Below are 144,179 nucleotides of genomic sequence, written 5' to 3'. Positions count from 1 at the left end.
GTTTTCCTGCCTGGCCCACAGTCAGGACAAATCTCTCTCACCTGCCAGTCCCACAACCACTCAAACCCAACCAAGTAAACACAGAGACTTATATTGGTTACAAACTGTATGGCCGTGGCAGGCTTCTTGTTAGCTGTTCTTACAGCTTAAATTAATCCATTTCTATTAATCTATACCTTGCCACGTGGTTTGTGGTTTACCGGTACTTTACATCTTCCTTGTCCTGATGGCGGCTGGCAGTGTCTCCCTCACCCAGCTTCCTGTTCTCTCAATTCTCCTCTCTGTTAGTCCCGCCTATACTTCCTGCCTGGCCACTGCCAATCAGTGATTTATTCATTGACCAATCAGCAACACATTTGACATACAGATCATCCCACAGCAATCCCTGGGTCTCACTGTCCAGACAGACCAGCCTAAACAAATTGGTGAGCTCCAGGTCCAGTGGGAGACCTTGTCTCAAAAGGTTAAGGTGGAGAGAGACTGATGAAGGACACTCAGTGTTGACCCCTGGCCCACAGAGCCAGTATACACATGAACCACTACTGCTACCACAACCACTACCACCACCACCAAGGGCAACATATTAAATTATAATTTATAGGATTGCTAAGAGCAAAGCTAACAATAATAATGTCTTGTATACCAACACTCTTTATCTACTTATATCCTTACTTGTAAAAGAAATATTCATAGTACATTAATATTAGTAATGGTAATGTTGATATATTAATTATTATATATTGATATGTTATAATATTTTATAATTATATTTTAATTATAATAAGTAATATAATATTACCATTACTAATGATGCTCATGAGTCATCTAATGCCTAAAAGAAACTATAAGTTGTAAACAAATGAATTTTGCTCTCAATGTTTGAAAACGAGAACTAAGTTGAAGCTGTGTTCTGTTCCTCTGCTCACTTTTTACTTGGTTTACCTTCCCATGTGTTTATTACCTCAGTGATACTTGTTGACACTGTTAGGTATACCATCAGCTGCTGTGACCAAAGCAATTGAACACAGATGAGCACATAGTCCCAAAGTAGCAGGAATCCTTCTAATGATAGAGTCCAAAGAAAGCTGGTGACAGAAAGACTATTCTGGGAGAGGAAATAACATGTGTAAAAGCCCCAGAGGAGAAGAAGCTGACAAGACATGGACCGAAGATGAACCCATGTCAGGGTATGGATAGGGAGAGAGTGGAGTACAAGACAAGGCTGGACAGGTGTGCTGGATGAGACTTGACAGAAAAAAAGTAGACACAGTCATTCAAAGTTCCCTTGGAAGTGGTGACAGGACAGCTAGGAAGTTGAGAAGGTCACTGGCCTCACAGGGAGCTGAATCATGAACAGCAAGGGCGTCTGTCAGCAGGCTCCCTATAGAGAGCCACTGCTGGAATTCTCATAGGAAATAACAGCCATCTATTCAGGTGGGTGGAGGCAAACTCAGGAGACTGTGAGATGGAAGAACACACAGGATTTGGGGATGGGTTGAACAGGAAGACTGCACTGTGAAATATCAAGAAACAGCTTATGTCGCTCACGTGTTCTGTTTGATCTACTGGGTTCGTGGCTTTATCGTTTAGTGTTCTCTGTTGTTATTTCAGGTATTTATTTTCCCTTCTTCATCTTAAGGAAAATCTTCCTATTGCTTCAAAACTGAGAATGTATAAAGCCCCTCGGTATTGTTTTCCCAATCCTTTGAAGTCCAAATCCATTTTAATGCTATAAGACTCCCAGATGATTTGTTTACAAGGTTTGGGCTGTAATTCAAGAAATTCATGGAGTCTATTTAATGAGCAAGGGAATTTATTAGGGGATAACCCACTATAACACGAGTATTTATCGTAGGGTCCAGGAAAGCCGAGCTATGTCCCATGCTGATCTTCTTCCAAGATCTGCCTGATCAGTCCCAGCATTCAGAACCATGAGGGAGCAAAGAGAGCCTGATAGGTGCATCCCAGGACTTAAGGGTCCCAAGTGGCCATGCCCCAGGGGCATGTACTTCAAGGTCAGAGGTAGATGTAACAGTTACCCGCCACCTCACTAGGGGCAGTGCTTCAAGGTCATAGCTAGAACAGCTACCCACTACAGTGCTGTGGGATGGTCTGTATGTCAAATGTGTTGCTGATTGGTCAATAAATAAATCACTGATTGGCCCGTGGCCAGGCAGGAAGTATAGGCGGGACAAGGAGGAGAATAGAGCTGGGAAGTGGAAGGCTGAGTCAGAGAGACACTGCCAGCCGCCATGATGACAAACAGCATGTGAAGATGCCGGTAAGCCACGAGCCATGTGACAAGGTATAGATTAATGGAAATGGATTAATTTAAGCTATAAGAACAGTTAGCAAGAAGCCTGCCACGACCATACAGTTTGTAACCAATATAAGTCTCTGTGTTTACTTGGTCGGGTCTGAGTGGCTGTGGGACTGGCGGGTGAGAGAGATTTGTCCTGACTGTGGGCCAGGGAGGAAAACTCAAGCAACACTACAGGGTTGTTTATTTGTTTTGTTTCAGTGCTGAGGGGCAAGCTAGGTCCTTATATATGATAGGTAAGCTCCCTATCATTGAACAATAATAATCTCCATTCATGTTCATAATTTGAAAAACATATCTGATCATTTCCCTGGTATTTACTTTTCTGCCAAATATAATTTCCTTCATTGAAATGAGAAATCCGGATGTTTGATATCATAGAGGATTTTGTTTTTCCACCACAAATAAGGAAAACTGACTTGAGTCAACTTTAATACTAAAGGGAATTTATTATAAGAATATAAAGGTATCTTGTGGACATGGCAGAAATGCAGCCAAGACAGAAATGAGCTGGAATCCCTCGGGATTCTCATCCCCTTCCTGTCCATTCCTCCCTGTGCAGTGATGTCTGCCTTTCATGTTTGGAAGCTTGCCTTCCCCTACTCTTAACTCACAAAGTGGTTAGAACAGCTCCTGTGTTTATGTGAGCTGGGCTTTGCCACAGAAACTGGCCTTCAGTCTCTCAAAACGTAAGAAGCAAAGACTGGATACAGTTGAGGTTCACCTCTAGTCAGTGAAGTGTGAGTGGGGGTGAGTGGGTACAGGAGTTCAAGGAAGGACTAGCCAATACCAATTCTGAGTTTCCAGAGAAAGGAGAATTGTTACAAACTTGGCAAACAGCCCACGTGGAGAAAGAGGGGAACAATAGCTCCTTTGCTTCGGTGAGTGTGTGTTAAGAAACAACCAAGTTCCTGGGTCAAGCCAGGCTCATAAATATGAAATGTAGGGCAAAAACTTCTACCTTCAGGGACTGGAGAGGTGCTTAGTGGTTATGACAGTTGCTACTCTTTAAGTGGACCCAGGTTTAGTTCCCAGCACCCACATCAGGTGGCTCACAACCACCTGTAACTCCAGTTTTGAGGGGATCGATCACCCTCTGACCTCAGGCATCGAGTGTGCCAGGTGCACACACACACACTCACACACATAAATACATATCTCAGTACTGACAAATTCTAGTTTCAGAAAATGTAACACTCGGTGTAACAGCTGGGCCTCTATATGTGGTCCCTTACCTTTAGTGTACACCTAAAATTCTGTAGTATACTGCAGAGAAACAAGCATCTATGATATACACACTCTGACTCTGTTGTCAACAATAACTCTTACCTTGAACAGTTAAAAAAAAGCAAAGACTTAAAAATATATCCCCAGTGGCTGTTAGATACTAACAAATAGGCAGGCCATAAAATTCAAAGTGTATACTATAGAGAACTTTAGTATTTTTATTTACTAACTGTTAGGGTCCACAAGAAGTCCCCAAGAGACCACCAGTCACGATGCAATCAACAAGAAGAGCATTGGTTATACTACATGAATGTGGGGTCGCTCATCTGTACAAAATGGCAACGACCTTGAGAGAGAGAGAGATGTAGGCTCCTTTTAAGCACAGCTAAGGGGATTTCCTAGGGCAGTTAGGTCATTTGGTCATTTTACCTACTATTGGCTTAAGCGAGTGGCAATCATGTTAGTACATTCCTAATTGGTTAGGGCTAGCAGGGGTGAGCTTAAGGCTATAGCTTTTCCATTCTAGGGCAAGTCTGGACAAGTCCCAGGCTTTGTCCTTATTTAGTTATTACCTATGTTTGGGGGAGGGATTTGGCCCAGGCCTACTTCATGCAGGAACTGAGGCCCAGTTCTTAACTGAGTTATTAGGGGCCTGTCATGATATTTGCCTGGCCCCCTCACTAACATCCACCCATCTACAAACAGAAAGGCATCTATATATGCATTTATTAGTGGGAAAAAGAAATGCACAAACTCCAGCATCATCCCAGAAAAGGGGCTAGGCTAAGTAAACCCAGCCTGCATGCAGGGTTCATATAAGGACCCAGATTCTAGTCCACAGTAGCTCTGTGACTTAGAGGGGTCAGGATGGGCACCTCTCTGATCTTCCCCTATAAAGTCCATTCAGTGTGGAGGAGTAAGAATGGAAAAGAATTCTAAGTCTACAGTTAGAAAATGAAGCCCAGAGGAGACAGTCCACATTGATGTGTGGCTTGTAAAGAGTTAAGGTAGTGGGAACCCACAAGAACCAGTGGGAAGCTGGGAAGCTGACCAGAGGAAAAGGCTTCCAGGGTGATGCTGAGGTGAGAGATAAGGGCAGACAGGAGCCTTCTACTGAGGGCTCATAAACATCATAAAACAAGTGGCAGCCGGAGGAACAAAGAGATTAGATGTAAACAGGCTGGGCCAGGGAAAGACCTGAGATTCCAGGTCTGCGGTTTGATGACCACGTGATTAGCCTACAGGCTGTCTGTTTCCAATCCACCCCAATGCGTGACTGGAGGGTTTCTCACTTTGCAGATTTCACTGTGTTTAATCTTTACTTTTCAAACAACACACATGGTGGGGGGAAATGGACGGGGTGGGGGGGGTGGGGGGGAGGACACCTAGTTATTGTAGAAACTTTGACCCACAAACAAGAAAAGTTTCTATTATTTCTTCAGCTTCCTTATCCAGTGAATTACCCTGCCATCGTATTGCCTCTCAAATTCGTTTATGCTTCCTTTTTACGATGTTACAGCCAGATCACCTGTCTCTCAGGAAAACTTTAATCTCCTTTCCAATTTATCCTGTACTCGGGCCTCAACCAAATTTGATATTTTGCATTTTCAGATTTCAGTAAAGCGCCACTCATCTGTGTGAGCATCTGAAATCAATAGTGTGAGTTTTGAAGTTCAGCTGTGGTTTCAATTTGATCTCCAATGCAGAACGGGCTTGCAATGCCACTTTTTAAAAAAGATTTAGTTATTTATGTGTATGCATGACATTGTAGATGGTTGTGAGCTGCTATGTGGTTGTTGGGGACTGAATTCCGGACCACTGGAAGAGCAGCCAGTGCTCTTAACTGCTGAGCCGTCTCTCCCATCCTTTTTTTCTGTTTTGTTTTTGTTTTTGAGACAGGGTTTCTCTGTGTAACAGTCCTGGCTGTGCTGGAACTTGCTCCATAGACCTGGTTGGCTGCAAACTCAGAGACCCACCTACCTCTGCCTCAGAGTGCTGGGATTAAAGGCATGCATTACCACCACTTAGCTGCAATGCTACTTTTAATTGAGCGGGTAATTAAAGCAACATGCAAAAGAGCACTTGACTGAGCTCATTCCTATTTTGTTTAGAAGATGGTGCCTTAGTGGTGGAAAAATCTTCCCAGGAGTGCAAAAATTGCCTCTAAGAGGTCAAGCCTACATATTGTTGTATTAACTGAGGACAGGTGTGCCTGAGTGGAAGCTTTTTATTTTAGATATAAGGAAGAGTGTAGCCTGGGGCACCTGGAAGATCCAGAGCAGAGAGTAGTAGACTAAACATGGCCAGCGGACTGGACAGGGCCATGAGAGTGAGGGAAGAGAGAGCAAGAGAGGAAGAGAAAAGAGCGCAGGCCAAGGTGGTCAAGAGAGAGGGGCAGGAGAGAGAGCCCCAGGAAGAAAAGACAAAAGAGAGCTCATTGTCGGAATAATATAGTTATAAGGGACTGAGAAGCTGGGGGAGGGAAGCCCATGAGCTGGAGAAGTTTAGGGGGCGGGGTGAGAAGAGCTGAGACGAGCCACAGGTATTTGTGATACTGAGGAAGCCTGGAAGGCAGCATGTGCTTTGGTAAGCTAATAGGCACCAAGCCATTTGTCCTGAGTTTCTTTTGGACCTGATTATCACAGTGATGTCTAGTGCCCAAACCTCAGCCATGTCCAACCACGTAAACAGATGCACAACACATCTGTGCCATTAACATGTCATAGAGGATGGAGGCAACCAGAGAGAAGAGTGTAGCTAGAGTTTTCCTGCCTGGCCCACAGTCAGAACAAATCTCTCTCACCTGCCAGTCCCACAGCCTCTCAGACCCAACCAAGTAAACAAGGAGACATATTGGTTACAAACTGTATGGCCATGGCAGGCTTCTTGCTAACTGTTCTTACAGCTTAAATTAATTCATTTCTATTAATCTATACCTTGCCACGTGGCTCATGGCTTACCGGCATCTTCACATGCTGTTTGTCATCGTGGCGGCTGGCAGTGTCTCTCTGACTCAGCCTTCCACTTCCCAGCTTTATTCTCCTCCTTGTCCCGCCTACACTTCCTGCCTGGCCACTGGCCAATCAATGATTTATTTATTGACTAATCAGCAACACATTTGCCATACAGAACATCCCACAGCACTCCCCCCCCCCCCAGCTTTTTTTTTTCCAAAAAGGAAGGTTTTAACCTTAACAAAGTAAAATTACATATAATTTGGGAATTTGGGCGTAGCTTCTCTTACTACTTCCTGCTGGAGGGGGGGTGCTGTATCTTATGAGGACACAAAGAAAATTTTATGATTATGGAATCGTCCATGAGGCTGTATTGTCTGAGCCAGTTGCCTTCAAATCATTCTGCATGTTGGATCATCTGGGCCTTGGTGTCATCGGAGACCTTTCAGGGGGTCTTGGCTGGTCAAACCTGATGTATCTTAATCTGGAACAAATCCATAGCCTTTGGCTTTCTGTGGGAACAAAAGCAGAGACTCTTTTCCAAAGCAACATATCCTTATATCCAAATTTTGAAGTCAAGGTACCTTTAAAATATACATTTTGGCATAACTCAACAGCTTTTATGATCAAATGTTTTTCTGCAGTTAAAAATCCCAAAGACAACACAATCCAGATTCTCTGTGTAATATCCATTTTTACGTGGCTTATTTTTTATACTACCTTTACTGTCTCTTTAAAGACTTTATTTTTTAAAACTATGTATTTATTTATATAACTGTATATATCACCTTTTTTGTCTCTTTCAAGCCTACGTATATTTTACACACATTGTAAACTATTACATCTGAATCTGTCTTATTGTGAATCTATTGCTTTAAACTGCAGCAGCTGTGGCTGCTGGCTCCGCCCACCTCAGCTTCCCAACATGGTGGTACGTTTACCACCAGCTCTGGGAGCTATCATGGGTCTATGCTTTTATCCAAGCAGCGTGTAGCCCAAAAACCTCTTTTTTTGTTTTATACTAGCAAAGGCTAAATCCACCATGCAGCTTAATGTGCCACTTGCAGAGGCCTCATTCCCGCCATACTGCAGGTCAAGCGCACACGCTAGGAATCAACAAGTAGCTCAAACCGGCAGCTGCTGCTCATTTGAGAGAGACAATTAGGAACTGTTTTTAGCTCCGTTTTAGAATCTTTTCTCAGGTTTTAGGTGGAAACTCTTGCCACCATGTTGGATGCCATTTGTAGCTAGAGTTTTCCTGCCTGGCCCACAGTCAGGACAAATCTCTCTCACCTGCCAGTCCCACAGCCTCTCAGACCCAACCAAGTAAACAAGGAGACTTATATTGGTTACAAACTGTATGGCCGTGGCAGGCTTCTTGCGAACTGTTCTTACAGCTTAAATTAATCCATTTCTATAAATCTGTACCTTGCCACATGGCTCGTGGCTTACCGGCATCTTCACATGCTGTTTGTCATCGTGGCGGCTGGCAGTGTCTCTCTGACTCAGCCTTCCACTTCCCAGCTCTATTCTCCTCCTTGTCCCGCCTATCCTTCCTGCCTGGCCACTGGCCAATCAGTGATTTATTTATTGACTAATCAGCAACACATTTGCCATACAGATCATCCCACAGCAGAAGAGAGTCTGAAAGATCTCATCAGTGGAGATATAAGAAGAATAAAATGGTTGAAGAAAAGTTAACGTTTTTAATTAAAATATCATTACATCTTTCCCCTCCATTCTGTTTCTTTTCTCCAACTCTCCCTCTGATCCCTCAAACATGTTTAGCACCTGTGTTTCTCTAACCTATCAGTCTACAAACAATTCAATATAGTCTTTGATACTGTATCTAAACAAAACCTAGGTGATCAATGTCAATTGTGATTAATATCACTTGTGACTACTATCAGTTCTTTCTCCAGGCTGTATAGATTGGTGATCAGGGAGGTTATGTTCTGACCCTATGAGTTTGACGGCAAACCACCTACCCAGATCTATAACATAATGGCATGTCCATACTTTTAAAGTCTTTCAAGCACTACTGACAGTATGGGGAGGATAATTCTTCGTATGACTGCCTTGTGCATTGTGGGACATTTAGCCTCCCTCGCTAGTCTAACCGTTAGACCCCGGTCGCAACTCTTACAATCACCAGGTGTTTTTAGAGACGGTCTAACAGTCCCTTTGGGGAGATAGATGCTATGACTTGAATATGAAATGTCCCCACAAGCTCATGTGTCTAATTCTTGGTCTCTAGCTGGTGGTGCTCTTTTAGATAATGGTATGATCTTTAGGAGGTGAGGCCTACCTGGAGGTAGCAGGTTACTGTAGCATGTATGTCCTAGGGGTCTCTATCTTGCCTTGCCTCTTCTGAATCCCTTTGTTCTACTTCCTGGCTGCCATGAGTTGAGCAACTCTGCTTCATTGGGCTCTCTTCTCCATGGTAGAATTCATCTTCTCAAGTAGTGAGCCCAAATAAATAATTGCTCCGTAATCATTTCTGTCCAGGAATTTGGTCAGAGCAACAACCAAACTAACCTAGTGAGATAGGGACATCACTCTTGGTTGAGAACCATTGACTCATACTCTACTGCAATGAAGGACTACTGTGTATTCTTTTCAGTTCACTCACACACCATGATAGCTAATAAGTATTGAGCCAATAGTTCACTGTGTGCTCATGTAATCCTCCCAACAGTCCTGTAAAGTAGATGAGAGTGCTTACCATTCACATTTAATGAATAAAGATCCTGGGGCCACTAGGATCACTGATAATAAAATAAAACTAGGATAAATGAATATTGATATTGTATTTATTTCACAAGTAAATATGCAACTTTTGACCCAAATGTAACTATTTTTCTCACAGAAGTTATTCTACATCATGAACTACTATTGTGAACTATTATTGTGTTCACTTTGCACGTAAACCTGAGTCTGAGCACTGAACCATTACACTACACTATCATAAAACCTAAGTGGCCCTAGCTACTCTCAAGACTACACTGTTTTCCTTTGTCACGCCATTGACATACAAGAGTCAATTTCTTGGAGGGGCTGCCTTTTAATCTCTTGGTTTGTTTACTCTAGTTATGTTCAAAATGAAATTATAGCAAATAGATGTATACATGTATATCTATTTATATAGTATACAGAACAATGTAGTATATGGAACACATTAACAGATGGACTTTTAAAACTTATATCTGTGTGTTTAATGCAATTGAGCACAAAGAGGAGACCAAGGGTACACACACCTTATCAGGATATATTTGTGGAAAGGAAGACAATGAGAATTTAAAGTTTTGTCTTTTTGTATTTCTAAAATAAGTGTATTTAAAGTTATGTAAATTATAGCTTTTATTAAAAAGATTAGTTAAACGAATAAGGGAAGTGTTTGGGGTAGAGATAACTTGTGTTAGACAAGGTCTCTGATTTTGAATTGCCTACATACTATTAAGAGTCCTACACCCACAGATAGCTGGGATAGATGAATGGTTTTCAGTTCCTTCAATCTGTCAATCAGCATGAATAATACCCTTTTCCAAATTTTCAAAGACAGTTAAAATTTAGGAGGAAATTTAAAATTTTTTTCTTTTTGTATATTGCCCTTAAAACTTACATTTACCTCTGCTTATTTCTAGAAGGTCTATGAATAGACATTATATTAATACATGAGTGAGTAGCAAATGAGTATTTGGAGCAAAACTTACAAATATGCAAGTAGCTAAAAGTACTTGTCTGGGGGTATTGATAATCATGCAGACATATTATTTTCTACTTGGTAAAAGAATTAAAAATCAGAGGGTGGGTCTTTGCAGGTAAAGGTGCTTGTTGCCAAGTCAGATGTGTTGGTTTGAATAAAAATGACCCCCATAGGCTCATAGATTTGAATGCTTGGTCACCAGGGAGTGGCACTATTTGAAAAGATTAGGAAGTGTGGCCACGTTGGAGCAAGTGTGTCACTAGGGGTGGGCTTTGAGGTTTCCAAAGACCAAGCCAAATCGAGAGTTTCTCTCTGGGCCAGCAGCTCAGGATTTAGCTCTCAGCTACTTCTCCAACACCATGTCTGCCTGTATGCCCTCACCATGATGATAATGGACTAAACCTCTGAAACTGTAAGCAAGCCCCAATTAAATGATCATGGCATCTCTTCACAGCAATAGAACACTGACTAAGATACCGGATGAATGAGTTTGATGCCAGGAACTCTTACAGTGGATGAGGAAAACCAACTCTTGCAAGTTGTTCTCTGACTTCCATCCATGAGCTGTGGTGTGTGTGTGTGTGTGTGTGTGTGTGTGTGTGTGTGTGTGTGTGTGTGTGTGTATAATACATGTAAAACAAATACAAGTAAAAAATAAATATTTTGTGACTTCCAAATACTGTAACAAAGAGACCTGGAGTGAGTTCCAAAGTAGATCTTCACTTGATTTTTCTCTATAACTCATGTGGTGGTTTGAATTAGAATGTCTCTACAGGCTCCTGTGTCTGAACACTTGGTCCCCAGGTGGTGGTGCTGTTGGGGGGGCGATGTTTAGGAGGTCCGGCCTTCTTGGAGGAAGTATGGCAATGAGGATCAGGTTTGAAAGTTCATAGCTTCTCCTAACTTCCAGTTCACTCTGTCTGCTTCATATTGAGCTTAAAGATATTATCTCTAGTTTCTTGTTCCTGCCACCCTAGCCCCCTGACCCCCTGTCCCCCTGCCCCCTGCCACCATACCACCTTACCACCCTGCCACCCTGCCACCATGCCACCCTGTCACCATGCCACCTTACCACCCTGCCACCCTGCCATTCTGCCACCATGCTACCCTGCCACCATGCCACCCTGTCACCATGCCACCTAACACAATAATGATCTCTCCATTATCTTTTGAGACAGGGTCTCTCACTGAGCCCAGAGCTGACTGATTGGATAGATTCACTACGCAGCAAGCTCCTAAGATCTGCCTGTTTCTACCCTCGACCCTCCAGCACTAGGGTAAAGGTGTGTGTCAACCCCTGGCTTTTATGGGGGTGTGATCTGAACTCAGATCTTCATGCTGTGTGACAGTCACTGACTGAGCCACCTCCTCAGCTCCACTATTGAGTCTTAATGGATGAAGACAATGGGGGAAAAGCTTTGAGCGTCTTAAGAAGAGTAAGAAAAACAAATGACATGAAGATTCAAAGGGGATGTGCAAGGCTGAGTTGGAGAGACTGACTAGCTAGTCATTCACCACAGTCTCTTTATTTCTCCTGGTACCTAATGCTAGGCACAGCATGCTTTGCATCTGGATGTGGAACTATGATTGATGTATAACAAAGAAAGGTAGGCAAAGGCAGGAAACCACTCTGGACCTCGCCCATAAAAACTGCCAGCCGCCGGGCGTTGGTGGCGCACGCCTTTAATCCCAGCACTCAGGAGGCAGAGCCAGGAGGATCTCTATGAGTTCGAGGCCAGCCTGGACTACCAAGTGAGTTCCAGGAAAGGCGCAAAGCTACACAGAGAAACCCTGTCTCGAAAAATCCAAAAAAAAAAAAACTACCAGCCAACCAAGGATATTAGTGCACACCTTTAATCTCAGTCCTCCAGAGGCAGAGGCAGGCAGATCTCCGTGAGTTTGAAGCCAGCCTGGTCTACATAGCAAGTTTCAGGTCCACCAATGCTACAGAGTGAGATAAGAGCAAAAACATAAACAACATCAAAAGAACCTACCAGATGGAGGGTAAGAACAGAAAGTTCTGTAGGAAGACAGAGTCCTAAAATGGAAGCAGTCTGCATCCTCAGAACCCTGGTCAGCTGAAAAATGCCAGACCAGAAACACCAGCCAACAGCACATGTTCATGAGGAAGGGAAAAGATATGGTTAGCCTTGTGAATGCATTTGATTCGACCTGAAGCCACAGGTGCTCAGCACCTAGCCCAGCCCTGCCAGCTTTTCCAGATAAACTGTTTCATGAAATCTCCCAACTGATGCTAGCACTAAGCTTCTGGAGACCACTCCACAGAACCACCATTTCTAGCATGAAATCGGGACTATGAAGAAACACCCTTAAGATCACATCTGAACTAGTACATATGAAATCAGTAAATTCCTTTGAGCCAAATGCACTTTAAATTTTTTAAATTGTTATTGTATGTGTATGAATGTTTAGCGTGCGTGTTTGTCTGGGTACCACATGCATGCCTGTTACCCGTAACAGAAGAGGGCATTGGATCACCTGGTGCTGGAGCTGTAGACAGTTATGAGTTGTCATATGGGTGCTAGGAATCAAGTCTAGGTCCTCTGGAAGAGTAGCCAGTGCTCTTAATGGCAGAGCCATCTCTCCTTCCCCCCAGATGTACTGGACATGGTCAGTTTTTACTTCTGTATACTTTGCCATTTAGGGATAGCAATTAGGTCAACAGCTAGTGTTAGACCTGAGAAAAGTATCATTTCCGCAACTATCTGATTAACCAAGCTTTGTGTAGACTGGCCAGCCGGCTGCCTCACCCTAAGTTGGGATTTCAAAAAGCAGCCCCTCACTGGCTTTTGAGGTCCCTTTTATGGTCCTTTTGAGGTCCCTTTTAATGATGACAGAAGCCAGCTGTTGAGATAATTAGCTGTTAGCACTTGGACAGAAGAGTGGGGGACTCAGGGCTCAAGGCTGCCTGTTGGCTAGATAAGTGCAAGAATCCATCCTGTGGAAGTGGGGGTCATCACAGCTGTTCAGGAGTTTAGCAAGGCAAAAGGGTGGGTATACATACATCATGGGGTTACAAGTTCCACATAGGTTGAAAACATGGTTTGCAGGATACATTAGGCTTAGGAAACAGAAACTTATTCTTATAAGGTATGGAGACTTAATAGCAATGTGTAACAATATGGCTCCTTAGCAACAATGTGGCTTCTGTTTTGGTTCCACACTAGCCTGTGAGAAAATATGCATATGGAGTTCCCAACACACACACAACATCACAGACAGATCTCATCCTGGCCAGTTCTGTTTCTGACTATGGTTTACTAAGCATCTGTTTTGTGAGTGAATATGCAGCCACCGGTGATTTAAACACGAACAAAGCAGTTCCTGTACTAGGTTACACCCTGGTGAGGAGACCTACACATAGTTCTATAGTGATGTCCAACAGACATACCTCAAGGAGTGTGGGTGACTCAAAGGCATCTACCTCATTAGAAAGTCATCCCCAGCATGGATAGCTAGCCAGGGATGCTGCATGGCTAATGCTCCCAGAACAATGTAGTCGGCTCCTCCTGAGCCAGCATCCTTTCTCCCACAATTGTTTGCAGTGGGAAGCTCACCTGAATGCTTTGTGAATGTCACACTGGAAAGCTTCATTAGCTTCCTGTGTAGCTTAAGTTTTCCTGCCTGGCCCACAGTCAGGACAAATCTCTATCACCTGCCAGTCCCACAGCCCCTCAGACCCAACCAAGTAAACACAGAGACTTATATTGGTTACAAACTGTATGGCCGTGGCAGGCTTCTTGCTAACTGCTCTTACAGCTTAAATTAATCCATTTCCATTAATCTATACCTTGCCACATGGCTCGTGGCTTACCGGCATCTTCACATGCTGTTTGTCATCGTGGCGGCTGGCAGTGTCTCTCTGACTCAGCCTTCCACTTCCCAGCTTTATTCTCCTCCTTGTCCCGCCTATACTTCCTGCCTGGCCACTGGCCAATCAGTGATTTATTTATTGACTAATCAGCAACACATTTGCCATACAGACCATCCCACAGCACTTCCCTTTTTTTTTTCTCAAAAGGAAGGTTTTAACCTTAACAAAGTAAAATTACATATAATTTGGGATTATGGGCGTAGCTTCTCTTACTACTTCCTGTTGGAGGGGGGCGCTATATCTTATGGGGAAACAAAGAAAATTTTAGGATTATGGAATAGTCTGTGAGGCTGTATCGTCTGAGCCAGTTGCCTTCAAACCATTCTGGATGTTGGATCATCTGGGCCATGGTGTCATCGGAGACTTTCAGGGGGTCTTGGCTGGTCAAACCTGATGTATCTTAATCTTGAACAAATCCATAGCCTCTGGCTCTCTGTGGAAACAAAAGAGACTCTTTTCCAAAGCAACATATCCTTATATCCAAATTTTGAAGTCAAGGTACCTTTAAAGTATACATTTTGACATAACTCAACAGCTTTTACAATCAAATGTTTTTCTGCAGTTAAAAGTCCCAAAGACAACACAATCCAGATTCTCTGTGTAATATCCATTTTTACATGGCTTATTTTTTATACTACCTTTACTGTCTCTTTAAAGACTTTATTTTTTATATAACTCTATATATCATCTTTTTTGTCTCTTTCAAGCATACGTATCTTTTACACACATTGTAAACTATTACATCTGACTCTGTCTTATTGTGAATATATTGCCTTAAACTGCAGCAGCTGTGGCTGCTGGCTCCGCCCACCTCACCTTCCCAGCATGGCTACATTTACCACCAGCTCTGGGAGCTATCGTGGGTCTATGCTTTTATCCAAGGAGCGTGTAGTCCAGAAACCTCTTTTTTTGTTTTGTACTAGCAAAGTCTAAATCCACCACGCAGCTTAATGTGCCACTTGCAGAGGCCCTCATTCCCGCCATACTGCAGGTCCAGCATACAAGCTAGGAACCCACCAGTAGCTCAAACCAGCAGCTGCTGCTCATTTGAGAGAGACAATTAGGAAGCTGTTTTTAGCTCTGTTTTAGAATCTTTTTTCAGGTTTTAGGTGGAAACTCTTGCCACCACGTTGGACGCCATATGTAGCTTAAGTTTTCCTGCCTGGCCCACAGTCAGGACAAATCTCTATCACCTGCCAGTCCCACAGCCCCTCAGACCCAACCAAGTAAACACAGAGACTTATATTGGTTACAAACTGTATGGCCGTGGCAGGCTTCTTGCTAACTGCTCTTACAGCTTAAATTAATCCATTTCCATTAATCTATACCTTGCCACATGGCTCGTGGCTTACCAGCATCTTCACATGCTGTTTGTCATCGTGGCGGCTGGCAGTGTCTCTCTGACTCAGCCTTCCACTTCCCAGCTTTATTCCTGAGTTTTATGAGCCTCCCTCCTCTCTCCAGGAGGCAAATGCAAGCAAGTGTGAGTAACCTCTGAGCACTGTTTTAGTGGAGGTCAGAGAAAGCATCATTCTGACTCCTTGCTTTGGCTCTCCATCTGTAAACATGTCCTATGTTGAAGCATATCTAGTGCCAGGCTTCACAGAGCAGATGCTAATCAACAGCTCTCATGGATCACCAGCTAATTACCCACTGAGAGAATGCAAAATATAGGTAAACCCCTTTCAACAATAATTTGAGCTCCATTACACATACATCTCCATGTGTTGGCCAACATCTGCTAATATTATGCAAATACTTGGGCAAATTCATTATGTAATGTTAGATTTAAAGTGAATGTCAATTTATTTTATTTCTCCCTGAAGTCAACAAAGGTCTTGTGGGCCATACGTTGAGACTACACAAATCTCTATGTTTCTCAAACTTCTGCCCACTGTACTCAGCATTGGTCAGTGGGCTCACCTACAATTATCACTGTGGACGTTGTCTGGTGGCCATTTTCTATGTCCAGCATTATCTGCACATGTACTTCTCGAGAAAGGAGCTGTTACTTTGTCATACATGGTTTTCACTATTATTATATACTTAAGGATTTACCTAAATACTAAAATGTATCCATAACTCCAAAATTGACACTCTGTTAATCATTCATAGGCATGTTCACAGTAGCAAACAAGTGTGAACATCCCCGTGCACACTCCTAGCAGAGGTTAAACAAAACATGCCTACTTTTTTATTTCATCCCTTTTTGTGTTTTATTCGATCATTTTGCTGTTCAAATTGTATTCAAACTTAACCCACAAGTGCTACCTTGTGGTACTAAGGACAAGAGTGTGACAGGAATATGTGCTTGAGACTTCATCCAGGCATGAGTTATACAGCGTTAGTGAATCAAGAGACATACAGAAAGTATAAAACAAGATACTTGACCAAAGTGCATAAGTATAAGGATCTCAGATTCACATTTGCTCCTGCAAATATTTTTAGATTGAGATGCCTCAGCATTTCTAAAGATACTCTAGTAGAACACTATTTTAAGAGACTTAAGTCACCGATGTAAGAAAATGTTCATTAGGTACTGATACACACATAACATAATTAGTGTCCAGAACCAACAATGCAATATTTTATATATTAAATTCTCCCTATATGATAAGGAAATATGGTAATTCATTGGATGTTGCTGACTCCATTAAGAACTTTGATTTCTGCCCATTTTATGAGTGATATCGCCTGAGTCACTTAGGAAGAACAGGATGAGGGGAACAAGCCATGTAGTTCAGGTGAGAACCACTGGGGGGGGGGGTCAGGGAGAGGCACTGGAGGGAGAAGGGAATGTGAATCCCTCTAGCTAATGAAATAGTTTCTCCTCCTCACGTTCTCACATGACAAACCCATTGATTATTGGGACAGAGAAAAATGATGAGAAACTAGGGTGGTGACAGGAATGCAGTGGTGTCCTGTGGTGTCTTACATGCTACTACTTCTTTGCTTTGATTTCCAGGAGGCAAGAAAAGGGTTTTTGTCAAAAACATTTGAAACTTACACATTTTGAAGCATAAATATTATATTTTTAATTGTTTGATCAAAGTCTAATAACTCTTTTGATCTTTTCCTTTTTATTAAACATAGATTCTTTTTTCATACAGTGTACCCTGATTACAGTTTCCCCTCCCTCTACTTCTCCCAGTTCCCCTCCCCTCCAGACCCACTCCCTTCCTGTCTCTCATTAGAAAAGAACAGGCTTCTAAGAGATCACAGCCAAACATGACAACATAAAATATAATAAGATAAAACGGAAACCATCATATCAAAGTTCGACAAGAAAAGTCAACAGAAGAAAGTAAGAGCCAGAAGAGAAGGCACAAGAATCAGAGACCCACTTGTTCACACATTCAGGAGTCCCTCAAAAGTACTAAACCCAAAGCTGTAGTACACATGCAGAGGACCTGGTGTAGACCGGTGCCGGCCCTGTGAGGGCTTCTTCTGTCTCTGTGAGCTCACATGAGCTTTGCTCAGTTGATGTAGAGGGCCTTGTTCTCCTGTGTCCTCCACCGGCTCTGTCTCCCCTGACTCCTTTCGGTCCCTCTTCTTCAGGGTTCCCTGAGCTCTGAGGTGGAGACACCCCACTGTGTAATGTCTGGCTGTGTGTCTCTGTCCCGCTCTGCAGGAGGAAGCTTCTCGGATGATGGCAGAATAAGGCTTCTATCTAAACTCATTTGATTTTTTCAACTAATGAGCAAATGAATGCACGAAGTTTGAATAGTAAAGTCCAGTGTTAATGAAACTCGCTTAGCACAGGGCTAGTGTGACCTCTTGTCTCCTGGGAGTTCTGGACTCACTAGTGAATAGCTTCCTTCTCTAGGCCCCATTTAATCAGTTTTAACATGAGAACACTTCAGATCGTATCACCTAGGGTTATAATGAAAATCAAATGATTTAATATACGTACAAGGCTTGGAACCAGGTCCAATAAATGCTGTACATACAAGAACTCTCACCATGATGCAACTTTTTTCCCCTCGAGACAGGATTTCTCTGTGTACCAGCCCTGGCTGTCCTGGAACTCAATCTTAAGATCAGGCTGGTCTTGATTTGGTCAAATCTCAGAGATTTGCCTGCCCCTGCCTCCTGAGTGCTGGGATTACAGGCATGGGCCACCACTGCCTGATCATGATGCAACATTTTAACCACAACAAAAAAACCCGCTGGGTGTGCTTCTACATTGAAGAAACCCTGTCAAGAAGCTAGAGAAAACCACAGCAGGATTACTGAGAGCCTTCTGCCCAGCGGCATGATAGTGATCACCATCCCCTTTATTAGGCTTCTTTCTCTTGTTAAATTTCCTACAACCGGTCTTGAAACATGGTGTTTTATAAACCAGTCGAGATAAAAGACTGCAAATCCACAAATAAGTGCTTTTATATCTTCTTTTCCTTTCAATGATACATTGTCTCATCCTTATCCTCCAGACGAGCAGCTCTGCACGTAAGAGCAGATCATTTCCACCCGGTCTTGACTGATGTTACAGCATGTTTAGAAGGTGCTTTGCGGTCAGGAATAAAAAACAATAAAACTTAATCCAGGAGGAGCAGATGAGGGAGTCCTGCCGGTAGCAGCAAAATCAGCACAAAGGAGAGGCTGGCTCTGAAGACCTGAGGGAGGAAACAGGGCCAGGATTCTCACAAACGAAGGTGAGGCACCAGTGGACGAGCTGAACGAACTGAGCAGGTTTTTGACTGTGGCAAATTTTGTGTAAGAACCGTCCATAGGAGTTTTGTTAAAACCCATCAGAGACTTTTCCATTCTGGCCGGGCATATGAAGAGCTCAGAGGTTGCCACAGCATCCTAACAGCAGGGCGGTCCAAAGCTAAACACACAACACGCAGAAAATGAAGACGTCTTCTTGAATCTGGGAGAGAGATGAGGTCTCACCTGGGGTAAACCGCTCTCCCTCAAGAAGAAACACAGTAGACACTTAGACCACAGCTTTCCTGAACAGAAACTCAAAGCCCTTGGGAAGAGCCAATGCTGAGCCAGGGATCAACTGGTCAATCACTAGAGGCTCTGTATAGACAGCCCTGCCCCCACACAGCCACCCCCATCCCAGACCCTGCCCTCAGGGGCCTCACACATTTGCAGATCCTGGGTCTCCACCAGTTTCTCACATACTGGAGAAAAATCGCCTCATGCTCCAACAGGGTGAGGAAGAACTATTTTGGAATACATCAGAGCATTTTGTGCTTGTCTTAACAAGGTCTGACACCAGGAGAAACTATTTAACCAGAATCTAATCAGCTTAGAGCCTGTCTAACCTGGGAGAGGGAAAACACTCAATTCCAGGCCCCTCCAGCCATTTTGTCTTACCTAAGAGAGGAAAACACAGAAGCCCTCTTGGAGCTTACAGTTCACAAAGCAGTGGAGGCCGACCCCAGAATGCTTCTCATTCCCACCTCACCACATTAGTCCCAGGTTTGTTTACAGGGTTAATTTTGTATACTCCCTCATGCCTGGCTACTAGGAAAACACTCCAGGCATATTATAAAACACGCATAAGGGGCAGATTCAGACTCAGCTGTGGCAGGGAAGTTGCGTCATTATAACAGAATTTAAGGCAGCTGTGATTCACCTGCTGCTGATGCTACTGGATAAAGTGGACAGCATCCTGTAACAGACCAAAGCAAGCAGAGTGAGAACGTCTAAGACAGAACCTGGAAACAAACAAACAAACAAACAAACAAAAACTGACAACACAGCAGAAGATTCTTCTGAGATTGAGATTCTCAACAGAAATCTCCAAAATTGAAGAAAACAAAAACCTGAAGGTTTAAAAAATAAAACCAGATTTAAAAAAACTGTCACGTAAACAACCATAGAAGACAGACATGTGCATAAAGAAACTCACTGAGGGAGTGAAAGCAAAGCACAAAAAATATTGTTAACCATAGTGCCTTGTCAGGCATGGTGGCACACAATCCTAGTGCTTCTATCCCAGCCCTCAGGAAGCAGAGGCAGGAAATCTCTGAGCTTGAGGCCAGCCTGGTCTACAGAGTGAATTCCAGGATGGCCAGGGCTACACAGAGAAACCCTGCCTCAAAAAATAAAAACAAAAACAAAAAAACAATAATGCCTAAGAAGTTCTTGTAAGTTAATGTCAAGCACAAAGTCACAGATTTGTGAGACTCTAAATACCAACACCAAGCAGGATTAAAACAAACAGAAACACCAACAACAATAACAAAAGACACCTCAAATAGACATATTTCTTTAAATGCAAGAAAATTATAGGTTAAAAAAACACTAAAAGAAGCTAAGGAGGAATTCTGCTTTCCATAGAGGCGAGCAAAGATAAGGACTGTATCTAATGTCTCTTTTAAAATCCACACAAACAGGAAATGTTGAGTGGATATTTCTGGTGTTGAGAGAAATGAGCAACCATGCTAAAACACAGAGCCGTTCCGATTTCAGTTCTTCAGAAATAAAGAAAATGTAAGCATTTTCTCCAAACAAAATTTGAGGGAATCTGTTATGAATGAACAAGTTTTCAAGAAGTATTCTTGGGTTGGTGAGATGGCTCAGGAGGTAAAGGTGCTTGTCACACAAACCTGGTGACCCAAGTTCTAACCTCAGGTTATACAAAGGTGGGAGGAAAGAAGTGACCCCCACAGAATTTTTCTTCGACCTCCACATAATTCCCCACACATCATGCACAACACACATCTTAATCACTATGTTCGGCTTCTGGGCTCCTTTATAGTTTCTCGGATATACCTGGCAAATATATTCTATCTACAGGCTGTCTTTTCACAGCTGAATGTTTCCTTGGCTGTGCATAAATGTTTTAACTTAAGGACACCCCCAAATCAAAATCCCAAGTATTTTGTGGATACAAACCACCTGATGCTGAAGTTTATATGAAGAGGCGAAAGATCAATGATAAACGACATGATATCAACTCAACGCAGCAGAAAAGAGTTGGAAGACAGGCCCAGAGACTTCAAGGTGTATTATAAAATTGTAACAATCAAGACAACGTGGTACTTGGTGAAAGAATAAAGAAACAGATCAATGAAACAGAATAGAAAGCCAGTAATAGACCCAAGGGCATATAGACAACCAATCTTTGAGAAAGAAGTAGATGCAGTACAATGTAGAAAAGAAAAGATTTGAGCAAATTACACTTGAATAACTGGGAATTCACATGCAAAACATTTATTTTAAAGAATCTCGGCATACATTTACTCCCTTCATAAAAGGAGGTCAGAGAGACACAGAACTATGGACACAAAACCATAAAACTCCTTGAAGCTAAGAGGAGAAAGAAAGTCTAGGTGACTCTGAATTTGAAAATTATGTTTTAGATAAAAACACAAAATATATAATTTGTGAGGGAAAATAGTTAACAAGGCAGAATTTGTTAAAACTAAATATTTCTGCTCTATAAGACATATTAAGATCAGGAAATGAAAATCCACAGAGAAAATGCTCAGGCAAGATGCATGATAAAGGACTAACATGTCATCTGAAGCACATACAGAACTCATACACCCAACAATACAAAGACAACTTGACTTAAAATGTGATCTAAATACATTAACTCTGTATTGGAGAAGATACACAAGTCACAAGCTTATGAAAAGATGGCTAGAGAAATGGAATTCAAATTCAGTACCATTACACCCTCTTAGAACAGCCCAAATCCAGAACAACACCAAAGGCTCCACCATGGGTATGGAACAGAAGACTTCTCATTCCTTGCTAGTGGGAATGTAAAATGGTACAGCTACTTTGGAAGGCAGTTGAGTAGTTTCCTACAGAAATAAGCATACTTCTACTTTTAAATTCAGCAATCATGTTTCTTCGTATTTTCCCAAAAGAATAAAAAGTGTTTATGTTCGCATATAAATATACACATGAATGCTTATAGCAGCTTTACACCAAATGAGAAAGGAACCAAGATACCTTTAGTAGAAGGATATATGAATAAGCTATCATGGGAGCTGGAGAGATGGCTTAGTAACTCAGAGTACATACTGCTCTTCCAGAATCCCAGGCTCAGTTCCCAACACCACACCAGATGGCTCACAACCACCTGTAATACCATCTCTAGGGGGATACAACACCTCTGGCTTCTTTAAGGAGCAGCACATAGCCACATACAGAGAGACACAGACACAGACAGACAGACAGACAGACACACACACACTCACACTAAAAATAATAAAATAAAACTGAAAAATAAGCTGCTATATATCTGGGCATTGGAAAGTTATTCAACACCAAGAAAGAGATGAAGCATAAAGCTATAAAATGAAAAGGAAACTTAGGTTTGCAATAGAAAGTGAAAGGGTGTTTGAACAGAGAGTACATACCACATGACTTCAGCTTTATGACCTCCTGGCAAAATGATAGAAACAATCTGTGGGAGAGTGTAGGAGTCCAGCTCCTACCTTTCCCACCTTTTGAAGGGTTCTTAGGAGGAGGAGAGAGGGATAAGAAAATATTAGGTAGAAAGAGAGACCTAGCCGACAAGAAGAAAGACAGAAACACGGATAGCTTCGGGAGGGCCTGGATCAATACTCAATAGCCTCGAAGGTTTATTGAAAAGGCTTTTTATAACATGCCAAGGAGAGAGGCAAAAAAACCTCCCCCTTGCAACAAAGCACACTGTACAGCCAAGTGTAGACCCTTCCAAACACCTGGTAAACACGCTCGTGGCCAAATCATCCCCTTACGCAGCCCTTCCAGGAAAAGCAAGCTCGGATTCTCTGGCCCTGAGTAATTTGGGTCTCCACAACAAGCAAAGATCATTGATTTCCAGGATTAGGGGGAAAGAGGCATTTCTTATTAGGTATAGTGATGCTAAATACCTATAACTGTATGTTTTTATAAACCCATGGTGCACACAACAATAATGAACCCTAGTAAACTGTAGATAATAGTCATGTGCCAGTAGAGTCTCATTAATTGCATCATGGTACCACCCCAGTGGGGAGTTAGATGAAGGAGGCTAAGAATGGGGGTATATGGGAAGTCTCTATAATCCACTCAATTTTGCTATGAATATAAAACTCCAAAAACCCAAAGTCTATTTCAACATTTTACTGGGAGCTGGAGAGAGTGACTCACACTGGTCATTCCAGCACTCGAGAGGCGGAGGGAGCAGGATTGCCACAAGTTCAAAGCCAACCTAGGTACGTAATGATTTCCACACCAGTGTGGCTACAGGGTGACACTCTGTCTCACAAACAAACAAAAATAAACCTATTACGTTTGCAAAAGAAGAGATAATGAGTCAGAGTTTACCAAGGCAAATGAGTCTTTCTATGTGGTTGAGTCTCCTCGCTTGAGGGCTCCTTTCCAGTCATGCTCATGGGTTAATGATTAATTTAGATTTATTTTGAAAAATTGTGAAGAGACTTCTGACCGTGAAAAGAAAACAAACAACCACTGGATTCTATAAGGAATTTTCTATTCACACTTCCTACTCCTCACTCAACCACAAAGTTGTCATTTAGGACTGCTATTTTCAGTGTTACCCATATAACTGTGAAGCTGACACCTACTGAAGGAACTGCCAACGACCTTGTGTAACCCCAGGTAGACTGGGAGCTGCCTCCCCTGACCTCCTCCCTTGGATCCAGAACTGCGCTTCAAACAGGATGCTTCTGAGGCTACCTAGCAGTCATCGCCCAGACAAAATTTCCAGTGGGGTGAACTCTTGACAATTACTCAACCACTTGTAGTAGTTACTACTTAATCCTCCCCAGGCCTGTTTGCCACAGCTGACCACAAAGAAAGGTTCAGCCAGTGACCACAGGAAAGAATCAAGTTCCCAGCAAAGCTAGGAATCGGATCCCTGGAACCAGTGAATCAGATGGCTGTCCCTATCGAGTTAGAAGAGTGTTAGGATTAGACCTTTGCAAACTAAGGTCTGGACAGCTATAAATACAACTAAAAACAGAGTTTAAGTTGACTGACTTCTAATTTTAGGCACAACAAAAGATGCTTGTTGATGAGGCTTAAGTGAATTACTGCTTTAATTCATTGATGTGTCTGTGTGAGTGCATACACAAGTATGTAGGTGCCTGCAGAGGCCAGAAGATGACTTTGGCTCCCCTGGAAGATTGAGTTACAGGTCATGGCATGCTACCGAATGTAGGTATTGGGAACCGAACCCTGGCCCTCTGGAAGAGCAGCAGGCACTCTTACCCATTGGGCCATCTCTCTGGCCCCCCAAATGAATTATTAAGAGCTACTAAATGTGTTGTTAATAAACTAAACTTAGTGTATTGCCAGAGCTTACAGGGAATTTATTCCTTTTCCTGAAAAGACTCAGTGCCAAGCAGTTCTTGCCAGTGTTTGCTCACTCCCATTGGGCACACCCCATATGCAAATCAAATCCTTGAAAGCCTTTGGTAAGGTGTTGAGAAAGGACCCTCATCACTGTCCATTTGAGTCAGCCAGGCCTGCAATTACCATTATTTTTTTTCTTAACTGTAAGTTTTTCTTACTTTAACATCTTCAGTGTGGAGGTAGTTAGCCACAGGTTGTTAATAGCAACCAATTCTGAGTTTTAGTCCACTTTAGGTTATCCTTATCATTTGTTATCCTTAGGATCTTTTAGAAACAGATATTACATCATTATCCTTAGGATCCTTTAGAGACAGATACGACTATGTGTATCTATAGTTGAGAAACTAAGGAACAGAGAACTAGATAACTTATCTAAAATGACACAGTAGGGTACTGCAGAGCTAGTGTTGAGCTCCCAGTCTTTACTATAGTTTAGGGGTCAGCAAGTGTTTTCTGTAAAAGATCGAATAGTAAAATTGGGACTGTGTTGGTTGGTCATATGGGCTCTACTAAACTCTCCTGTCAGGAACCAACCCCCCCCCCCGCCCCCCCCCCCCCCCCGCCACCGCCCCCCGCCATTATATAAACAAATGAACACAGCTGTGTTACAATAAAACTTTATTTATAAATACAGGAAGCCAGGAGGACTTAGAACTCTTGAGAGCTTGTTTGAAGGTTCTAGCAGGAGAGCACAGCTACTAATGTACACTTGACCGAAGAACTGTCCTCCTCTATTCAGGAAAGATTGTCCTCTTCGATCAAGTGCACAGCTTCAGGAGGGACACCTACATGGAGCGGTGAGGGAATGAGGGGACAAACACCCAGCCAACCAGATCAGCTGAATCAACCCTGGCCATCAATGGGGTGACAGATGTCACAGCCAGATTGCCCTTACATTCAGGACTTAGAACTCTTTCTCTTTCCCACCACATCATTAACTGTTTCCTTATTAGCTTCACTGGAACACATATAATCAAGAGAATAAAATGCTTTAACAGTCAAAGTAAGACACAAAAAGATACTGCAATTCAAATATTATTTACCTATACCTTTATTGGTTATATATATATATATATGTATGTATATGTATATGTATATGTATATGTATATGTATATATATATCCTGCACAGCAACACTTTCATTGGGGATGTGAGGAAGATTTGCTTGCTTTTTTCCCCCCCTTAGAGTTGTAATCAAAGTGAGCACGATAGGTTTATTGGACTGTATAAACTTATTTGCAGTGTTCCAGGATATAACATCATTAATCATTAAGCTCATTTTTTTTTCTTCTTTCGTGACAGGATTTCTCTGTGTAGCCCTGGCTGTCCTGAAACTCACTCTGTAGACCAGGCTGAACTCAAACTCAGAGATCTGCCTCTGCCCCTGCCTCTGAGTGCTGGGATTATGTTCCACCTTACCCAGCTTAAGCTCATTATGTTAAAGGAAGTACAGAATCCACATGTTGGATGGTGCTGATGCTTTATCTAACCAAGTAGGAACATGTGAGGTACAGAAGCCAAGGGATGCTTTGAGCTACTTTGGATGGCTGTAGTTGGAAACTGGTTGAGAGCCTCTGTGCTGAAGGAAGGAGACTACTAAGCCTGCAGAGCCCAACCATGCCTGGGAGATTTTAGGTGGCGGCAGCAGGGAGTGTAGCATTTTGTTTTGGTTGGCATTGGTCTAAGGCAATGGTTCCTGCTGAGGGCTGAATTGGGTTTTCCCCAATTTCATAAAGTGAAGGCTGAATCCCCTTCAGAATGGATTCAGACAGGCCTTTGAAGGAGAAGGCTAAGGTTAAATGAAGCCATTAGGGTAGGACCTAAATTCAGTGGAAGTCCTGTCCTTATAAAAGGGCAAGATACCCTCTGTAACATGAATCTTAAAAGGTATTAATAGAAAAAACCCAGAGCCAGACATTGGGGTGAAAGCTGAAAGATCAAGAAAGAGAACAAGACAGTCACGTTCTTACCCCTTCCAAATCCTCAGCCTCCAGAGAGAGAGTTCCTGTTTCCTCATGCCTTCTATACCTTTCCCTGCCCAGACATCACTTCCTGGGATTAAAGGTGTGTTTGCTTCCCAAGCAAAGGCATGAGATCTCAAGTGCTGGGATTAAAGGTGTGTGCCACCACTGCCTGGCTCTGTTTCTCTAATATAGCCCAGTGTGGCCTTGAACTCACAAAGATCCAGATGGATCTCTGTCTACCGAGTGATAGGATTAAGGGTGTGTGCCACCACTGTCTGACCTCTATGTCTAATCTAGTGGCTGGCTCTGTCCTCTGATCCCCAAGCAAGTTTATTAGGGTACACATTCTCCCTCCCTCCTTCCCTGCTTGCCTACACCCCTGTCCTCACACACAGACAGTGCCGTGTACAGACGTGGAGTTAAGACAGACATCTGTAAACTAGGAAGATGGACCCCACCAGAAACTGCTGTGGATCTGGGGTTGTGCAGAGATTCACCAGTCTGACTCAAGTTTTGAGTTTTAGTATTAATTAGATTATTACATTAGATGTTTTAGTATTACTAATTAGTAGTAATTTAGTTTCAGTATTTAATTAGAGACTTTATTAAATACTGGTGCTGGTTAGCCGAGGCACCAGGACTGCAACCCAGAGTGCTCCCCATAGATGCAGGATCTAGTCATATCCTAGGGCTTCTAAAGGCAAAAACTGCAAGATTACATGTATTTTGTCTAATTTTAACATGTATGTCTTGCAGTTGTCCCAGTCATTGAGCAGAGTAAGCAAGTTTGATTACAAAAGCAGAAACAGCAGTTAGTCTTATGACCATTAGAAAAGCAAATTTTACAAGATCAGCCAATTTTAAGAATAGTCTTTAACATCAGAGGAAAAAAGGAAGTGAGTTGCTAGAATACAGCCTGTATACATCAGGGGCTTAGATGTTAGAGGCATTTTTTTTGCTTTGTGGTCTCTCGAGCATAGTGTGTCTGAATGTAATGTTAACCATCACATTACCAACTCTCTTTCTCCCTTAATTTTGGCTTTCTAGATTCCAGAAGTGCTAGAAAGGCTATCTGTCATTAAAGCCAACCAACCTACAGTCTTTTTTTATGGCAGCTCCAGCTGACTAATAGAAGTTCCCAACATTTGAATGTAAAAAATTATATGAATGTCTTCAAAGTATTTATTGTATATTCACTACAGTTGACTATAGTTATATATGAATACATACATATTCATATATAACATATAATATACACACACATAGAAATTCAGTAATTCTTTAGGATATTACCAATAGTAATAATATGTGACTATTTGATATTTGAGAGAGGGAAGTAATTTCTTATTTAGCCTGCAGATAATGCTAATCTGTTCTCACAGTCAATTCCCTTACAATTATATCTCCATAGAACTCCTGGCATGCTCAGTCTTTGAGATAAGAATCCTCTACTCCCAGCCTCTTCTGAGTCCAATTATATTAGCATTGCCTGCCTAAGCCCCGCTTTCATAGCTCTCTCCTTGACCGAGGACATGACACTCATAGAATAACTTGTGTCAGTCACTGTTAGAAGAAACCTTCTAGTTATAGGCGTAGGCAGGAAAGAGTTTGAGCCAGGAAAGAGTCATAGTATTAAAAGCAGACTGACCTGCCACTATCTACCTTATCACATATAGGTCTTATTTGCTACAGACTGGAAGATCACAGGACGGAGGGACAATTTCTTCATTTTAGATCAGTGGTTCTCAGCCTTCCTAATGCTTCCTCATGTTGTGGTGACCCCCAAGCATAGAATTATTCCATTGCTACTTCATATGGGTTGTAATGGTGCAGCTCTACCCAATGTGCCTCTCACATTCTTCTATCAGGCTAGACTATCATGTGGTTTCAATAGCAGACCTCCTACTGTGGTTGACATATTGTGCACCCCAACAAACTTATCTGGGGTTCATAGAACGAACAGCTAGTATATTAAACATAGAGGTTAGGCAGTGGTAGCACATGCCTTGAATCCTACCATTCCAGAGGCAGAGATCCATCTGGATCTCTGAGTTCAAGGCCACACTGGAAACAGCGAGGCATGGTGACACACACTTTTAATCCCAGCACTTGAGATCTCATGTCTTGCTTGGGAAAGACACACACCTTTAATTCCAGGAAGTGATGCCAGGAAGCAGAAAGGTATATAAGGCTTGAGGATCAGGAACTAGAGGCTTTTAAACTTTTAGGCTTTTTAGAAGCAGTTCAGCTGAGATCCATTCGAATAAGGACTCAGAGGCTTCCAGTTTGAGGAAACAGGATTGGCTGAGAAGTTGGAAAGGTGAGGTTAGCTGTGGCTTGTTCTGCTTCTCTGATCTTTCAGAATTTACCCCAATAGCTGGCTACCAGATTTTTTATTTAATAAGACCGTTTAGCAATCTGTGTTACATCCTACCTTCATCAGTTACTTTGCCATAGCAATGAGAATATTTTAACAATAATAAAAATTCTAAAACCAGAGCTTTTAGTCTGGGTCATCATCAGTAACTCCGAGTGAGTTTTTCAGATTATGGATATGGTGGTTTGAATGAAAAATGTGCCCCACAAGCTCATGTATTTGAATACTTGGTCCCGAACTGGAGGTGCTGTTTAGGGACTGTGGTTGTCTGAATGTAATTGATGTCCGTAAACTCATGGGGAGTGGCACTATTAGGAGGTATGGCTTTGTTGGAGTAGGTATGTCCTTGTTGGAGGAAGTGTGTCACTATGGGGGTGGGTTTTGAGGTCTCATATATGCTCAAGCCACATCCAGTGTCTCAAACCACTTCCTGCTGCCTGCAAGTCAAGATATAGAACTCTCAGCTCTTTCTCCAGCACCATGTCTGCCTGCAAGCTACCCTGTCGCACCATGATGATAATGGACTAAACCACTGACCTGTAGGCCACCCCAATTAAATGTTTTCTTTATAAGACTTGCCCTGATCATGTCGTCTCTTCACAGCAATAGAAATCCTAATTAAGACAGGGGTGTTAGGTAGTGTGGCCTTGCTGGAGAAATGATGACACTGGAGAAGAGCTTTGAGAGTACATGCTTCACTCTACTTCCAGTTCTGTCTCTGCCTCATGTGTTTGGTTGAAGATATGATCGTGCTCAGCTTCTTGCTCTGGCCGCCGTGATGGATACCTATCTCTTTGGAACTGAAGTCTAAATGAACTCTTCATTCTGTACGTTGCCGTGGTCATGACATTTTATCAAAGCAACAGAAATTGATACTGAGGGTGGGCTGTTGTGAAGAACATGACCACGTTGTTTGGAGGAATGTGGAAGACTTTGGTACTTAGAACTAGAAAAGCAGTTGAGTGCCATGAAGGACTGGTCTAACAGGAGTCTGGATGACAGTAGTCTAGAGCAATGCAATGGGGAAAGATCCAGATTTCATAGGTAGCAAGGAATTCAACAGCAACTGGGCTAGAGGTCATTCTTGTGATATTTTTATAAAGAATCTGGCCACTGCCCTTGTCCCAAGAGCTTACCCAAGGCTAACTTTAAAAGTAATAGAGTAATTTCTTTGGTGGAGAAATTGTAAGACAATGTAATGTTTTGAACATTTAAACAGTGTTAGGACTGTGAAACACTATAGGGTCATTTGGAGTTAGACTAAATGCTTTTTGTTTTTTTATTATTATTATGACATGGTCTTGAGCCTATGGAGACCTGGTAGTGACATGTGGTGATCTCGTGAGCGCTCTCAGCCCCGGGCTTTGGGTCACATCACAAAGCTGCCACATCTGTTTTGGGATTGTCTCTTTGCTGACAGAATCTTCCTTGGCCCTTTGTTAAATTCTAATCTCTTGGCCTGTTTTGTTCAAGAGTGTGCATACTTCAACCCTCTGAGACGCCTGAAGCAGGATGAAAAACAATTCATCTTCAGTTATTCCAAAAGTATATTCTATGACATATTACGTGATTCTCAACACAGGGTGGGAGACAGAGAAGGTTCTGTGGCCACACAAGATTGGGAAACATTGCTTATCAGCCCTTCCTTTGGAAGATTTACCATCGATCATTTTAAAGGCTTTGACATCCTGTAACAAAAAGGCTAGCTAAACTGAGTTTTGACTTCACATTTCCCAGACCCCTAACTGTGGAAACACTCCCTTTATTTTTCTTTTCCAAATTCCACAAATTTGCATTTTAGAGTTTCTACAAAACTCACTGACATCCATCAATCACAGACATCAATCTCAGCTGTCTGTTCTTCTGGTCATTGTTTGTCACGATGGTTGCAACTGTTAGCTGTGTTGTAGAGCAACTTACCTGTCCTTAGTGGCTTACATGATAGTCATTTATTATAGTTTTTCCAAAGTCTGTAGTCCCCTGAGTGATTCTGCAGATGCTTCTTTGTCCTGATTAATCGGAGCTTTGCTTATTCATGTATCTGTAATCAGCTGGTAAGTAGGCTGAAGGCAACTAGTCTAGCCTTCCTACAGTTGAGATGATTCTGCTGTAACCCATACGCCACTCATAGTCTTCTAGAAGGCCACCTGAACAGAATCATGAAGCTGATCTAAGTTTCTGTCATGTTTGTTACAACCAAGTGGCCAGAATAGGTGACTTTGGGGAGCTGAGAATAAGAGTGGGAGGCATGTCATGTCAGGGGGCCAAGTGAGAGGTTATGAGGGACATTAATGGAGGTCATTAGTGATTGGCATCTAGCACGGCTATTAACTGTTAATCTGGGAAGCTGTACCCCAATAGCTTCATCAAAATTAAAGCAGGAGTAGTAACAATGTAACCCCGAGATCCCCATTCCCAACAGGGGACCACAGAAGAGTTGTTACCTATTCTATATGCTGTTTCTGTTGCTGTGCTAAAAAATACCATAATCAAAGAAAATTATAGAAGGAAGAGTTTATTTGGGTTTACAGTTCCAGAGGGCTGAGTCCATCGTGGAGGGTGGCGTGGCAGCAGGTGGTAGGTGGTCAGCGGGAGCAGAAAGCTGAAAGGTTTCATCTTCTACGGCAAGCATGAAGTAGAGTCAATTGGAAATAAGATCAGGCTATGTATTCTCAACTCCTATTTCTCCTCATCCCTAGTGATATATTTCCACCAGCAAGGCCTTACATTCTAAACAGTATACTAATTTGGGACCAAGTGTTCAAACCCCTGAGACTGTGAAGGATATTTCATCATCTCGGTTCATCACAAGATGAACCAAGAACCTGGAGGGCTTTGGTGGTGACTAGTTACCTTCACTGGAATTGTTCTCCTCTGACATGACAAAGGATTCAGATTGCTTCTTTCAGATACATTAGTGAGACAGTTCTCTGTGTCAGCTTTGCCTAACCTACAGTGGCCAGTGGTTTATTTAGACTAGCCTAAATAAAGGGGTCACGGTATTTTGTAGATATATTTAACGCTCATAGCTGGTATATTTTATAACCAGGAAAACAGATTATTCTCCATAATATGAGTGGGTCTGTGGGCTGGGAGGGTCCTTGGGTGGGTCTGTGGGTAGATAGGTCCATGGGTGAGTCTTTCAGAATCCATGAAAGGTGTTAAGATCAGAGGCTGAGATCTCTCACAAAGGAATTCTGCTTCCACACTGCACTTGAAATGATTGCCTGAGCTAATTCTCAGTCTGCCCTGCAGAAATTTGGCTTTGCAAGGCTCCATAATGATGTGAGCAATTCATTAAAATAACTTGCCCCTCTCTGTGTCTGTCTCTGTCTCTGTCTCGCCCCCACTCCCGTGTGTGTGTGTGTGTGTGTGTGTGTGTGTGTGTGTGTGTGTGTGTGTATAAAATTAAGTAACTGAGCATGATGGCATATGCCTTTAATCCTAGCATCTGAGAGGAAGATCTCTGAGTTCCAAGGTAGCCAGAATCACATTGTAAGACCCTATTTCTCTTCCCCTATAAATAAGTAAATAAATGAAATCAAATATAATAAAACTATTCAGAAATTCCACTCTAACTGCCTCTTGTCTTGGTTAGGTAAGCTAGCATTAGGTTCTCCAGATGTCCTGTTTGGTTACCGAGGACTTCTCTGAGCAGCCAGCAAAGAGAAAGCTCATAATTGCATTATCATGATAGACAGCCAAGAGGTGACACTGCTCGTATTCCCCTTTTAAGAGAAGCAGATGTGATGAGTCACCTTGGGTGGCATAGGAACCTTGCAGCTGTGCAGTATTTGTAAGGAACTGACAGTCCCTTACGAGCCACAGCAACCCAACTTGGCAGGGCCCTAGCACCTATTTATGGCCTGAAATACAGGGGAAGAGGTCACAGGAGGTGGTTCTCTCTTCTGGAAGTGAGTCAGACATGATAACACTGCAGGTCAGGGGTGACTCCATGTTGGGTTTACTGCAGCATGTTCTCTGAACAACTTCCTGGGACTGAGCTGAACTACGAGAAACTCTGTGTTAATAATCCAACATCCAGTAAGCTGGAAGAAAAAAATGAAAAATGGGATTGAAAATGGGAGGAAAAGAACAGGAAATGGAGTCCAGCGACTGGAATACAGAACTGGAACAGCACCCAGCAGGCTAGGCGCTCTGTTCAGATGTCCACCTCACAGTGTTGCAATAGCCACCAGAACTAGTTTTTTTTAAAGAAACAAATTATGTGCCAACTGAGCATGGACTTTCTATATTTTATTCAATATCTAGGTCCCAGCATGAGCTTTAAAATATCCACCTAGGGCTGGGCATGGTAGCATAGGCCTTTAATCTCACCATTCACTGGGGAGGCAGAGATAGGTGGATCTCTATGAGTTGGAGGTCAGCCTGGTCTACATAGATAGTTCTCTCTAGGCCAGCCAGAGCTACCTAGAGAGGAATATCTACTTTGGATATAAAGTACTTCACATTTACTTTCCTCTTCCTCTTCCTCTTCTTCTTCTTCTTTTGTTTTTGGAGACAGGGTTTCTCTGCATAACAGCCCTGGCTGTCCTGGAACCTACTCTGCAGACCAGGCTGGCTTCGAACTCATAGAGTTTAAGTTGCCTCTGCCTCCTGGGGTTAAAGGCTTGTGCTACCACTACCTGGCCAGGACATTCTTTTTTTTTTTTTTTTTTTTTTTTGGTTTTGTTTTTTTTTTTCGAGATAGTGTTTCTCTGTGCAGTTTTGGTGCCTGTCCTGGATCTCGCTCTGTAGACCAGGCTGGCCTTGAACTCACAGCAATCCGCCTACCTCTGCCTCCCAAGTGCTGGGATTAAAGACATGTGCCACCTCTGCCTGGCTTAGTCAGGACATTTTTATGAGCAGCAGCTATCTAGGTTAAAACAGGAGAATCATTTACATATAAACAATAGCCCAACAGCAGCAATACAAATTGATATTGCCCATTCGGAGATGAAGTCCACTGGGGTTATCTACTTCCGGACAACACAGAAAGACCTGGTAACTATGGCGTCAACCGGAAGTATATTCAAGGGTTGAGCAGCTGTCCCAGTCAGCCTGGCCGTGGTTCCACTTCTGCCAAAGCCAATAAGACAGCAACAAAAAGCAATGTGTGAGCATTTGAATGTTCTCCAGTGCCTTTCTTGCTTAACAAGAGCCAAACCAGTGGTTTCCTGGTGCAGGCCAGCAAACCACTGATAAGCATGTTGATGAAATTATTAAACATTTAATGTCTAACATCCTGTATCTCCCCTGTGGTTCATTATTTGACTCTCATCCTTAACCATTACAGCTATGGACCTGAACTACATACACTGTTGGCCTTAAATAGGTCCCAAGTCTACTATCTCAACCAACCACACATCAAAAGTATTTGGAAAAAATGCATTATATTAAAGACCAACAGCCTTTCCTTGGCATTATTTCCTAAACAATGCATTATTTCAAGTAGTTATAGAGAACTAATATCCTATTAGGCATTATAAAAGAGGCTATTTAAAATATAAGGGAGAATACACTTAGGTTATATGAAAATACAACACCTATGAGGAATTGAGTATCCTCTGATTTTGTTACCTCTGAAAACTGTCTCTAAAAAAAAAAGACTATTCTCTATTAATGGCTTTGTTTTTATATCTAGGGGCGGGTGGGAAATACTAATTACTACTATAGTGCTGGAGTGGATAAAACTGGGGTTTTGTGATAGAGTGACAGGCTAGAGAAGTCGGTGAAATTGAGACCTGTATTTTAGACGTAGTACTAGGATTCCCCAACAGAATTGATGTATGAAGTATAACCCCATGTACATGAAGTTACCAGCACGTGGTGACTTGGGATTCCTGGATAGAAGCAGACCCTTCAAGAACACAGACATAAAGGACTAGGACTGTACCAAGGCATCACCTAAAAACAGGATACAATGGCTCATAACCACAGTCTGCACTGTTACTTTAACATAACTAGGCACTACTGCCAGCCAGTGGAGACAAGACCTCAAAGATCTTAACATACCTAAAGAAGGCCCATATCAGCCAAGTCAGGGTTTCTCAGACATGGAGGCATATACAAAAAGAGAATCAGAAAGATATAAGCTCACTGTTCTGAGGTATACTGCATGACTTAATCTCAAATTGCATGGCTTGGTTGCATACTGCATGGCTTGGTCTCACACTGCATGGCTTGGTCTCACACTGCATGGCTTGGTCTCACACTGCATGGCTTGGTCTCACACTGCATGGCTTGGTCTCACAAGGCATGGCTTGGTCTCACACTGCATGGCTTGGTCTCACAATGCATGGCTTGGTCTCACACTGCATGGCTTGGTCTCATACTGCATGGCTTGGTCTCATACTGCATGGCTTGGTCTCACACTGCATGGCTTGGTCTCACACTGCATGGCTTGGTCTCATACTGCATGGCTTGGCTGCATCTTGTATGGATTGGTCCTGGAAACCTAACGAGGCAATGAAGGAATAAAGACAGGGTCTATATACAGTAAAGCTGGGATCTGGTGGGCCATGTGTTCTAATGGAAATGCACCAACTACAGCAGCAACAAGGAACCTCAATTTATTTTAAATGTCTAAATCAAGGAGTGAGTTTATTATATACAGCTGAATAAGGAGTAGGTTTACTGGGGTCAGCTGAACAAGGAGGCAGGCTTAGCCAACCTTGGTAGGAGGTCTCTGTAGAGAAACAGTCCCAGAGTATAATCAGCATAGAAGAGGAAGCTGTGGTTGATAGTTTCTGTACACACCATCAACACTGGAACTTAGATTACAGGAAGGCTTTGTCAATTCCCCAAGCCTAACCAGGGGAAGGCCTTGCCATTCACATGGGTCTTAGGCATTGGAGTCCTTGATATGGCCGTGTCCATGTCAACAATACACATTCAATCAGGACTTCATCAGCTCCCACATTGTTCCTTTCTAAATACCACCCAGAGGAAGCAGGCTTTGCCAAATAATTTTAATTATTATGGTCCCATTGGCAGGGCTATGACTACTGTAGGGATTGATAAAGGGAATTGGAGCCAACTGATTTCAAGCAGCCTAGACCTTTTGCAATGCAGGCCTTATTGCAGAGATGGATGCTGATTGCTTGGCAAGTACACAGGCACAAGGAAAACCTGGCTACTGCAATCACAAGCAAATGGCTATTAATAGGAAGAGTAGGAGCTGAGAATAAAAGGGCACACATTGGGAAATCACTGGTCCCTGCCAAGGTGCAAGAATTGTGGTCAAACTGAAGTCCTTCCTTCTTTGGAAATGTAAACCCTTTTAGTATTTTTTTAATTAAAGGGCAATAAACCTTGTCACACACCAAATTTTGGATAACAAAGGACTGTAATGAATTTTCTTCAACCTTGGCTCTGGGTAGCAAAGAGCCTAGTAGATTGTTCTCCATGGCTAAAATATCAACATTAAATTTTGTTAGTTCTTGCATAATTCAATTAAAGAAAAATATTCTTTGAAAATGGTATCCCATTGACTGACCCTAGAAAATATTTATTAAATGTCTGCTAATGCATGAGATTTATCAAGGTTCTGAAAACAAACCATTCCACCTAAGTAGATATTTCAAATGATTGACTGAAACCAGCAGGCATGCTAATACTTCAAGAATACTGACAAAAGCAATCTAAAAACTGATTTTAATTTTTCCTGCACTCTTAGGCAATTGGCATGGAAGATTTAGATGTATAACTGAATATGAGTAGCCATAATGTTCTCAAAAACTACTGACTTCATAGAGGAACAGACCTTAGCACTAAATGGCTGGTATTAAAAATAAAATTAGGACTTTTCCCCCCTCAGGTCTCTCTCTTTGGAGTAACCACTTTCTCTTTTGACTGAGGCTGGTGTGTAGCTGGAGTTTTCTCCAGTCCCACCCAGGCCCACAGCTGCTCAGACCCAAATAAACACACAGAGGCTTATATTAATTAAAACTGTATGGCCTAATGGCTCAGGCTTCTTGCCAGCTAGATCTTACATCTTAAATTAACCCATTTCTATAAATCTGTACCTTGCCACATGGCTCGTGGCTTACCAGTATCTTTACATCTTGCTTCTCATGGTGGTAACTGGCAGTGTCTCCTCACTCAGCCTTCCTGTTCCCAGAATTCTCCTCTCTCTTTGGCCCGCCTATACTTCCTCCCTGGCTACTGGCCAATTAGCACTTCATTTATTAACCAGTCAGAGCAACACATTCATAGCATACAGAGTGATATCTACAGCACTGGTGTCTTCTGTTTTATTAAGGTGCTATGGGCTGAACTGTGTTACCCCACGTCCATGGAGTAGGGTTGGAAAGCAAAGTGATGGCATTTGCACATGGGACCTTTGGAAGGTAATTAGGACTGGGTGAAGTCACAAAGTCAGTCCCATGCTCAGTTAGGACTCTCACAAGGTCAGACTCAGAAGAGCTTGCTCTCTGTCCATGTTCTTCCATAAATGAAAGCCCATGCAAGAAGGCTGTGAGTTGGCAGTCAAGAACTGATTCCTTGCAATAATTAAATCAGCTAGCATCTTGACCTTGGCCTCCAGGCTCTGGAACTGTGAAGAGTGAATGTCTGTGGCTAAAACTACTTGTCCCATGGTATTAGTTATGCCAGTCTGAGCTGACTTGTCATGGGGCAAGCATGGTTCCACTTGTGGAATTCACTGCTTCCACTCAGCTATGACCTGCTTGACAAAACTCTGCTTAAATTAAATAGTTCATTGTGATCTCCAGTGCTATTTCTTTTGCTTTGACTGCTGAGAGAGTCTTCATTACCTACATTCAAACTCCAAAATAAACTTTGATATTTGGAGTTTCATTATTCATATTTGTTTTGGGCAGTTATAGTTGAAAGTGCTTAATAAAATGAACAGTGTAGGTTATAACTGTTGTAGTATTTTGCCTGAATTTAGTAAAAGGAGATCAGACTTCAATATCCCTCACATCTGAATTAAAATAAAGATCTTAAAGTACTCTTCAACTCAAGGAAGTAAGAGTTCCCTTTGAGAAAATAGGGTGGCAAGGTCTAGATGGATGAAAGACTCACAGGAAACAAAAACAAACAAACAGAACAAAACACAGAAAGTGATATATAGCATTTTATTCAGGGATAGGTAAAAAGATAGTTTTAGTTGTTAGTCCTTCCTGAGAATGTGTGTGTATTTGGGAGCACAGGACTCCTGTGGCTAATGCAACTTTAAAGTAACAAAGTAATTAGCATGCAGGGCATCAAGCCTACTATTACTGGGGCTGGGTGTCACAAGAAGGGTAAATTGCAAACGACTATTATTCCCAGAGTAAATAATGTGACTTCTGGTCAGTTTTTGGCATTTGTTGGCACTGGCTGTAGGAAAGGGCAGCTAGAAGGGTGCAGGGGACTTCCTCCCTTTAAGCAGGTTTTCTATGAATTTTAGCAAAGTGTTCAATACCAGGTCCCATAAAAGAATGGGGTCAAGGAATACCTGATGAGTCCTGCTTAGGAGAGGCAATTTTAAGATTACCGATGGCTAATAAGGCCCCAAGGAGGGGGAAATGCATTTTGCAAGTAATGACTCGTTATTTCATGTACACTTAATGCAATGTATACATTATGAGGGTTCCCGGATGTAAGGGAAGGAAGGAAATAAAACTTAGTTATAACGCAAATAAAGGAAGCATTTACTGATTTCAACTTCCACCTTTGGCACAGAGCCGAAGGCGTCATGTGGGGAATGTGTGTCAGGAATACAAATACTCTCGGGGCCAGGTGCCAGAACTTTAGGAGTGGCAATCAGAAAGTGAAAAGTAAAATGTAAACAAGGAAGGAAATGGCATGACTCTCTCTTGTCACAGCGTTCCCATCAAGAAGCATAGTTACATGTCCACGATCTCTCTCCCAGGAATATTTTATAACCTGCCCAAGCACAGTGGCTCACATACATTAGGGCAGCTAGTAGATGTTTGTGCAAGACACAAGCTTCAATTGTCATGCAGTTCTGAGTACTCATACCTAAATCTTCCTCGTAATCTAGTAATAGAGAGTGCATTATTCTTCCTAACATATGGTTGAGAAAGTAAAACACACGAGGTCTTGTTCTTTGTTCTCTAGTGAACGGCTACCAGAGGACTAACTCAGATCCGTGAGCAAACTTAATGCTTTCTCCATCTACCAGGTCAAGAGAGCAAATACAGAACAGAAAATCATGCTGATCCTATAGCATTTGACTTGAGCACAACCTCCCAACCCCATATAATTAGCCACAAATAATCCATTCCGGAGTAACCAGTGTCATACTCTACCTTCCATCTCCTAACTTGTTTCAAGCCCACCCTGCCCCAAAGGACAAGTGACACCCTGGCTCAGAAAGAGCTATTTATTATACTGGCCATCTTGTGTCCTTATTCACCGAAAAATTATGGAATAGCTCACTAGCTTTTTGACTAATATTCTTTGCACAGCTTTCAATCAGCCGTCGGTGAGTAACACTGGAAAAGACAAGGCTTGTTTACAATGAATGACAGGGTAATTTCCCATGAGGTTCCAGCTTATGGACCAGCAAGCTTAAACATGTTAAGTGAATTTGAAAATGCCACCACATCAAATCGTCTGAAAGTGTTTTCAAGCTTTGAAGATTTTCCAAGATACGCACAAGAATGGCAAAGCTATGCATATGTATTGTTAGTTGGACTGAAAATAATTTAAAGGGTAACTTTACATGGAGATCCTGGACAAAGATTTTACCCCCTAAAATTTCCTAGTCCAAGTCTCTGATCCTCCATGATCTGGATCCCATGTGGACTGTTTTCTGAGCTACTCTTCCACACTTTCCCCATAGCCTGACTTGCCCCAGCTCTACTCTAAGAGACAGAGATTCAGGGATCCTTTCTTTATTCAGTTTCTTTGACATTCTCCTTTAAATCATTTAGTTTGACAAATAGCATGTGTCTTTGTGATTTCTCATAGGAAGCAGCCTTTATCCCGTGTCAAGACAATCTTCTCCCTGAGGATAATAAGGAATCTCCCATGCAAAAGTACTCTCATACTACAGCAAAATCTAAGCAGTGGGTGAGTAACCACCCTAGATCTTTAAGGTAGGGTCAAATTAGGAAAAACTGGTCAACAGTGACTGAAGAATTAAAAAGACAAAAGGAATATGTCATTACCAGGGCATCCTCCCTTCCTAAGACTGAAATGCCTGTGGGTCAGTAAAGGGTGCAGAGAGGAACCACTGGAGACAGTTTCAGGGAACAGTGTCTGCTTTATCATATGTGAACACTACTTATAGAGTGGAAGCCTGTGGACTGTGATTGGTTAGCACGTTACCTCAGACTGGACAGTGAGCATTCATACCACCAGGGTCTCTTAGCACATAAAAGGAGACGTGAAGAGTGCACACTCATCAGCAGGCCAGCTACTGGCTACTACTCACACTACTTCAGAATTCAGTGTTCTGACTACTGGGAGTACTCACAGCATGGTGTGCCACACTGCTTATTTAGAAGCGTGGTGTGCCAGGTAGGCTGGCCACCAGGTCATGACTGCATTTTCTCCTACAGGAATAAGACACCCCCCAAGTTAGCAGTAGTAGGAAGCCTCTCCTACTCTGGGGGTGAAGGAAGTGAGGCAATGGTGTTATTATATTCTGGATGGCAGGTGCTCAGGTAAGAGCTGGACCCATAATGGGGATATAATTACTAGTCGACTTGGTGGCAGGCAAAACAGTGATGAGGGTGCCTTGACTTCTCTCTGGGACTCTCACCCTCCAATCTCTCACCAGTGTCTTCTTTGAGTCACATCTCCTTGAAGATCAGAGCCTGGGGTGGTGGGGGCTGGGGCAGAGGGAAGAGAAAAAGAGAAAAGAAAAAAGAGAAGAAGGGAAGGGGAGGGGAGGGGAAGGAAGGGAGAGGAGGGGAGGGAAGGGAAGGGGAGGGGAGGGGAGAGGAGGGAGGAGAGGGAATTGAGAGCATGGGAGAGGGAACACTTCTAGAGGAGTCAAGGAAATAATTTCTGGTATTGAAGTGCTCTACTTAAAAAAAAAAGTTCTCCATAACTGTTCTTAAAAGTAGTCATGGAAGGATTAAGAAAGTGATGTCAGCAAGATGGCTAATGAGAGAGCCTGGTACACTTTCCTCCACAATAGCACCAAAACAAGACAACAACAAACAGAGAGCAGAGCATGTCATTCCTGTCCGATGCCAAGCACTGCAGTCCAGTGGGGGATGTGGCAGCTAGTTCACAGAGCACAGAGATGCACAGTGGCCTTGTCGTGACGGGGAGATAAGTGTAGCCCTGAAATCAATCTTGAACCTGGATAGACAGCACTGAGCCAGGGGATGTGAGCTCCAAAGGGCAGAGTGGAGAGTTGCTCCTAACTCCAGAGAAACCTACAGTATTTGCTATAGAGACTGGAGGCAGCTTGAGGAGCTGTTTGGGTACGACACCACTGTATTGCTCTGAAGATGGAGTCCAGCCACACTGTACCTTGCCCATGATAGTACCAAATGCTGGATTATCCTTTGGGGATATTTGCCAATTTAGGAGGAAGCACCAAAGAGGGTAAGTAGCACCCTTGCTAGCAATAATACAAATGCTGTACTATTGAGCCTGGTAAGAGAGCCTGGGTCATCTCGGCAGGTTGAACCAGAAACAGATGGGCTCCTGCAGGAATTTCAGCTTGGAATCATCTTCATGCCTGAAAATTGGATTATGGTGATTGCTGATACACAAGCTGCCATGTAATTGGAAGAAAATGTAAATCCTCCTGCAGGAAGAAAGTCTCTTAAGTATCAAGTTATTCCTACAAGTAATTATTCAATATAAATTCTAAAATACAATAAATAATATCAAGAAGATAAGAGCAAGAGACTACAGTAAGATCCAACAGAGGAGCAAGATCAGTAATGGATGGAGTCAGACACCAGACTCGCCAGCAACAATCTTCAAAGTAACTAAATGTTAAGCTGTTCAAACCAAATGAGAGAGTCAGACATATTCATATACTTTCCATTTCAGTATATGCTATACTTTTTTCACAAGGCAAAAAACAGAATTGCAAGATGACTGACTCAGTTGGTAAAGAGCTGCAAACCTGAGGACCTGTGTTTGGTTCCCAGACCCTACATAAAAAAACAAGACATAGTGGGGCACACTTGTACTCCCAGCCCTGGGGAGGCAGAGACAGGAGGATGCCTGGGGCATACTGGCCAGGCAGCCTCGCTGAAATGGTAAGCTCCAAGTCCATGGAGAGAACTTGTCTCAAAACATAGAGTAAAAAGTAATTGAAAGAAACATTCAGGGTTGATCTCTAATATTCACATGAATGCACGTACAGACAAATTCACATATACATATACAACACACACAACATACACACACACACACACACACACACACACACAGGGTTGAGAGGACAGGCAGATGTCAGGGAGGGAAGGTGAGAGAGAAGGAGGTGTCTTTGAGCCAGTTCAAAGCAGATTATATTTGACTCTTTGGTATGTCTGACATTCTTTGGTGTAACATGCATAACAAGGAAACATAGCCTAGTAACAAAACTTTGCTTGTTTTTACAACAGAATAAAAAACTAGATTGTGAATTGGGCTCAAAATAGAAATTATTTTAAGGACATATCAAATTTAAAAACATCTGAGTAAAAATTCTATGACTGAAAAACATAATAACGAAAGTGAATGTGGCATCCTTTAAGAGCAGTGGTTTTCAACCTGTGGTCATGACCTCTCTGGGGGTGTTGAATGACCCTTTCACAAGGTCACATACAAATATCCTGCATATTAAATATTTACATTCTGATTCATAGCAGTAGTAAAATTACAGCTATGAAGTAGCATGAAAATAATTTTACAGTTGGGAGTCACAACTGATGTGGGATAATCCTTTTGTACATTGTGAAGGTGTTGTGCTCATTGTTAATAAAAAGTTGATTGGCTGATGGCTAGGCAGAATTTTCAGGGCAGAGAGAATGCTAGGGGGAAGAAGGGCAGAGTTGGAAGAGATGCCATGAGACACAGCGTGAGAAGGATGGGAAGTATGTACATGAGGTAAACAAGCCTCAGGGCAGCACATAGATTAATAGAAATGGGTTAATTTAAGTTATAAGAGCTGGCTAAAAATGAGCCTAAGCTATCAGCCAAGCATTTATAATTAATCTTAAGTCTCTGTGTGATTATTTGGGAATTGGTTGGTGGAACAGAAAAGTCTACCTACGCACTACAATATGAGGAACTGTATTAAAGGGTCGCAGCATTAGGAAGATTGAGAACCACTGACTTAGAGTAATCTGTACACAGATGAAGAGAGACTTAGGGAGGAAAAAAACCTAGGGAACAGGGAAACAAATACAACTCATATGGAAACATAGGGACACAAAAGGTTGGGAAATATATTTTTAAAGAAAGTAGGAAGGTAGAAGAAGCAGAGAGAGGTCTTAAGATACTTTTGAGATCCAGGAAGGAAAGGCAGGAAGAATGAAGCCAACACATTCAGGCAAGATGGCTAAGAACACTCTAAAATAATGAAAAACTACAACCCTCAGATTCAAGACATTCTGTGAACTCTTGGTAAAATGAAGACATTCTTACCTGGGCCTGTCATAATAAAATTACTGAGATACAGGGAGAAAAAAATTTAAAGAGTGCCACAGTAAAAATAAAATTGCTTTCAAGAAACATTGAGGGCCAGTACCCATCTCTCAAGAGACATCAATGAAAGATGGATGTCAATAGGTGATTTCACCAAAATGGCTGCCTTAATAGGAAAGGGAAGGATGCAGATGATTTAGGGAGACTTCAGGACCACTGGCGATGTTTTACTCCTTGACCTGTCATTGATTCTGTGAACATGCTTGAATTCGATACTTACGTTTTCTGCATGCTGGTAATGCACTCAGATAAATTTAAAGACTGTGTCATAGTAGAAATGATTCTAATTATTCAATAACCATACTGTCTTGGCTTTATCTGAAAGCAAACTTGATTGTATTGAAAAGTCTTGGGCTATCTAAGGAAGAGGCTATGTGTTTGAGAAAAAGAAGTTTCATGAGTCCCAACTTAGTCCTAAAGCTAGCTAACCTCATCTTCATTTTTTGTGATCCTAGGAAATCCTAGATGTAATAAATGAATAAATATGCTAATCACAAGTGTACATAGCATGTTAAAGATGCTTAGTTGAGATGCTTGAAAGCTAGCTTTCCTTAACTGTCTACTGTCTATTGATATTTGTGTTCTTTGTTTGGTAAAATGTAATGAAGAAAAAAATGTAATAAAGAATCTATTAAGGTTACTCATATGCAGAGTAAAGCATTGCTTATTGTACTATTCCAGATAATTTACTTTAGAATAAAACTTCTGTGCTTCCAAAATGATAGGAACGAAAACAAAATGCTACTCTTCCCCGTTACAGTGCCAGGCCTTATCTATGCTACTTGTCACACTCTCCGGGGCAGCCATAAAACCCAGAGGAGAGGCTAATTGCACATAGTAAGAGTTTTAATTGACAAGTACCTGACCATCGCTGTCATTTGCACTTCTAGAAGCATCCCAGATGGCACTGTTGGAGAGTAACATAGCTGAGGAGAGCGGGACTAATTGGAGCAATTAATTAAAAGAGCACAATTAGCTTCCATGGCAGAGAATTTTTGAAGCTTTTTTTTCATTGCTTGAGGCCTGTGAGGGTTTTATTGAGTCTTACTGCACTCAGGTTGGCTGCACTGAAAATTAACAAGGAGAGACTAGGAAAGGAGGGACTGAGCTGGCTGCCAACCAGGTAATGGGGCTCGACCACTTCCCTTCCTGGTAAACCGAGAACAGAACGAAGACTCAGGGCCTAAATGGGAATGCTAGATGAGGGTCTACATACAGCTGGTAAAACCGAGAACTTGGGCTCACCTGCCTGTTCTTCCATCTATACAGAAGATAAGTACTCTTCGCCACAATTATGAAAAGGATACATCAGTCACTAGCATGTCTGCATGAAAGAATGCTGCCCTTTTGCCATCGAGTCTCACTGCTGCCCCGCCAACATTTGGGGAGTTACAGATTTCAAAGACGAGTTTCAGGATTAAGCCTGATTTTGTTCTCTTTTGTGGACCCACCTTTGAATAACACTAAGGAATCAAGAACCTTTAGAAAGAGTCAAGAAAGGGACATTTTCTCCACGCTTCCTGATTCAGCAACCTCAGTCACCCAAGAAGCCTATGGTGCAGGAGGGACCACACAGATCCCTTCTACAGGAGAAGTCCAAGTGTCAGGCTAAAGCTTGCTCTGAGTCCCCTACCATAAAGGAATCCAACAGAAAACCAGCAGGCTGGACATGCTGATCTCCTCAGATGGCTTTCTCAGGAAAAGATCACTGGTTAAGCTCCCGTGTTTATTGTAAAGGATCCACTATTTTGTAACCGTGTCCTGTGCTCTCTTCTAAGAAACATTCTACAAGTTTTCTTTTTTTTCCCCTTCCATGATCAATCTTTGTCCCAGTCAGATTGTGCTACAATCATTGTCACAGGCCTTTGGAAAGAAGATGCCAATGAACCCATAATGTGAGTTAGCTTCAAAGAAAGTTCCTTTTCATGAGTGCTTTCAAGGCCCAGAACTTGTGGCAGCTGAAGAAGATGAACTTGTGGATTCTTGGGTGCAACTATATTTGCTTTGGCATTTAAGTGCAAGGTCAAAATTATAGTTTCACATTATTTTCATTATAATTCCATAGCCTTAACATCCTTTGAAGTAGCCAGAAGGTGTTGGTACACGCCTTTAATCCCAGCTCTCAGGAGCCTGAGGCAGGTGGATCTCTGAGCCTGAACTACAGAGTGAGTTCCAGAATAGCCAGGGACACACAGAGAAACTTTGTCTCTGGAAAAAACAAACAACAACAACAACAAAAAACAAACAACAACAACAAAAAAAAACCAGAATAGAACAAAACAAAAAGATGCTTTGAAGTTATGTGTAGCCGCAACATACTAACCAGTTCTGTCAAAAGGATTTGGTGAATGCTCAGAAAATAATACAAAACTCATTTTAAGATCTCTTAGCTAAAAATGTGAACTAGACAAATTTGTGGTTATTACAGAGGGAGGAAGATAAACTCACCTTCCTTTTCCAGCTTGATTCAACACTTAGCTGTCATAGCAATGACTGAATGTATGATGTGTTCCTCCTTAACCTCAAGGGATTTGCATTTTCTTGGCTATCTCCCAGCTGCACGCACATAAATCATAACCGCTTGTGTTCAGTAAATATGTACATCACATAGCCAATCAAAAATTTATGATGCTTCAGTGATTGCTGCAAAATGCCAGGTTTTAATTGCTTTGTATACCCAAGGCTTCAAGCTCACTCCATCAAAACCAATTAAAGCACTGGCCAAAACATTTGTAAGCACAGAATAAATATATGTAAGTTCAAATTACGCCCATTACCGCAGCCATATCAATGATTAAAGGTGAGAGAAGTTGTGTCAAACTTGGGATAATATAGTGTGCTTAGATGGCAAGAAGTACTGAGAGCCCATCTTAGATGTCATATGCACACCTTACCAGGCTTGTAAAGGACAGCAGTCTACAAGAAACTGTAATATTTGCAAATTATTTTTATTATGTGTGTTTGAGAATTCCCCAATTCAAATCTGAACGCTTGTAGAAGTTGCTACAGAAAGCCATCTCCATTTGTTCCCATTAAATTAACAAGGTAAATAGCTTTAGTCCGAAGCATGCTCATATTCCAGCATAAGTCAGAAGTGTAACCAAAGACAGATAGCAAGAAGCGATGGCTTTCCCCAGTTCTTAGTCCAGTCCTGCCCTAGTCTGACTGCTGCCACAAGGAGAAGATGGAGGGAGGAGATGGGTCTTCATAAGTCAGGCCTTCCCACAACAGCAATAGGAACAGCAAACATAATCAATGGCTGACTCCAATACTGACCAATATTTAGATAAGCCGGGAATACTTTTAGTCATAACTAAGACCAATGGTATCTAACAATGACTAAGGATGAGTTTTCCTTGTGAAAGAATGTAGGCAATCGTTAGTGGACGCTCTAGTCTCCACAATTCTGCTCATCTTTTTCTCTGGTCTGTTAGCTTGCGCTTACAAGATGAAAACTGAAGAGCAAGCATCCCTCTTGAACCCAAGGCTGGAAGGAAAGAGGATCCACTGTGACACAAAAGAATCCTTCCCTCCAAGCCCTCTGCGGGATTTGGTTTATGTGTAGGTTAGAAGAATTGGATTGTGTGGCCATTGTTGGCTGTGAGAGAATCTGGGGAAGTGAATTTTAGAAAAGTCGCACAGTTCTTGGGAAAGGCCAGCCCAGAATGAACATGAGAAAATGACAGTCCATGAGACCACATGGATAAACATCTGACCTGAGACGTGGAGGCAGAATTATCTAAAAAGGAAATATTTCCTTCTCTTATTTCATAAATACCTGGGAGTATTTGAAGAAAGAGCTGAGCACTAAGCAGGAGCGAAGGTATACCTGTAATCCAGCTCTGGGAACAGAGACAAAACAGTTAGAGCAAAGGGCTATCCTAGGCTGCATATCAGACCTTATCTTACAAATTCAAAGGCCAGACTTTGGAGAGAAAGACAGTTTGGGGCTGGAAAGATGGCTCAGGGTTAAGAATACTTGCTGCTCTTGCAGAGGACCCACATACAGTTCACAGCACCCATATTGGGCATCTACTACTGCCTATAACTCCAACTCTTCTGGCTCAGAAGGAACTTGTATGCACATGCACATACCCATACATAAATACACACAACACATACACATAAAAGAAAAGAAGTTTAATCTTTTTTGTAAAGTTTGTCATATTTAATTTAATTGAATATATAATATTTTCTTCACTTTACTGTCTTAAATGAAACACTGATTAGTCCTATGAATGTACTTATCTTCATTAAATAAGTGCTATGTATCTATAAAGGCCTAGTATTGTTTCGCATGCTTTAAATTTCACATCAGTGACATCAATTCCTTTGCAGTTTACTTGTTTTGCCTTGAGCTCACATTGCTTACAATGTTCTCCTCCTTTCCAAGCCTTCTAAAGGCTGAGGATCAAATCCCAGTTGTGTATGGACTTGTAAATTCACACCATTGTGCTACACCCCCAGCTGTGAGCTTATGTTTTTTAAATACATTTTTTTAATTTGGGAATAACTTTATTTATTTGTTTGTTTATTTATTTTCTAAATCTAAAGATATAACCTTTCTAGCCCACATCTGCCCCTCCAACTGGGGATATTTTTAGATTCACAGAAAAGCTGCAAAGGTGTTATTAAAGTATGTATGTTGCTACATACCTACACTCACCTCTTTCTGCTAATGAAGCTCAGTGATAGAATTCTTGCCTACCATGCCCAAGGCTTAGGGTTCAATCCCCAGTGCTTCAGAACAAACAAGCAAACACATGAAACCTCAAAAAAATAAACACATAACCTAGGATACCATGTTACATTTGCTTGGTTGTGTTTCTAAGATTTGTGATACAGGGCACTCCAATTCACTCATTCTTTAACTAGACAACAATGAATTTATTATCTTATTGGCAGTTGTTCAGGTTGTTCCTTTGTTTTGTGTTCTAATACTGTCAGGAAACAGAGAGTGTCTATTTGTATTTCATGGTAAAGTTAAGCTTGAATCTTCTAAGTTGGGTTGTGTCTTTCTTTCCTAGTCCCTATCACTCTAGCTTAGCCCCCAGATTTGTGATTAACTTTTCCACCTTCCTCCAGCATTTCATGTTTCCAAGCCTTGCCTGTTCTTGTCATCCTTCTCTGTGGGAGTCCACAGAGGATATCTAGTAAGACCATACTCAGGGTCAGAGAATCTGGGCTTGCTTTAGTCAGCAAGGGCTGCGTATATGATGATTTGGTCAGGGGCATGTTTACCAGGTGTTTGGAAGGGTCTACACTTGACGTCCGCATGTTGTGCTTTGATCTTGCAAGGGGGAGGTCTTTTGCCTCTCTTCTTGGCGTATTATAAAAAGTTCTTTTGAATAAACCTCAGGGTGACTGGGTATTGACCCAGGGCCCTCCCAAAGCTATCCTATATCTCTGTCTTTCTTATTGTTTCTTTCTATCTTTCTATCTATCATTTCCTCATTCCTCCCTCCTCCACCCAAGAACCCTTTGACAGGTTGGAGCCAGACTCAGGCAGATTCCCACATTTCTCAACCCATCCCCAGCCCTAACTATGATGTGGAAAGTTGTGTGATTTAAGAATGAGGTTAGTACAGAAAGCATGGGCTTGCAGTGCAATGGACCTAGGATCGTATCTATCTTCTTGTTCATATAGTAAGCATTACTAATCATCTTTCCTATGCCAACACTGGGTAGGTACCCAAAAGGTTTGTGTTTACCTTCTTTTCCTAGTCCCTGGTGATCTCATTCATTCCAATGTCTTATAAACTAAAAGCTACAAGTGCAGCTTTCTAAACTTTGACCCATCTACATGCTTCTTAGAATCCTCACTTGGATGCCCTGTAGATTGCCTTAAAAATGAGTTCATCATCTGTCCACAGTGCCTTTCTTCTGGTTTTCCTTTCTTAGGGAAAGGTATCAGTCACTTCCCAGGGATGCAGGGAGATGCTTCTTTTTCCCCAGTGACAACCAGAAGAAGCACTGACTTCTGTGTGCTGCTGCCTTAGAGTTTTCACACTGGCCAAAGGCATTCATTCATTCAGCTTAACATTTATTCAGTACTTTTTTGTATTCTAACCTGTCCTGGCTTAACAGTTGTTTTGTTGTAGCTGGAGTTTTCCTGCCTGGCCCACAGTCAGGACAAATCTCTATCACCTGCCAGTCCCACAGCAGCTCAGACCCGACCAAGTAAACACAGAGACTTATATTGCTTACAAACTGTATGGCCGTGGCAGGCTTCTTGCTAACTGTTCTTACAGCTTAAATTAATCCATTTCCATTAATCTATACCTTGCCATATGGCTCGTGGCTTACCGGCATCTTCACATGCTGTTTGTCATCGTGGCGGCTGGCAGTGTCTCTCTGACTCAGCCTTCCACTTCCCAGCTTTATTCTCCTCCTTGTCCCGCCTACACTTCCTGCCTAGCCAATGGCCAATCAGTGTTTTATTTATTGACTAATTAGCAACACATTTGCCATACAGAACATCCCACAGCACTTCCCCCTTTTTTTTTCAAAAAGGAAGGTTTTAACCTTAACAAAGTAAAATTACATATAATTTGGGAATTTGGGCGTAGCTTCTCTTACTACTTCCTGCTGGAGGGGGGCGCTGTATCTTATGGGGAAACAAAGAAAATTTTAGGATTATGGAATAGTCCATGAGGCTGTATCGTCTGAGCCAGATGCCTTCAAACCATTCTGGATGTTGGGTCATCTGGGCCATGGTGTCATCGGAGACTTTCAGGGGGTCTTGGCTGGTCAAACCTGATGTATCTTAATCTGTAACAAATCCATAGCCTCTGGTTTTCTGTGGGAACAAAAGCAGAGTCTCCTTTCCAAAGCAACATATCCTTATATCCAAATTTTGAAGTCATGGTATCTTTAAAATATACATATTGGTTTAACTCAACATCTTTTATGATCAAATGTTTTTCTGCAGTTAAAAATTCCAAAGACAACACAATCCAGATTCTCTGTGTAATATTCATCTTTACATGGCTTATTTTTTATATTAGTTTTACTGTCTCTTTAAAGACTTTATTTTTTAAAACTATGTATTTGTTTCTATAACTCTATATATCACCTTTTTTGTCTCTTTCAAGCCTACGTAACCTTTACACACATTGTAAACTATTACATCTGAATCTGTCTTATTGTGAATCTATTGCCTTAAACTGCAGCAGCTGTGGCTGCTGGCTCCACCCACCTTACTTCCCAACATGGCAGTGTTACCTTTTCCACCAGCTCTGGGAGCTATCGTGGGTCTATGCTTTTATCCAAGCAGTGTGTAGTCCAGAAACCTCTTTTTTTGTTTTGTACCAGCAAAGGCTAAATCCACCAAGCAGCTTAATGTGCCACTTGCAGAGGCCTCATTCCCGCCAAACTGCAGGTCGAGCGCGCACACTAGGAACCCACAAGTAGCTCAAACCGGCAGCTGCCGCCCATTTGAGAGAGACAATTAGGAACTGTTTTTAGCTCGGTTTTAGAATCTTAGGTTTTAGGTGGTAACTCCTGCCACCACGTTGGACGCCATTTGTAGCTGGAGTTTTCCTGCCTGGCCCACAGTCAGGACAAATCTCTATCACCTGCCAGTCCCACAGCAGCTCAGACCCGACCAAGTAAACACAGAGACTTATATTGCTTACAAACTGTATGGGCGTGGCAGGCTTCTTGCTAACGGTTCTTACAGCTTAAATTAATCCATTTCCATTAATCTATACCTTGCCACATGGCTCGTGGCTTACCGGCATCTTCACATGCTGTTTGTCATCGTGGCGGCTGGCAGTGTCTCTCTGACTCAGCCTTCCACTTCCCAGCTTTATTCTCCTCCTTGTCCCGCCTACACTTCCTGCCTAGCCAATGGCCAATTAGTGTTTTATTTATTGACTAATTAGCAACACATTTGCCATACAGAACATCCCACAGCATTTTGTTGTTTGTTGGGTGGGGTGAGGTGTCCAGTCTTTCATTGTAGCTTAGTGTGGGCCCCACACTCAGCATCTTCTTGCCTCTGCCTCCCAAGCACTCTAATTACAGGTGTGCACTACCATGCCCAACTCCAGAAGTGTAGCTAACTTCATTATTCATTCCTTGCCTCCCCATTTATGATGGAAATCCCTTGAGAGCAAGGACTTTGTCCTGGTTCATTCACCTTTGCATTTACCTCTAGCACCAAAACAAAACCCAACCAAAACCCAAGGGCTGGTGATGAGCTCAGTGGTAAAGTGCTTACACCACGGTAGGTTTCTTAAAGGAGCAAAGGAGAATAGTGTATTAAACATCAGCTTTCACTGACAGGGTGAGTGAGCAGGCTTCCCTAGACTGACTCCATCAGAAGCATGACCCGGAAACATTAGGTGCCTCACTGAATCTAATCAGAACTGGCAGGTTCAATTTGTATGCTATTTTTAGCTCTCTTTGCTATTATCTATTAAACAATATCTAAGATATGGGGGAAATGATGCCATACAATGATATAGAAGAGACCTTTGCATTTGACAATGCATGCCCCAGTGTTAAAAATGAAATGTTTGACAGTCGGTCAAATTGAACAGTGATGAAAAAAGACAAGATGACAGCCGGGCGGTGGTGGCGCACGCCTTTAATCCCAGCACTTGGGAGGCAGAGCCAGGCGGATCTCTGTGAGTTCGAGGCCAGCCTGGGCTACCGAGTGAGTTCCAGGAAAGGCGCAAAGCTACACAGAGAAACCCTGTCTCGAAAAACGAAAAAAAAAAAAAAAAGACAAGATGACATGAAATTCACCATTTCTGAAGAGCTTCAAGCAGAAAGCTTAGAGGTGATGGAAGGAAAGTTCCTTTGACCCTCCTCTAGGTAGCAATTAGTGAGATGGAAGGGATGCTGTTCAGATGCAGGATGCCCCAATTTTCTCCATATCTGAGGGTTCCAGATGCAAGAGAGGGATTCAATTAACTTTAGATTGGACTATTTGAGGAAAATTCCTTACAAGTATATACAGACTTGAGGAGTCATTATTCCCTAAGTGACAAAGTTTAACAAGTCTTTACACAGAATTTGAATGGTATTAGGTATTATACATAATACAGAGATGATGTGTGTTATATGCCAACACTATACTTAATGGGCTTGAGCCAAAGACTCTAGTTTCCAAAATGTGTCCCAGAACCAATCCTTCATAACAGCCAAGGCACAACTGTATGTGAAAGTAGACCGCCAAAATGTTTTGGCTAGAATTCTAACTTCATAGTATGCTTTTCCAGCTAATCAAATAACCAACATACAATGCTTAAATTCTAATTCGCCCTGCGACCATAAGGGCTTTAGAAGAGAGCATTTTTATTTATTCAATTAACATAGTGGTTCTACTTAGCCACCAGGGATGCAAATTAAAATCTCATTGAGATTCCTTCTCACCCTCCTCAGAATGGCAGTCATTGAGAAAACAAACATCCACAAATGGAGGCCAGGATGAGGCGAACAGCCACCACAGAAATAAGTATGCAGAGTCCTCATACACACACACACACACACACACACACACACACACACACACACACACACACACACAAAAGAGGGCTACTGATTTTTTTGAGTTGATCTTGTATCCTGCTATGTTGCTGAAGGTGTTTATAAGCTGTATCAGTTCCTTGGTGGAATCTTTGGGGTCGCTCAAGTATGCTATCATATCATCTGCAAATAGGGAAAGCTTGACTTCTTCCTTTCCAATTTGTATCCCCTTAATCTTCTTATGTTGTCTTATTGCTCTGGCTAGAACTTCAAGTACTATATTGAATAAGTATGGGGAGAGCGGACAGCCTTGCCTCGTTCCTGATTTTAGTGGAATTGCTTTGAGTTTCTCTCCATTTAATTTGATGTTGGCTGTTGGCTTGCTGTAAATTGCCTTTATTATGTTTAGGTATGTTCCCTGTATTCCTGATCGCTCCAAGACCTTTATCATGAAGGGGTGTTGGATTTTGTCAAAGGCCTTTTCAGCGTCTAGTGAGATGATCATGTGGTTTTTTTCTTTGAGTTTGTTTATATGGTGTATTACATTGACGGACTTTCGTATGTTGAACCACCCTTGCATCCCTGGAATGAAGCCTACTTGATCATGGTGGATAATTGTTTTGATGGGTTCTTGGAGTCTGTTTGCCAGTATTTTATTGAGTATTTTTGCATCAATGTTTATGAGGGAGATCGGTCTGTAGTTCTCTTTCTTTGTTGTATCCTTGTTTGGTTTAGGAATCAGGGTAATTGTAGCCTCATAGAAGGAGTTTGGTAATGTTCCTTCTGTTTCTATTGTGTGGAACAATTTAGAGAGTATTGGTATTAACTCTTCTTTGAAGATCTAGTAGAATTCTGCACTGAAACCATCTGGTCCTGGGCTTTTTTTGGTTGGGAGACTTTTAATGACTGTTTCTATTTTGTTAGGGGTTATTGGACTATTTAAATAGTTTATCTGGTCTTGACTTAACTTAGGTATGTGGTACCTATCCAGAAAGTTATCCATTTCTTTTAGGTTTTCCAGTTTTGTGGAATAGAGGTTTTTGAAGTATGACCTGATGATTCTCTGGATTTCCTCAATGTCTATTATGTCCCCCTTTTCATTTCTGATTTTGTTGATTTGGATGCTCTCTCTCTGTCTTTTGGTTAGTTTGGATAAGAGCTTGTTTATCTTGCTGATTTTCTCAAAGAACCAACTCTTTGTTTCATTAATTTTTTGTATTGTTCTCTTTGTTTCTATTTTATTGATTTCAGCTCAAACCTGGGGCCTATGCAGGATCGCTTGGCTCGGCCTGGGAGGAGGGGACTGGACCTACCTGGACTGAGTCTACCAGGTTGATATCAGTCCACGGGGAAGGCTTTGCCCTGGAGGAGGTGGGAATGGGGGGTGGGCTGGCGGGAGGGGGGAGAACAAGGGAATCCATGGCTGATATGTAGAACTGAATTTTATTGCAAAATAAAAAAAAAAAGAAAGAAAGAAAAGAAAAAAGACAACAACAACTAAAAATAGAACTAATTTTAAATTTATTATTTATTTATTCATTTACTTATTTATTTACTTATTTTGAGATAGAGTCTCACTATGTAGCTCTGGCTGGTCTGGAACTTTCACCACAGCCTAGGCTGGCCTCTGACTGACTCTGGCTTCATGTCTCTGCCTCCAGAGTGTTGGGATTTAAGGCATGTGCCACCAGGCCTGGCTAACAGGGCCATTTTAACTAATCCCATTTGAGTGCTTTCAAAGTCACTAATACCTTGTCTCCCCTACTTTTCTCAGAAACTCCAACTTAATTGGTTTAGGACAAAGGTCAGTCATAGGCACATTTGGTGCTCTATGTTGATTCTAATAGGAAGCCAAAGCTGAGAAACACCCCAGGAAGGAAGCAACCCACGGTGTTAACTGAAAATGTACTGGGGTACCCGGAAATACCAGTACATGAAGTTTAGGAGCATCTGTTTAAACACATTTGGCAATATATCAGATGTCTAAGCAAATTGACACCCTTTCTAAGAATCTCTTAAAGAAATAGACCAAAAATCACAGATTAATATACTGAAATATTGGCTGTAACATCATTAGTTGTTTTTTTTTTTAATCCAAGAATGTTATTAAATAGTCTGACACACTTGCATTGAGGAATGTTCAATGAAAAGTTCAAAACTGAGCTGGCACTAATGACATTTCAATCATAGTAGACTACAAGAGTATCTATTACAGTTGCAGTCAAATGATGTACGAAATGCATGCACACAAGAAAAGCACGGTGTCTATGAATGAGGGGCAGTAACAGATTCAGAGTAGATTATACTGTGATTTACCGTTATACCTTCCTGTATTTTTACAAATATTCTATGTGCTCACTAATTTTATGATCAGATAAGCAAACATTTCTTTCCAACGCTCTGAGTGGTAGCAGCCTTTGAGGTCCCCATTTGGCTCAAAAATCCTTGTCTTATTCCTGCGTATGGATTGAGTAGAGGCATTTCTAGTCTGAAGGAAGAAAACGTAAGTTCTAATCATTAAATGAATGGCTCAAAAACCTGGAAGGACTGAAAACTTTTTTAAAGTTTTTATAGTTCTTCGATAAATTAGCTTCTTTTGTGTTTATGTAAAATATAATTTAATTCCATTTAAAGGAAAACAACTGGTGTGGACAATTTTGTGGAACTTTATAGAACATGATTAACACCATTTTCTCTACTATGGTTTTCAAATGGCTTGGCCTCTACTTAACCAGAAATGTTTCTTCATCTTTTTTTTTAAAATTATTTGTTTATTTCTATTTTATGTGCATTGGTGTTTTGTCTGCATTCATGCCCCTGTGAGGGTGGTCAGATCCCCTAGAACTGGAGTTACAGACAGTTGTGAGCTGCCATTTGGGTCCTGGGAATTGAACCCAGGTCCTTTGGATGAGCATCTGGTGTTCTTAACCACTGAGCCATCTCTCCAGCCCCAAGAAATGTTTCTTAATATGTTAAATATATCAAGTAATCCATGGTATAACAACAATATAGGGAGTCACTCACAGACATTTATTTGTAGAGATATTGTCCCATCCTGGGTACTCTCTTTCTCTCTTATTTCTTTTTATCCTCAGGATAGTCCCTTCTGAAAGAGGGCTACTCTGATGTCTCACTGTTCTATAATATTTTCATATTTATATTTACAGGCACAATCTTGGCTTTTACTTCATGGCAGTCCATGGCTCACCCAAGCATATTGCAACATTGGTTTCCAATTTTACATTCCCCAGGGAAACAGCTGGCTTAATGTCATGATTATTGTGTTAATTGCTGTTTTGACGATTAGGAGCAATGGCTTGTATAACCCCCTAATTTAATGTTTTTTCAGAAAATGTGCAGTGGTTCTGGTGGGTATGGACATGAGTACAAGCTGAGTCACCACACTAAAGACAGAAGAGAGAGCTCTGTTGTGACATTTGCTGGAAGTTAGGGAGCGACTGACTGGGCTGCTGGCACTGTGGGGTGACTCCCACTGTGGTCACTTATGAGCTCTGGGTAAGGAACAGCGCTCTTGCTCAATAGCTTGGGAGAGGCAGCCTTGAGCGTTAACTGTTCAAGTCACGTGGCTTTTACCCACCAGAGAGAAAGGTAGAGTAGTTATCATGGACCACTCAGAGGAATACTGCAGCTTATGTGGATTAGGTTCAGCCCAATTAGTGAGAAAAGCCAAACCAAGAGCCAGTGTGATTAGACAGTCCACATTCGTTAAGGACAAAGGCGATACGCTATATATAGATTGTATATCAAGCAGGTCTAGCGGAGGGGCTGCATGGAAATTAGCTCAGGAAAACCTATAAAACAGGCAGTTGGTCTCTGACACTTCTCCCCTGCTCGACACACTGGCTTTTCCTCAGCACCACCGAACCCAGATCAGACTTGCTTTCAAGCTAATCTCACTAACTCCAATACCATCAAAGGGTTGGTTTGTGGTAAAACTCCACATGGTGATGCTTCCTGGGTGTGTTTACATTTTGGAGGGAGAAGAGGGGCAGATACAAGGACTCCATAACAAAGAACCTTCTTGTGTCTGGTAGAATCAACAGCATCCCTCCTCTCCACCAGCATCCCTCCTTACAGGATGCCAACAACCCCCCCTAAACCCATGTAACAATGCTTCTGAGAGAAGCCTGAGGTAGTTTCATCTCTCTGTTATCATCCTAGGAGATTTTACCCCCTTATCATATTCTGAAGAAGACAACGATCAGAGGAGGGACCCTAGTATATAAACCTTCATTTACATGAAAATAAACAATAACCACATGCATCTTCCGTGAAAAGATACTGAATAAATTGCTAACATTTATAAACACTTCAGACTGACCTCATCACAACTCTGCCAGCAACCCAGAACCTCAGCAATGTTTAAATATGATTCTTTTTGTTCTTGTTTTATTTATTGGAAAGGTCTCTCTATGTGGCCCTAGCTATCCTGGAACTCTCGATGTAGACCAGGCTGGCCTGCCTTGAATTGACAGAGATCTGCCTGTCTCTGCCTCCCAAGTGCTAGGATTAAAGGAACATCCTATTATTTTGATTGTGGAAACATTGTTAGCAATCATTTTACAATAACTAATAACCATTAGACACTCTTTTTGTGTGTTTGTTTTTATATTTAGCTAAAAACTTTCAATGAACTTGGATTTATCATCACTACCACAGCACCATCATGAAGTCTGAGATATAGAAACCTCAGGATGGGAAAAGGTTTTGCCCCAGGTGACATACAAGAATGGGTGGAGCCAAGACCAGCCCCGTGGAGCCCCATGACAGGGCTAAGTTGTGAATCACTGTAGAAGGAAGAGGCAGGCAGAAGAACAGCAACTGTATTGGTTAGACCTGAGCACTAATTCTGCACTACCTTCGATGCTAAGCACTCGGCACACTTGTCCTCTGCATCTCAAAAACCTCAATAGGTTTGTTTCATTACCCCATATTTCACATGACAATACTGATACTCAAAGGGGTTCAATGAGTGACCAAAGGTCCCCAAACTGGTAAATTCTGGAGCCAACAAAGAACCCACATAGCCAGATGCCCCAGTGACATTTGATCTGCTATTTCTGCCAATAAGAGGCACTTACTGAGAAGTCTGGCTGGAAGTATACTCTTTGAGTGTCTTGTTTTGGAGAGTGGGAAGTAATTTCACTTGGTTTTTCTCTATCTGATATTTGATGTCAGTTGGTTTGTTTTCCTTCAAAAGTCTGGAAAGGGAACAGGTGAGAGGGTCTTCTAATGTTGGAACTTGACCTTGAGAAAAGAAGGCTCCACAGCACAGAGAGAAAATGGATCAATTACTCTTTCTCACAGACCACAAGTTAATCACTGGGGGACATAAGACCAAGAAAGCTAAAAATGGAATATGCAAAAATAGAATCATTTTTTGGGAACATTACCTTTTTATAGAAGCTAAGACCCTCCCCACTGACAGCAGACACTAAGTGGAGCAAGAGTCCTGAATTTCAGGTGCCTATTGGAGCCCATGAGTCACCAGCTTATATCTGTGCGTATTTGATGAAAGTGAGAAGGGCTGAAGACAATTTTGGCAGGCTTTATACAAGGCAGATCGATATTTTCCATTTCTCCATTTATGTAGCCCTACAATTCACTAGCTGTAAGAACAAGTTGACCAGGTGCTGAGAAAGGCCAGCAGACCCATAAGTCAAGGCGAAGAGAAGGCAAGGAGTGATGGGAGGAAACTGAAGAGCTGGAGGGAGCAAAGCAAGAAGATGCTCATATAGGAGTCTGCAGACTAACTCCTGGGCATGTGTTCCGGTGCAGATGATGGGCCTGTGAGAAGGTCCCCTCACATACTCAGTGCTAGCCCAGCAGTGCTCATCTTGCACTCTGTGTCACAGTCAAGAACACCTGAGGCCATAGAAAGCAGGAGCTTCAAGCAATCCCAGGAGAGAACCTAGAACCCAGGAGCTGCGGCCACTGGCATCATTCCTTCTAAGACCTGCCTTGGGAGGCAACCAGTCAGCCGTTAGAGTTGAGGTTGACATCTCAGGCTTCAGGCTCCCTGTCATGTTTTTAGTGTCTTGCCTCTAGGGTTGGCATTTATTCCCATAGAGGTGAAAGATGGCAATAAAGAAACAGGGATTTGCAAAGTTGGCCAAATATTAGCCAGGTGAATTGCAGCCTCTACCTAGGTCCAAGCTTGCCCTGGTGGATTAGGATGAGGAATCTGTATCAGAAGTCACTACTTAGGTTCTTCAATTAGGCAAAAAAGAAATAGGAGGTGGTACAAACTTAAGAACATGAGAACCAAACCACAACACGGTCAGGGAATTAGGAAATACCCAGGAGACTAATGACCCTGCTGTAGATACTAAAATCTGTGGAACGCAGAGCCAGTAAAGAGGGCAAAACAAACAAACAACCAGCAAACAAACCCATAATATCTGGACCACAGCAGATTCAAATCAGCTTGTCTGGGAAACAAGGGGGAATTAGGAGCAGTCCCTAGAAATCTAACTGCTCATTCTGAGGATTTCTCAGAGACAACCCCAGCAGGAAACATAGATTCGGGCTTGGAAGGCCCTGCCTGAATCGCTTAAATCTCCTAAATTTGAATCTTCTCCACTAGTTTACCCAATAGGCAGCCAATCTACTTATTTTCTATACTGTGTGTACAAGAGGCATTTATTACATGTATTTCTGGACCACCTAGCTCACGGGTTGAATATCCCTTACCTAAAATGCTCAGGACAAAAGCTGTTGCAGGTTGCAGAGCATCATAGGTTAGGGGTGCTCAAACTATCTCTTGGTTTAATGATACAGAACAAGAAAATATCCTTTTGTGAAGCAGATGCTTGCGTGTCTGTGCGGACAAATAAGAGACAGGAGGGAATAGTGTACCTTTGTGAGATCCTTGAGAGGAGGTCACCCCCAGGAAGACGAAGAAAAGGAAGAGAGTGGAATCCACGGGTCCAAACAGTTTCAGGCATGGAAAGATGGAGCTGAAGGGAAAAACACCTTTCCTCCAAGCCTGACAACTTGAATTTAATTCCAACTTTCCGAGAGTTGTCCTCTAAACACATTGTGTGGGACTTAAACACTACGTGGGTGATCATGTGTGGGTACGCATGCCTCTGTGTGTATGTACAGCAACACACAGCAAATAATAGCAAAATTAATTTTTTAAAGTTTTAAGTTTTATTTATAGCATTTTATTATTGCAAAATAAAATGAATTTGAAATGTTAATTATAAGTGTTGTTTGCATTTGCTCTAATTTTTTAATGTATGAAAATGAAAGGAAGACGAGACCCTCCAGGGTAAAGAATAGTGGAAAAGATAGAATAGGGCCAGAGAAGGGCATTGAGTGTCCTTCTCTATCGCTCTCTGCCATTCCCTGAAGGTAGGGTCTCTCTTGGAACACATGCTCTCTCAGCTGAGGCGGAAGCCAGCAAGCCCCGGCAACCCTCCCATTTCCACCCATTGTGGATCTGGGTCCCCAGATTATTGATTTTGTAGCAAGTACTCCTACCTGTACAAACAGCTCTTCAGACCCCAAGATAAAGGTTCTAAAAACTACAAATAGAGGAAGAGGAATTCTTTTAATCTAGGAAAAGACCCAGAGACACTCCCAGGAATGGTACCATTGGAACTCCAAAGGATCAAGTCAGCAGATAAATCCCAGGCCTTTCATCATCACCTGAACTGCCCATCGGATACTTTAAACGTATTCACATCACCCAGCACACAAGTGTTTCTCTGAATTTGAAATTAAAGCTTTTATGCACAGAGAATTCATTTCACAATCAAATTCTGAATTGGTTTGCCAGGAAATGGACAGTCTGGTCTGTATGGTAGGGTTCATTTACATTTCTGAAACCCCAGCGAGGGCTCTGAAGAAGCAGACCACCTGGTGCTCACACACCTGCTATGTTTGACACGCAAAATCCCCTCCCATTTTGATAGAAAAGAGGGCTTTGTTTTATACTTCCGTTGAACAGTTACCATTAAATATTTCAGTATTTAGTGGTGAAGCTGACAACTTCTGAGGTTTGCAGTGTTGGCTAGAGGAAGAAAAACATTCCAAACGTGTATTGATTGCTTCCTTTCAGTAACTGAATGCTAGATAATGGAGGAGGCTCCATCACTGCAGGCAGAAGCCACCCTCTCATTAATCCCAGCTGCTTAATTAAATCATCCAAAGCTCCTAATTTCATTGTGTCCTTTCAGATACCTACATCCATTCATTGGGAAAGGAAGACTTTCAGATGCCTCAATGACACGTTGGTGGAGTTACTTCTTAAGAAACAGTCTCCATAGCAAAGTGATTATTGGAGGCGAGTTAGTGACAGGTTCCCTCCCCCTAATTTTTAAGGTTATCATGTATTAAGATCTGGATTTCTGCAAGCCTCATCATCCAGCCAGTGAAAAACTACCAGAATTTAAGAAAATACAATTCCCACCCCTTCCTGGAACAGAATAACACAGAGAAGCAAGGGAAGGTGGGACATGACCTATTTCAAAGCAATACAATGAAGCCATCTGTGAGCGACCATAGCAGAGGTATCAGAGCCTAGAGGTCATTCAAGACGTGCTTTCATGGCTAAGGATGTAGCTCAGTAGAGCGCTTGCTTGCTTTGTATGCAGAAGATTCTGGGTTCGATGCCAGCACCACATACATACACACACACACACACACACACACACACACACACACACACACACACACACACAATTAATTAATAATTCTGATATCTGGGGCTGAAGAGATGGCCCAGCACCCATGTCAGGTGGGTGACAGTGGTCTGTAACTTCAGTTCCAGGGGATCCAATGTCCTCTTCTAGATTCCACAAGCATATGCATTGTATAGATACATACACGCAGGCACAATACTCAAACATACAAAAAATAAAGTGAACTTCTTTTTAAGACATGCTTTCAGTGAATTTGTTGTTATATTAAGGAATCAGAAATTCTTGATTTCGGGGAAGGCCAGATAGAAAATGGAATAAAGCAAGGGGAGATATTTGGGCGTTTACATGGGAGAACTAGTTCAAAAGCAAGCGCCGTATCTCTTTCTGTAATTAAGATTCTTTTTTGCGCACCCCCCCGCCCCGCTTCCAAAAGAGATAAGAGAAGTTCTTGACCATGGCCAAAGTGGCTTCTAAAAAACTGCTTTGAAAAGGGGAGAAATCTTAGAAAGTCACATCACCTATTATCACTACCAGTGGCTGCTCTAATTTTACCTTGGATGAAAGGGCAGATCTTGCACACACTTAGTCTTTTCAAAATTGTCTCAGGAGGCCCACTTGTTCTGTCTCGAGACACACATAATTGAGTCCTCATACCCCTAGGCTTCTCAGCTTTCCGTTGGTGTAAATTCCTGCAGACGCTTTCCCTTCTGATTCGGTTTGGCCTGAATCTCCCCCATACCCAGGTCTCACCTCCTACCATCCTGCCCATCCCTGTACTGATTCTAATCTCGCCAAGCAGCCTCTTTGCCTAATTTCCTAAGGCATCCCTTACTTGTGGCATGTGGCATATGACATACTTTATGGAAGGTCTGAAGCACAGTGAAGATTATATCATAGCACCCTGCACGCTCCGGTAATATAAAATGTAATAACCTATTTTATGCTGCTTAGTTAAGTGAAAAATGGAATGAATTTGTATGCACACCCTGATGGTGTTAACATTACCCATGAGAAGTTTTTTTTTTAAGATAGAAATATGCAAAAGTGTGACAAGCAGTTAAGGTATTAAAATCACTATTAATTTTTTCCCCTCCTTAAAATGTTCTGCCTCTTCTTTGAGGTGCTTGCTCCAGAGGCTTCATGGCCTTTCTTCTGCTTCATTCTTTGAGCTCCCTTTTTCTATGGATATGGGAATGTTGTCTTTGCCTAGCTAGGGGAGTAGTCTGGAGTCTATGGCTTTGTACTTAGGCACCTGCTAAGCAGAGCTGTGCCCTGTGGCTCATCAGAGGTGACCTCCAGCTCTGCGGAGCTCCATGCTTCATATGCATTCAGTGACAATAAACGTTGAGAATGGATGACTACCTGGAACTTACTTCTTTTCCTTTATAGAAATGGACTTTGGCATGATACCAATGAAGGCCATTATACAAAGCAGGCCTATCCAACTCGATGGCAGCCTGTATGGAGAAACTGAATCATCAGAGTTCCAAACACCCTTTTTATGAGTAGCTAAGAAAACTCAATTCCGTTCTGTGTATGAAGGAGAATGGAGGTGTTTCTGAGAACCTTCATTTTTCTTTCAAACAGGTAGCCAGACAAATGAGATTCTTCTCCTTTTAGTTCTGGTCACTAGGACACTCAGAATTGTTACAGCACAGGAATGGATTTTCTATAGCTAACTTGGCCTTATTGCTTTCACTTTTTCTCTTTAGTCCACATTTATGCTGCTTTGAGAGAGAGAGAGAGAGAGAGAGAGAGAGAGAGAGTCTTATACAATCTAAGCTAGCCTTGAACCCATTATTTTAGCCCAGGCTGGCATTGAACTCTTGATCTTCCTGCTTCAGTCTCCCAAGTCCTGGGACTATAGATGTCTACCAACACACCCAGCTATATTGTATTCTTCAAAAAAAAAATAAGAAAACACCTTAAAGTCTTTAGGAAATAAGCTGAGTGTCCATGCTGGGTTTTATTATTGACTTTATACAACCTAGAGTCACTGAGGAAGAGAGGACCTCAACTGCAGAACTTTCTCAATCAGATTGGCCTGCGGCCATGTTGGTGAGGAATTGTCTAGATTGATGATTCACGTGGCAGGCCCCAGGCCACTGTGGGCAGCACCATTCCTAGGACGGTGAACTTAGCCTATGTAAGAATGCCAGGAGAACAATCCAGAAAGCACCATTCTTTCACGGTTCTCATCTCCAGGTTCCTGTCTTGAGCTCCTGGCCTGCTTTCTTCCCTCAGGGATGGATTACGACCTGAAGTGTAAGCCAAGTCAACCCTTTCCTTTCTGAGCTGCTTTTGGTCAGTGGTTTATCAGAGCGACAGAATGAAACCAGGGCAGTTGTCCTAAGAGAAGTGGTTGCAATTACGAAGAGAAAGAAAAATGGAAAAGTACCTGTGGAATGATGGCCTCCTGTGACCAGAACTTCCCCTCATTCCTCAGAAAGGGCACAGCCTGCATCTTCTTTAGCAGGGAACACTGATAAAAGAAAAGAATGCTTGTCATACCCGCAGAGTTTTCTCCAAGAGTCCTGGGCCACTTTCCATGGTAAGCCCGATCTCTTTTCTAAGTTCTGAGCTGGCAAAATGCTTTCACCGAGCATACTCAAAGAGTTTTCCTCTATGCTTTGTCCAGGAGAATGGATGTGTAGAAGACTGTCTGGTCACTCATTTTGTATCAGCACAAGCACACATTTTTATTCATTCATTTTTTTTTTCCGGAAAAGAATACCTTAGGTGAGTCATAAGAATTCCTCTTCTAAGTGCCTTCCTCAGCACAGTGATAGATTCCAGGTCTGCTGAGCTGGAGGGAACCAAGCATTAAATAGCAACCCAGAGCTCCATGAAGGCTTTGTGGACAGCTTCCATCCCGTAAAGCATTGGTTCTCAACCTGTATGTCATGACCCCTTTGGGGAGGACTGAAGGACCCTTTCACAGGGGTTGCCCTAAGACCTTCAGAAAACACAGAATTTACATTACAGTTCATAACATTAGCAAAATTACAGTTATGAAGTAGCAAAGAAAATAATTTTATGGTTGGGGGGGTCACCACAACATGAAGAACTGCATTAAAGGGTCACAGTGTTAGGAAGGCCAAGAACCACTGCCGTAAAGGTTACTGCATGGTGCAGTGACTCAGAGGTTCTGTTGGAACTCAGGATGAAGTATTAAGAGCGAACCCTATTAAAGTCAGGAGTGGCGGCACGTCTGTGACCCTGGCTCTCAGGAGACTGAGGTTGGGGGCGCTGGACTGAGGCCTGTCTCAGATGTGCAGGGAGAGGCCACCCCCAAACAAGAGCAATTGCTGCAACAGTGGACATGACTAAGCATGATGAATAAGACGTATGTTTATTTTCAGGCTCCAAACATTCCGTACAATATGATCTGGAGTTACCTTGTTTTTTCTTCGCTAAAGTACTGTTTTTCAGTACTTTATATATATTCCACCCCTTTGTGCTGGAAGGGAGCCACAACTTGTGACAGAGTTAGTCTGTGTAGCCTCTGTTTTGATTGACTTCCCTCAGAAGAACAGGCTTCCTGAGCGAAGGTGTAGTGCATGTTGCCATCCCAGTACTTGGGAGGTAGAAACAGGAGGGTCAGGAGTTCAAGGCTAGCCTTGGCTATCTTAGTCTCTGTTCAAACAAACAGTAAAATACATCAGCAAGCTTCCAAAGATGACTACATTAACATAAGTAATAGCAATTAAATGGAGCAGGTTCTTAGCATGTGTCTGAGACTATAAAAAGTTCTTTATTAAATGACTTGGGCCATGAAGCTGCAGTGATCTGCATGTTTGTATCCCTCCAAAGCCTCAAGGGCAAGCTCTGAGCTCCGGGCAGATTCTTCTGTTGTTTTGTAACAAGACAAGCCCTAGCATTGCTCACCGGAAGCACAGACGACTCTGGTTCTGGGACAGACACCTTCAGGTAGACTTATGGTCCACATCACGATTCCACCATGAAGATTGCTGCGACCTGCCTTTGCAAATGGGGATTGAGATCTTGGTCCCTTTCTCCCAAGGAGAACTGCTAGATTCCTTGTGCAAATTTACTTACTTTTTATTTTACAACCTTTTCTAGGATTCAGAAATCAGAATATCAACACATAGTCACAGCAAAAAACCTCACCAGATGTAGAGACAGGAATCATCGCTCCCGGTTAAACTAAAGTGAGGCCCAGAAGGAGTTAAGGACCTTTTGAAAGGGTGTGGAGCTCATAAATGACAAAGCGTGGATTAAAAACCCCAGCTTTAGAGTCCAGATGGCAGCTCAGGTCATACCACACCAAGGTGCTGAAAACAAGCCCCTTCTACAACAAACAACACTTTGGCAATTTATTCTTTCCCTCCAAATAACTAGACTCACCCTCTGGACAAACAGATACTAATACTTAGAATGCAGAAAACATATTGTAATCAATATGGGCTCCAAATTTTTATAATACACACTCACAAACTCACAAAGACACACAAGCTCTTGTTTCTAGCTCAATTATTAATGGTCCTTGTCCAAGTGATGTGAATTTGTATGTAGATGATACAAACTTCAATAATGAATCATTAAACACCATGGACTTATTATGTCCTTAATTCCAGAACTTCAAGGTCTTGCAAAGCTGGGAAGGGCTTCTTTTCTCCAAGAGCGCAATTACCAGGATTTTTCTCACTGTGGTAGGAGAGCAAAGGTCCCATTAGCGCTAGAAATTCACATTACAGGGCAGGGGGGATGGCTCGATGGGTAATGTGCCTGTTCTGTAAGCATGAGCACCAGAGTTTGGACACCAGCACTCTCATAAAAAACTGTTCATGGTCATGTGCCTCTGTATTAGTGGGGCCGAGGAGACAGAGGCAGACCCCTGTTACTCCCTGACCAGCTGGTCTAACCAGTGAATGTCAAGTTCCATGAGAGACTTAGTCTCAAATACAAGCATGTAGGTGTATATAGATATAGATACATAGATAGAGAACAATAATAATTACAAAAGAGACCATAAACTTGAGAGAATTGGGGGAGACATGGAAGGAACTGGAGGGATGAGAGGGAAGGGTAGAAGTGATGTAAATACAGGTCTTATATACAAAATTCTCAAAGCAATTAAAAATGTAAATTAAAAGCATGGAGAACAATCTAGAACTTAAATCAATAAACAAACAACTAAACAACACGGAGGTTTCTGCTTCCTGACAGTCAGATTGGCTTCCTGCCCCTGCCGCTGTGTCTTCCTCAACAGGATAGACTGTGTCCCCTCTGGAACTATAAGGCCAAGTAAACGCTTTCTCCCCTAAAAGAATATTAAGATGGGGAGTTACAGAGGCGGTCATCTGGTGTCAACTTCTGGCCTGCACATACATGTACACACATGGGCATCTGCATATAAACGTGCACATACATACACACAAAAGAAATTCCTATTGCTCTGACAAGGCCATGCTTCCTTCTCCTTCGGATGACACTGGACACCGAAGCACTCTGCTCAAGGACCATCTCAGAATCTTTGGAGAACATTCCACATTCAGGCAGGATGGCTCTCTCGAGCATTTCTCAGGCTTAGTTCAGATACAACTGCTCTGAGGGCAAATGCAGATCTCAAAAAGAATGGCAGTGGCTTCTGGAACAGAGAAAATCAGTGCTTGCCACCTCTACTGGGGTGTCTCCAGGAAGAAAGCATAGGACAGAAACGGAACCTCCAATCTCACCCATCAGAGTATAAACATAAGATTGGTGCCTGATCCACATGGTCTCCAGCAATGAACACACACAGGATCCCTTTCAGTAATTATAGCATACAATGAAATGTTAGCGTTAATTTCTTTCCAGGAAACAACATTTGTTAAAGATAGACGTGGCTGTACAGAGTCCAAGACTGTGCTGCTGTTGTGCCGGGAAACTGGAACCACACATGCTTTCAACATGCTGGGTATGAGTCTAGGTCCTTGGAGGGATTAGGCGGCTAAAGAAAGCACAGTAAGTACCCTCATTTGTCATTAAAGGACCTTTAAAGTACATGTTGGGAACCTCCTAGGGAGGGCCCTGAATATTAGGGGAATATCAACACAGTCAGAGAAAAGATTAAAAATAGAGTGCTGCTTTGTGATCCCAACTTTACCAAATACGAGGACATGTCTGCAATGGCAACAATGTCACAAACCCTTCCCACATGATACTAGGCATCAAGAGCAAAGGTAAGTATGAGAAGATATGCGATTGTATCATGAGATTCTGTGTGGGAAGAGGGCACAGGAACTCATCGTGATGGGTGGGAGGAGGCTCCAGGGGCCAATACAAAAGTATTTACTAAGCCTTTGGAAGGAGAGGCATCACCATTTCTCAGCAAGAATAATTAATGTGTACAGCAACAACAGGTGAGAAGATAAACTTGACAGTGCAATTCTAAATACACGGCCGGTAACACCACTTTCTTATCCAGTCCAAATAAATACAGTACCCCCACAGTAGCCTCACAGAGGTTTTCTTTTCTTTTAATTGTTAGTATTTGGGGAGAAAAACAGAGTCTTCCCCAAATCCAGATAACAACAAGAAAACCATTGCCAACCAGCTGCTCAGTATACACAGGGTCAAGTCTAAATACAGGACAAGTATTTATAGCTGAGGGAGATTTACCTGAGTGGTACTGTTTCCTACCCAAGACACCTTGGTAATTAAGAAACAAAGAATCTGGTGGTTATCCAGAGCCTTGGGGAGTTAGGGGCCAATGGAAGATGTTGGTCAAAGGGTACGGATGGAAGGAAAACATTCTACCATCCATTGCACAGCCAATTGGGCAGAAACCAAAATAATATATTTTATATTTCGCAACTGGAATCAGACATTTCAAATGTCCTACCATAAAAAGTGATAGGCAAATGAAGTGAGAGGTCAATTACCTTGATTTGACCATGCAACATTTATATTAAAAGATCATGTTATAGCCCATAAAGGTGGGCTATCACGATTTGTTCATTAAATACAATATTAATGTAATTTAAGATTGAATTTTATTTAAAAAATAACAAAAGAAAAAAGTGAAAGAAAAGTAAGACACTAATGGAATAATAACTCTGTCTGACAGACAGACTATCAGACTCATTTGTAAAAACTAAACGCCAGGCAGCTCAGGTCAGAGGCAAAGGAAACTGGAATAGAATTTGACCTGATAAATAGTTCCTGTTTTCACTGTCAATTTCCAAATAACCCTTGCTGCAACAGTTCCGATAATTTTTCCAATGAATGTCTCCTGAAATCAACTAGACTTGAGGAAATGTTATTAGATCCATAAGGAACAGCTCCATTTTTCTTCATATCCTAGGAACTTCCTTCCGTGGCCAGAACTCCTAAGGTATTTTCAGACAGGCAGGCAGAAGAGAAAAAAAGGGTTTGGAGGTGGATGGGAATCAAGAGAGGAAAAACATAGGCAACTTGACTAAGATGTGACTGACATTTTCTTGCAACACAAGGGAAAAAAAGAAGTTATAGTGACTGAAAACTAGAACTCTCACTTACACTGTCCACTTCAAGTTGTTAACAGGGTTTTAGCAACTGTGCTTTACTGAGAGATGGCAAGAGGACACCAGATAGTATCTTTTCTCTCCTCCTTGGGTTGTGCTCTGAAACTCCAGACTTGATCCCAGGGGATCCTGCTGGGTGCTATGCTACTTGCTATCTCATTTTGTTCTCACTTTATTTTTGCCTTGTTCAAAACAAAGATGTCTGATAAATAACTCGAAGTACTAAGACTGATCATTGGGGAGAAATAAGCAAAAAGTGATAAAACATCACAGTTTGCCTTTTTAAAGTATGAGTTTACCAAGAAACCTCACTTAGACTTCTTCCAGTCACCCATGAGTAATAATGAGTGCTCGCCTATAAGAAGGGCTAAGATTGAATCCTTGGAAGACATTTTGCATAAACTCAAAATGGGCACTAATCTGTGTTTGAGCTCCCCAAGCTCCTGAATGAAAGGGGATTCTTTTCCTGAGAGTTGGTCCACAGGTCCTTCCAGGGAGTAATGATGTCATGTTTGTGGAGTACTTTGAACCCACACAGAAGAAAGACAACACACAAGTTGAAGGCATTCTTCTCCCGCTATGTAAGACATAGCTATCATATTTCTGTTCTGCATGTAGAAAAAATTTGTCCCTCTTTCGAAGCCAGCTCTATAGAGTCAGTACACAAAGAGAGAGAGAGAGAGATCCTCTATGACCTCCTAGATTATTGAGTGCTTCAAATAGTCTCTCCTCCTTTTCCTCTTCCTCCCTTCTCTCTACTCCCATCTCTCTGCTCTGTCCTTCCCTCCATCTCCTTATTTATGCTTTTTGTTTGTTTGTTTGCAGGTCTTGGCAGGGGGGGGGGGGGGGCGGGGGGGGGGCGGGGAGAAAAACAAAAAAAACCAAGCAATAGTCTACCCCCCCTCATAGCCACTCTTTGAAAGGGGCTGTTCTGGAATTCACCAAAAGAACCTGATTGAAGTGATATCTCCCAATACTTTCATTCGATATTTCACAAAAATGTATTTTAACCCTAAGTTCTGCCCTCAGGGTACATATTTCTTAAAGAGATAGCAAAGGAGCATGTTTTGATTGCAAGGGAATATTCTGATGATGTTAGGACAATATGGTTGAAAGTATGAAAAGTAAGTGTAAGAAGCAAGAGACTAAACCTGAAATTGCTATGTAGCCCAGGCTTGCCTAGAACTCATGAACCTGCTTCTGCCTCCCAAGGGCTGGCATTATAAGGGTGAGCCACCACACCTAGGTTCTCTATATGATTTAGTAAAATAACCACATTGTTATGATGTCTGCTGAATTCATTATTCCTTTATGCTCTGAATCATAATTTATTTTCTATAGAAACTCATTTAAAAGATCTTATAAACCTCCAATGGAAGATCCAGCTCTTGCTAAAAGAGCTTCCCTAGTTGTAATGAAATCCACCCCCAGCTCTTTGATCCATCTGTCTATTTGTTCCAGACTTCTGACTCTAAGAATCCTTAAGTGGTCTTTCCTTTCTCAGATGGCAAACTCTGTCATGCCTCATAATTGAGTGGGCACTCGATAAATGAATGCTATAGTGCTCTGCAAAATAATACACTTCCTATTGGCAGCAAATCCAAGAGAAACTTCCTTAGAAGAAAGGACTGTCAGTTACCACTTAACAAGCCTGAGTTGGCTCCCATAGAAAGAGCAAACAGAACAATAGCAACTTTGCTCCCCTACAGCAGCCACATGGCTATCTGGTTGCTGCCTCCAGTCACCTGGCACGCTGCTGGTCCCACAGAAGGAGCTCAACAAGTCCTTGTTGTTAGATTGATTCAGAAAGGCATGCGGCTGGTGATATGTAATCCATCACCTGATAGGTGGACGCCAGCTGGGTTTCTCACAGCCTGGCTGTGCCCAGCTTTTGACCTCCTGTGGTCTTTGGCTCCTTTACAGCTGACAAATTTAGCTGAGTGTGAGATGCCAGGCCAAGAGCAGGATGCCCAGAGCAAGGACTGGAGGGCTGTTCGGCAACACTGGTGGAAGATTTGCTTTTGAAAGACCCTCATCCTCTCTCTGGATGGTGTCACCTTCAAACTTTATCCCAAGATGTCCTCTACAACACTCCAGGCCAGAGCTTTGGACTAGACAGGAGTGATTCAGAATTAGAACACACAGCAGACTTAGCAGGGAAGCCTGAAGCTGTCAATGGGCAAATCCCACTTACAGTTACTGCTATTCTTAAGAAGAGCACCAGTGCCGACATTCTCATAAACCAACCCAAAGGGCTAATGTGCAGTGTAGACAAAACCCACTGCCTTACCTTTTTGCAAGGTCTGACTTCCCTTTGCCGCCCTTTTCACACCATCACAGCAACAAACATCACTATTATTGCCCACTGGAACTTCTTATTGATAATGTTGTTTGCTGGTCACTGTTAAGAGTACTTGTTTGAATGCAATTGATCATTGTAAGAAGTGGGTATACTTCCTAACCCACTTCCCAGTTGGGGAAAAAAACTGATACAAAAAGAGAGTTTAAATAATTGGGCTAAGTTCTTACAACTAGTAAGCATCAGAGTCAGGCTTTGAACCCCCAAAAGCCTGCCTCTATCCTCCACTCTCATAACCACTGACTTACACTGCCTCTCCCTATTCATTCAGTGGCAAAGACTTTCAGGTACCTAGTAGGTGCTGATCACACTTTTAAATATGCATATTAGCTCTCATCAACTCTTGATCATAAATCTTTAATGGTGTACTAGAAGCTTTGAATAAACACTCAGAGAAGACAACAATATCTTCCCCAATCCATCTAATTTCTCTGATATCTCCTTTTGCCTTAAGTTAACCTATTTTCCAATAATTCCAAACTACCTGCTGTTTGTAAATTGAAGCAGTTTCAAAATCTGAACCTCTCCTTTCATCCCTTTCAAGATAAGCTGCTTGTGTTCAGTATTTGTACTCCAGTAAATACACTTCTAAAACAATAAAGATATTTGGACAGCACCATCCCAAAGTTCCAGCTTGGGAGGAAGCACATTTGTTCTTCAAAGAGTACCAGCTGTGATATCACATAAACTACACACATAACCAACTAAGAAAACATTAGATATATCATTTCTGCCCACATACAAATCTCATAAAAGTTCAAAAATGGAACTATCACGATGAGACTGTAGACATTTCAGTTCATCTCCAAATCTCTTCCTTCATATTGTCACAACGGCAAGAGTAGTTCTGACCTGAGCCCATCTAGCCCATTAGTTAGAAGTAAACATCTTTCTAACTAAGAGAAAGCCTGGAGCTAAGTTCTTGAGCCTCTCCACAACTCAAGCAGCTTGGGGAATGTAGTTAAGGTTTCAGCCTTAAATGATGCACCTGGGGAATGCCACAGGCTAACTGGTTGAGGCCCTGAACCAATTGTGTACTTGGAGGAGGAAGTTCCACAGGTGGGTTCAGAAGTGATTCTCAAATCACATTCCTTGACTAACAGCATCAGTATTCCTGGGAAACACGTTCAAAACTCCAAATCTTCAATCTCCAAACCCGTTCAATCACGAACTCTGAGGGTGGAGCCAGGCACCCTATTGAGACTGGCCTTTCAAGTGACTCTGATAGAAGTCACATAAAAATATGAAACACATTAGTTTAAACCATCAGGCCCTGCCCATGCAGCCTACAGAGAAGGGGAATCCTGTGGGTTTCACTAGCCTCTCACACAATTAAAAGGGGACAGAAGGGAGGCCTGGATGTAAGCATCTCAATACATCAGAGAGGGTCAGCTCTTTTCTGACTTGCTGAGACCTCAGCAATCAGCAGTACAAATTAGCCAACTGTTTGGAAGATGATTTCTGAGACCTGTATGTGTTCATCTAAGGGCTTTGAAGAGAGGAAGATGCCAGAAGAGCATGGACTTTGGTGTTTTCTGTGGGCCCTGCCCTGATGGAAGCCTCAGAGAAACTGGACGAATAAATTTACATAATTTTCACAGAAAAAAAACTGCTTCTCAAATAAAACCACATTGGAGTCATTCTCTAAAAACAGCTTCTTTCATACATTTTTATATTTTAAAGAATTGATTTTGGGAGAATTTTATAGATGTATACATTGAAATATGATCATCTCTGCCTCCCAAATCACAGGAATAGGATTACGCATACAGATTTTTGAGGTGCGATTAAAGCAGGATGTCTGAGGAAGAGGCCTGGGAGTCTGCCTGAGAATAACCGTTCTTCCTCCTGTTCTTTAGTACACTCCATCACCCAGCATCTCGAGGTTTCCCTCCGCTGATGTTATTCTGCCCCATCTCACACCACTGTAGAATCATCTTTCGAAAAGAAACTGGATGCCAAGCCCCTGATCACATCTACCTCAAGGCCTCCTTGGGCTTCATAGTAAACTCCAAAGCCTGAGGTGACTCACCACGCCCTGCTAAACCAGCCCCTGCCTCTTTCTTCAGCCCTGCTTCCCACTACTAGGCCCTGGGGCCCCAACCTTAAGCCATTCTGAATTCTGTCCGCTACCTTTTACTGCTCTTGTGCCTTGGTTTCCTCGGCTCTCTAAGCCCTTCCTTACCTCTCCAGTGTGGCTGTCAAGTTAATTCCAGGTTACATTGTGTACAAACTCTCCATAAGTTAAGTCAACATAGATTGTTTCCTCACTCAATGCCAGTGGTTAGCAAGCCTTTTCTCTAACAGGACAAATGAGAAATAGTTTAAGCTTTGTGAGTAACATGGCCTATGATATGTGAGTCTATATCTCCAAGGCTTTAAAATGTATTGAAAATCCTTCTCATTCATAGACGTCGTCAAAGATGTGATACTCATGCAGTTGATCAGAAACCTGGGCAAATGGCACAGCCACCTCTGGAATGCCTCCTGTTGCCAGGAAGACAGAAAGAAAGAACCTCACACAGGCAACTAAATGGGCCAGTCTGGAAGTGATGCCCCGTAACTTCTGTCCATTAATTTAGTCAAAGTTAGTCTCTTAACCCAACCAACAATAAAAAGGTGGAGGCAGGATGTGACTTACTGGGTGAAAATGCTGAATATGTCACCTCAAGGGCAAGCACCTGAGGAAGCCTTTTCTTATAGCCTCATCCTGCAACCAACTCAGCTAGTTTTTTCCTATAATCCCATTCATACATTCACTCACTCATTCATTCATTCTTGCGATGCTTCAGATGGAATGTACAACTTTGTGCGTGCTAGGCAGGCAATCCACCACTGAGCAATAGCTGCCTCATCTCTGTATTTTACAGCATCCCAAACTCTAGATTACGATGCTGTATGTAACATGCTGGGATTTTCAACATGTCTGTCTTACCTGATTAGCTCCCATGGCCTCTTCAGATAAGCATGCATCTATGGCGGTTGCCTTGTCTGTCATCACCCTCCCAGCACTGCTCAATGTGTGTTATTTGGACAACTAACGCATGTGGTGGACACTGGGAGTAAATATGACTACTGACACAGTTACCCAAAGGCTCCTGAATCTCTGTTAATTTGCCCACACTGTCTACTCATGATCAATTTATTCTTTTAGTTATTGGTTACTGTCTCTCTGAATCACATGCATGCCTCCTTGTAACTTCTGTCTGATAATAATGGATGCCACAGAGAGCTGGTTCCTGAGGTCACAGAAAATGTTGATTATCATGCGGGTTGTTGTTGTTTTCAGAACAGGTCAGAAGGCAGGCAGAGAAAAAGGAGTGAGTGGTTGGGGTTCTGTTGTTTGAAGTTGCACAGCCAATCGGAGGCAGAGTAAAAATGACCGAACAAAAAGCTACGGGATTGAGTACTGAGCCATAACTAAACTTACCAACAGTTTATTTATGCTAGAAAGCTTAATACATGTTAGTTGAAGATAAGTCTTACTGTACCATATCAGTGTTTCCCTTGTAGTGTACATTTCTCTCTCAAGGAAAACATTAAAAACAAGCATGTGACACGACTCATTAATATTGAGCTTTTTAATGTCGACTTCACCTGTGTTCCCACCCATTTCACCGGCTGTAAAGTGACCATGAGCTTTTCAAGTCCTAGGGATGCTGAAGATTCTGAGGGCCTTTAGTGAGGCCATCCCTCTCCACTTGGTCTGTGAGGTAAATAGTAGCTGTGAGCACCTGCACTGTGAACGGCATGAATTCTGTTTCCCATGCAACATGTGTGTGGCTGGTGCACTTTTTACCTATCTCCTACCCACCAATTACACAAAACAGCATTCACATTGAGCTGCTTAGAACGACCCCATCTGTATGTGGCCTTATCAGTCACAGTGAGGATAAATTATAGGGACCAAAATGTCTCCTGGGCCCAGGAAATTCTCAAACATGCATCCCTCCTAGAAGGAAGACTGCCACTGACAATTGCTTGGGAGAACGAAGGCGAGGAGATTATAAATCCGGAAGAGAGCTAGCTAGGAGGTGTAATCTGAAATCTGTCAACTTTGCTTCACTCAAGTTCCAGCAACTTACAAAAAGAAGAGCCCGCACACTATATTAACAGGTGAGATAGCTCAGTGTACCCCTGTGCGCTGCTTAGGCCAGAGCAGAGAAGGCATCTCAGCCAGGGGGATGTGTTCAAGAAAACTGAAGGGCGGGAAGAGCAAGTCTTAGACTCAGGTCCTGTCTGGCAAAAACCCCATCCTTTCTAGGGCGGGTTGACTTTGCTTCCTTCTTTCCCTCCACGAGGCTTATAATTAAATGTTACAAAGTGTACCAAGAATAAATCTACCCGGGTCCCCTTCCCCCAACCAAAAAAGGTTAAGCTTTTAATTACAGGCCCTCAAACTATCATTTTGTGCAATTAGCAATTAACTATAATCGTTGATGAGAGAATGCAGAGCTGGGCTGGCAATTTCCCTCCTCCCCATCTCAGACTCGGTTATTTTAGTCTTGTTCTATTACAGAGGAAAAGCCACAACCACGGAGCTCTCTTGTTCTCTCTCTCTCTCTCTCTCTCTCTCTCTCTCTCTCTCTCTCTCTCTCTCTCTCTCTCTCTCACACACACACACACACACACACACACACACACACACACACACACACTCACACACACACTCATACTTAAAGAGACACTTAATTTTTAACAAAATGGCATCTCAGTTTGCCATTGAGACGGGACCCCGAACCCCACAGCAGAGCAGCGGAGCATTCGCACCCCTCTTCATCACTTTCAGGTTGGAAAGAAGAGTCCCCAGGAAGATGCTACCGACCTACCGACCTCACAATTCCAGCCCTTCCTAGGGGCTCAGGAGAGGAAGGTAGAGAGTTCCTTGCCGCCCCCAGACCCCTCAACTGTCAGCCCCATCGTCCCGGAGGTGGTGGCAACAGCAGCAATAGTTGCATCAGCGCCCTCGGCCCCGGCGCCAGGAGGGTACAGTAGCGACTGTAGGGAGCTAGGGAGCGCACAGCTGCTGCGGCCGCAGGTTCCCTGGATCAGGAAATTAGGACAGGCACCCGGGATTGGAGGTGAGGACGGTGCGCGAGCCAACCAGCGGCCGCCCCGGGTCCCCCGTGAGCCCCGGGCCGACGCGCGAAGCAGCCGGGCCCCTGGAGCCGTCCGGATGGCGGCTGCAACAGCCTCAACCACTGCCACTCACGCACGCACGCTGCCACTTGCCCCCGCACCCTCCGCACCGCACGCGGGAGAGCGGCGCGTGCAGGAGCTGCTGGGCTGAGCTCCCCCGCTGGGGTCCCCGCGCGGCTCGACCGCGCTCTTGCCGCCACCCGAGTGGGTGCCCCCGACCGTTCGCCTCGGCTGTCCCTGGCGAACCGGCTCCCCGCCCCCTCCTCCCGCGCCGTCCCCTCCCCTCTCCCTCCCCTCCCTCTGCAACGCCTGCATTATTTTCCGCCCGCAGGGTCCGCGCGCACACCGCGGCCTCGGCGGGGGAGGTGACCGGGTGGGTGGCTGGGTGGGTGGCTGGCTGGCGGGGAGTAGAGCGTGCAAGTTGCAGGGAAGGGGTGCCCGCTCCTTCCGCGCTCTCCGTGCTCCCGGCTCCTCACTCCTTCCCCCCTCCTCCTCGCCTCCTCCCTCCCCGCCCCCACCTCCTTCCTCCTCTCCGAAGGGCTGGTAACTTGTTGTGCGGAGCGAACGGCGACAACGACGGCGGCGGCGGCGGCACCATCCGGGCGGGCAGCATGGGCACGTCCGCGCGCTGGGCGCTGTGGCTGCTGCTCGCGTTGTGCTGGGCGCCCCGGGACAGCGGCGCCAATGCAAGCGGTGAGTGGGGACGCGCCCCTCCGCACTCGGCCCGTAACAAGCCGGGGCGCCCGCGATCGCTGCGTTTTGGGGGGCCTTGGGGCTCCTCTTGCCCACCCCCTCCTAGGAGGCGCCTCTCCGCGCTCCTCTCCTGCCTCCCCTCCCCGCCCGGGTGGCGCCTCTGAGCTGTCAGAGCCGAGGCTACTGGGAGCTGGGCCCGGGGGACGGTGGGGTTTAGGGTGTCCTAAAGCGTTCCTTGAACTTGTTGTCATTCCCCTGTGTCCCCTTTCTTCCCAGAACCTCTGTTTTATATGGTTTTCATCCCTCTTGACAAGGGCTTGGGGATGTGGGCTTTGGAGCTGAACTGAACAATGGTTCTGCCTCCTCTGCCAGGCGGGCTGTTAGGACCGTGGCAGAGCACCGGGCCTGGAAGCCCGGGTGCACCCCTCAGACTTGAGCAGGCTTGAGAGCGCACCCTGGGTGAAGGTGGGCGTCTCCGAGGACACCGGGCGCCAGGTGCCGGTCGGACAGGGAGTCCTCGCGCAGCCGTGAGCAGGCGCACGTTCGGTGGGCGGCAGCCTGGAGGCCGAGCCATGACAAGTGCGCAGCCTGCGCACCGGGACTGCGACTCCCCAGGCGCCCGGCCGTCTCTCCGGCCCCAAGTGTGGCTTTCAACCGGACTGTCCTCCGAGTGCTTGTCTCCCTCCCCCCGGGATTCCGCCGCTACTGCAGCGTTCGTACACCTCCACGTCTCTGAGATAACTGAACGGGGGAGGGGAGTGGGACCCAGACTTATCAGGTTACTTTGCTGAGCCTCGTTCTGGGTGACACTTCCCCCCAAAGAAACTGAGTCCCAATGTAGTGACTGCAACTAGCCCTTTATTTCACACAATAGATCGAAGGTGTAGTGCTAGAACTGGGGTGTGACTGTAGCTTGGGGAGGGCGGGGGTTACTGTCGTGAGCCCCCTAGGGTCAGCGCACTGGCTTGGGATCCCTGTGTGTTTTCAGTCCCCCATCTTGGGTCACACAACTTTCCAGAGCAGGCGATAAGACGCCTCCCTAACAAGGTCCGGTTTGATCCTTGGCAGGCCACTGAAGAGGTCTTAGAGGTCTTAAGAGGTGACACCAAAGAGCTTGCTTGCCAACCAGCCCTCGGTAATTAGGGCAGAATGCTGTCCCAGCTCTTAAGAGTCCACAATGCCCATCTCCTGTCGCCGGGTAGCTTAGAAGGCCCGCCTGCGTGCGATCACGTGTGTCCTGGAGTGAGAGCGAACTTTCAAGTGTGTGGTCAAGCAGTCTGTCGACCTATGCTGGGGCGTTGAAGTCTCCCAGCGCCCCTGAGCCTTTGGTTCCGCTGTCCCGAGCGTGAGAAGCTGGGCAGGGCTTTTCTGCCCCATGCGATTGGCTGGTAACTGGATTGCGTTTAGGTTGGTCACGTGTTTTCGCGGACTTAATTGAGCTGCCCCAGCTGGGTTACCTTTAAGATCAGCCAGGCTCAGAGGGACTGTGCCTTCTGGTGCTTTCTCCTGCTGCACTCTGAAAAGTCCATGTGTAGTGACGCTAGAATACTGTGTGTGGCAAGCCTACGAGCCCAGAGAAGCCCTGCTTCACAGAAATTCTCAGACGCTGACATTAATCATTAATGGATGAGTAATGCTAACTTATTAAACCATCCCTCAGAGTGACTTGACTTGCGTTATATATTTTGTAATAGTTCAAAACACGAATGTGTATGAAATCCATTATTGACTGTGATCCAGGGAGGTGGGAGAAAAGAGTCCTAGCTGCAGGTCCTTTTGTATTCTGGGAATTTTTTAACGTGCTAACTTTCCATTAGGTGCTGTTTTTTAATGGGGTGCTAAGAAAGCACCCAGGCTGCTGCACTGAGCTAGTCCAAAGTCAGAAGCTGTTCAGTTGGGATCCATAAAGTGAGGATATCCTTTGCCCCTCTTTTACTGCAAGTGGAATATGATGGTGCTGGAAAAAGTGGAAGAGAGAACCTGGCATAAACCTAAATCATCAGAGTGGGGGAAGCCATTCTTTCTGAACTGCCCAAACCTGGAATTGGTTGAAGCAGGTATTGACCCTAAGCCAACCCATTCCGTCCGTGTCTTAAGTTCAAAGTACCAAGACATGTGGACTGATTTTCTGGCCCTGGTCTTCTATGCTCAATCTTTCTGTCTAGCCCTTCCCCTTGTCCCCCAGTACACATGCACACTCAGAGGCTGCTCCAAACTACCCGATACAGAGCAGGCAGGTGTGCACCAATTTCCTGTAAGGAATTTAAGTGAGGCTAACAAGAGGTGTTACAAGGGCTGATGGCAAAATACGTGGGGTCTCTGGGACTCTTTCCTCCAGCCTAGGTATAGATTAAGATGTGAGATGCTGTGTAGTCTTCAAAGCCAGAGTTCTGCGAGAGATCTTCCACTATGACCAAAGACTCTTACTTCTCCTGCTCGGGGAGTGAATGATGTGTACCTGCAGGCAGGAATCTGGAAAACCAGGAGAAATGATATCTGGCTTACCGAAGCACCAAGAGAAGGGAGAGACCAGAGCAATCTCATCTACATCCAAGAAAGGCCCCGTAGACTAGACGAGGGCTTTCTTTTTTAAAGAGGGTCACAGTCCAAGCTTGATGGGCAGTGCACTTCCTGAAGTCTGGAACAGGTTTTTTTTTTTTAATTTTATTTATTTATTTTTATTTTATTTTATTTTCCTAGAATCATCATCTTACCAGCAAACTCTAGTGCTGGTCCTGTATCATTTCATCACTTTATGCTTGAGTCTCCAGAGACCTACAGATTGCATATAAAGGCCAACTTCAGTAGAACTGGCACATGTTAAGACTTCAGGCGGACAAACTGATTAGCAAACCCTATACGATACTTGTAAAGGTGGCCATCTCTACCTTCCAAACAATTGCCAGCTGATCATTGTGTTTCTGCTTTCTTAAAAAATGAATAGCCATAGACAGGATTTCACTGCAGAACTTCTGTGATGCTTCTGGAGGAGCTAAAGCACTATTAGGACCCCCCTTCTGTTCCCTGAACAATGTCAAACCCATAAAACAAAAGGCTCTAGAGCACAGCCTCAAGGTCAAGAGTGCAGAGAGGACCCCAGGCACATGGCTTCAGGCTTAGATTTCCAAACCCTTCCACTTACCAAATAGCATAGAAAGAGAAAATGTATAGGAAATATTTCCTAGGCCCTCACAGAATATAAAGTTGTTCTCAGTAGAGGAAACAGGATGGAGATGGAGTAGTTCCCTTTTCAGCCTCTGGTCTTGGCCCTGATTGGCTTCACTTGACCTTGCTTTGGAAAGTCACTGGTATGTGCTAGCCTGTGAGACATTATGCACATTACAGAGCTGAAATGGGCCTGAAATGGTGTTTGTCACATATACCTGGTGAGTCTTATGGCAGACTAAGGCAGCTGCCTTTCACATGTGAGGAGATAGATTCTTCTAACTTGAAGTAATCTCAAGAGATCACCGGACCACAGGCCAGTAGACGGCTTTCGGGGAAAATAAAAGCCCTTCTTTGGAGGTTATGAGTAAAATGTACTTTTTGAACAGGAGTAATCTAAGGCCATCTTCCTCCTCGATGAGGAGGGGACAATCTGAGGACTGGTAGCTTGTTCTGAGGTCCCCAAGGCATACTATAACCCAGTTCTTGGAGAACCTGATTTTGTAAGTGAAAACTTGATCAATTTTACTTTCTGTATTTGTTTTCGATATAAATCTGTATCTCCCTGCTAAGCTCCAGTGTTGGTTTACAATCAAGGCCCTGAAAATGGTAAATTTCAACACATTAGACATGCTAACTGCAGTATAGCTAAGTGAGAAAGCAGGTGGCACCTTCAACCGGGCCCACTTGGCCTTCTTGTGGAGAACCCTGGATGATTTGGGCCTGCTAGTCATTTTTAGGTTCTAAATTAAGAGAGAATCTGCTATGTATAGTGAGAGTAAGCATAGAGATCTCCCAGAAGCGTTTCATCGTTTGTGCAGAGGGCCTTTCGCCAGCTTTGTGAGGTAGAAATGCTAAGTTTCATATGGTAGAGATGCCCTGTGGGGAGGGGAGAGAGTATGCCAGAGCTAGCATTTAAAAAGTACATTTAGGGCAAGAAACTATACCTTGGAAAGGTCAGGCACTCACTAGAGTGGCCAATCTTGCCACTAACTTTGGGCGTCTGGGTTGGCAAGGTGGCCAGTAGTCTTTGTGCGTCCAGAAATAGTATTGGCAATGGAGGTGAGGGGGGTAGGGGAATGTGCAGTTTGCCAGGGTTGATGATTGACATTTGAGAGTTCACACGTTCCTAACTTCGTACTTCCTGCACAGACTGTTATACTATACTATACTATACTATACTATACTATACTATACTAAACTATACTATAGTATACTGTGTATACTCTCGTCTATTCTCTAGACCTGCCTCTGATCTTTACTTTTCCTAGCATGCTTTCCTAAGATCTAAATTATTCATTGGCAGGGAGATTTACCAGGCAGGGTATAAATTGAAGCCAGTCCCCCTTGTACGTCTGCTCAAGACCGCTTGATGGACAATACAGAAGCCAGAGAAATGGCCTCTTTGTGCCTTTTTTTTTTTTTTTTTTTTTTTTTTTTGGTAGTAAGTCAAACCAGGAAACTCAAGATTCAAAAAGAGCTGAGTATAGAAGCTGTGAATGGAGTGAGCAGAGCTGGTGTTTCTTAATCACGAAAGCCACAGACATCAGCTGAAGATGTCTTGAGAGTTCCCACATGCTGCTTTGATTATAGCTCATAATGCTTCCCTAAAATCACCAGCAACTTAGACTTTAATATGCCAATACCAGAAGGGATCTTATCTCTGCCAATGGTCCTGTGAAGGTGATGATTCAAACCCCAGTGGGCTAGTGCCAGCCTTCCCAAGGAGCAATAGAATGTCAAAAGTGAAACTTGGGTCTGACATACCAACCTCCTCTCCTTATCAGATCTTCCATGTGTGTTAGAAACTCTCCCATGTGGAAATGTGGCTGATACACTAATTATGGCAGATAGATGTGCAAGGTATGTTGTCTTTTTTTTTAGTGATAACTTGCCACACAGATGAGATGAAAGTACTCTCATAGGCATAGGAAGCAGGTACCTCTTTAACTTTATCTCTCAAAAGATTCCACTGGGCAAAACTTCATTTAGCAGGCCACGCTTCCTTTCAAGTTCAGAAAAGCTGGGGAAATATTTTGACAAAAGTCTATAATGCAGAACAGATTTATAGGTTAATTCATTAACCAACGAATACATTCATGACTCGTAGGACTTAGCAAATCTTTGGATGCTAGGTAACAAGCCCTCAGTGCCCTGGAGCACGGGGGCAGGTTAGAAAAAGTTTTGGGAAAGAAGCCAGATCATACCTGGCTCTGGGGACATATTTAAGGGTCCAGTAGGCCGCAGCGAGGAGATGCTATCTGAACCTGCTCCTGTGGGGAAGACACAGGAAGACAACAGGAACCATATGGGCAAACAGAAACTACGCATTCGTGAGGATGGTCAAAGGCAGGGGAAGTCAGGGAAGCCCCTTAGAGCTGTTAGCTCAGCTGTGGCAGCCCGAGCAGATGGTGGGTGGTGGCTGAAAGGAAGAAGTCAGGGGAAGCTGGTAGGGAACGGCGACTCAATCCTGGAATCAGTGGGAAGCCAGGAAATGATCCTATCGTTGGCCCTTCTGGATATTCTAAGGGGCTTAAATCACTGTCTTAATTTGGATGGAGACCGAGACACCCTGGAGGCAAAGGGAAAGTTGACTTAAATTTAGATCAAGTGAGAGATGAGGGGTTAGACATGGGCATCAGGCCCAGTGTCAGGGGAGAAGAAGCTGGGCTCCCTCCCGGGCTACTGATTTAGGGAAGTGGCAAGTCAACTGAGGCTTATAAGACACAAGAGAGGAGGGCAGGTGTGGGGACCAACTGCTTTACTCTGCATGTCTGCTGAGGCATCCCGATGAATGTTACTTATACAATGCGCCCAAAAGCTGTGCTCAGGTTGTCACCAACATGTCTGTCATAAAACACTTCCACTTCTCTCCTGTCTCCCTGCAGTGACAGTTCTGAGGTCTTAGGGGGATTACCAGTATATTCAGTATTACAACCTTGTAAACAAAGCCTCTCCCATGTTTTGCTGCCTCTGTAACTTCTTGGTCTTCATGCTGGTGCCCCTTGGGCTGTTCTCCATCCCCAGGCAGATAAGGTAGAGATATGACTTGGTTAATGTACCCTAGTCAAGAAAATCAGAAAAATTAGAAAAAGCCACTATGATGGGAATTCTAGCAGCATATTTAAAAGGCTACGATGAGAACAGGAAATAGGGCCCTATCTCAACTACAAAGCTATACTGTAGAGTGTCCTCTTGAGACAGGAAACTTCTTTATTCTTGATTGATTTAAGCAGAGTGCACTAGCTAAATTCCAAGCAAGTGGAATATTCTAGAATTATGTAGTCCTGAGTTGGCTATTGTAGTTTGTGTGTTTGGTAGCATAGGATTTAGAGCCAGCACACCTGGGTTCAAATCTTAGGTCAGCCCAGGGCAATCTTGGGCAAGTCACTGTATTTTTGTTCTTTTCCTAATCTGTAAAGAGGGAAAGGGGAAAGGTCACGTAGAACTAATGAGTTAAGACATGAGAAGTCTTAGAAGTCTTAGAGCAGCAAAAGAGGCCAACAATACAAAGCGTTTGGTTGTACCCATGAATGGAAGATGCTCTCGGTCAGGTGTAAACGGAACAGCTTGTGACAACAGTTCCTTACTCGGCATCTCAGGGCCTCCCCCCCCCCCCTACCACCACCACCCTGCTGCACTATTTGCCACTGACAGCCTCTCCCTTCCTTCCTGTAGGAAAACTTTTTTTGCTGACTCAGAAGTCTGCCTGGCCTAAAAGGAGTTTTAGCCTATGAATAGAAGGATTGGCATTAAATTAGCAAGCAGTGGAGATGAGGTAGACTAAAAATAAATGCCCTTGGTGGCCCTAGAAGTGCCAAAAGCAATGGACTGAAGATATTCCAGCAGATGATAATACCCTTCCATGTAGGCAATCAAAGTGAAGGCTGGGCCTGGCAGAGTGTGGCAGCCTGAGACCCTCTATAGAATCAAGTTCCCCATGAACCTGATACTCTGAGCATCTCCTCACTATTCCAGGTTCCAACCAGAGGAATCCTGCCAAAAAGTTACTCAAAGCCTATGGGGAAATCCGTGGCCCATCCTTAAAGCCAGCTAGGCTACTCACTATAGGGCCAACACAGGGCTTTATGGAAGCTCACATGCTGATTTTCCATGTTAACCCTTACAGAACCAATTAGGTAATGGCAAACTGACATCCCTGTGCATTCAAACTGCCGTGTCTCCTGAAGCCAGTGAACTGCTGATTGTGGGTAGCAATCAGTGTTAACTATTTAGGTGAGCAAAGCTCCTGGGACATGGACACCTTCCAGTAAGCTTCAAGTCTGATGCCATACATACAAAGGACAATAAAAGGAGAAAGGACATTCTTTGACATTTTGGGACATCTATCACTAACTTTAATAGCCACATAAGTGGGTAGATACAAGTGACCTCAAATCTCCTGACCCAAAAGATGAAAAGTATTCTTGCTTAATATTAGAGCTGGAAGGAAACTTAGTTTAATCTCTTCATGGAAGAGGACCCTTTGCATATTCCTAAGCTAACAGCAAGAGTCTTTATGGTTTGGGATGGAGGTAGAGCTCCAGGCTCCATGCTGCGCTACTCTATCCCCCTCCCCCATCCCTTTAGTCCCAAGCTATTTTCTGTGAGCACTGCAGTTTTAAGGAGCCCACTGAAAACTGTGTTTTACTCCATCTCCCGCCTTTTCAGAGCAGACAGCTGCAGGGGTATAGAGTCCCTAGCCTTTCCACTCCCAAGGTTATTTATGCCTTACCGTGATTTTAGCTCGGCTTAACAATGAAAAGAAACTGGGTTGTGGATGATTTCATACCTGTTCTGTTCCCTCGATGAACTGTAATAGTGAATTTGAGATTTAACATTCATGGATGAAAATAGACTACAGGTCTACAATCCTATAATCCCCAAAGCTTTGAGACCCAAAAGCTTCTTAATTCATGTGGTGCTTTCAGTTCTGGACCTCTGAGCTGCAGTGGTCTCAGTGGAACACCCAGACAGAAAGGTGGAGTCTCTTTGGAACCTGCAGGGAAAACCCACAGTGTTCCAGGAGGGTGCCTGAGGTCTCTGCGCTCAACTTAGTGGCTGAGCTCTTCTGACTGTACATGAGACAGAGAACTGGACAGAACCAGGAAGCACTCTGCCTAGTCGAAGCCTCTCAAAGTGCTTAGGAAGCTAAGAGTCTGAGACGCATGGCTGGAAAGCTTACTTTGCTTCTCTTTAGAGGAGCCTTTATCAGTCTGGCTGGCTTCTCACCCATCCTTTTCTCCAGCATCTTTCAGACAAGCAGGGACATTTTGGTACCCACTGTCTTCCTTGTGTAAATTCTTCCTCTTTGTTAGTGGAAGGTCACGTCTGTCATGATGACATAGAACTTTCTGATAAGCAGGCAGAAGCCTGGGTGACATGGACACATGTAAGATATGAAAAGGTAGAAGCTAGACTCCTTTCTGCTTTAGGATATTGAAATGAGCAGATGAAAATGCTTATGTCTGTTATAACCCGTGTCCTGAGCCACACCTCCAGGATTTTAACATAACTTATTACTGTTGATAGCTTGTGTATTACAACTAAATCCAGAGTCCAGAACGACCATGAACTGTATATTAGTCTTAGCATGTTATATGCCAGGCTTTAGTCCCAAGACAGCTTGAGTGTCTACAAAATCCATCACATTGGCCTCATTTTTGAGGAAGTTCTCTCCCACAGGCCTAATCCTGGAGTTTGTTTTTTATTTTGTTTGTTTGGGTTTTTTTAATCTTCTTAATCTTTCTCCAAGTCTGATGGCATGCTCATCATCCTCACTATATAGAGTTCAAATGTAATGTTTTTGGCTCATTTTGACTTACCCTTTAGAACAAAAGCCCTAAAAATGTCAGTCTTTTAGGCTTTACTCTATTGTAACTGCAATGGACTATCCTTTCTAAGTGTGTTTCATTCTGTATTCTCTGATTGTGAACTCCTTTTTCTAATAAAGTCCTCAAAGTGGATTCCTGCCATTCCCATAGTCCTCAAAGCTGCAAGGGTATAGAGCAGAAGCTAATGGCCCCTGGAACTCTGATTGGAGAATATGGAGAATATTCTGTGAACACAGTGGCAATGGGAGGGAGAGAGGGGGCAGCCAGGTACATCACTCTTGGCCTATTGGTATTAAAAACAAACAACTGATTCTCACCTCTTATTCTCTTTGTAACTCCCTAGTATTTTTTTACTCAATAAAATATTTGTAGAATGTGAAATATTGGTAGGAAATATCAAGTTATATTGCTCTGTAGCTAAGTTCTAGCTTGCTAAGCGTTTAAGAGCTGAAAGGTTCATAGAGTTTTAAAAGCAATATACATAGTCCCTGAAGGAAACCACAGCTGTGTAGTAATCTTGACTTGAGCTAATTTTTCATCTCTTTGGGAATTAGCCACCAAGTGCAGAATTCTCCCCGACAGCAGGGCGCAGTTGACACTAGGGACCAACTAGAGCATTGTGTGGTTCACACAAGAGTTCCAGTCTGTGCTTGCCTCTGCCAGCATGCCCCAGCTGCAAATGCTGAGAGGCTGAGAGGTAGCAGGAAATCTGAAGGCTTTCTGCTTGCAACTGCCCTCCCCCAGCAAATCTGCATGCACCCCAGGCCTCATACTGGGTTTTGTAAGTCTATACAGTGTATTTGAGGGAGGCCTTTAAGGGACAAGAGCTGCACCTTTTATCACAAAGCAATCTGGTCCTGCAGAAGGATAGAAGTACTCATGACGGAAGCACCCGAACTGTCCTGGCCCTGGAGTGCCTCCGTGAAGTCTTAGTTCACACCTCTGTAAATGGTATGCCCATAATGAGCCACAGCAACTGAGTTCCGGAAAGCAGAATCAGGTCTGTGACTCTAGCTTGCTCTCCTTTGTCTCATCACTGAGTTATGATTGGCACCCTGTTGCCACCCAACTATGCTTTCATGGTGCTTTTGACTTGTCTTTGGAGCTGGTTTGTAATCACGTGTTTTCCGAAGGAAACCTCAGTTTTAAGATGCAGAACCATTATCAACCCATCCTTTCTGCCCTCTCCTTGCGGCCCTCACAAGTACTTTGCTCTTTCTTGTTTGTGATAGCAGTGTCACTCCTGAATAAAGCTGTGGATGTGGCCAGGAAATGCTATTAACGGATTAGGGTTGTCTGCATGTTGTTGGCAACACACACAGTTTATGCAAAGAAGAGTCCAGAGGTCTTGCGATGGCCCCTTGTGTCTCTGACCTAGCTAGGTTCATTAATCTTGGACTGATTCCATTGGCCCAAGATCGCAATTGCAGCCACCATGTCCAATTTTTTAGAGGTATGTAGTTATGTGTGTCTATGTATGCACACATGTGCCATAGCGTGCATAGGAAGTCAGAGGACAAACTTACAGGAATTAGTTCTTTCCTACCCTATAGGTTCTAGGAACAAAACTTATGTCTCAAGGTTGGTAGCAAGTGCCATTTCCTGCTGAGCCATCTCACCTCTGGGTCCTGGAAGTAAAAAGGATGAAAGGGAAGGAGAATGAGTTCCATATTCTTTTAGAGATATCGCCGTGTATCACATGATGAGCAGGAGAAGTCCTAAGGACTTATTCATTGCTCCTTTACTTAAACACACAGCGATGTTGTCTTAGTTACTGTCCTGTCGCTGTGATGAGATACCATGACCAAACCAACTTATAAAAGACAGTACTTTACTGGGGGGCTTGCTTAAGTTTCAGGGGGGCTAGTCTATGACCATCATGGTAGCATGGCATCTGGCAGACAGGCGTGTGCTGTGGAATAATGCTTTTGTACACTAGTTTAATAAAACGCTGATTGGCCAGTAGCCAGTCAGGAAGTATAGGTGGGATAAGCAGACAAGGAGAATTCTGGGAAGAGAAAGGCTGAGTCAGGAAAAGCCAGCCTGCCGTCCAGGGAGCAGCATGTAATGACACACAGGTAAAGCCACGGAATATGTAGCAACATATAGATTAACAGAAATGGGCTGAGTTTAAGTGTAAGAGCTAGTCAGTGGTAGGCCTGAGCTAATGGCCGAGCAGTTTTAATTAATATAAGCCTCTGTGTGTTTACCTGGGTCTGAGTGGCTGTGGACCAAGTGGGACACAGGAAAACTTTCAGCTATAGGCATGACACTGAGCCAGTAGTTGAGAGCTTCCATCCTGACCCATCTGCAGACATCAGGTAGAGAAAGGGTGGAGGAGACTGACACTGGGCTTGTTGTGGGCTTTTGAAGCTTCCTAATCCGTCCCACACAGTTCCACTAACTGGGGACCAAACATGAAAATTTATGAGCCTATGGAGTTCATTCTCATTCAAACTACCACAGTGGTTTAGGGGACTTCATACCTAGACTCTGTGGGCTAGCCTGCTGATTCTAGGCTACCTGTACATAGCATGGTACTTGCACTAAGTACTGTAGGCAGCTGTAACACAGTGGCAAGTATGTGTGTGTCCAAATACATCTAAACGTGGAAAGGTACAGAAAATATATCTGTAAAAGATTAAAATGGTGCCTCTGCTGTGGATATCGTTCTGTATAAATAAAACACTGATTGGCCAGTGGCCAGGCAGGAAGTATAGGCGGGACGAGGAGAGAGGAGAATTCTGGGAAGTGGAAGGCTGAGTGGGAGAGACACTGCCAGCCGCCACCATGACAAACAGCATGTGAAGATGCCGGTAAGCCACGAGCCACGTGGCAAGGTATAGATTAATAGAAATGGATTAATTTAAGCTATAAGAACAGTTAGCAAGAAGCCTGCCACGGCCATACAGCTTGTAAGCAATATAAGTCTTTGTGTTTACTTGGTTGGGTCTGAGTGGCTGTGGGACTGGTGGTAGACAGATTTGTCCTGACTGTGGACAAGGAGAAAAACTAGCTACATGCCTCCATATAGGATGATTATCACAGATGGACTTGCAGGGTTGGAAGTTGCTCTGAGTGAGCCTGTGAGTGAATGGTAAGTGAAAGTCAAGGCCTAGGACATTGCCATTACTTTAGAAACACTGTATGCTTAGTGGGCCTTCAATTTAGAAAAAGTTTATAAAAATATTTCTGTCTCCAATGATGAATTATCCTTATTTTTCTTTTTAAACACTAAAAGTTTCTGTGTTTGTTTCCTTCCACCATGGGTTCTAGGGCTTGAACCCAGGTGGTCAGGCTTGGCAGCAAGCACCTTTAACCACCTAGTCACCTCACTGACCCACTTTTTAAAAATTCAAACTCTGATAACAACTTAAAACACATGCTGTACAGCTACACAAAAATATTTTCTTTACATGCTTACTCTGTAAGCTTTTCTCTATCTTTTGTGCGTGTGTGTGTGTGTTAAAACTTTTCCTAAGAACTAACATATAAACACACACCTTCTCCTAGGCCTAGAGAGGGTCGGGCCTGCATCTTACCCTATGGGCACTAATGTGCATGTAGCTCTTCCCTACAACAGAAAGGCCTTTTGGACTCTCTCCTGAAGGAGGACACTAGAGCTCTCTCTGGGGCAGGTTCTTCCTTCCTTCACACTTTACAGAAGTGCTTCCATGGTGGCTTGGTTGCTCTGTATCTTCTTGTCAATCAGACAGTTCTCTATGAGCATCCCTCTCTGTCAGTGAGGACATCTTGGTATTGGGTGTCGATGTTTTCCAATGCATTCCTGAGCTACTTGAAGTCTGAAGTCTTCTCCTAACCCTTCTGCTGTCACTTGTATCGGAGGTGGTTCTTTGTCTTCTTTAGTTTTCTCTTGCTGGTTCTTCAGCTGTATGTTCTCTAGATGCTGGGAATTATTTTGCTCCATTACAATTTTATGGCCACCGTTGGAGATGAGATACATGTTGACATGCTGACTAAAACATCACTGGCCACTATGTGCTTGGATTTCTTAGAAGCTGTATAATCCTTTTCTGTTTGCATTCTAGTAGTGGGAGCCTGGTATCTCAGCTGTGCCTCTCTGGGAGAAAGGCTGGAAATCTAGTGTTCAGTTTTAGTTTGTTGACCAGTGAAGGACTCTGCTATTGTTGTTCACGGCCCCCAAACCCATCCAAGGCTGGCCCCTACATTGTTACAGCTTGCTGAGTCTGTAGCTGTCCCTATCCATGGGCTTTGGGGAACTTGTATCTCTAACTTACCTTCTATGCATGCATTGCTCAGTGTTCCTTCCTCATCCTAGGGAAAAAGGCCAAATGTGATACTTCCCAATTCCAGTGCACCAATGGCCGCTGCATTACTCTGCTGTGGAAATGCGATGGAGATGAAGACTGTGTTGATGGCAGCGACGAGAAGAACTGTGGTAAGTAAAGACTTTGGCGGGCTCACTTGTTACCAAGCTTCAGTTCTTGAGTGGACTTATGCATTCTATTGAAATGTGCAGATGTTCTTTTAGTTTCTACACATGTATTGAGATTCTGTAAATAAAATCCACTTTAAAGTATTGCTGTCAATCAGAGTCCAGTGAATCTATACTGGTCGGGAGGCATATAATTGAATATTTGACATGAGATAATCAACTTGAATATGGAATGTTGACCACCAAGTGGAATTTCTTTCACATGACAAGACCTGATTTATCTTACCTCAGACAAATATGTGCTATAGAAAGCTGAGAAAGAAAAGAAAAGAACAGATGTAGAAGAAGACAGAAGATTGCTTAAAAGTAACTTTATACATTTACAAATGGGGGGATATGTGGAGTGATGTCTTAGTGGTTAAGATTGTATACAGCTTTTCCAGAGGGCCTGAGTTCAATTCCTACCACCCATACTGGGTAGCTCACAGCTGCCTGTAATTCCAGCTCTAAGGGATCTGACACCCTTACCTGACATCCATGGGTATCCCCTGCACACACACACACACACACACACACACACACACACACACACACACACGACATACAATTATACAGACACACACATATACACATAAACGAAATAAATAAATCTTTAAACTCACAAATGGCTCTGATCCAAGAAGATAGCAAGCTATGGACACTACAAAATCCCCTAAAGTTTCAGAAGTTAACTAACTCTGGCATAGAAATAACAAGCCAGCACAGTCCAAGATCAGATAAGGATTCTTCTAATTCTCTGCTCACAATACTTGCTTATTCGAAAGCATTGGGCAGGGTAGAAGACATTCTCTTTCCAAACAAATGTGACTGCAACAGCATACCATTGATCAGAAACTATCAAAGGTCATTGTGAGAAATGCTTGTGCGTATAGACCCCATAACGTCACGTCACAGAGAACAGCTGAGAACTGCATGTCAAAATCACAAAGACCTGGAATTCTTGCTGACGTTTACTCTTTCATCCCTCTGTTCTGTGTTAGAAAAACCCTAAAGCAGTGGTGAGTGGGGAGATTAGTGTGGCCACTGTCATTTGCCTTTTGAAAGATGGTACATGCAATGCGGAGTGTGGAGACATAAGCATATCCCAGCACATGGTACAGAAGAGAAGAAAAGGCCGTGCGGAGTTTTATAGACTGCCATGTTCATTATGTCATTACCTGCGTCTTTGTTTATCATCATTAAAATGCTGCAGACATCATCCTAGGGAGCAATACCCAAGGGACTATGATAGCTCTGAAAGTCCATTCTGAAAAAGCTTACCCCCAGTCTCAAGACGAAGAATAGTCCTCCTGTGCTATCCTTTTCCATCGTGTGTTTTCAGTGGAAAGATTTCAGTCTGCTCCACAAAACACTGAGTTCCCTGCTATTTCTAGGTGGCCCAGAGAATATAGTTCTCGCAATACATATCTCACTAGGAGGACCTCTTTTCAACTGTTCTCTGGTAGGAAGGGGCAAGGCTACTGAGAAATCATGCATTGGGCAAAAGCCATCCCCTACCAATTTTTATACTTCCTATTATAGACAGTTTTATCGTCTAACTCAGCAGAGACACCTGGGTCATTGTGGGAGCAGTGACTGGATTTTCTTTAAGTCCCTTCTGTATAAATACTGTTTACCAGCCCCATGGTAGAAAAATTTGGGCGAGGGAAAGAGGTAGGTGAACAGCATAGTAAATCAAGATCACTTGAGGTGGGATAGATTAAACACATCGATGGGCAGATTTGTTGCTGGATCCCAGGTATGGTGGTAAGCAGAGAAAGTGCGAGCATGCCCAAAGCAGCCTTAAATGTGTGTTTAAAATGGAAAAATTTACAAAGCCTACTTCCAACTTCCCTATCTAACCTTTGACCCGTACTTGGTTGTAATTTTTGGGAGGGCTCACTTTCAAGCTTTACAGCTATTATAATCAGTTTGAGTGTCGATTCCACATCACTTGCTTCTGTTGGTTCCCGAAGTAAGTATCTTATGGCTTTCTTCCCCTGTGGAACACTTTCTATCTTGCTGTCAGTGGGTGTTTCGAACATCTTTTCTTTGGCCTTATAGTGTATGCTCAGAACTGAGAAAGATAAACTCTATGAAGATATGTCCTTATTTATCTTTGCTCAGACTCTCTGTTGCATAGCTGATCTTTCATATCATCATGACATTTTTCACTTTGCAAAACCATCTGCTCTCTTTATGGCCATTTCCCTGTTCTCACTTTTGCAAGTTATAGAGGTGATCATGGGTTGAATTCCAGCAACAGGCCCAATAGCCTGGCCTCTGTTTCCATATGGGCCCAGGGGAACACCAACCTTGGATAGCATTTGCTGTGTTAACACTGTATAATGGTTATTTAGAAACAGGGGTGAATTATGAGCTGGCATGGCTTTCCTTGGTTCCTTAGCTATGTAGTTCAAGGATATGAATAATCCCTTAGGACAATAATTCATCAGCCCATGTTGAATGTTACAAACTGACTATTTCCCAAGTTTAAAGGCTGGATAAGAGTAGCCAAAGAGTAAGCCCTAGCCTCCAAGACCTCCACCTAGCTTAAACCCCGATGCCAAGGGATCTCTTTTAAATTTGCAACATACTTCAGGCTTTGGCTGATTTACAAACACAGAATATTGATTAGAGTGATGCTTTAAAATGGAAGTCTAAGCAGAAAGTACAGACATATAGGTATGGAAGAATCCAATCTAAAAAGACTATCACAGGGTGTGGGTGTCTTATCTGGCTGCTTTGGCAAGACTTCCAGATTCTGGGACTCTTTCATGGGTACAGTGACCAAGCTGCTTGATTTGTTTGTCTTTACTTTCCTGGTCTAATTAGTGGATGGCATGTTGTATTGTAACTCTAAGTCCTGCCCTAGGAAGAATTAGTAGTAGAATTGATATTTTGCCTTAGGCTATTTGTATGGGAGCTGTGAATTATGGGACTAGGTGCTGGCAGCTTCAGTAACTTTCAGTTAGTTGATGTTAAACCAAACTTTGGCTGGAGGCCTGAAATCTCTTTGAATTCCAAGTTCTACCACTTGTTGTTGTTGTCAGTGTTCTAATTGGCGTTAGGTTTGTCTAGTGGATGAGTTCCTCTGCCCTGGCATTGGAGTGGCAGTATTCAGTTCAGGAGCATCAGCATACCTCTACACTAAGTGCATGTTTTGTGAAGAATGTCCCTGAAATAGTCTTGGTTTACACTGCTGTGACAAAAATACCATAGGGATGGCAGCTTAAATGATGGAAATCTGATGTTAGGGTTCTGGGTGTTAGGATGTCCCCAAATTAAGAGGTGGCAGATCCAGTGTCTGATAAAAGCCCTCTTTCTAAATTGCAGATGGCTGTTTTCTTTTCTTTTCTTTTTTTCTTTCTTTTTGGTTGTTTTGTTCTGTTTTGGGGTTTTTTTTGGGGGGGGTGTTGAGACAGGGTTTCTCTGTGTAACAGTCCTGGCTGTCCTGGAGCTAGCTCTGTAGATCAGGCTGACCTCAAACTCACTGAGATTTAAAGGTGTGTGCCACCACCTCCTGGCAATGGCTATTTTCTTACTGTGTCCTCCCATGGTAGAGGAGAAAGAAGAAAGAGGGAGGGAGGGAGGGAGGGAGGGAGAGAGAGAGAGAGAGAGAGAGAGAGAGAGAGAGAGAGAGAGAGAGAGAAGAGAGAGAGGAGAGAGAGAGAGAGAGAGAGAGAGAGAGAGAGAGAGAGAGAGAACAAACAAGCACTAATGTTTCTAACAAGGGCATCAATCCCACTTGTGAAGTCTCCATCCTCCTGACCTAATCACCTCCCTCAAGTCCTCCCTCCTAGAACAGTGCTGTAGAGATTTCAGGATATGAAGTTTATGAAGGCACACATATTCACTCCACAGTGAACAGTTACCCTAAAGGCTAGTCAGAGGATGGAGAGTTTGGTTGTTAAAACCTTTTCTATGGTTTGTCTCCTCTGGAGCTCATGCTGAAGTTTGATTTTTAATAGTATGGTGTTGAGAGGTGGCAGGGCATTTAAGAAGTGATTAGATCAATGAGAGGGAATAAATCCTTTCTCCCTGGACCAGATTAATTACTAAGAGAGTGGGCTGAGAAGCAAGGCACGAGGTCCTCACCCAAAGCTAAGCAGGTGTTAGTGGTATGCTCTTAGGATTCCCATTTCAGAAGCTTGAGTTGAAATAAGTTTCTTTCCTTTATAAATTGCCTACTCTCAAGTGTTCCATTTTAGGGACAGAAAATGGACTTGGAGAAAAACACCTCCGAGTTTGTGAATGAGTTGGAAGAAATCCATAGTGTTAACATTGTAAACAGACCAGTTCATTTGAAACGTCCCTGGGTCATAAGACAATGGACAGCCTTTGTCTTTCTTTCAGTTTATTGTCCTCCAAATCTCTCCAATGAATAACTCCCTCCTCTGAAACCTATGAGGAAAAAGATGAGCTTTCTAAAGATGCCAACAGTTGAATATCAGTCAACAGATTCAGCATTACTTTTAAAGGAAAACATACCGAAGTATAGTTTTTAACCTTAATATGAAAATTGGGGTCTGGGATCATTGACTTCAATTCTAACTCCAAGAATAAACTCTTGTAGTAAAGAAGACATGTGCTGAGTCTGACTTCGTGTGCAAAAACGGCCAGTGTGTTCCTAACAGATGGCAGTGTGATGGGGACCCTGATTGTGAAGATGGTTCTGATGAAAGCCCGGAACAGTGCCGTGAGTGTGCCTTGACTTGCTTTGGACTTGACTTCTTTTGTGCTGTTCTGTCTCCGTTCTAAGTGATGCTTTATCGATTGCTTGACATTCATTTTTCTTTGCCTGCCTTGAACTTGAGGCCAACTGACTTGAAGGTCATTCAAGCTATTAACAGTTATTCCATCTCCTCTAAAGACTGCTCTCCCTAGTCTAACAAGACTGACATTCTCTTGGGTAGCTTCACCTTTGAATACTTAAGACTGAAGCCAGCAGATTCAATTAAGAACTCCTTGACTAGGTGCATAGATTTCAACTGTTTGACAATAACTGAGTAGATGGTCCCCTGAACCTAGAATGTAAGTCAAGAGCTAGTTTCCTAAGGGTGACACATAAGCTTTGAAATGCACAGATTTTCGTACTATGAGAACATGCTATTATTAAAACAGCAAGGTGGTTAGTAATAGGGTAGTTTGAGGATTTTAACAAATGTATAACCTAATGCAGGGGCTATAGAGTTTGTTATTGAATAAGAAAAACTTCATAAAGTTACAAATATATCTCTCTGCCCATAGGCTGATGTACAGGGAGAAGTCCACAAACCACAGAGAAAGGTGTGTTGAGATCAAATAAACTGGGATCATTTGGATGCTAGGATGCAGGAAAGTCTGAAGATTCATCACAGCAGAGGCCTGTTGACACAGAAGAAATAGGATTGGCATGAACCGAGTTTAGGTTAAGGATATGATTATGAAATAACCGAGGTGGTTATTTTCTACCAAGAAGTGGACAATTTTGTCAGTGAGTTAGAAACCTGAGGGTCCTAGACAGGATCTACACAGAGTCAGCCCCATGTTTTAGGGGTTAATGACATGGTAAAATCAAGAATCAGGGTATATTCCTGCTTTGCATATATAAAGAAAGATGTGAATGGAGGCCTAGGAAGGCTACTATTCCATGGAAGGTCTCATAGGTATTAGCCCATCTGACCTTTAATAGAGTCAGGATTAGGTGACAATATCTGGTGTGCCCACTGATATCCAAACATAAGTAATGGACTAGGAACAGGCCAACAAATCAACTTAATTGTGCCAAGTAAAACAAAAGCCAGAACTGAGCATGCCGCAGAACCTTGAAGGAGTGACCTGGTCAAGGTTCTCGGGTACGCTGCCAGGTGGCCTTGCTTGGCATAGCTTCTAAGGACGGAGCTGGCGAAGGAGCTGCCTGGCTTCCACTAGTCAGTGTGCCCCGAGTGCCTGACCACTGAGTCCCAGGTGTTGCACTTCCAGGCAGCACAGGAGCAGCGGCTTTGCAATGACCAGTTTGGAGGCTCTTTTGAGACTGTATGTCATCAACAGATATGAGAACATGCCGCATAAATGAAATCAGCTGTGGCGCCCGTTCTACTCAGTGTATCCCAGTGTCCTGGAGATGCGATGGGGAGAGTGATTGTGACAATGGAGAAGATGAAGAAAACTGTGGTAAGAAGACCAGTGTGAAGTGGCATACCCCAAAGACCCTTTTCCTAAAGAAAGGTGGGCAAGGGATGCTAACGTCAGCCCGAAGACACAGTGCCACTGAGTCACTTTTCAGTGGCTTTGCTGTCTGCTCAATATTGGTCCTTCCTGGCCACCATAAAACTGTGAAAGGCCTATTCCTGGTAATTGGCCACTGCCTGGTGCATCTTCCAGGCAGATAGAAGCAAGCAAAGAAGTCATCTTGATGCTTACATTCAGCATAGTACATTTAGCGTAGCTTAGTAAGGCCGCAGCTATGTGGACTTTTTCCTTTTATGACAGTAATTCAAGGGTTTTCCTTACATTTGGCTCAATAAAACTAGAAGGTGATGGGGCCAGCAGACACATTCAAAGATTTAGTTAGATCAGCTTCTTGGAACAAGTTACTTGAGTGTGATACAAGCATTTCTGCCAACTAGACTCTATTGGTACATTAGCATAGAAGCATGGCCTAACATGTTGCCAGCAGATAGCTAAAGTCTACCCAACCTTTGTGTCCTATGATGATTCCTGTCTCTGAATGCTAGCACTATTTTCTATTCTTTCACACTTATATTCTTGGGGTGTCTATAATGAAGTGTTCCATGTTAAAGGTGAGGCCCTGGAGAAAAATCTGTAGGTTGAAAAACATTGCTTTGAGTGTTGTTGCAACCTACTACTCCTTCATAGTCCTTCTAAACCTGAGTCTCTTGAGCCTAATTTCAGGCTGCTGTAATATCTAAGGGAGTTTAGGGTCCTTGCAAATGAAAAAAAACTAGTCTGGAGCTCAGGGTCCTTGCAGATTAAACACTAGTCTGGAGCTCAGGGTCCTTGCAGGTGAAACACTAGTCTGGAGCTCAGGGTCCTTGCAGATTAAACACTAGTCGGGAGCTCAGGGTCCTTGCAGGTGAAACACTAGTCTGGAGCTCAGGGTCTTGCACATGAAACCCTAGTCTGGAGCTCAGGGTCCTTGCAGATGAAACACTAGTCTGGAGCTCAGGGTCCTTGCAGATGAAACACTAGTCTGGAGCTCAGAGTCCTTGCAGGTGAGACACTAGTCTGGCATGTACAAGTCACTCTGTGGGGGCAATCCCACTGCACCTAGTCCAATGAGTTTCATGTTCAGTCATAGAATCGAGCTTTATCCATTGCCATGGCAAGCCCTGGAGCTGCCAAACATTTCCCTCGCAAATCTACACTTTGCTTCCCAAGAGAGTCGTGGTCTCCTTTCACCAATTACCACCAAATTGTGACCTTGGTATGTTTGGCAGGAATTTAAATCAAAACCTAAACTGGCTACTGTGACTACTTTGTCATGACTAGCATGCAGAGTTGCTAGGCTATGATTCTGGTCCTAGCAGTGGAAAAAATAATCTGAAAATTATTAAGATGGTATTCCTAATGTTTATTTAAAGAACCCAAAAGAAAGGAACCATGTAGAATGTTCTTTGGTTTGTTTCTTTTTGGATAGTGCCTTAATATCCATTTTACATTGCCCATATATAGCTGATACATATTCTCAGCTAGTGATGTGGTTTGGGCTGACATACAATAGGTTGGTCTAGGTATAACTCTGCCTTCCAAAATGAAGTCCCTGATACCAGATTAAGGTATTGATCACTGTCCCTTTAAGTGTCAGTTGTGGGTCTCATCTCAAATTAGTTTCTAGCCTTCTACTGTCTTCTTGGTCCTTTATTTCTGCTCTTATATATAGTATGGCTGCATCTTATTTTATACTGTGAAACTGTTTTGTCATATTTCAGAAACTTGTTCTCAATATAACAGCACTATAGCTTTTAAGTTCAAAAGCTAAAGTTACTCATCAAAGATCAATATATTTGATTTGGTGATGAGAGTCTTGTATTAAAAACAAATGCTGATGCACTTTCAATGGGACATCTTCCCTCCGACAGGCAACATAACATGCAGTGCTGATGAGTTTACTTGCTCCAGTGGCCGCTGTGTCTCCAGGAACTTTGTGTGTAATGGCCAGGACGACTGTGATGATGGCAGTGATGAGCTGGATTGTGCCCCACCGACCTGCGGGGCTCATGAGTTCCAGTGCAGCACCTCTTCCTGCATCCCCCTCAGCTGGGTGTGTGATGATGATGCAGATTGTTCTGACCAGTCAGACGAGTCTCTTGAACAGTGTGGTCGTCAGCCAGTGATACATACCAAATGTCCCGCCAGCGAGATCCAGTGTGGCTCTGGCGAGTGCATTCACAAAAAGTGGCGGTGTGATGGAGACCCTGACTGCAAGGATGGCAGTGATGAGGTCAACTGCCGTAAGTAACTTTCCAATTCTCCTCCATGCATCGACTGGGGACCCTATGGCTGGCTGCATTCCATTGTGTTACCTCCTTTCACAGCTTCTCGAACCTGCCGACCTGACCAGTTTGAGTGTGAAGACGGTAGCTGCATCCATGGCAGCAGGCAGTGCAATGGCATCCGAGACTGTGTTGATGGCTCTGATGAAGTCAACTGCAAAAACGGTGAGGTTCTCTCCATCGTGTTCTGGTAGACCGTTGGTTGCACTGGTCGGACCAACAATGGGACTTCTCTCCTGTGTTTGGTGTTATAGTCAATCAGTGCTTGGGCCCTGGAAAGTTCAAGTGCAGAAGTGGGGAATGTATAGACATCAGCAAAGTGTGTGACCAGGAGCAGGACTGCAGAGACTGGAGTGATGAGCCCCTGAAGGAATGCAGTAAGTGAGGGGCTTGCTTGAGGCCAGAGCTGGGGGGTTCCCTTCAGTCCATCAGAGCCAATGCTGTTTGGACCCTGCTTGAAGCCCTGTTGAACTCAAAATGAGCTAAAATTTAATATAAGCTTGATAATAAAGTCTTATGACATGGGGTTCCACCCAGTGGCAAACTAACCCTGAGTTTAGAAACTCCTTAAAATAACTAAAATTGATAGCAACATGAGTAAATCCTGTATAACTAACTGGTTGCCTACCATCCAGCCTGAAATTTTTATCTACAGAACAAATAATCAGATCTTAGAAAGGCCAGCAGCAGCAGCCTGAGTTTGAATGTGAATAAGACAACTATCAATTAAGAATAAGATGTTGTACTAATTTGGACTCTGGGTTGTGAAACAGAAAAGAAAATGAGCAGTTGAAGTTGGGAGGGAGATGTTTGTGCATCTTCAGAGAGCTGGATGGGGTATGGAGCAGTAGATAAGATCAGAATCCATTGTATCTGTATATGGAAGTCTCAAAGAACAAATCTAAAATATTATATTAAAAATCAAGACGAAGCTGCCAGGTGACTTTTGCTATCCTTTTATTCCAGATATCAATGAATGCTTGATCAATAACGGTGGCTGTTCCCATATCTGCAAAGACCTAGTTATAGGCTATGAATGTGACTGCGCAGCTGGGTTTGAACTGATAGATAGGAAAACCTGTGGAGGTGAGTGGAAGCAAAGAGCCTGGCCCCTGGAGGACATGGGAAAGGGCGACATGCATCTAGTAAGGCAGAGGAACAGCAAGACTAATTCTAATTTCCCTCCTAGATATTGATGAATGCCAAAATCCGGGGATCTGCAGTCAAATTTGTATCAACTTAAAAGGCGGTTACAAGTGTGAATGTAGTCGTGGCTATCAAATGGATCTTGCCACTGGCGTGTGCAAGGCAGTAGGTAAATGGACTTGGGCTGGTGCTGCTCTGGTACCTTTATGAGTTAGTGATTCTAAAAGGTACAGCTGGTGACTGCAGCAGTCAACCTACACATAAAGTCGTACCCCAGAGCAATGCTGCTAAACTAAGGCAGATCACCTTCCCATGCATCTGCCTTGGTCTTTCCTTTTGCATAGGATACTACAAAGAGTCTCCATATTTGCTTCCTTTTTGCTTCTGGAACTGAGCACAATGCAAACAAATATCTTGTTTATCAGCCACCCTACTGTTGAATGCTGTAACCCCAGGACTGCCTTCCTAAATAGGGTAGAAGTACTTACAGGCCCAGGGGGCTTGAACTCCAGGCTGGGTACTACTGAGATGTTCAGCAGTATCTTTAGAAGTGGTCCTCTGTGGAGAGGCAGTGACTTAGAAGATCTTGCTTTATAGCAAACCTAAATCAACCTGGCTTATGTCTTATAGGCAGAGAGCCAAGTCTGATCTTCACTAATCGAAGAGACATCAGGAAGATTGGCCTAGAGAGGAAGGAATACATCCAACTTGTAGAACAACTAAGAAACACGGTGGCTCTCGATGCTGACATTGCAGCTCAGAAGCTATTTTGGGCTGATCTAAGCCAAAAGGCCATCTTCAGGTAACTTTCACTTGCATTTCTAACATCTGGACATATAAGTCACTGTCAGTGGGCCTGTGGAAAGGATTGGGGTAGAGGATGAGGCTTCTATTGTCTCTGGCTCCAGTCTACTATCTAGTCAGTTGGGAGTATTAAACCCAACACTGGTTTTCCAGCTAATAAGTTACTGTCAGCTGTTATTTAGGAATGAATCATTGTTCATGAAGGAAAAGGCGACAATGCCTACAGATGACATCTGAATTCCTCATATTTTCTCCTTCTATAATTGTGAACTGTCTTCTCTTGCTACAAACAGAAATGATGGTAGCAGCTTTTCCTCAGTGGAAACTGTTGACCTGATGATGGCAGCTGAGCCAAATGCTTTCTTTGCATCTAGAATACATAACCACAACTAGACAAGCTACAATATTGCTAATTTTCCATCCCTAAGCAACATGGCTGAATAATTTTAGTGGAGAGCTGTGGGGTTCCTAGGGTCCTTTCTGAATAAAGTCCTTGACCATTTTATAAACAGAAAGTCCATTCTCCAGGGTCCAATGGTGACAACTTTTAAATTTCTTGTGACCTATTCTGTTTCAGTGCCTCAATTGATGACAAAGTTGGTAGACATTTTAAAATGATCGACAATGTCTATAATCCTGCAGCCATTGCTGTTGATTGGGTGTACAAGACCATCTACTGGACTGATGCGGCTTCTAAGACTATTTCAGTAGCTACCCTAGACGGAGCCAAGAGGAAGTTCCTGTTTAATTCTGACTTGCGAGAGCCTGCCTCCATAGCCGTGGACCCGTTGTCTGGGTTCGTATTCTATGTTTTCCTTCACTTAGCCTTTTGAGTGCTAGCCACATAGGTTGGGAGCTTCTCTCATGCATCCTAAGAGTGCCCAGGAACAGAATTATCTGGTTCAAGACATCAATGACACTGTTCATTGTCTAGCCCATTTCACTTTTCCCTATACATCTCCAGCTAAGTCCCTTTCTTTATCTCCTCTCTCTCTCTCTCTTCTCTCTCTCTCTCTCTCTCTCTCTCTCTCTCTCTCTCTCTCTCTCACACACACACACACACACACACACACACACACACACATTTATGTATCTTTATGAAATCTAGACTCTACAAGTAGGAAAAAAAGATGTGTGTGATATTCGTGGTTGGAGTCTTACTATACCTAATATGATCACCGCCAGTTGCCTCCATTTTCCTCAAAATGACATAATTTCCTTCCTCTTTATGGGTAAATAAAACTCCATTGTGTACATGATCAACTTGAATGAAAATATCTTCTTGAGACCAATCATGATGCATAATGAAGGTACATTAGTAAAAAGAAAAATGTTGTAACAAAATACAGAGCAGTCCTGGGGCAGCCCTTATGTATGATGTGCCTCCCAATCTCACTCCTGACTGTCCAGGTGCATGACGGCATTAGTGAGGCTTTAAATTTCATGTATGACATACACCAAAAGTGATGTCTGAATCCTTTGTCCACCCAGATTCTGAACAAATAGTGTGTGTGTGTATGTGTGTGTGTGTGTGTGTGTGAGAGAGAGAGAGAGAGAGAGAGAGAGAGAGAGAGAGAACACTTAGCTGGGTTGGTTAGCTCTGGGTAGTCAAATCTAGGACTCAAAGAAAACACTGGTATTTGTATAACCCTGTCCCCTCAAGGCTTCCATCTAAAAATGCAAATTGTGTGAAAGTTCAATTGAAAGGAACAGACTATTGTCAAAATATTTCACTAAGGCAGGCAGCTTGGAAAAAGGTAACTGTAGTCTCACAGTTGGTCCCTGTGAAAGATTATTAGAACATAATCCCCAAGCTCCTTCTATAGAGCTTACAGAAAAGGGATCCTTCGTGGATCTGAAAGAATATGCCTTTAGAAAGGAAATGTACAGCCTTGGGACTTTGGGCTGGTACTTACACATCAGACCAACACAGACTAACATAGCTATAACTTGGACATTATATTATTGTCTCCTATAGTCCTGAGGAGTAGATCCAGAGCCTCATGCATGGCAAGCCAGGTGCTCTACCACCAAGCTGTGCCTCCAACCCTTGTCCATTCTCGCTGTTCAATTTCATGTACACAAAACATAGTTAGAGCCTTAAGCATCAGCCTTTATCTTGAGAGCCTCAAGCACAAGAGTTTTCTGTGCCCCCTTTAAGCTTTGGATTTAAGTCACAGCTTTCTTTCTTCTTAGCCACTAAGGCACGTTTCTGGTTTGACTCTTCCCAGCTTTGTTTACTGGTCAGACTGGGGCGAGCCAGCTAAAATAGAAAAAGCAGGGATGAATGGATTTGATAGGCGTCCACTGGTGACCGAGGACATCCAATGGCCTAATGGAATTACACTTGGTATGTATGTCCTTCTCACTCCTTCACTGGTAACTCCCTTCATCGTGTTTAAACGTATGCCCATTGTAAATTTGAGATGAGGCTCCTAGTTCCGTCTGTAGCTGGAGAGAGGGGCTGAACAAACATGGTGGACTTAACAAATTACAGGTACCAGGATGGCTGGCTTGTCAGCTAGTTGGTCTAATATACAGTGGAAACTCAGTGACTCTTGGATCTCGGGGGGGGGGGGGGGGTTTCATATGGAACACCACAGGCATGGGTGCCTTAGCTTTTCCTGGGTGGTAACTTGCAACTGTTTCCTTCTGAATTATCTGGGAAGAAGTGAAAAATACAAGCCTTTTTAAAAACACTTTCTATAAAGTAACATATCCCCAGTCAGTGACTTTGAGAGTCTTAGAAATCCCATTCCACCACCCCCCCCCCCGCCCCCACAGACAGAATGCAGATACAGGTTCTATCACTGGCTTCACGAGTATTATGGTGTCCCCACTAAGAACTCCGGATAGAAAAGAAACCAGAAACCGGAATAGATTCTTTGGATATTTTTAAATAGAAGCCAGAGCATCAACAGCTCCTATTGTGTCAATTATCTTCTTGCCTAGACCTCGTCAAAAGCCGTCTCTACTGGCTTGATTCCAAGCTGCACATGCTGTCTAGTGTGGACTTGGATGGCCAAGATCGCAGGATAGTGCTCAAGTCTCTGGAGTTCCTAGCTCATCCACTTGCACTCACAATATTTGAGGTAAGACATGCACCTCACGTATAAGAGGACACTCTTAGAACAGGTACATGGGAAGAGGAGGGAACAATAGGCAACTGAAAAACTTTCACCTAAAGACTGGTACACATTGGTCACTAAGTCCTCATAGAACTTCAAGAAACATGAACTTGCTTCTCTTACCCGTCATACTCAATGTCCCAGAAAACTATTCAATAACCTTACCCCATTACATGATGAATAAATCATGATATTAGATCTTGATTTGTGCTAATCTTGGATGCACATGCTAATTGTCAGGGTTCTGTTTTAGGATCGTGTCTACTGGATAGATGGAGAAAATGAAGCAGTGTATGGTGCCAATAAGTTCACTGGGTCAGAGCTGGCTACTCTAGTCAATAACCTCAATGATGCCCAAGACATCATTGTCTACCATGAACTCGTTCAGCCACCAGGTAACATGAGAAACCCACTCCTTAATGACCATGCTAAAGGAGTAGTGTGATCTAGCACCTACTACCTACTGGCTCCTTAGCTACTCAACCTCCTTTAAAATGTCCTCTTGTCCTCTTGAACTCTAGGCTAAACTCCACACTTGATGTCCGGTATCTTATTCCAGCCATCTTGGAAAAATGACTTCCGAGTCAGCTCTTAGCTCTTTTCAACCCTTAGTGGCATAGTTTTCATCTCGATTTCTTCTAGAGTCCCATCGCTAAGCCTACTGGACGAGCTTGCGCAGTAGCCTTCAGGCCACAGATTCTCCTTATGATTTGTTTTCTAGGTTTGTTGTAACAAAGTACCACAAATCAGGTGCCTTAAACAACAGAAATTTACTGTCTCACAATTCTGGAAACTGAAAGTCCTAAGTCAAGGTGTTAGTAAATTGGTTCCTTTCAGGGACTTGAGGGAAGGCTCTTCTGTCTCAGACCTCTCTTCTTGGCTTGAAGATGGCCATTTCTCCCAGTGTCTAGTTACACTTTTTTTTTAAATATATGCTGTTGCCCATATTTCATCTTCTGAGAACACTGGACACTTGAGGTTAAGACCTACCCCAAAGACCTCATCTTAAGTTGATTACCTCTGTCAATACCATATCTGCATATAAGGTTACATTCTAAGACACTGGCAGTTAGGACTTCAATGTGCGAATTTTATAGAGACACACAACTTAACCCGTAACACCTATTCTTCTCCATGGCACATCTTAAACAGGATTTGACAAATCATCAAACGTATCTAGTCATGTTTTCTCCTGCCCAGAATACCGGTTTGCCTATCAAATGAGACCCTCACATCTCCCTGTGGCTGAGCTCCCTTTCACTTTGTCAATATAATGCCAGGAAAATATGACTTGTCTCCTTCTTCTGACCCTTCACTCTAAGCTTTGAACAAACAGTATGAGCCAGGCCTGGTCCCTCACCTCCCTCCACACTAACCCGTGGAAGACAAAATTCTTACTCTACTTCCAAGAAACCTCTGACTCTGGTATCTTTAGAGCGTGTTTCCAGTACATTGATTGATACCCATTCAACATCAGTGATAGTCTTCAGGGATGTTAGTCTCACCTGAAAGATTGACAGAGTACACAAAGTTAAGCTCCATCGAGACCATAGTTAGTTAACATTGCAATGCCTATTTTAAAGGACCTTTTTCTCCTGACTAGGTAAAAATTGGTGTGAAGAAGATATGGAGAATGGAGGATGTGAATACCTCTGCCTGCCAGCACCACAGATTAGTGACCACTCTCCAAAATATACCTGTTCCTGTCCCAATGGGTTCAGTCTCGAGGAGAATGGACGAGCGTGTCAAAGTAAGGCTTTCTGCATCTCCGCCACAGGCAAGACACATAACAAGCACTGAAAGACACTGCCTACGACAACTTGCCTGGAGTCTAGAAATACTGCTGTTGTTCACTTTTGAAATCGACTATAGAGTATTAGGTGGTGGTGTTGCACAACAGGCATTTGTATCAGTATGTTGGAGCTGACATGTGTCCCATTTCAACATCAGATGAGTTTATCAATGACCAAAGTGTCAATGTACCACACACTGATTTGTACCCATCACTCTGTAACACCCCTGAGCTAGCCAATGTTCAGGTACTTCAAGTCCTCCACAAAAGGCAGAATAAAAACACTGAAGACATTTGAGGAAGGAGGCCATGGTTGTAGGATACTTACAGACCTCAGTAGATGACATAAATTTAAGCTCTCGGGTAGTCAGAACTTGAATTTTAATATTTTGTTCTCAGCTTTCGATTAAGCAGTGGGCTGAACTTGCTTATTATAAGCAAGGTGCTCACACAATGATGTCTTAATTAACATCATTCTGCATCTTGATTTCCTGAGAAAATAGGTGCAGGACCACTTGATGTGCATAGCACACCAGACCTTTTTTAGAACATTTGTGGTCATTCAGGAGCCTGGGGTTTTGTTGAGAGGGTCTCTGTGTGGCTGTGAATCTTTCTGCGTTGTCAAATTCCACATGCTGACTGCCCTGCCCAAAGTTTTGTGTTTCTGGTTTTTGCTTGAAGCTGGCTAGTTCTCTCATACATCCACTTTACAATTTAGTTCTACAGTGGGTTGTCCCTTTTCATGGAGTTAAAATAACCCTCCAACATGATTTCTCTGGACTATGCAGCCAGCCACACAGGAACCTTAGCTATAACCAGGTTCTTGGTTTTTATAATCCAGGTACTTCAACTCCTGTGACTTACAGTGAGACAAAAGATATCAACACAACAGACATTCTACGTACTAGTGGACTGGTTCCTGGAGGTATTGGGTCCAGTACTGCAAACCGTTAATCGCAACTAACTGCCGCTTAAATAATTAATGCAGCCTTTAACTATTGGTTCTGCCCCAACTGGCTACTTGTGCCTGAAAGATTTCAGAACCTGTGTATCCTGGATTTCTCTGACTTATTTAAACCTGTTGGTAAAATGGCCATGTAACTCAAATAATTCTAATCCCAAGTTTTTCTGGTATGGAATTATAGCGGATACTAGAGATTAATATTAGGTACAAAAGGTTTGAGGACATCTACCTGATGGGTAGGTTTCTAAGTCTTAATTCAAATCGTGATAGACTGATTCCTTGTATGTCCTTGTAGGGATCAACGTGACTACAGCAGTATCAGAGGTCAGTGTTCCCCCAAAAGGAACTTCAGCTGCTTGGGCCATCCTTCCTCTCTGTAAGTACATTCGCTTCTCATATAGACAGTTCTAGTTTATCAACAGCCTTTCTGTGGTTTCTTATGCTATCATAACACATGAGACACTGAACTGCATTCACTCCCTCAACTGTCTGGTACCTACTCTTCAGTAGTATCTTTCACGTGACAGTGGACACCAGTGAACATTCACCAATTGCCTAAAAGGTCTTACTGCTTTCTGGGTTGAGCTTGTTAGCCTTGTTTATCCCTGCATAGAGGAAGCTTGTTTAGCAAGAATTTTGTTCTAGTCCCATTTGTTGTATATAATAATCACAAAGAGGTCAACAAAGGTTCAAATGCTTTTTTGACAGAGTTGTAAAATTCATAAAGGGTAAATTTTTGTCGGGGAGGGTTTTTTGTTTTTGTTTTTGTTTTTGTTTTTGTTTTCTTTTTCAGCAAGAGGTTTCTTTGTATAGCCCTGGAACTAGCTCTATAGACCAGGCCTTGAACTCATAGAGACCCACCTGCCTCTGCCTCTGAATGCTGGGATTAAAGGTGTGCACCACCACTGTCTGGCCATAAAGGATAAATTTAAAGTAATTAAAGTTTTTAAACTCAGGGGAAAGGGTCCTCTAAAGCTGCTATCAGGCATGTGAAGTCTAAGGCACTTTGATTTATTGGCTCCGTTGACCTAGCTTACTCGTTTCCCTAATACACCAGGACCACTTGACTGGCACTCCAAAGGCTTCTGTGATTTTCATGAAGCTGGCCAGGGTTGTGACTCAGGACTCTGTACTTCACCCAGTGTGGAAAGCCCCAGTATAAATATTCACACAACCACTGGGCTGAACTTACTTCGAAATTTTGTCTCATCTATATTCCACCTTCCCTAAAACATGGAACTTTCACTAACATCGATTACCATAGATCCATGCCTATAAAACTTCACTTCTGATGTTTTTCAGTGCTCTTGGTAATGGCAGCAGTAGGTGGCTACTTGATGTGGCGGAATTGGCAACATAAAAACATGAAAAGCATGAACTTCGATAATCCTGTGTACTTAAAGACCACTGAAGAGGACCTCTCAATAGACATTGGTAGACACAGTGCTTCTGTGGGACACACGTACCCAGCAGTAAGTCTGCTTTGTCTGTATTTACTGTGGCTTGACATGAGTCTCTTCAAAGGAGGCCAGAACCTCTAGCTATGGGTACCTGGGCTGGGAAGGATCATGGAGTCCCTGGACACTTTATCCACTGGCTGCATGTTAGATGCTAAATGTCTGGCCCGATAAAACAGTCAGTTGATCAGCATCTCACCCACAGAGGAAGGCAGGTAAGTCCTATTCCTCATTATTTTAGATTATAAAAATGACATGTAAATAGCAGTATGAACCAACTGGCTTGTTTTTAAACTTCAATTCCTGCATCCTGGATAGCTAAAGGTAAATCAGGATGGCCCTATGAGGATTGTGTATAGGGGAGTTGGCTGAAAGTCAATAGCTTGAGTAAGATTCAATTAGCCTAAAGTGCTAAATGCTTTCTTTCAAGAGGTGCTCCATCCCACCCAGGAGAGCCAGCTTTCCGCAGGAGCAGCAACCGCAATCATTTGTTCCTCCCCTCAAGACCCAAGTACACATTCGGCCTCCACTTCAGCACCATGCTGAGTGAAACATGCTGAACAGGGGCACTGCCCTTGCCCGTTCTCCAGGGGAACATGGAATAGTGTTCAGTCCACGTTAGGTGTCTTTCCACATTTGTTTCCAAGATTTACACTCCTTAGAATCAGGCATACTGTTTTTGTTTCTTTTTTTTCTTCTAGCAAGCAGGTGTAGGCTAACTGTCCCTTATTTGAAATACTTTGGTGGTAGAAGTGTTCAGGGTTGGGTGTTTTGTTTTTGTTTGTTTGTTTGTTTGTTTGTTTGTTTGTTTTTAGGGAGCATGGATTTTGGAGTTTTTGCATACACAAAATGTCTGAACAAAAAAAATCCATTTGGTTCATGTATTCTTATACACATAGTCTAAGATATTTTACACAACATTTTAATGTGTGTTCATTTTGATCACAACCAATAACATAAGGTGAGGTGTGGAATTTTCTACTTATAGTATCATAGTGGCACTCAGAAAATTTCAGATTTTGGAGCCCTTTTGGGTTTCAGTTTTTCAGGTTGGGAACAAATACAATTCATGTATCTGGCCTGCAATTCTTTGCGTCTGTGAATGGCCAACCCAAGTCCACTTCATAGAGCTGCAAACAGGGAGTAACCACCAAGCTCACCTGAACCTTTTTCTTCTCTGCAGATATCAGTTGTAAGCACAGATGATGATCTGGCTTGACCTCTGAATAAGTCTTGACCTCTGAGGTCTAAGCCAACAACACTCCACTCCAGAATGGTAACCGAGTCAGCGCTGAAGTCTCCTTTCTTCCTCCCATCTGGAAGAACATCAAGATATCTTTCCACGGATCAAGTTTGTGTACTTGACCATTTTTATATTACTTTTGTAAATATTCTTGGTCACATTCTACTTCAGCTTTGGATGTGGTTACCAAGAATCTGTAACCCTTGGATCTCTAGACAGTATTGCCATCTCTGGCCAAATATGCACTTTCCCTAGAAAGCCATAGTCCAGCAATGAACCTTGTGCTATAGTGACTCCCACCTGTACATACATTGTATAGGCCACCTGTACATATCCCAGAGAACAATCACTATTCTTAAGCACTTTGAAGATATTTCTATGTAAATTATTGTAAACTTTTTCAATGGTTGGGACAATGGCAATAGGATAAAACGGGTTACTAAGATGAAATTGCCAAAAAAAAAATTTGTAAACTAATTTTGTACGTATGAATGAAATCTTTGACCTCTGTGGAGGTTTGCAAAGACTGACTTCAAACTACTGTACATTTTTTTTCAAGTGCTAAAAAAATTAAACCACACAGCTTAACCATGGTTTTGATTATTCCTCTAAAATGAACTGGGAACAGCCTGTGTATCACCAAATGTTCTAGACATTTGAGCTATAGCTCTTGGTGTTGTATACCTAGCCCATAATTGGACTAGCATCTTTTACAACCAAGTGCTAACTAAAGAAATAGCTACCATTTAGTATTTGTTCCCCCAAATTTATCAATCTTCCTTCCTCCCTTCTTTCCTTCCTTCCTTCCTTCCTTCCTTCCTTCCTTCCTTCCTTCCTTCCTTCCTTGCTCGCCTCAAGCTTGCAGTGTTCCTGCCTCAGCTTCCTGACTTCAAGGATTACATGTCTCATGTCTGTACCACTACACCCAGCTCACGTATTTCTTATTTTATAAAAGGCACTGTCTTCCCAGAATTCCTTTTGCTTGCAGAAGATTACCTTTCTTTCTCTCTTTTTTTTTTCACAATGATCTAGAAATCCATGCTAAGATTCCCACAAGTTCTCATGCTTTGTTGTCCATGTTCTGTCATGAATTGTAGGTCAAAGATAAGTGCCTTCCATGGCATGGGGAAGGGTTTACTCTTACAAGAGCCTGACTTGTCTTACCGTGAAGATGGGTAGGAAGGATACTAGGCAGCATTGTTGTTAAACAATCTAAATTGTGGTTCTCAACATGCCCCAGGAACAGCAATATCACTGCTAGGAACTTAACAGAAATAAAAATTCTTGGTCCTCACCCCAAACCTGCTTAATCAGAAACCCCAGTAATGGGGACCAGGAAACTCTTCATATAGTTCTGATATAACCTAAAGTTTGATAAAAACTATTCTTATGTGGCTTCATGGAGATTATAATTGTAATGTGTTCAACACATTGCTGGTCTATAGCATTAGACATGTAGACATGTTCTTCCTATGGAGAATTCGTGGACCTTTGTGTGGCGAACAGCTAGGGAGTTGGAGGTGGAAAAGGGGTACTGTGTCAAGGGGAGAGTTTTCTGAGTTTTCTATCACATTGGCCATCACGTCCCTACTCTGACGTCTCAAGACATCTAGAAGTGAAGAAAGATGCAAGGCTTAAAGCACAGACGAGATGCTCCAGTAACTCCACTGTGAGGTGGGCACAGCAGAAAGGGCACTGGTTCCTTGGGGATGAAATGGCTGAGCTAGCATCTAAAACAGACAAGGTCATCTCATCTTTAAAAACCTTGTCTCCTCTGCAGAAACCTAGCATTAGATAGAACTTGTTGTATTTTAAAAGGCACAAAGCCATTTTTTAAAAAAAAATGAAGTGCTTAAATATTGATAAAGCATTGATGAGTATTGCTAGAGAGGTTAGTTATCTGGTGAGACTACTAAGTGATTCAGTGGACAACAGTTCACGAGGGATGAGAACCCTGACCTTTATAACCCGTACAAGAGCTTGAGAACTGTATATGAGATGGCTTGACATAAGTTGGCTGTATCTCTAGAGTTTAATGTAGTGGATAATTCATTAAGAGGTAAAACATGAAGCATCAAATTCTTAGAAAGGATATTTATAATTAAACCAGCCTGTCACATGAGGCCACAGTGAGTGGAACCTCAAGGCACTTGAGGAATACCTGCAAAGGACAGACAAATCAACAGATTTGTGGACCCTGGTAAAGAAATTCAGCCAAGTCTAGGAGTCCAAAATTTTAAGAGTTTGTTGCAAGCTAAATGCTCCTTGGCAAGAAGCAGGCCCAGTAGATCACTGGTTCCCTTAGAATATTCTAACAGCTACTTTGAAGATTTGGCATCATTTCTGAGCCTTTGGATCTGGATAAATAGAGGGCAAAATAATTATTTGAGGCTTCAACTTGGGCACTTGCCTTGACTCGTTTTATGTCTAGAAGGCAGACATCCCCTCTTAAAAATGAGCAGGCAGGTTTTAAATGGCACAGTTGATGACCAGTTAAAGGAGTCCCTTTTCAGGTGGAAACATTGCAGAAATCTGAGACCCACCTAATGTCTAGCTTTTAACTTCACCCCCATCCAAAGATGCTGGTGGACTTCCCATGTATCGTGTAGTTAAACAGAATTTATTTCCTAGCATTCTTACCTAGTAAAATCTTGCCTACTGGAACAGTATGTTCCCTTAAACCCAAATAAATGTCACACTACTTTCTTTCACTTCTGGCAAAATAGATAAATAAATAAAGCAACCACAGACCCTTTTGCTTACTTAAGTTCAAGAACAAAACAAAATGCTACTCCTGATCCAGAACTTTGAGCCCTTCATTTCTGAAGCCAATGTTTTGCCCTCTTTGGAAAGACTGAGAACTTCATCCCTATTGTAGCCATAGTCTAGACCCTTACACTGGGCTAATTCTAGAAACGGAAACAAGTCTGCGAAGGTGTCTCGTTTTCAAGGAGAAAGGAGATGACCTGGAAGATGAGACAGTCATGGTTCAGGTTTTGTTGCTGTTTGTTTGCTTGTTTTTCTCACATCCAGCACAGAGGTTTCCAGCTCACAAGAACTTCATGGAAAGGACAATAACCACCATTTTTGTATGAATCTCATTCCTACCTACCTTCACCAATGAAAAGCTGAATGTTAGTTAGTAGAGAGTCTAAAATTGAGGTTTGCGATCATGTGTTCCATCTCTTTACAGAGTCACTTCAATCTGTTTAGTATTTCTGAACCTGGTTCTTCCAAGAAACAGGAATGAAGTGGGACCACAGACCCAGAGCCCATTTAAGTCCTCCTGTGTGTGTCTGTGTGGACCCTGAGACAAGTGTGAGACAGGGAGAGCGTGGGGAGGGTGGGCTCGGCAGGGACTCTAGGCTAGCTCAAGAATGGCTGCTCCTTGGCTGTGCTTGGTGGCAAAGTTAGATGGGCAGCTTGGTGGGTGTCTTTAGAGTTCTACCTATTATGTCAATAGCACATATTTCTCTGTCCTGGGTGTGCTAGCTCGGTCAAGTCACCAAGCATCTCTGTGGTATGGAGATGATAGGGATGCACTGGGACAATGGGATGGAGGAGTCCAAGAGCTCAGCACAGTGCCTGGCATTTGGTGTGTATGGGCAAACGTACTGACTATTGCTGTCAGTATGTGTTCTTACACAGCCTGAGAACTGATAAGTGACTACCAGTGAGCATTGCAGGCAGATTCACTCATTGAGTAACAAGAGCCTTTCCTCACCCTGAATGGTTGTTCCCCATCACACCGAAGTCTGAAGTTCAGGAAAGATTTTTACCTCATACAGGTGAAAGGCCTTAAAGGATGATACGGTTTAAACCTTAGAATCATAGCTGGTATGTGTCTACTTCCGTCTTTGACTGCTTCTCCTAGGATGTAGAAACACATATTGGCACCTGCAGAGTCTTTAAATGGCTAAATGTTTGTAATGACCCTTCAGTTCTTACCATATGCTTAATGTCGTGTTAAATAAAGGGTTCTCCCGTCTTATCAGATCCTCCCAGTAACCCTAATAGGAAAGCATCTTCATTCTGCAGATGTGAAAGCTAAGGACATGAACCATGTAAGATCCCAAACTAAGTAGGCTGCCATGGTCTCGGGAGAGGGTGCTGTCCTGTGCAAATGTTAAGGTGGATATCACGTTGTATGTTTGCTGAGTCTCCTTTCCTACAGATTGTAGAGCACGTCTGCAGTTTCTCAATTGTTTTAGATTCCCCATCCAGCAAGATGGTGCCCAGAACTATAAAGCTGGCATGGCACCATGAACATGGTACCAGAACAGCATGGTAGAGCTCGTTTAAGTCTAGTATCTTGGTAGCCATCCAGGGATAGCTTTAAAGCAAAAGATACAAATTCCCTGCAGGAACTTGGAGACATCACGTCCGTTTCTAGCAGAGCATGTTAGGAGAAAGCATGCTACCGCACAGTAATTCTCAGTTTCCAAGGTAGCCAAGGGACAACGCACCAGAGAAGACAGGAGGGAATGTGGCTTGTTCACAGAGTAATGGTGCTGTGTCTTCAACTGATCTCAACTGTTCTAGAATCTGCCCTAACACCTGGCTGTTCCTCAGTTGACATGTACACTTGGGGAGAAAGGAATGTTTTGAACAAAATTACTTTCACGAAACTGTCTTGCCTCTTTTCAACATCACACTTGATACTAAGAATATGATTCAAGAGCATGGGATGCCTCAGAAGGCCCATGAACACACCCTGACCATTGCCTTAGGATCGTCACTGTTGTAAGGGCACATGTTGGAACACATTCAGTCCTTCTGACCTGTAGATAACTATTTTTCTCTAAATGAACTGTACATTTATCTTAAATAAAAATTTATTTTTGAGATAACTGTTGCAAGCCTATTTTCTTCTAGAGACCTTTTGGGAAAACATTTGCTCAAATCTTCCTTCTTTGCTCAGCTGAATAACTAAGGGTGGCTCAGTGGCCCTTTAAAGAAAACACTAAGAATCATCCAGACCTGAACTGGTCAGGCCAAGATGACCCCTCTCTTGCCACACTGAGAAGGCCTCCCTACAAGAGACAGTGTGTTAGTTACCTCCTCACATCCCCCAATCCCTGTCCCTCCTGTGAAAGAAACAAAGTCAAAGCCATTTTCCAGGAGACTGTTGGACCAGTTCTTCCTCCCCAGGATGGCTAGATCAGGCTGCACTTGGCTTCTGAAGGGATGATGCTCCAGGATGGCAGCTCAAACAGGCACAGACCAACAGGGAAAGCCATTCCTCCATTTTCTGCCTCATCGGCTCTTCCAAGGTCCATTGAAATAGATTCGTGATCAGGATAAATTGTCATGAACCTTAGAATTATTTCACTTGAACCTTTTCTACGAAATAGGTCTCCAGAGTTTGAATTATATTGGCTGCAAAATCTTGAAATTGACTCCGGAAGGAGATAAGTAAGTTGGAAGATAGAAAAACTCAAAAAAGGAAGACAGGAAGAAGGGAAGAAAGGGATTGAGAGAGAGCAGCAGGAAGGGGAGGGGAAGGAAAAGAGGGGAGCGAAGGAATCTTGGAAAAGTTGAAGGTCACTCACTCTAGTGAGTACTTAATGAATGGAAAGAGGCACAACAGGTGGGACTGGCCACCCAGCACTTGACTCTCTGTGGTCACAGACCTGCCTGCCATCTAAACTCTCCTGACAACTGCCACACCCACCTTCATAGGTGTCTCAGAAAGGAAGAGGCAGCATGTACCAAGTAGATCATTCAGACGACAACTACTGCCACACCCACCTTAATAGGTGTCTCAGAAAGAAAGAGGTAGCATGTACCAAGTAGATCATTCAGACGACAACTACTGCCACACCCACCTTCATAGGTGTCTCAGAAAGGAAGAGGCAGCATGTACCAAGTGATCATTCAGACGACAACTACTGCCCTTCTTTCACCATCCCTTCATCATCCCTATGATTCTTTTTCCACGTAGATTTTTTTTAAATTTTATTTTATGTGCATTGGTGTAAGGGTATCAGATCTCCTGGGACTGGAGTTACAGGCAGTTGTGAGCTGCCATGTGGGTGCTGAGAATTGAACTTGGATCCTTTGGAAGAGCAGCCAGTGCTCTTAATTGCTGAGTAAGCTCTTCAGCCTGTCACTATTTTTTTTTTTTTTAGTAAAGTTCAAATCTTTTACTCGTGTTCACTTAGGAATCTGGTTTCTCATCTACCCTTTTTGTATCACTCTCCCATGTACAAGTGTTCCTTCTCAATTCTCTCCTTGAAACACTACCATTGGTGACCTTTTCTGCATTCCTAAAACACAAGAAGATTAATTTTCCTGTACTTATTGGCTTTGCAGAAAGCCTCACATGTGACTTTCTGATGATTAAAGAATGCACGTGGTTGTCTAGGGTTCGCCAGTTACACAGTGAGGTCTTTTTCATCAGAGGTAGGGAGAAGGCAGCTTCCACCTCCCACCACTCAGGAAGGCGAGGTCAACACACCCTCTAGATTGATTGTGCTCAGTAGACAGGGCTGGCCTAGAATCTAAGAAATAGAGAGTTCAGGTCTGAATAAGTAGCTAAGGGTGGAATGTTTAATTCTGGGGCAGAATGTATGTTTCAAGCCTTTAGTCATTATATGTGTTTTCTTTCATTAAAAAGATGATGATTTTTAATTATATGTAGGGGTGTGTGTGTGTGTGTGTGTATGTGTGTGTGTGTGAGTGTGTGTGTGTGTGTGTGTGTGTGTGTGTGTGTGTGTGTGTGTGTCTTGTGCGGGTACATCCATGTGAGTGCAGGTGCCCATCAAAGCCAGTGATGTTGGAGTCCACTGGAGCTAGAGTTACAGGCAGTTGGAAGCCATCCAACATGGGTCATGGGAACCAAACTCAGGTCCTCTACAATAGCAGTTTAATTGCTATTAAATAATTGAAAAGCTATTAAATAAAAAAAGTATTGTTTTCATCCATTCATATGTGACATTTTCTGAGGATTAGTTCCTTAATATTGAAAGGAAATCCACCTCTCAACCTGATCCCAAATGAATAGGCCTATGGTTTTTTGAGAGAAATTTTCTCAGTGGAGGACAGTGTAAGGTAGATAGCATAGTGTTCTTCCCTTGGGCCTTGGAGAAACAGTGAGAACAGTCTCCTAGAAGTTCTAGAACAGTTTCAAGATGAGCAGATTCTAGATGGAACATCAATTAGGGCAAAATGCAAAGCTCTTTTAATGAAATTAAGCTGGAATGTATGGACCTACTCTTTATAAGTTACTCCTCCTCATGTACACACACACACACACACACACACACACACACATCATATCACATCACATCACATCACATCACCTGTGTTATCCTTATTTCATTTCTTTAGTGTGCCCTGTGGGCCAGGCACTGTTCTTGATGCTGGAGAGCCAGTAAGACCTTGACAGAGAAAGCCACACCCTTCATGATGCTCATTCTAGCTGGGAGCCAGGAACTGAACAGACATTAAGCCAGGTGGAGACAAGAGCTATGAGGGAAAAGAAAACAGACCATGGAATACAAAATGAAAGTTATAGTTTAGATAACATGTCAAGGACACCCTCCGGGAAGGTGACTGGAGCAGAAAGCCCAAATGAAGTAAGGGGCAAGCCCATCAGGGGAGGAGCAAGGTTCTGAATGAAAAGCAAGCATGACTCATCATAGACAAAGCAAGGTGGCTTTGTCACTACAGGTGGCAAAGCAGAGTGGGATGAAGAAAGGCAGCAAGGACCAAATGTGGTCAACTTCAAGAATCATGGTTAGAACTCAGGAATGTCTAAGTGATAAAATAGCATTAGAGGAGGGTGAGATAAAGGTTTGCACCGGATGCTTTGCTTGGAGTAGATTGCATTGACACAAGCACAAAACCAGGGTGTAAGTTAGAGGATTATGACAGTAGTTTTGGAAGATGTCCATGGCTTGGGTGGGGCTGGCAGAAAGCTACACTTCACATTCATTACCTGAGGAAGGCATGCATACAGGATGCCTCCCTGAATGGATAACAGGGTGTGACACATCCAGGCTCCTGTCTCAGCTGTGTTCTCTGCCTGAAGATACCGACGAGACGGCCCCTGACTGACAAAGGATGATAGGCACAAGCCCCATAGATGGAAAAACCTAACAGTGCTGCGTGCAGTCTGGAAAGAAAGTTAATGGTGCTGATCCCAAGCCAAAGAAAGTTAGAATCTAGAAGACTCTAGTAGCACCTGGAGCAGAACTTTTCACCCGCAGCACTGGAGCTTCAACATGTCAGTCCTTTTCTATTTTGCAGGTGAAGTCCTTCTAGGGACACATTTGGATGGGGTCTCGAACACCCACCTCTGGAGGCATGCTTTCTATGGGCGATATTTTCTCTTTTATAACACAGTGGCTTTAGACAGTGTTTTCTGCCCACCCAGCTGCTTCTTGTATCTCTGCTAGCCGTTGGGCTCTTACGAACTTCAGAGAGCCATCCAAACTGCTTTCTCAGAGAGCATCCAAAATACCGGGATCCTGGCATTTCTGAGTTAAGGGAGATCCTAAGGCATACCCTGAGCCTGACACCCGATGGAGGAAGACATGACAGCCCTGGTGGAGCAAAGAACCCATTCGTAAGACTGGCTTCTAGTCGCCCACAGTATAACAACAGTTCTTATCATGAGCCACAAATTCCCTGACAGCTCATGCCCTTCTGATAAAACAAAAAAAAAGGAAAGAAAATAAAGGCATAATTGGGATAATTGTCTAGGAAAATAAGGTCTCCCTAGGATCTAAAATTTGAAGGATTTTATTTAAATATGCCAAGACATGAACTGAGTTTCCAAATTGCCACCCGCCTGCCACAGAGTAGGATCCAAATGTTACCAAATAGCATATGAAAACAGAAAGCCACTTCCCACACATCAGGCCCAGTACCCGTTTCTGCTCAGAGAAGCAAGCCTGCCTCGTGATATCTCCGGATCTGGTGACCTCCAGGAAGGACAGTGCTGAGAAGAGAGACTACGTGCCGTTCTCCTCGCAGCCCTTCCCAGCCGCAGACACAACGTTCCCAACACTCTACGAACTGTCTCTATTAGGAAACAGATAAAGGTTTCAATGGACCTAATTAATAGCATCAATTCACCAGAAGTGGCAAACTAGTTTGCCTGCAATCTCAGGCTCTCAGAAACCCAGTGAAATTGAGGTGGAACGGGATCTGCTTTTGCCTTGGCAGAAGGCCTGGGAACATAATGTCCCTGGAAAAGGCAATTTCTATATTGCTGTAAGAATGGGAAATCTTTATATTTACTGGAGAAGGGCTCTGAGCTGAGACTGGGGAGTGGGCTTATCCACAGATCTAAATTCTATAAAGAATCAAATAAGGCAGGAAAGAGGGTGGAGCCAAAGTTTAGGGAGTGGAAGTTTGCACCCTAAGTAAACAGACAATGGCAATGTGAAATACACAATTTTGGATTACTTCATGTGTGTGTGTGTGTGTGTGTGTGTGTGTGTGTGTGTGTGTGTGTGTGTGTGTTGTGTGTGTGTTAAATGAATCCTTCCACCTCCATGGTCCTACAGTGAAATTAATTTACTTGAATGGCTTTTGATGAAAATCATAAGAAGGCAGTAATCCTAGACCTGGGTGAACATGTCAACAGAACAGTAAGGGGACTTACCAGGCAACCCATTAACTGAATAAATTCAGTCACTAGAGAAGCATAGAGCCCAAGAGACTGAGCACTCCAGGGAGTTTTGTTCATTTATGGTTGAAGTGCCCTTATACACATGGCTTGAAGGTGATCTTGAATATAAAGAGTTTGATCATTTTGCACATGAAACAAGGTTCATGGTGTGAACTTTTCTTCTTCTGGTATCATGTTAGAGGTCAGAAAGTTTCTCTTTGGTGTCTAGGGGTCATGGATGCATAACCTGTAATCTTGACCTGATTTAAAGGACATGGGAGGACGAGTATAGGTTGTATGCAAGTACTCCCATTGAAGGAAACATATGAGAAACTCTTCCATCCATTGAAATTTGGTATTGACAGGGGTCCTGGGACATATCCCTGGTAGATACTGAAGGATAACTGAAACACAAATGTAGCTAGAGTTTTCCTGCCTGGCCCACAGTCAGGACAAATCTCTCTCACCCGCCAGTCCCACAGCCGCTCAAACCCAACCAAGTAAACACAGAGATTTATATTGCTTACAAACTGTATGGCCATGGCAGGCTTCTTGCTAACTGTTCTTATATCTTAAATTAATCCATTTCTATAAATCTATACCTTGCCACGTAGCTCGTGGCTTATCGGCATCTTCACATGCTGTTTGTCATCGTGGCGGCTGGCAGTGTCTCTGACTCAGCCTTCTACTTCCCAGCTTTATTCTCCTCCTTGTCCCGCCTACACTTCCTCCTGCCTGCTACTGGCCAATCAGTGTTTTATTTACTAACCAATGAAAGCAACACATTTGCCATACAGAACATCCCACAGCACACAAATTCTCACCTTTAATGTCAGTGGCCCAGGATCTCCTGCTGCCTACCTATGAAGTTTAAAGATGTGTACAACTCAGGCTAGAATTCTCCAATTCATAGACGTCAATAACTCCAAGTTTTCTCTTACTGTTTTCTTATTCTTAAGACCCAATATTTAAGTCCTGAGATGCCACCAAAATGAACAGAGCCACCCACAGAATTAGTATCTTATGTGAAAGCCAAATATAGGCATCCTTTATACAATTGTGACAACTCAAAATTTCACAAAACACCCAGTTCTATACGGAAGACAACATGCTTTAGTTAGAGGACACAGAGAAATCAAGTTGGAGCTGAGCTGTAGGCATCCTCCCTGATGGTCATTGTACATAGAAGGTGCTATGCAGGGCTGCTGGGGAAGAATTGTCACCAAAGGTCTTACCCAGCTTTGAACCACGTGTGCTATAACATCAACCTACCAGGCAAGATATGCCTCCTTGTGCAATGGTACTATAACTGTTCTGTGGGTGGGGGTTGGGAGAGAGGTAACCAACTGCTTTCTGGTTGGATTTAAAGCCCACTCCACAGGAGGGAATTAATTCCAGCTATAGTAAACCCAACCAAATCCTATGGCTGGTGAAAGAAATTTATTAACCCAACTCCAGGAGTGTAATGTTGACTTTAGCTGTGGCTTGGGGATGGGGGTGTGTTTTAATCTTTCAAACTGAACACTTAACTATAATATCTGTGTTTTCACTCTGGAGAAAGTCCCACAATGGTAAAACCATGAGAGCCCAGGTTGGAAGATGTGGGTTCTAATCTTAGTTGTTTCCTTCTAATCCTGGCAAATTCCCTTCTGTCACCAAGTCTCCGTTTCTCCACCTTACAACAAGCCAATGATAAACTCTGACTTAGTCACTTCACACAGTTGTTACGAGGACCAGATGGGAAAACAGATGCGCACCACTCAGATGAGAGCTCTCTGCCCCCAGAGCTGTTTGAATAAAAGACATTTACCGTGTGCACATTTGGCAGGCTCACATTCCAGATAGAGACTGTACTGGAATTTGACACCACAGACTTGGGGTTTACAGTAAGAATCACTGAGCAATGTGTTCTCTGGTTAAAATAATGACAAAGCCAAGTCATTCACACTGAAGCCAGTGAGCCCTCCTCCCTAATCCATTAAATCTTCAGAGACATTGACTGTGACTTCCCCCTGATAACAGTGACATTAGCAAGGTATGTATACTTTACTAACACTCCAGCTTTGTTGGACTTAAAGAGCAGAAGGAAATCCCAAAAGATACTCTTAGAAAACTTGTGTCTTAGGAAATATTTTCATGAGCAGCAACTGATTTACAAGATCCAGTGGTTTTGACCTTCAAATAAGCTTATGTCACTATTCTTACAGTTGAACTTATTAAACTTTATTTGGCCCTGTCCTATCCTGGGAGATGATGCAATGCAGGGCAGCTCAGTGCAAGCGGCCGCGGCACTCCCATCACATTGCAATGTTGTTCTCTTAAACACAATGAACAGTATAGAAGGAAATAGCCTGGACACTATGTCCAGAATAGAAGATCAAGTCCAGATTGTACTTGTTCATCTGACAAATCCTCAGAGTTGTGGGCAGCCAACAACTTTACAGAGTGCTGTTATGAATAGTTCTTTTGGGTTTCTGTTTCTTTTATGACTGTTTAAACATACAAAGAAAAGGAAATCCAAAATAGTCTTTGAAAACCTCAGTCACTTAAAACATTCTGGTCTAATTTCATTCCTGGTGCTTCATAAAGTATGTGTGAAGCCAGGCTGGATTTGTTTAGCTAAATGAGAAGCTCCAGGCAGGAGGTATCACTCTTCAGTGACCGTGGTTACAGCTTTCTTCTAGCCTTTCCATGAAGAAAACCTTTCTTGCAGTTCTCATCAGAAATACCCTAATTGTTGTCATAGAACCTTCATCCAGTAACTGATAGGAGCAGATGCAGAGATCTACAGCCAAGCACTGGGCCAATGTGGTGATGTATTGTATTCCCCACATATTGTACACCCTAATAAAGCTTATCTGGAGATCAGAGGGAAAAGCCCGCCATTATATTAAACATAGAAGTCAGGCAGTGGTAGCACACACCTTTAATCCTAGCGTTCAGAAGGCAGAGATCCATCCAGATCTCTGTGAGTTCAAGGCCACATTGAGAACAGAGCCAGGCATGGTGGCACATGCCTTTAATCCCAGCACTAACCATAGAGGTCTGGAAGTCTGTACAGACAGACAGGAAGTGATGTAGCTGGGTAGAGAGAGGAAGTGAGATGGCAGAACAGAAAGGCATATAGGTGTGGATATACAGGAAGTGGGTCTCTCTGGAGGCTGAGGATTGGTAAAGTGGGGTTGGCTGTGGCTTGTCCTATTCCTTTGATCTCTCAGTTTTAACCCTAATATCTGGCTCCATTTTTTTTTATTAATAAGACCATTTAGTAATTCGTCTTACAGGCCAAGATCCTGGAGTTTAGTTGAAGAGAGGGAGGAGGGATTATATATGAGCAAGGGAGATCTAAGCCTTCTCCCTACCTACAACTGCCAGATTCAGTTTCTCAAGCAAACTGTGTAGACGTCATCTTTTTATACCATGGGTATGCTCATGAGTCTGGTGTTCAAAGCCCTCCCCATCAAGTATTAAAGAAAAACCATAGCACTGTCTTTATCTAATATCTCCTGGAAACTGATAGCCATAAGAATATTTCTCAAATTATTTCAAGATACAAATGTTATTTTGATACAAAACCAGATGAGCGCCGGGCGGTGGTGGTGCACGCCTTTAATCCCAGCACTCGGGAGGCAGAGCCAGGCGGATCGCTGTGAGTTCGAGGCCAGCCTGGGCTACCAAGTGAGTTCCAGGAAAGGCACAAAGCTACACAGAGAAACCCTGTTTAGAAAAAAAAAACAAAAAAAACCAGATGAGCTATTACAAAAAAAAAAAATAGGTCAATGTACCCCATTATCAAAGACACAAAAATTCTTCAGGTATACATGTCTACTGATCTCATACGTTATTGAGAAACAAACATTGAAATCTCTTATTATAAACATAGATTATCTACTGCACTTTACTTATAGTGAAAATAATCCTGCCCTGTCCCTTACACTGATAGATTGAAAGCATGTATATACAGCCACATTCACATGAATCTATACATGCCTACTAACCTACAGATCGTTATCACTTATGAAGTCAAATGAAGAAAAAATCCCGAAGAAAATGCTAGCAAATCAAATTTGAAGGTATTATAAAGTGTAAAATCTGCCACAATCAAATCATAATTCTCAAGCTAAACTAGAAGTATTAAATATTAAGCAACCTAATGACATATCAATAAATCAAGTAGGAAAAAGCTTATAGAAGGCATTTTGTAAAATTCAACTGACAAGTTAAATAAAGGCCCTTTGAAATCCAAGATTGTAAGGAAACTTCATTAAGATGGTAAAGAGGGAGGGAAGGAGAGAGAACATACCATTTTAAGAGTCAACAGGCCATTTTCAAACTTATTGGACTGTAATGAACATTTTTTCTAAGATTCTCAATAACATAAAAATACAGTGTTTACCAAGGATGCTTGAAGCTTTCTACTCTCTCTCCTCATGCTATCTGCATCCTGGTCCCAGGGCCCTTGAGCTTCTCTAGTTTTGCCACAGGTAGTAGCTGTGGGCTGTTGGGTCACTGGGTGCCACAGAGCTTATATTGTATTTCACCTCCTATCTTGGCCAAAGAGTCAAGTCAAAAATATCTGTGAGTCACACAGATGACAAGAGGTAGGAAAAAAGCCAGAGCACATAATCTTCTTATACATCGTCAATGGAAAAAGCTTTTTGAAAAGACAACTCTTTAGTTTTATATTTAAAGATCCATATTACCTCATTGATCTTGTTCATACAGCTTTTGCCTTATTACTCAAAATATTTAATCATGACAACAATTTCACAGTGGCATATGCTTTTAATCCCATCACTCAGGAGACAGAGACAGGTGGATTTTTGTGAATTCAAGGCCAGTCTGGTCTACAGAGCGAGTTCCAGAGTGGTTACACAGGGTCAATATACATATTTTATCACACGGACTTTTGGTTACGAACATTTTCCTGTGTATCAGGTTTGTCTAATAATTATTTTATCATCCAAATATCAGGGCAAGGTTGCATTATAATCTACTTGATTTTGTCCCTATTGTTGGCACTGCATTTTGTTTCCAATTTTCCTAAATATTGCATTTTAAATTTTAATACATCAACCTTCTCTCATCCACACAGCAAACTGAAAACTCCTTAGATGTCTTTCATAACACAGATCACCCCTAATCTCAAGAGGAATATTTAGCTCTACATTCTTAAAGAGACAAAACAGAGACTTCCCATAGAAAGTAGGATGGTCAAACTGAGAATCAAATGTGTGCATCAATCTTGTTTTTAAAGATTTATTTGTATGTGTTTGGTATGTGTGCACATGAATTGTGTGTGTGTGTGTGTGTGTGTGTGTGTGTGTGTGTGTGCGCGTACACGCACACCAGGAGCTTGTAAGTCCCTGTGGAGGCAAGAAGAAGGTGTCACAGCTCCTGGAACTAGATTTCCAGACAATTGTGCATCCCCCACGTGGGTGCTGGGGATTCAGCCCAGGTCCTCTGTAAGAGCAGCGAGTACTCACAACTGTTGAGTCTCCTCTCCAGCTCCCAGAAAGTCAGTCTTAACCAGAATGTTTCAGCCTAAAGTTGTATTCCTAATCACTCCCCAGTACAAATGTACATTATAGAGGACCAGAAATTTTGATACACCAAGAAAATGAACCTACAGTCACGAGTTCATGAAAGTTTCTCTAAAATGACCAGGCCCTGAACTAACCCTAGATAAGGAACACTTCCAGTCCACAGCTCGGCTCATACAAAGTTCTAACCATTATTTTAGTTCCTCACTCCTAAATATGAACAGCAGAAGACCAAACATTTCAAATATTCTGAAATGAATATTAGAGTGAGTCGAATAAAGAGAACTTCAGAAGAAATTGTGTAAGTGGAAGGAAGAGAGAAAAACAAAAACAGAACAAAGCACTGTATGTAATTCTTTCCTTTAAGATATAAGATATTGCCTATGTTTAAAAAATAACAGGAGACTATGAAAAAGAAACTTTCAAAGAGCAAGAAAACTCTTGAAAGTTAAAAATACTAAATCAAGTATAAATATAAAAAAATACTAAACTAAAATAAACAGGTCAGAAAAAAATCAAGGACACTTTTTAATTCTAAAAATACACATAGAAGAAATGGGAAGGAAGGGAAAAAAGGAAAGAAAATACATATCAACCAGAAGGCTGGTCTTCTCCAGAAAGAGTTAAAGAGCATCATCAAAGGGATGATGTGAGTTTACTAGAGTAAGAGCCACAAGTTCCAGATGGCCAGGGACTACTGACTACCCAGCACAGTGACAAGACTGGTCATCTCAACATTCAGAAAACCAAACCGAGTCAGAACAAATAATAAACAAAGCAAGAGGACACCATTAGACTTCTCAAACATACCACCAGAAATTGAATAACACAATAATGGCCCTAAGATTTAGTACTCGTAAATCCTTAAGAATTCTATGCCCCATCAAAGTATCAGTCAAATGGAACACATTTTCAGATATAATATCTTAGAAAAGATTTATAAAAAAATTTCTAAGTTAGAAGATTATAAAGGACATTAAAAGTGATTATGCAAAAGTTAAAGCATGCATGATTCAGTTGAGAACAAGACTTAACAATGTTATAAAAATGTAAATATCAGCTATTAATATAATCCAATGTTGCTTAATAAAAGGATGTAAAGAGGAACAATGTGGGCTAGAGAGCTGGGAGAAATTTTAAGTGAGAAAATTCTCATATTTAATTGTAACAAGTCAATTGATAATATCTAACTCAATAAAAATAAGGCAGAACAGTAAAATTATATAATTTGCAAAATGGAGTATGATAAATATTAACAGTAAAAGCAAAAAGAATTGATAATACTTGTCTTTGCATAGCTTGATTCAGGAGGAGGGATGAATAAGAAAGAAAATGCTGCGTTTATAATTGCTATAGAACCTTTTGACTTTTAAAACTGCCTGCTTTAAAAATAATAACTTTAAAAAAGAAAGCCATGAACACACAGGAGAGAAGTTCCTTTGTGCTTTACTATAAGGAAGGTAAAACTGATACTCTAAGAAACTGACTGGATCTCACTCTCCAGTGATGGAGGAATGTGTGGACTGCACCAGCAATACCAGAGACACAAAGAAAGGACTCTGAGCTCCAGTTTAAACATCTGCACAGTTTTCCAAACACACACCTGATTCACGGACTGTTAGCTCCACAGTAGCTGCTTCCTGAGCCAGACAGCACACACTTCTATCAGTGAAGTCTTGGATCAGGGTACCAAATGTTTGCAAAGCAGAAACATCAGGTTTTGAAATCATGCCTTACCTTTTTTTAAAACTATGGCAGGACACACATCACAGAAATTTTAACCATTTCAAAGAAGGCAATTCAGAGGGACTGTTTTAGTTAGGTTTCTATTGCTATGATAAAACACCATGACTAAAAGCAACTTGGGGAGAAAAGGGTTTATTTTGCAGCTTATAGTCCATCATGAAAGGAAGTCAGGGCAGGAATTTAAGCAGGGCAGAAACCTATAGAGGCAGGCACTCAAGACAGGAACTTGGAGTCAGCAACTGAAGCAGAGACTATGGAGGAGTGCTGCTTACTGGCTTGCTCCCCATAGCTCACTCAGTGTTCTTTCTTATATAACCCAGGACCACCTGCTCAGGAGTAGCCCCACCACAGTGGACTGGTCCCTCTCACATGAATCATTAATCAAGAAAAGGCCCTACAGACTTGCCTGTAGGCCAGTCTGACAGAAGTAATTCCTCAATTGATGTTCTCTTTTCTTAGATTACTCAGGTTTGTGCCAAGTTGACAGGAAAAAAAATTACCAACACAGGAGCCAAGTGCATTCACAGTGCTGTAACTGTCACCACTATCCATTTCCAGAACTTTGTCAACATCTCACATAGAATCCCATACCTGTTAAACAGTAACTTCCCAGCTCCTGAAAACTCTTATGCTTTCTGCCTCGATGAATTTATCTGTTATATTTTCCTCATATAACTAGAACCATGGAGTATTTGTCTACTTGGGTCTGACTTACTAAGCATTATGTATTCAAGGTTCAACCACATCATAGCACACACCCAAACTTTAATTCCTTTGAGAGACTGACTAGTGTCTCATAGGAGCTCATAACACATTCATTTTACCCATTAACCTGTTAGACATTTGAGGTTGCTTCCATAATTTGGCTGCTATCAATTACAAAGTGATGTGAACTTTAGTGTACATGTATATGGCCAATGTTTGCTTTTAATTCTTTAGACTATTTTTATATACATTTAAGCGTCTCCTTGAATGTAATACTTTAAAAATCACAAAGTTTCTCCAACTCCCTCCCTAACTCATTACTCTATCAACACTCCATAATTCAAACATCTTTGAGTTGTTATTGTTGTTTCATTTGTTTGTTTTGTGATAGGATATAGTCTACATAGCTCAGTCTAGCCTTGAACTCTGGCTCTTCTTGCCTCGGTCAAACAAATGCTACCATTATAGAGGTTCACCATGCACTGGGCTCATACTTCCCACCTCTTCAATCCATCAGAGAAGAATAGAAAGAAGAACTATTGTTTCCAGATAGCTCCTTACATGCTATGGAACTTTTTAATGAATGACAAACACATTTGGATCTTTATTCATTCATTATTTTACTCAAATATTTTGAGGACATGTTTAATGTCTGATAGTAAGTGTTTGGGATATATAAATTAACAAAATAAATGTATTTGTATGCAAAAGAAATTTGTGTATACAAGAGAAATTTATTATATCCTACTTCATTATTCTGACCCAACTTTATCAGAACCTTCTCAAGGTCCAGAAAGATTTTCTGTAGAACATGACAAGCTAAATAATATTAGTCATTCCAGAATGCAGCTTGTATGTTTGAAGAAATGGGCAGAGATATGGCCCTTCTGGGATGATTTAGAACCTTCAGAAGGATGTGTATGATAATTTGATCCTTTCTTCCCCAGTTAGGAAAAAATAAACAAGGTGAGCAGCAGATGGGGGAAGAGACAAGAGGAAGAAGCAAGGCAGTGTTCACTTTGGGTAGTCCCATTTCCAGAGCAAGCTCTGAGGGGGTCCGTAACCTCTCATCACGACCTTGGGAAGGCAGAGTCCGTCCCCTGTGTTTCACCCAACAGGGCAGTAGGTGACAAGACCACTGAGGATTCCCAACTGAAGCTGGAAAGGATGACTGCTTCATATAAAGGTATAGCCTGCTACATTTTTAAATTTAAAAAGAATGCCAAACTTTCTTGCCATTCTCTAAGGTATACTGCTGCATCTGCAAACGTTTCAGAAACAACTCTGACTTTCTCGGCTCTGAAGCCACTTTAGAAACATCAACACCCTTGAAAACTGGAGCAGCAGGCTTTTCTAACAGATGTAGATTTGGGTTCTATAACTTGGTCCACTAAAAGTCTTAGCTGGGTTCAGCTGCAGCTGGCCCGTGAAGAGCACAGCACTGGTTTGCTTGATCTTTTCAAAGCACCAGCTAGAACTGAGTGAGAAGCAAACAGGTGTGCTTTTGTTGTAGTCAAAAGATTTCAAGATTATCAAGATTACACATTGGCATTGCCAATCAATCTTAAAAAGTGTGTTTCTCTAGTTTGGGCAAGAGGGGCCAGAAGAGCAAAGAGCTGGTTATATTTTGTGACACATACCAGCATTAATCCCTCTACCAAAACCAGCTAGGCTGCCAGAGTGAGCGCTAGCACTGTACTCTAACATCCCACCAACTTGAGCAGAAAGCAAATGCAGCAGAGCAAACAGAAACAGACTTGTCAACACGACACTGCCCACAATGAAACCCAGGAACAGCTAGGATGAGACTTTCATGGTTCCTATTTCTCGTGTGTGTGTGTGTGTGTGTGTGTGTGTGTGTGTGTGTGTGTGTGTGTGTGTGTTCCCTTCATCTATCTAACTCACCTACATACAAATTCTATCTAGCCTGATTTTTTTTTTCTAGGACAGTAATGCTCTTTAGGATGGTTAAGTGAGATGTCCTCAGGCAGGTGAGTTTCCATAAATGGACTACTCAAATTAATTTTAAACCCTGGACTACCCTCAAGAGAATGCTTTTATTGTAAATGTTCAAATGGCACTTTCCACTGGGAGGGATCAAAGAAGGGACGATGATCCCTAAGATCTGCAAGGAAGACAATAGCAAGACCACTCAACTGGCATGAAGGCATCCTGCAGAAGAGGTGATTTCAGTTGCACAGAACGGCCCAATGACAGCTTGCTCCCTGTGTCAGCTTTGTGCTTTTAACAAAGGTAGGCTGTGGCGGTGTGAATAAGAATGCCCCCCTAGGCTCAGACATTTGACTGCTTGGTCCCAGTAGGTAGCTGCATGGGAAGGATTAGTGGGTGCAGGCCCTGTCGGAGGAGGTGAGCCACTGGGTAGGTAGGCTCGGGGTTTCACAAGCCTCTTGCCATCCCCGGTGGATGCTCTTCCTCCTGCTTGCAGTTTGAGTTGTGTGCTCTCTGCTTTTCCTGCCACCATGCCTTGGTTCCACTATCCACACAGACTCTAATACCCCCGAACTGGAAGCACAGTGAAATATTTTCATTTATCAGTTGCCTTGGTCATGATGTTTTATCACAGCCACGGAGCAGTAAGACTGTCACCGGTGCATGCATACCTCCTTAGCCAGCACTAAGTAACAACCAGTAACAGAACTTGCAGGCACTAGTGAGGAAGAGGGTACTGTGGCCCCCCGTCTCTCTCTGCAATCTTTATTCCTAGATTCCTATGTTGCCCCTGTGTTGATCTGTTGCCTGACTCTCTGGTACCTTTCTGCTTTCCTGTCTTCACTTACTTTTGGATGGTTCATACTGTCCCTTGTTTGTTTGTTTGGGGGAGGGGAACCTAATTTTGGGCTCTTTGCTTTTGAACTCAAAGACTAGCTATAGGTTAAGCATCCCTAACCTGAAAATATGTGATCTGAAATACTCTCAAATTGAAAACTTTTGGAATACTGGCTGTAGATGTAATACTGGTCTTGTTAAGTAAGAAACACAGAGCCAATGAAAAGATGAAAGCCCAAGAGGTCAGAGCTAAAAACTTTACCCTTCACTGCTGCTATTGTCCTCTTCAGAGAGCTACTTCCTGTCTGTTTGTCTTTTTTATAGACTTTCTATTCTGCCTTCTCATTGGTTATAAACCCAACCACATGACCTCCTCGTCACTGCCTGTCTGTACAGACCTCCAGGTCTTCTATGGTTGGTATTGAGATTAAAGGCGTGTGTCTCCATGCTGGCTGTATCCTTGAACACACAGAGATCTGCCTAGCTCTGCCTCCCAAGAGCTGGGATTAAAGGCGTGCACCACCACCACCCAGCGTCTGCTATGGCTTGCTATTAGCTCTGACCCCCAGGCAACTTTATTTATTAATATACGAATAAAATCACATTTCAGTACACATAAAATATCACCACAACTGGCATGCCACATAAGTGAAAAATTCCATACAATGGGCTACAGTAAGAATGCAGATGGACTAAAAATATTAGATAAAATTACTTCCAGACTACTTGTATGTACATATAAAACACAAATGAATTTAGAGTCAAGTCCCAATTTCATTATATATAAGCATATAAATGTATATTTATGTGTATAGATATATATATGCAAAGATCCCCCGAATCTGAAAATAAGAAATCAGAAAAAAATGCAGTCTCAAGCATATTGGAAAAGGGATATGCAATCTGCATTGCCCAAGTAAGCCATTGATTCCTCCAGTCAGCAGCCTCAGTGTGTCTGCCTCTAACTCTCCATCTTAATAGGAGACATAGATTTACTTTCCACATTCTTTTTTTAAAATTGATTCTTTGGGACTTTCTCATCATGCACCCCAATCCCACTCATTTCCAGTCCTTCCATATCTGCCCTCCACCCTTGTAGACTCCCCTAACCCTAAAAGAAAAGGGGAAAAAAGGAAAAACATTTTGCTCCTCCATCTTTCCCAGCTCTCTATCATATATTCTTATGTTGAGCAGCCTTGGGAGCTATGGTGTGTCATGCAGTACACCCTTTTGCTCAAACTGCTTTACTTACAAATGTTCATTGCAATGACTTGCTGGTCTAGTTTAAGGCTTCTGGCCTCTAGTGCATCATCAATACTGGATCTTCACTGAAACTTCTCCTGGACACCCTACTGTTGCCCGTAGTCATGGAGATCCTGCTCTATGGTTCTTCAGGCTGGGCTTCCACTGGGACCTCCCCACTTAGGCAAGGATCAGGACCAACTTTCCTGAGCACATGGTGGGGGAGGAGACCAGCTCTCCTTATATGGGGCCAGTCTGCGAGGGGGAGGCAGTTCTCCTAGGGCAATCGAAGGTTGTGGCCAGCTCTCCTGTGCCCACGCCACTCAGGCCAGTTGAGGGGAAGAGGGGAGCAGTTCTCTTGCCGAGGTGGATGACAAGGGGCGGTGCCCAGGCCACTGAGGTCAGCTCTCCCATGGCTCTCAGTGGTGACACAGGCCACGGGTATCAACACAGACCCCAGCTGAAGTGGGAGCATGGCTGGATGTGACCATGGCCCTGGGTGACTGCACAGGCCACTCAGATTGGTATGGCCCCAGTGACAGTGTGGCCCTCAGATACCAACATGTCTTCAGGTGATGACCCAGACCCCAGGCATCTACATGGCTTTTGATGGTAGCATGGGCCATGGACATCATCACAGACTCTGGCTGTGGTAGTGCCATGGACCCAGACATGGCCCTTGACCGCAGCTTTCACATTCTATAATCCAAACTACACCACTGAGAGTAACCCCAGCAGCACTGAAGTTGAGGGTCACTGTTATATCCACTGTTACATAGAATGAGATAATGACAATGTAGTGTATCCTGGACTTGGTCTTAATTAAATAACTTGTGTTTCACCATAGATCTGTCTATCACTTATAGCCTGTGTGACCAAGTGACTTATATACATTCAAACTACATTTGATACACAGGGTTCTTAATTATGAAATTCCTGAAAAATTCTGTTTCCATCTCCATCACTTCTACCATTCAGCTCAGCAACAGGGCCTCTGAGGTCACCACCCATACCATGGTAAAACTCAGTGACATTTGTGTGTATCTTTCTTCAGTATGAACTGAGATTGTCCTACGTTCCCTTTGCTCTCATTTTTCAAACACATCAACGGGAACATCACTATTAAGAAAGCTACTCTGGCCGGGCGGTGGTGGCGCACGCCTTTAATCCCAGCACTTGGGAGGCAGAGCCAGGCGGATCTCTGTGAGTTCGAGGCCAGCCTGGGCTACCAAGTGAGTCCCAGGAAAGGCGCAAAGCTGCACAGAGAAACCCTGTCTCGAAAAACCAAAAAAAAAAAAAAAAAAAAAAAAAAGAAAGCTACTCTGTCCTCTGACACTAGGCCACCATTATCTCCAGCTCCCATTGTGCTTCTCATCCAGGGTCATTAATTACTCCCACAAATGCCTTCCTTAGGGTAAGCTCCTCAGGACCAGGTATTGTGTCATAGTTGACTTTTAATTGTCTGTCCTACCATCTCCCTAGAACAGAGAAATACTCAATAGATGTTTGTAGAATGAACGAATGTCACCCCACTTCCTATGTCTTCTCTCAATTCTCACAAGGTCTTACTCCCCTTAAGTACATAAAGAAATTAAGGCTTATTTGTAGCTGGAGATTTCTCCAGTCCTGCCTGGCCCACAGTCAGGACAAATCTCTCTCACCCGCCAGTCCCACAGCTACTTAGACCCAACTGAGTAAACACACAGACACTTATGTTGCTTGCAAACTGTATGGCCACAGCAGGCTTCTTGTTATCTAGTTCTTATATCTTAAATTAACCCATTTCTATAAATCTATAAGTTGCCATGTGGCTCATGGCTTACATCTTCTCATGGCGGCAGCTGGCAGCGTCTCCTCTCCCCAGCCTTCCTGTTCCCAGACTTCTCCTCTCTGTTAGTCCCGCCTATACTTCCTGCCTGGCTACTGGCCAATCAGTGTTTTATTTATCAATCAATCATCCACAGCATTTATTATCTTTTATTGGCTAGTTATCTTGCTTGTGAAGTATGATTACTAAATGGCAGAAATTCTTGGTGAACTCAGGTTGCCTTGAGTGTGAACTCCATTCTCTTTGCATCACACCAGCTTTCTACTACATGGGTTCAAACTCAACAATGGATATGAAACATGCAATTAACCCCATGAGACTCAACCTCCCTCAAAGGGATTCTGGGCCTTGAAAATGGAGTTCGCCACATGTGTTACATCTAACCAGTGCATTTACAATTGACACAGGTCTTGTCGTTGCAGAAAACTGAAAGTTCACTTTTGTACTCATAATACGGAATGTCCACCTGTCATACCTACAAGACATAGCTGGAGCACCAGTGGGCAGAGAGGAGGTGATGGGGAAAAAAAAAGCAAAAGCAAATAGATAATAATAGTTATGAATAAAAAACCCTAAGACAGCTGTGACTGAGAACATCAAGAACCCATAATTCAGTGGAAAGGCTCTTTTGTTACAAATGGTGGCACCTGCCAATCAGGTGTCAGAGAGTTTACATTTGAGCACAATCACTCACTTGCTCTATTTTTCTGTTACAACCTCCTTCGTAAGTCTTTGGGAGTTCTTTGTAGAGTTCTATGATAACTTATAAAAAACAAAGATTGCCCTGGAATTAGAGCATCTAAGTAGGTTTGCACATACCTATCACCAGAACTGTACAAAAATTCAGTGTACCTGAAAATTAACTTTGTCTTTTAAATAAGTGCTTACCTAAGTGCTAAGTGTGTGCATGCATGCTTGCACACATGCACACGTGTGTTGTATATTATATTTCTGATCTTGAGAGGGATTCTGAACTGAAACAGAGAAAGACTGTAAGAAACAGCATTATCCAGCAATTAATGAATATTGGCAGGTCTAATAATAGTTCATCCTCAGTTAATCCTGTAATTTGCGCCCATAATGTGATGGCTAATCATGTAGGGTTCTCTAGCAAGAACCTCTAGCAAGCATCCCTCAGCACCTAGCTTCCTGTTGAAGTGGTTACTGAGTAAATACTAAACCAACAGAGCTCTACTAGGAAGATGTCAACACAGAAGTATGTGCTTTACCTGCATTTTATTCACTCATTTATTAATCACAGAATTTTGATCTTGCTGTAGCATTTTTTCTGTACAATTGGAACACATTTTTGTTTGTTTGTTTTGCTAATGGCAAGAAAAAAATCATATTTAAGTGTACATAGAAAATTTCAAGGTTACTGTATTTTAAAGTAGAAATATTCTACCATATTTACCTTCATAATTATTTTTAGACTTGCCCAGATGGGTGATATCTCAATATGGTTAATAAAATTTGAAATAGGCATGCCTCCCCCCCAAAAAGAGCAATACTACATTCTTTCCTATCTTAGTAGCTTTTGCTTCTTAAAAATTATTCATAGCAGAAGAAAAAGCATAGAAAATACAACCTTGTTAATCCTACTGATCCATGAGTATGGTAGGTCTTTCCAGCTTCTGATATCTTCTTCAATTTCTTTCTTCAAAGTCTTGAAGTTCTTGTCATGTAGTTACCTCTTTGGTTAGAGTTACTCCAAGATATTTTATATTATTTGAGGCTGTTGTGAAGGCTGTTGCTTCCCTGAGTTCTTTCTCAGCCTGTTTATCAATTGTATATATGAGAACTATTGACTTTTTTGAGTTAATCTTCCAGTCACTTCACTAAAGGTGTTTATCAGCTGTAGAAGTTCTCTGGTAGAGTTTTTGGGCTCACTTATGTATACTATCGTATCTTCTACAGATAATGATACAATGACTTCTTTCTTTCCAATTTGTATCCCTTTGACTTCTTAATAAATTTTATAGTAAAAATGGCCATCTTGCCAAAAGCAATCTATAGATTCAATGCAATGCCCCATTAAAATCCCAACACAATTCTTTAGAGACCTTGAAAGAACAATACTCAACTTCATATGGAAAAATAAAAAACCCAGGATAGCTAAAACAATCCTGTACAATAAAAGAACTTCTGGAGGTATCACCATCCCTTATTTCAAGCTCTACTACAGAGCTATAGTAATAAAAACCACATGGTATTAGCATAAAAACAGATAGGTGGATCAATGGAATCAAATCGAAGACAGATATACAATCACATGCCTATGGACACCTGATTTTCAACAAAGAAGCCAAAGTTATACAATGGGAAAAGAAAGCATCTTCAATAAATGGTACTGGTCTAACTGGGTGTTGGCATGTAGAAGAATGCAAATAGATCTGTATCTATCACCCTGCACAAAACTCAAGTCCAGGTAGATCAAAGACCTCAACATAAATCCAGATACACTGAACCTGATAGAAGAGAAACTGGAAAACAATCCCAACCACATCAACACAGAATACAACTTCCTGAACAGAACACCAATAGCACAGGCACTAAGATCGACAATTAATAAATGGGACCTCACGAAATGGAAAAGTTTCTGTAAGGCAAAGGACACCATCAATAAGACAAAAGGCAGCCTACAGAATTGGAAAAGATCTTCACCAACCCCACATCTGACAGAGGACTGACTTCCAAAATATATAAAAAACTCAAGAAACCAGACATCAACAAACCAAATAGTCCATCTAAAAAATGGGGTACAGATCTAAACAGAGAATTCTCAACAGAATAATCACAAATGACCAAGAAACACTTAAGATGTTCAACATCCTTAGACATCAGGGAAATGCAAATCAAAATGACCCTGAGATTCCATATTATGCCTGTCAGAATGGATAAGATCAAAAACACAAGCTACAGCTCATGCTGTAGAGGATGTGGAGCAAGAGGAACACTCCTCCACTGCTGGTAGGAATGCAAACTTGTACAGCCACTGTGGAAGTCAGTGTGGGTGTTTCTCAGAAAACTGGGAATCAACCTACCTCAATGTGGGGCGTTTACCCAACCACCCCCACAGTTCCCCAGAGTTTTCTTGAATGCAAGCAGCAGGAAATATTAGATAGAAGGATTTATTGCGGAGAATCTTGCGGAGATAGACAGATAGAAAATAAAGGATAGCCTTGAGAGGGCCTGGAACCTATTCCAACTGTCTCTGCCCCAGGGTTTTTATAGAGACGCCAAGGGGTGGAGCAAAAGACCTCCTCCCCCAGCACAGCCAAGTGCAGACCATCCCAGACACCTGCACTCAGGCCTGTGGTCTAATCATCCTCTATGAGGACCTGCTGGGTAAAGCCACGAGGAACCCAAGAACGGGCTCCCACACCTCAAGACCCAGCTATACCGCTCTTGGGCATATACCCAAAGGATACTCAATCATACCACAAAGGACATTTGCTCAACTATGTTCATAGCAACTTTATTTTATTTTATTTTATTTTATTTTATTTTATTTTATTTTATTTTATTTTATTTTTGAGACAGGGTTTCTCTGTGTAGCTTTGTGCCTTTCCTGGAACTCACTTGGTAGGCCAGGCTGACCTCGAACTCACAGAGATCTGCCTGGCTCTGCCTCCCGAGTGCTGGGATTAAAGGTGTGCGCCACCACCGCCCGGCCACAGCAACTTTATTTGTACTAGTTAGAACTTGGAAAAAAACCTAGCCCCTCAACTGAGGAATGGATTTTAAAAAATGTGGTACATTTACACAAAGGAGTATTTATTACTCAACTGTTAAAAACAAGGACAACAGGAAATTTGAAGGTAAATGAATGTATTTAGAAAAAAAAAACATCTTGAGTGAAATAACCCAGACTGAGAAAGACAAACATGATATGTACTCACTCAAAGTGGATATTAGCTATAAAATAAGGGATAACCATGCTACAACCCACAGCCCCAGAGAGGCTGGGTAACAAGGAGGGTTCATGGGGGGACATCTAGATCTCCCTGGGAAGGGGAAATAGAAGAAATTTTGTGAGTGGACAGAGGGCGGGTGGGGAAGGGAACATGAGCAATTAGGTTGGGGGGCAGATGGGGTGAGCATTGAAAGAGACTACTGGAAAGGGGGGTCATGTCAGGATCAGATAAAACCTGGCACAAGGGAATCTCCCAGGAATCTACAGTGAAGATCACAGCTTAGACTCCTAGCAATAGCAGATATATATCCTGTGACCAGACTGGTGTCTAGCCTAATTATTATCAGAGAGGTATCATCCATCAACCGATGGAAACAGATGCAGACCCACAGCCAAACATTAGCCAGAGTTAAGAGAATCCAGAAGAAGAGAAGGAGAAAGGATTGTAGGAGCAGAGAGATCAAGGATACCATAAGGAAACTCACAGAATCAATATCCTGGCCTCATAGGGACTCACAGAGACTGAACCAACAACCAGGGAGCCTTCATGGGACTGACCTAGGCAGTCTGCATATATGTTACAGTTGTATAGTTTGGTCCTCTTGTGGGACTCCTAATAGTGGGGATGGGGTCTGTCTCTGACTTTTTGACAGGCTTTTGGGACCCTACTCTTTATACTGGGTCACCTTGCTCAGTCTTAATACATGCGGGGGTGCTTAGTCTTACTGCAACTTGATATGCCATGTTTTGTTGATACTCATGGGAGAGCTATGTTGTTGGTTTTATTTTTGTTTTTGTTTTTGTTTTTGTTTTTTCAACTCTTTGGTTCTTTTGGGGACCTGCCACCCAGTTCCCAAATAAATCACACATGGAGGCTTATTCTTAATTATAAATGCCTGGCCTTAGCTTAGCTTATTTCTAGCCAGCTTTTCTTAACTTAAAATTATCCTGTCTATTTTTGCCTCTGGGCTTTTCCTTTTCTATTCCTGTATACCTTTCTTTGTTTCTTACTCCATAACTTGCTGTATAGCTGGATGGCTGGCCCCTGGAGTCCTCCTTCTTCTCTGCCTACTTCTTCTTTTCCATTTTGATTTCTCCTTCTATATATTCTCTCTGCCTGCCAGACCAGCATATCCTTTCTCCTGCCTTCCTATTGGCTGTTCAGTTCTTTATTAGACCATCAGGTGTTTTAGACAGGCACAGTAACACAGCTTCACAAAGTTAAACAAATGCAACGTAAACAAAAGTAACACACCTTAAAATAAAATTCTACAACAAAGCTGCCCTTTCCTAAACAGAAACAGAGAAGGAGTGGATTTGGGGGTGGGAACAGAGGAGAGATGGGGAAGGTACTGGGAGGAGAGAAGGAAGGGGAAACTGCTGAAGCCAGGATGATAAATAAATAAATAAGTCTGTTTAATAGAAGAAATACATCTTTATTTTCTGACTATTAACTCAATGGAGACTCTTTAGTTTGTATCATTCACCTGCACAATAACTATAAAGGAAATGCATTAGGATTCTTTTGGCTGCAAGTAACAAAAAAATTAAAACCAACTGTCAAAACTATAAAGAACTCATCATTTTGCTCTAAAAAAGTCTAGAAGTAGATCTCACAACCCTCCAGTCATCATGGGCTTCAGATTTGTCTCATGGCTTCTGCTTTATGACATTGGCCTTCTCAGTTGTCCTCACTTGGGCATGACTACCTAGCTTTAGGAATCGAGTGGATGTAATAATGGGGGCTGCTATCTTCAAGTGATCCTATTAACCTAGAGGAAACTCTTCTACAGCTCCAGCACCAGTATCCCTCTGATTAGTCAAAATTATATCATATAACCACAGTAAGTCCAATTGTAAGCAAGAGTTGTAAATTACTGTGATTGGCCAGGCCCATCTTCTACCACTAGCACCAAAGATCATGACTTCCTAACATGGGATTGTGGAAGAAACTAAACACTGTATTAACAGACCTATGTTACAAAAACAGACCTATGTTACAAAATTTTATTGAGAATTAAAAAGTTTCTATAATGTGGTCACTGTACACATTGATTTCTCATGTACTAATAAAGGTTTCCCATCTATGTTGTATGTGCTGTTCATTATTCACACCGCAGGAGAACACCACAGTTAGAAAAAGTAGACCAATCTGCATTAGTTATTTTCCTATTGCCGTGATAAAACACCATGCCCATTAGCATCAAATGAAAAAGTTTATTTTGGCTTATAGTTTCAGAGGGATAAGAGTCCATCATGAAGGGAGGGAGTGTGCATTACAGCAAGCAACAGTCATAGTGGCAGGGGCAGAAAGCTAGGAGGTCACATTATCACAAGCATAATATGTATAGGAAGATTCCAGTATCGCTTCATTCTTGAATCCTCCACGACTCCAAAGCCAGCATCATGTGGACAACAGTGCCAAGTTGGGCTCCCATCTTCTGGGGGACTTTGCTCCTCTTGGATCACATTAGCAGCAGTACTTGTATTTAGTTGCTCTCTCAGAGCAGAAAACACCTTCAGCTCTTTTTCACAAGCTGGGTAAGGTCTTGCCCTGAGGGCACATTTCCCTTCGTTCCACTGCAAAGAAGGCCTCTTCGTAATAACATTTATCTCCTTAACAATTATACCCTCTCTTTTAGCACATGCCTTGGATGTAACACTGATCTTTCTAGTGCTTTTTTTCTCTCCAAAATGTAGATCTTTTTCTTTCTTTCTGCCTCTCTTGTTCCTTTTCATTGTAGGCCTGCATAAGAGAAACTAGTAACAGCTAAGCCGCAGATTCCACATTATGTTGTCTTGAATTTCCTCCACCATAGAAGTCAGTCCATTGCTTTTTAAATTTAGCAACCTTGATCAAGTGTTTAGGACAAGGGTAGAAGGTAGCTGAGTCTTAGCCAAAATATCAGGAGTAGCTTCTATCCCAGTTGCTAATATTGATCCCCTCTGAAACCTCTTGAGCCAGGCCTCCACCACCTGGGCTCCTCTCAGCACTTCTGTCTGCCAGGCTCTTCCTAGAACATGCAATGCTTCCACCATTAGACTACTTTTCTAGTCCAAATTGCCAAAGTCTTCCATATTCTCCCCAAACCAACATGGTCAGGTTCTTCAATGCAGTGGCCCCATTCTATATTAATAACTTGTATTAGTTCCTCTCTGTTGTTGTGATAAAATTCCATGACCAAAGTGACTTAGGAAGAAGGCGTTGATTTGGCTTGCAGTTTCTGGGAAATAAGAGTCCATGATGGTGTGGGAAGGCATATCTCCAAGAGGTAGGCATGGGTCCAGGAGCAGAAAGCTGCGATGATCACATCTTTAACCTCAAGCATGGAGCAGAGAGAGCGCACCAAAAGTGGTGTGAGACTTTAAAAATCTCAAGCCCACCCCCAGTGATATACTTCCTCTAGCAAGGCTGCATTTCCCTGTAATCCATCCAAACAGCACAAGCAATTGAGGCCCAAGTACTCAATGCTTGATCATATGGGGAGGACATTTCTTATTCAAACCACCACACCATCTCTACCCACGTGATATGGAACATTTGATTGTTGACATTTTGCATAGTTCCAAAGCTAGGAGGAGCCTTAGATATCAAATACCATAACATGCCCCCCCCCCCCCCCCGACTGGCCTGTAGACAAGCTGTGGTGCATTTTCTTAATAAGTGATTGATGTGGGAGGGTCCACATTGCAGGTGGCACTACTCCTGAACAGGTGGTCCTGGATGAGGGGGAGGGGCATAAGAAAACAGGCTAAGCTAGCCTTGGGGAACAACCCGGTAATCAGCACCTCTCCATGGCCTCAGTTGCTGCCCCCAGGTTCCTGCTGTGAGCTGCTGTCCTAACTTCCTTTGATGAGGGACTGTGGTCTGCCAGCTTTAAACTTTTTTTTTTTTTTTTTTTTTTTTTTTTTTTTTTTTTTTTTTTTTTTTTTTTTTTTTTTTTTTTTTTTTTTTTTTTTTTTTTTTTTTTTTTTTTTTTTTTTTTTTTTTTTTTTTTTTTTTTTTTTTTTTTTTTTTTTTTTTTTTTTTTTTTTTTTTTTTTTTTTTTTTTTTTTTTTTTTTTTTTTTTTTTTTTTTTTTTTTTTTTTTTTTTTTTTTTTTTTTTTTTTTTTTTTTTTTTTTTTTTTTTGATTTTTTTTCTTACAGATATTCACAGAAGTTACATAAAGAAAAACATGCAGTTTTCTGTTAGCTGCGTTACTTATTAAAAACAGATTTCTATTTTTTAGACAGTTCTTAGTGCTGACTATATCACAGCATGTTCCTAAATATCATAGGAGCAACAGAAAGAGAGAATTTTATGAATAGAAAACTTTAATATAAATATCCCAGTACAAAACAATATGACAGAGAGCTGTGTATAAAGAAAACAGAAGGAAGGGCCGGATTGATGGCTCAGAAGTTCAGAGTGTCTGGTGCTCTGCCACAGGACCAGAGTTCAGTTCCCAGGACCTACATCAGGAGGCTCATGTAACTCCAGCTGCAGGGGATCTGACACCCCCTTCTGACCTCTGTGGGCACCCACACACAAGTGCCACATTCATACAGACACATTGTCGTAGTTAGGGTTTCTATTGCTGTGAAGAGACACCATGACCACAGCAACTCTTATAAAAGAAAACATTTAATTGGGATGGCTCGCTTACAGTTTGAGAGGCTCAGTCCACTACCATCATGGCAGGACATGGCAGCATCCAGGCAGATGTGGTGCTAGCTACATCTTGATCAGAAGGCAACAGGAAATGGTCTCAGATGCTGGGCAAAGCTTAAGCAAAAGAGATCTCAAAGCCTGCCCCCACAGTGACACACTTCCTTCAACAAGGCCACACCTACATCAACATGGCCACTCCCTATGAGCTTATGAGGGCGAATTACATTCAAGCTACCCCACAGATACAAACACATTATGAAAAATAAAAAACTACCAGGCATGGTTGTAGCTGGAGCTTTCCTGACTGGCCCACAGTCAGGACAAATCTCTGACACCCGCCAGTCCCACAGCCACTCAAACCTGACCAAGTAAACACAGAGACTTATATTGGTTACAAATTGTATGGCTGTGGCAGGCTCTTGCTAACTGTTCTTACAGCTTAAATTAATCCATTTTCATTAATCTATACCTTGCCACATGGCTCGTGGCTTACCGGCATCTTCACATGCGGCTTGTCATCATGGCAGCTGGCAGTGTCTTTCCGCCTCAGCCCTTCCACTTCCCAGCTCTATTATCCTCCTTGTCCCGCCTACACTTCCTGCCTGGCCACGGGCCAATCAGTGATTTATTCATTGACCAATCAGCAACACATTTGACATACAGACCATCCCACAGCACATGGTGGTGCATGCCTTTAATCCCAGTACTATGGAGGCAGAGGCAGGCAGATCTCTGTGAGTTCAAGGCCAGCCTCGTCTACATAGTGAGTTTTAGAACAGTCAAGAATATATCAAGAAACTCTGTCTTAAAAGGCCACAATAAAATAAAATAAACCTTTAAAAAAGAAATATAAGGAATATACATTGAAATGTGATCGAATATGCAAAGTTCTTTTGCTATGGTCAGCAAACTACAGCCTAAGGGTCAAATGCAGCCTAGCACCTGTTTTTACATACTATGAATAGTGTGTGTGTGTGTGTGTGTGTGTGTGTGTATGTATAGTCACCTACTCATCTACAAATACATATAGATAGGCAGGTAGATAACCAGATTATACATGTATGCACATGTATGAGTGTATGCATAATATATAGATATTACTTATAGTAGTATCTATATATTTATGAATATTAAAAACACATGTGTCTATGTTAACTGCTTTTATTTTGAAGTTAACGATTGTACTGGTAACCACATAACATGTTTAGCACATTTTCTCTATATTTTTTAAAATCTTACATTTTTAACTGACAAACCATCATATATATGTATAAGGCAAAAATATGCTATTTTGATAAATATATACATTGTAGAAGGACCAAATCAAGGCAATTAACGTGTCAACCATCTCAAATATTTATCATTTCCTCAGGGATTTATCATCTGAAGTGTTTTACATTTCTTCATTCTTAGCTATTGAGAAACATACAGGACACTCTCGGGTATGGTCACATGATGTGCTTTGTGGCCCATCTATTTCTACCATTATATATCATCCAGTGGTTGGGAAAAAAATCAATAGAACAAGCTCAAAAGAATAACACAATTTCACAAAAGTTCATGGGATTCCAATTTCATTGTCTATAAGTTTTCTCAGAACACAGTCACACTCCATATTGTTTAGCTGCTTCCACGCATCTCTGGTAGAGGTGAGGGGTTATGATATAGACAGCAGTCTACAGACAGTAACCTATCTATCATCTGGCTCTCTACAACACAAGGTCGCTGATCAGAGCGAGAGCAGCTCATAGAGCAGTGAATAACTGCAGTTTCCTCGAGGGAGGGCACAGGAAGATAAGGCAGGAAGACTTGTGTCTTACCTTCTAGCCTGTGGTGCATTTCTGATTTTTGTATAATGGGCAAACATTGCCTAATTTAAGAACATGAATAATTTATTCATTAATAGTTTTCTTAAATTGTTTAATTAACAATGCAATAAACCTCTGACTGTCTGCTCAGGATAAGAATTAATGTGTTCTAGCCCAGTGGTGGTGGCACACGCCTTTAATCCCAGCATTTGGGAGGCAGAGCCAGGCGAATCTTTGTGAGTTCGAATCCAGCCTCGTCTACAAAGTGAGATCCAGGACAGGCTCCAAAACTACGCAGAGAAACCCTGTCTCAAAAAAAAAAAAAAGAAAGAAAGAAAGAATTAATGTGTCCTGTTGTGGTGCTCTATTACTGGCACACATTTCCTAACACCATCTTGGAGAGTGTTAAGAGTCAGGGAGCTAGACAAACCTGTGTCTGGGATTCTTGATATTTTATAACCAACTTTGAAACAATCTTGAGAATACAAAAAAAATGGAATTCTGAATGTCATTCTTCCTTCTAGTAGAGAAATACAAAATATGTAACAAGTTCTTGTTCTACACCATAACTCAGGACTAAATGGTCCTGAAGGGGAGA

The 144,179-nt window shown here is 42.6% G+C and overlaps 1 protein-coding gene and 1 long non-coding RNA gene across 6 annotated transcripts; one reads left to right on the top strand and one right to left on the bottom strand.

The window, feature by feature from the left end:
* Window positions 1-31,259: 31,259 nt before the first annotated feature.
* On the bottom strand, window positions 31,260-77,181 carry LOC128094895 (uncharacterized). Of its 2 annotated transcripts, none has more exons than XR_008213103.1 (3): window positions 77,071-77,181; window positions 63,945-64,028; window positions 31,260-35,217 (listed from the first exon to the last, which is right to left on the bottom strand). It is a non-coding gene; the product is annotated as an uncharacterized LOC128094895 (long non-coding RNA). The 2 variants fall into 2 exon arrangements; XR_008213104.1 differs by lacking the exon at window positions 77,071-77,181 and adding an exon at window positions 64,281-69,886.
* On the top strand, window positions 76,476-110,320 carry Vldlr (very low density lipoprotein receptor). 4 transcript variants are annotated; one of them, XM_052713491.1, is made up of 20 exons: window positions 76,476-76,494; window positions 77,091-77,245; window positions 90,545-90,664; window positions 95,277-95,399; window positions 96,734-96,856; window positions 98,785-99,156; window positions 99,241-99,363; window positions 99,453-99,575; window positions 100,165-100,284; window positions 100,388-100,513; window positions 100,975-101,146; window positions 101,726-101,944; window positions 103,380-103,498; window positions 104,101-104,240; window positions 104,530-104,671; window positions 105,880-106,026; window positions 106,910-106,993; window positions 107,328-107,408; window positions 108,335-108,504; window positions 109,673-110,320. In XM_052713491.1, exons 2-20 carry the CDS (start codon window positions 77,164-77,166, stop codon window positions 109,706-109,708), a joined length of 2,622 nt encoding a protein of 873 aa, XP_052569451.1. In that variant the 5' UTR covers window positions 76,476-76,494; window positions 77,091-77,163; the 3' UTR covers window positions 109,709-110,320. The 4 variants fall into 4 exon arrangements, with proteins under 4 accessions (XP_052569451.1, XP_052569454.1, XP_052569455.1 ...); XM_052713494.1 differs by lacking the exons at window positions 76,476-76,494; window positions 96,734-96,856 and having other exon boundaries at window positions 76,560-77,245; XM_052713493.1 differs by lacking the exons at window positions 76,476-76,494; window positions 106,910-106,993 and having other exon boundaries at window positions 76,562-77,245.
* The last annotated feature ends 33,859 nt before the right edge of the window (window positions 110,321-144,179 follow it).

This window comes from Peromyscus californicus, unplaced genomic scaffold, assembly GCF_007827085.1.
Source record: "Peromyscus californicus insignis strain IS unplaced genomic scaffold, ASM782708v3 Scaffold_4__1_contigs__length_199733344, whole genome shotgun sequence".
Lineage (NCBI taxonomy): Eukaryota > Metazoa > Chordata > Mammalia > Rodentia > Cricetidae > Peromyscus > Peromyscus californicus.
The sequence above is the reverse complement of the archived record's forward strand: the minus strand, read 5'-3'. Positions and strand labels throughout refer to the sequence as shown.

What these genes read in the sequence shown, in the direction of transcription:
- Vldlr (XM_052713491.1), top strand. Translation starts at nt 77,164, where the DNA reads ATGGGCACGTCCGCGCGCTGGGCGCTGTGGCTGCTGCTCGCGTTGTGC. An exon ending in AGATAGGAAAACCTGTGGAG is followed by an intron (nt 100,285 to 100,387) that starts GTGAGTGGAAGC and finishes TTTCCCTCCTAG; the next exon opens with ATATTGATGAATGCCAAAAT. An exon ending in TGAACTCGTTCAGCCACCAG is followed by an intron (nt 104,672 to 105,879) that starts GTAACATGAGAA and finishes TCTCCTGACTAG; the next exon opens with GTAAAAATTGGTGTGAAGAA.